The sequence below is a fragment of the Pelobates fuscus genome, chromosome 1 (assembly GCF_036172605.1).
Source record: "Pelobates fuscus isolate aPelFus1 chromosome 1, aPelFus1.pri, whole genome shotgun sequence".
NCBI classification, from domain to species: domain Eukaryota; kingdom Metazoa; phylum Chordata; class Amphibia; order Anura; family Pelobatidae; genus Pelobates; species Pelobates fuscus.
The window spans coordinates 103,586,004-103,730,182 of NC_086317.1; the positions used below are offsets into that span (position 1 = coordinate 103,586,004).

The 144,179-nt window shown below is 40.3% G+C and overlaps 2 protein-coding genes across 3 annotated transcripts; both read right to left on the bottom strand.

Moving 5' to 3' along the window:
* Positions 1-13,361: 13,361 nt before the first annotated feature.
* On the bottom strand, positions 13,362-83,505 carry NDP (norrin cystine knot growth factor NDP). 2 transcript variants are annotated; one of them, XM_063444266.1, is made up of 4 exons: positions 83,300-83,505; positions 82,345-82,427; positions 58,145-58,491; positions 13,362-14,070 (listed from the first exon to the last, which is right to left on the bottom strand). In XM_063444266.1, the coding sequence occupies exons 3-4, from the start codon at positions 58,316-58,318 to the stop codon at positions 13,843-13,845; spliced, it is 402 nt and encodes a 133-aa protein (XP_063300336.1). In that variant the 5' UTR covers positions 58,319-58,491; positions 82,345-82,427; positions 83,300-83,505; the 3' UTR covers positions 13,362-13,842. The 2 variants fall into 2 exon arrangements, with proteins under 2 accessions (XP_063300336.1, XP_063300335.1); XM_063444265.1 differs by lacking the exon at positions 83,300-83,505 and having other exon boundaries at positions 82,345-82,581.
* A 48,983-nt stretch (positions 83,506-132,488) lies between these two features.
* LOC134588370 (P2X purinoceptor 7-like) lies at positions 132,489-137,270 on the bottom strand. The gene is made up of 3 exons (XM_063444267.1): positions 137,189-137,270; positions 133,805-134,175; positions 132,489-132,714 (listed from the first exon to the last, which is right to left on the bottom strand). Exons 1-3 carry the CDS (start codon positions 137,246-137,248, stop codon positions 132,528-132,530), a joined length of 618 nt encoding a protein of 205 aa, XP_063300337.1. The 5' UTR covers positions 137,249-137,270; the 3' UTR covers positions 132,489-132,527.
* Between the last annotated feature and the right edge of the window lie 6,909 nt (positions 137,271-144,179).

Here is a 144,179-nt window from a genome sequence, read left to right on the forward strand (position 1 = left end):
GTTAGGCAGCAGAGAGAGCAAAGAAGGTTTAGCTGGTAAAGCAAGATTAGCAACCAATTTGATAGCTGTTTTTGTGCATCTAGAGTTTTAGAAAACCATCAAATCTACAGGCATATTTACCAAAAATGGCAATTGCATCCTAGATAACTAATATAGACTGCACACTGTTCATTGGATGAAAGATGCAAGCAGCCTATGAGAGCTCAACGAGAAAACAGATAAAGCATTAAGGCAGACTCTTGCACTAAAAACATGTCTGCCACTGGCACCATCAAATACACGTCTTTCAGGTTGAGTTTTTACATCCAGTTGCCTTTGAGCAGAAAATCACTCAAGAGAGATCTTTTTCTCACATAGTAGTGTGTTCTGCATAAACAAACTCTTGATCCTGATGGTAAAACAAAATGGCAGGTGGAAGACAAGACTGAGAATGCATTCAAACCCAGGGCCAGCCTTAGGGGTGTTTGAGCTGTGCGGCCGACACAGCTCACACATTGCCCACTACCTGGGTGGAGGATTTCATTCTCCACCCAGGATAAAAAAAAAAAACATTGTGGAGGGGGTGGGGCGTAGCATGTGGCGGGGTTATATGACGTGGGGGCGGGGCTAGAAGTGCCGGGTAATTGCTGCATGGGAAACAGGTAGGAGTCCCTGCTTCTCCAACAACCAGAATACAGGAACTGTACTACTTCCACCTCCATAATGAACAGGTAACTGTGTGTGACTGTCTGCCTGTGTGACGGTCTGCCTGTGTGTGTGTGTGTGTGTGTGTGACTGTCTGCCTGTGTGTGTGTGTGTGACTGTCTGCCTGTGTGTGTGTGTCTGTCTGCCTGTCTGCCTCTATGTGTATGTGACTGTGTGTGTGACTGTCTGCCTGTGTGTGTGTGTGTGTGTGTGACTGTCTGCCTGTGTGTGTGTGTGTCGGCCTCTATATGTATGTGACTGTGTGTGTGTGTGTCTGCCTCTATGTGTATGTGACTGTGTGTGTGTGTGTGTCTGCCTCTATGTGTATGTGACTGTGTGTGTGTGTGTGTCTGCCTCTATGTGTATGTGACTGTGTATGTGACTGTGTATGTGACTGTGTGTGTGTGCGTGTGCGCGCGTGGCTGTCTGCCTCTGCGTGTGCGCGCGTGGCTGTCTGCCTCTGCGTGTGCGCACGTGGCTGTCTGCCTCTGCGTGTGCACGCAGGGCTGTCTGCCTCTGCGTGTGAGCGCGTGACTGTCTGCCTCTGTGTGCGCGCATGGCTGTCTGCCTCTGTGTGTGTGTTGCTGTGTGCGCGTGTGTGTGGCTGTGTGCGCGTGTGTGTGGCTGTGTGAGCGTGTGTGTGGTTGTCTGCCTGTGTGCACGTGTGTTTGGCTGTTTTCCTGTGTGTGTATGTATGTGGCTGTCTGCCTGTGTGCGTGTGTGGGGCTGTCTGTCTGTGTGTGTGTGTGTGTGTGTGTGTGTGAATGTCTGCCTCTGTGTGTGTGTGTGAGACTGTCTGTCTGCCTGTGTGTGTGTGTGGCTGCCTGCATGTAATGGTGTGTGTGTGACATTGTAAATGTGGCTGTATGCACGTGACTATCCATCTGTACCTGTGTGTGTTTGTAACTGTCTGCCTGTAACTGTATGTGTGTGTGTGTGACTGTCTGCCTGTAACTGTGTGTGTGTGTGTGTGTGACTGTCTGCCTGTAACTCTGTGTGTGTAATGAATATTTATTTTTAAATCATTATTCATTTAATAAATCCCCTATACAATCACTACACTTCTATACACACACACACACTATACATGGATGACAGGGGAGAGCAGGGCGCTGCGAAGATGTTTCACACAGGGCGCCTAGAGGCCTAAGGCCGGCCCTGTTCAAACCAATTCTATTTGGTAAATCTGAATAGTTTTAAGCACCCAAGCATCAGAGGTTATGACCTCCCAGACGTGGAGAAAATGCTGTTTGAGTCTGCTCACTACAGTTAGAGTTAGTGGTGGACTAACTGACAGGACGTCTGGTGCATGATGATCTTCCCCTTAATCCCTGGCTGGGCAGGCTTGTCTTCCTGTCTTCAAGAAAGTTTTTAGACGTCAAGCTTTTTCCTCATACTCTACAGTATCACCACAATTTTTAAGAATACGAATGAACTGACTTTTGGGTACATAGCACAACCAGGGGTCATAATGACAACTCATGGTGTCAATGTAGCTGTTGACGTCTACTTGTTTAAAGAACGTCCTTGTATTAATTTTATTGTTCTGGATATAAATCTCTAGATCTAAAAATTTTACTTGGGTTTGGCTAATATGGCTAGTTAGGACAATATTTCTCTGATTGTTATTGAGATCACCCAAACATTTTTTCATGTGCCTTACAGCTGTGCTCTAAGTTAGCTCTATCAAATGTGAGTGACATTACATAAGAATATCTCAGTATTCACTCACGGGACATACCATATTGCACTATTGTATTTCTTTTTTTGTCTTTGAGGTCAATTGTGTGTATAACTTCAAAAAGATTTGTGTACGTATACATCTTTTATAAATACTGTTTGGGGCGCGGTCTCCTCCTACTTTCTTTTACGCTTTATTACTTACAAGGTTTGGGAATCCTTGTACTGGTTACTGCTGCCCACAATTATCCTGCACTTAATACCATAGGGAGCGCCTAACACTTTCCTTCACGTGTGAGATAATAGTATACAGACTGGATACATCACATGTAACTAAATAGAGATCTTCTTGCCACTGTAAACCCTGTAGACTTTTTTAATAATTGTGTTGTGTCCCTTAGATATGTAGGTTGTGTTGTAACTAGTGGCTGAAGTTGTCTGTACATATACTCAGACAGTCTACTTAACAATGAACCTATCCCGCATACAATCGGTCTCCCTGTTTTTTTTTGTTTTTTTTTTATGTATTTTTGGGAAAATACTGGTATACGACAGAACTTCATATTGAGATAATTATATTTGTTTTTATTTAAGATACCATATACTAGTCCTTAATCCAATAATTGGACATATTTATTTTTAATACTTTGTGTGGGATCAGCATCTAAACTAATATAGGTGGAGGCATTGCTTAACTGTCTATAAACTTCATCCATATAATTTGTAATATTCAGTATCACGATGCCTCCACCTTTGTCCACCGTCTCTGTATGCCTGATTGTGTATGTCTCTATATCTATGAATGTATGTATGTCTCTGCATGCCTGTATGTCTACGTGTGTATTTCTTAAATAGAGATTGTAGCTGTATTAGTCCAGTGATGTAGATGTAAAAAAAACAGATCAAATTTGTATCTAGCAATACCCTTTTTATTGGCCTAACATAATATTGTAATAATATTCTCTGCGAGAATGGTGTCTATTTTCTATCAAACCTTTGTCTTATCTGCACTCATGTCGCTTTAACCCCTGTATCACAACTCAACTTTTAATTCTACATGTCGTCTTGCTCAGAAATGCTTTATACTTGAGAAAGGGAGGTTCTCCCAAAAGCTTGTCATTAAAAAATTATGTTCAATAAAAAAGGTATTACAAGATACAAGTTTTATCTTTTTTACATATGTATGTATCTGTATGTATGTATGTATGTATGTCTCTGTAGGACAGTGTATGTGTGTCTCTGTTTGTACCTGTATGTATAGATTGTATGACTGTGTGCCTGCATGACTGTGTTTAATTGTGTGCCTTTTATGACTGTGTGTCTGTGTATCCTTGTGACTGTGTGCCTGAATAACTATGCCTGTATGATTGTGTGTCTGTATATTTGTGTCTTTGTGCATGTACGTATTTTTGCCTGCATATCTATGTCTATATGGTTTGGGAGGAAATAGACACACAAAGGAACTTGGAAGGGAGGAAAACACAGGGGCACACAAAGGGGCTAAGAAAGAGACAAAGAAAGAGGCTGGGGGAAAGTAAGAGACATAGAAAGGGGCTAGGGCCAGCATAGGCAACCTTCGGCACTCCAGATGTTTTGGACTACACCTCCCATGATGCTTTGTCAGAATTATGGGTGTAAGAGCAATATGGGAGATGTAGTCCAAAACATCTGGAGTTCCGAAGGATGCCTATCCCTGGGCTAGGGGAAGGAAGAGACACACGGGAGGGGGGGGGGGGTTGTAAGACACACTAAAGGGGTTAAAAAATACACCAAAGAGGCAAAAGGGGTAAGACTTTAAAAAAAAGGGATTTGAAACACTAAAGGGGCTATGAATTCAAAAGGGGAGGGTTACGAGACAAACAGGTGAAGACGCATTTTATTTGGGGGGCTGGCAAAATGCATCTTTGTCTGTGTAGCTAAAAATCCTTGCATGGACCCTCCTCTTTAGCCCCCTAACCTCCTGCGGCCTCTTTGACCCTCTACTGTGTCCTCTTTAAACCCCCTCCTGTACCTGCTAAGCCTCACCTGAGGTGGAAGGTCCACAGTGGAGAACCCTATGTCACCTGTAGCCAGTCAGACAGGAAACAGTTCTGTGCTCTCTGTGAGCACTTCCTGTCAGATCAAGCAGGGGAACAGAGGCTCCTCTACCGCTGTCCCCCTGCTCGGTCAGGGTACATTTTGTGACCGTCAGCAAGGGAGTGCTGTGCAGTGCGCTTTACTCTTGCCAGTCACTTGGAGATTGCACTCCCCGGACACCTCCCTGATGACTGGCATCTGTGGAGGACCATCCCACCCTTCTCGTGCTTAGCTAATGCTCTTAGCCAAGGAATGATGATGGCAGAGATGGAGGCTTAGGCTCTGTAGAAGTTGGGAGAGTGTCACCAGACCACAAGGAAGCATTTGAGCGTCAGTTGCTAAACTGTTTGCCCTATTACCAGGGAATCAGGCCAGGACACTCCTCACATCATAACCACTTCAACAGGCTGTAGTATTTATGATGCTTAGAGTAACTTTTTAATATGATGTTTGCCTAAATTCACGTATTTCCAATACTTGTACCAAGTCAGTAATCCAATAGTTGGAAACTCCTCCTGAACTAATTCTGACCTGATTCATCCTAGTTCTTGTCCATCTTTTATCTGATTTAGTATTATTGCTCGTATGGGTAACATTTTTTTTTTTTTTTTTTAAACGCCCATGTAAGGTTGAGATTGTCTAAAACAGATGAACACAGATCTTTATTAAGACAAAATAGGCAATTATTCTATCTGCACACTCTAAATTGTAGTGTTATAATTAAAGACAAATCTGTGTGCTTCATCAATGCAAGGGACAAGGTCATAAATTAAATTAGGCTCTTAAATTAACTTCTGTCATGTACAGTTAATATTAGTTTAAAGTGATGTGCAGGAAATCCAATGTGCCATTATAAGTGGAAAGATTTGAAAGCCCCATTCTAGAATCTTTTTAAACACACAATTCAGGCACTTGATTACCAACAACTGCATTTTTATATGACCCAGAAAGAAATTGATGATGTCCCTTGTGGTCAACTGCGGGGATGTGCTTTTTGATTTCTTTATTCTTTTCCTTTGTACCTAAGTGCTTAAAATAAGTTCACAGCTAACGAGAGGGGAGAAATTAACCACTGATCATTGAGTTGGGTGATTTGATAACAACCAGCAAGTGTTTGATCAAAATAAACAAGTTGTCTGAGCTCTATTTTTTTCTAACCTTCCATCCTATCACCTCCTCTCTATACCTTATGAGCCACTCTCTTAGACCATTTTCCTTTTATAAACTTCTCTTGTTAAATTTCCACTAATATTTATGTATCTCGCCTTATTCCCAGGCATCTTACAACTCTTTCACTTGCTGTATGTTACCCCTCTATAAGCACTCATTTCTAAAATGTCTTTTGTACCAGTTCTTTGTTTCCACTTTGTGCCATGTTCTACCTATCAACCTGCATCCTATAACTGTCTATACATTAATTTAGCAATTAATTTGTCTTCTGATTTCCATATTCCAAATCAACATCCCTTCCAATGTTCATGTACTTAGAGGGAGTTATCCAGCAGATAAACCTTGAGATCCAAGCTTCTTACTGGTTCAATAATGTCCATTACTGTTCCGTTGAACTTTTCTGATTATGTCATTTTCCAGCATCATAATTTATAAAAGACAGATAGATATTATCTCAAATGCCACAGGATGCAGGGGTACTAAATTTCTGAGCATTCAAGCAGTTTAGCTGCTCTTAATTATAACTCATGACTCGGCCTTACAGCTGTGCAGCACTCCCGTACATTAAGTTATTAAAACAATGAGCAGGTTTTTTCTGTTTACTTTATTTTATTTTTAATTCTTTATTTTATTTGTGCATAGGATAAACAAGCATATTTGCACTGCCACAACAACTGGTGCAAACAGATATTTAGACATATGATTACAGTGGTGTGGCATCAAGAACATTGCACATTTTTTTTTTTTTTAGGTAATAAACAGGGTTAAAACACATGCCTACATGTCATATCAATAAACAGTAAATACTCGTATGTATGTAGGATGGCATGTAGGTGTGAGAACTTTGGGTGTAGAAATTGAATTGTGACATTCTATGTTTTGGCGGGCAAATGAATGTGGTAAAGACAAACATGCTCATTATTGTGGAACTGTTAGAGCATTTGCTATTCCAGGTAGACAAGCAATGCCCTATTTTAAATGATACAATAGATACTTACTGGAATGAGCTGATGCATAATGGGAGATATTGGTAAATGATATGAAAAGCATAACAACATGTTTTACCCGTCAGTTATTACCATGTGGTAATCTTGTATGACGGGGTAGTAATAATAATAATGGACCTCTGTATCCCTGAACTAAGGGGGGGGGAGAGGGGAGGTGGGCGCAAGGGGTATCCATCGCAGCTGGACAGATTCAGATTAGCTGAGTGCTGACATTACTTTAAAGAGGGTTACAACTTAAGCAACTATAGAAGGCACTTAGTAAGGGTAACAGAACTTAATTTAAAGAACATTATCACTGGCAAGATATGCCCAATATGCAAGACGACTCAACCTGTGTCTGTGGCAGAGCGTGGAACAAAAGGGGTAATTGCTGAAATGTCCCAGGTTGTGGTGGTCCCCGTGTTGGGGCTGGATATGCCCAAGGACTGCAGAAAAGTAGCCATGGTGGCGAGTCTATAAGTATGGCCTTCTTTAGTGTCCGAAAGCGAGTGAGCCGCCCACCAACGATATGGAATGTTGGCTGCCTTGAATAGCTTTGTTATAGGAAGCTAGGATCGGCGCCATTCCAGTGTCGACCGGCACAGGTCTTGTAGAGCTATGAGGCTTGAGGCCTCGAATTGTAGGGGTGACTGCGTCCGCAGTGTCTCCATAGCCAGCTTTTTGTCGCGGAACAACAAGAAGCAGACCAACACATCTCTAGGCACACCTGCTGGTGCTTTATTCAAGGTAGTAATCGGTGAAAGCTTTCAATCAGCAGTGATTTGGCTTGTCATTGGGGCAGGATAGTTGCCAGCAATCTTCTAACGAAGTGTGGTAGTTCATCGTCCCTCACCGTTTCAGCGATGCCCTGGAGCTTTAGATTTTTGCATCTGCGGTAATCATCTAGGGTATCTAGGTGATTAGCCATCTTTTGCTGCGAGGCCTGAAGTTGGGCCAGGTTTTCTGTGGTACTTAGCTGCTTCTGGGTCATTGAGGAGTTATCTTCCTCCACCACATGAATCCTGGCTTTCACTGCCGTTAGTTCTTCCCGAACCATGTTTAGGTCTGAGTTAAAGAATGCTTTAATGTTTTTCATTAGCTCCAGTATATCCCCCTTGGTGGCCGGGGTGTTGAGGTCTACTGTAGACCAGTGGGTGTTAAGCCCCCCTGTCTCTGAGACAGTGTCTGGGGCATCCAGGAGTTACTCCTTTGATGAATCAGAGGTATTTCCTGCCGCACCGCCATCTTGGGCCTAGGTCCCTGCTTCAGCAGGTCGACAATGTCGCAGGTTTCCTCACCTGACAGGGCTTTGAACTTCTTGTGTCTCATCCCCATACCGTCTGTGAGGTGTGTTAGACATGTAAGTTGGGTGTTTGGCTGAAGAAATACGACCGTTTGCTCGGTAATCAGCTCTGTATCGCCGGAGCTCAGGAGTCATGCGACTGCTCTCCTTGCTGTCCAAGCCATGCCCCCCTAAGCAGCAGTTATTTAAGCTCAGATCTTGGTATAAAAACTGTTATAGAAAAATAAAAAAAATATTGAATGGTATAAAACTGTTATATTTTGTGATATAATATTATATTATACAAATGACTTAAAATGATTTACATACATTTTTTATCAAATAACAAAACTGTGCCCAGTAAATAGAAATCAAAGTCAAATATCATGCTAAACCAAAACAAAAATACCAACAAATTGTATAACAAATGAAACAGAGTATGTCATAGAATATTTAAAACTGAATATGCACTTGCCAACAGAATATCCACATGTTTAAAAGTTGATACTAAACTGGGCAATAAGAAAGATGTGTGATTATACTTATTTATTTGAAAGAACCCTGATTGATTTACTAAAGGTTAGTAGTCTAGCAATTTTTTTTTACATTTTAAACTATTTATCTATTTAGTGTTTATCTGTTATATTTCATCATATAGTTAATAATTTTCAATTATCCTGTTTTCTGCCAAGTGAATAAATAACCTTTAAAAAAAGTTATATTAACAATAGGATTAAAACACATAGACATGAAATGTAAGCATGAATAAACAAGACAATAAATGGTATAATCGTTGAGGGTTATTCTTAGTATGTTGAGTCTCCTACATTTCTAGCCCATATGTTGCATACTATGTAATACTAAAAATCTGTAATTAAAATAATTAATCTGAACGATTTAGATCAATTTGTAAGATAACTAGAACCAAGAGCTTTAATATAACAGTACAGTGCCATCTTCTGGTAGTACAAGGGATTATGATTATACAATCCTGGTAATATGAGGAAAGTATTTTCGCAATAAACAGTTCGTCTATCTGTAGTTTTTATTTCATGAACTGGTTTAATCGTATAGTAGGCTGATATTTTGTTATCCACTTTATTTATAAAGCATTTTCAGAAGAAAAAAAATGAACAAATAATATTTACAATTGGCAAGAATACAAATCAGTACTAGTATTTAACACAAACTGATAAGTAACAGACTTATTTGATCCTTTATATTTCATTTAGACTTTCAAAGTGTATTCTGCTGATGATAATCTGTGCTCTAGTTAGACTCGATAGATTTTAATGCATCTCATAATTCTTTATAGTTTATATTTATATTATATTTTTTATTTGTTTCAATGTGTAAAATGAATTTCGCCCTAATAACCTTGTGAATTGGAAGGCAGTATCGTAACTAAAGGAGTTGAACAGCTGGAACATTTTGAAATCAAACCAGATGTTTACAAAAGAAAAAAGCAATGCTATCCAGTCTACAGATAGACGACGCTAGTAACCCGAAGGGGCCTTCTGGTTTGTGACTAATGGAAAAAAATGTTGTATAAACACAAAAGTGCATGTAATTTCGAAGAATGTGGGGGATTGTATTAAGCAATTTGACATGGATTTAAAACATGGATTTTTATCATCTTGTCATAAAAATGACAAGATTATAATAAAATTTATTTTTTAATTGTTACTCTTTTTTTTCTTGTTGTCAAACATGTCCAGAAAGGGATATTATGTAATTGAACACACATATTGGGATATTTCCAAAATTATTTGCAAATTGTAAAAATGGGATCACGGTTCTTCCTTTGGATTTTTATTGATAACTTCTGGCTGTTTATACATTTGCGAATGTGAATACGTTTTTATTTATAGTTGTTTGCTACATATCGAGAAAATTTCACGGTCATTTTTATAGAAAAACAGACATATGTCTACCACACACACACATTCCATTCCACCCACTTTCCTCATTAGCTGGTATCTTTATGTTCCATCAAGTCAACAGTCATGTTACATTGTTGAAAAAGGTGGTCTAGCCCCAGAGTAGGTACTTTGACTATCTGATAAAGTCAATTCACTTAAGGAAGGTTATTTTATACACTATTAATGCTTAGAATTGCATACCCTATTTGTTTGTATAGACTCAGCTTTCATGGAAAGAAAATGTATTAGTGAGGTATGGCAGGCCAAAAATCTCTGATTAAATCCATTTCCACCTAAGGTTAAAAAGCTCTGCTTGAATTCCCAGAAAAATACAACCCTGAAGTTTGTATCTGATGAAGCTCAGCTATTTATTTTTATATTTTTTTTTTTTGTAGCTGCACACATGTGAAAAGAATTGGCAAATCACGGCTCATGTTCGTGTTTACAAAACACATACTGAGCATGCAAGAATTGAGGCCAACTTGGCTCAATTTAGATTTTCAATGCACGTTGTTATGCGATTCTGAGAAGCTTGAAGGAAACAATTTACCTTGTGCTCACAATCAATGAATAAAGTACTAACAATGATTACAAAATTTTTTTTCAAAAAATATTGTCACTTTAACTATCATGGAGTGGTTTAAAGAAGCTGTAATTTAATTTTAAATTTCCAAATGAAGGGTGACAATTAATAGTTGTCAGGGCTTACCTTAGTTGGGAGTCAGGTATGCAGGGATATATGCACACCCTTGCAAATAAAAACAGACAAAGGTGACCAGATAAGAAACCACCTGGGCTGTGAGTCTTTGCACAAGGGCTAGGCTCGGGTGGGTGAATAGGGCAGAGGGAGATAAAGTGCCCTCTCTCTCCACAGTAGAAACAAAGACCACAGCTTCTCCTTCGGTCTCTTTCCTTGGAAGACAACCTGGTGCGGATGACACCGATCTCCATGGACTCCTCTTTGTCCTCTGGAGTGTCAAGGCTTCCTTGTGTAACGTCAGGGTGACAAGGCCGGTCGCTGAAGGTAGGTTTGTCTTGTAGCAGGATGGGGTCGTTGTAGTCTCTGAGTGCCTGAGATCTGTCGGAAACTGGAGCAGGCTTAGGAGTAGCTTTCATGAAGGTAAGATACTGAGAGTCCATCACAGTTATAAATGACTCCCAGTTGTCCAAGACAGCACTTTTCTCCTGTAGCTTCTGGTATGCCCATACCTTCAGCCATCTGGAAAGCAGAATAGCAGCGGTAGGGACCTTGACAAAGTCATTGTAATAGGTCCTGGGCTTAAGGGCAAACAGGATCTCACAATCCATCCTGAATGTTGTGAATGAGGAACAGGAACCGTCGAACCTGTCAGGCATAATCACAAAGGGTTTTGGATATGCAGGTTCCAGGGTTGGGCGCACCATTCCTTTAAATGACAATACATCCATCTGCACCTCCAGAACTGTCTGGGACAGGCTGGACACCTGCTGCGCAAGGGAGGTGAGAAGCTTGTATATCTCTGCAGACTCCATGGTCAGTATATTATGTTAGTGCTTACCTTAGTTGGGAGTCAGGTATGCAGAGATATACACTCACCCTTGCAAATAAAAACAGACCAAAGTGACCAGATAAGGAACCACCTGGCCTGTGAGTCTGTGCACAGGGGCTGTGCAGGATATTGCTCCAAGTCGCAGTATAGGCAAGGACACAAGCAGGAGAATCATCGAGGATAAGCCAAAAGTCAGAGGGTGCCAGAAGTCAGGATAAACAAGGGTAAGCCAAAGTCAGAGTATGCCACAGGTCAGGACATACGATAAAAATAAGCCAAGGTCAGGAGCCGACTGGAGAACACTGACTGGATCACAAACACAGAAGTCAATGAACTGAACAAATACACAGGGCGAGGCAGTGCTTATATACCCAGCTAATTGATGATCTGCTTCAGGTGGGCTTAGATAGACAGGAGTCAGCCACAGGTAAACAGCACAGAGGGACCACAGTTCAAATCCCCTGTCTGGCACTTGTGAAATGGCCACGCCTGGCCGTCTGGATGGCACAGTGCGAATCAGGACAATAGTAGAGTATTGAGTGTTTTTATACATATGTGCTTTATGTGGATTTCTGTATTGTCAGTGCCTGTACCAGTATCTGTAGAAGCAATTGGAAGTTATATATACAATAAATGTTATGTCTGCTTTTGCTGTCAGTTTAGCTTTTGCATTTGCTATTTGTGAGTTTTCTGTGCCATCGTTTTAGTCACTTTTTTTCGTGTTCCTTTTTGTTCCTTTTTTATTGCACCTACTATATTAATAAAGAGAAGCAAATGTGTTACTTTGTTTCGGACAGCTCTTTCCACAAATGTCAGAGTGCTGGTTTTGCCCAATAGGTAAGCAGCTTTCACATACTTCCTTTTTGTTTTACGTATAAAAAAATCCTTTAAATTGCTAGTTCACCCGTTTCCTAAAGATATTACTCACTTAGAACCTTGTTCTCTTCTTTCCTCCATTTATATCCTCACAGCAGCTTGTCATTTAACTCTCTATTTCTATTACATTGAGTCTGCTAGACGGTTGGTTCAGAAACAGTGAGCAGCCATTAGACCAGATTGCCACCTGGATGTCCTCTGATGTGCTGTTTATGCATTCATTTTGATCCATCCAGGCATTCTCTGCTGAGTCCATCAATGCTGACCCAAGTTATTGATGTTATTCTAGATGTCAGGATGACATCACACTATCCTAGTGACAAAATCTCCAAGTATTTTTATATTTTATTACTTGGTGCTGAAGTGTTGACAATTCTATTTAGCTGTATTTATAAATGTCTATCTCTAATTGTGTGTTCTGCACGTTCAACCTTGCCTAAAGGCATGTGCCTCGTTTAACACCCTTTTCGCATTACAAGTCCTCAAATATTGCTAATAAAACCAAAACAACATAGCAAATATGCTGGGGATATTCAAAACAGGCTGGAAATCCTCACGGCTGTGCTCTGACTCACTATCTAAGTTCCAGGAACCGTAAGAGAGAGGTATTATGGTCTGCACCAGCAGGAGGCGCAGACTCAGCAATCCACCACTAGACCAATCTGTCGATATATTAAATAAAGTTGCATTGCACATTTCACTGAAAGGCAGCACTGATAGCCTGTCCACCTGCCAGGGAGCCCTTTAGGGATCGAGCCATGAACAGGGTTCGCATGGAGTTGTAAATCTGGCAGGTTGACAGACAGCCTTCTGTGGAGGCCGATCAGAGCTGTTCATATGCAGAGTGTTTGTACTTTGTGCCAAAATGCCCAGGAATCCCCTTGTTAGGCCAAGAACTTGTTTAGCAATATGCCCATTATACACTTTATCGCAGGTGCGGGACACCAGAGAAACAAAGGCCCAAAAAATGTGTACGTCAACTGGTTGCGGGACACTTGACATGTTTATGCTTGTGTTTCATATGATAAAAATGTAAATGGCTCAAACCCCCAAAAGGAAAGCAAATGGAAATAGCTACAACCTTTTTTTAATATCATCTTTTTTTATATATATATATTTATGTAAATTATAATTCACTCTGACAGCACAACTGCATTCTGAAAAGGCAAAACAGTTCATACATTAAATATTTATTTCATAATTAGTCAGTCTATCACATTACTTTTGCATTTGAAACAAACAAATCTGCCATTCAGTGTTCAGCAGTCAAACAATGATTTGTTTTAAAATAAAATAAAATGGAATCTGACAATTAAAGGATTTAATTAAATGATTTACAAAAGTCCAATGTGTGCATCCTTTAGCAGATCACTGTAAGATAGACTGTGAGGCAAAAACACCAGTAAATTGTAATCCATTGCTAAAAATGTGGAACATAAAAACATACATTAATCCAAATAAAAAACAATAAAAACAATAAAAAAACATGACAATGGTCGTTTTTTCATTTCACAAAGGCTGACATTTAAATACGTTCACAATGATGCCATTGTTTTTACCTCAAAACTTCAATAACATATTTGTATTCATTGTCCATTTTTTTTTTTTAGAATCCCACTGCAATATTTAGTTCATCTTTACGAATTGCATTCTTCACAATGGCAGGATAGGATGTAGCGATATGTGGCAGTCAGCCTTAGTCCTCCTGAGCAACGCAGACGTATTGCTTTTAAGTTCGATGTCTGCGGCCGACAGCAATGGCAAGTGGAACGAAATGGCTGTTTTAGGACTGTACTGAAGGAAACAAGTGGGTCGGAACGGGAGGTCTGACTACAACGTCCTTCGCAACGAGCTAGCAGAACCATCTGTAAAATACGGGAGAAACAAGATTGTTTAAGATATAGCAAACAAATCGGAAAGTACACAGCAGATGATTAGATATTTACAGTGATGTGCAACAGTTTCTGGAATATCATTTAACATGAATTATAACCTAATCATAATATAATACTAACAACACCATTAATAATAATAATAATAATAATAATAAATTATAGTATTTGATAAAATTTTATTATCATCAAATATTTTCATAGACATGCTGTGTTATATAAATCAGGATTAGGCCAATGTTAACTATTACGTAGTTCCACAGCTACTGTTGTACTGTAATATTCGTTATCCTTAGCCAGTCAATAATTATCCTCCTTATCTTTGTTTTTTTTTTTCTCTAGAGATAAATATAACTCTGAGAGGAATAGAGTCCTCTGCATCTGTGTAGAGCAGGGCAGTGGAATCTCTAGGATTCATTTTTAGGGGGAGCACATGGTGGGCCAGGGACAAAAGTAGGGGGGCACATTTAATCCCGCCCTCGCCGCAGTTTGACCCAGCCCCGTCCATACACACACACAGACACACAGACTGCTGAGTCCACACACACAACAGACACACACACAGACTGCTGAGTCCATACACACAACAGACACACACACAGACTGCTGAGTCCACACACACACACAGACACACACACAGACTACTGAGCCCATACACACACACACACAGACTGCTGAGTCCATACACACACACAGACTGCTGAATCCATACACACACACAGACACACAGACTGTTGACTCCATACACACACAGACACACACACACAGACTGCTGAGTCCATACACACACACAGACTGCTGAGTCCATATACACACACAGACTGCTGAGTCCATATACACGCATAGACTGCTGAGTCCATACACACACACAGACTGCTGAATCCATATACACACACACAGACTGTTGAGTCCATACACACACAAACTGCTGAGTCCATACACACACACACTGCTGAGTCCACACACACACACACACAGAGAGACTGCTGAGTCCATACATACACAGAAACCGCTGAGTCCATACACACACATAGACTGCTGAGTCCACACACACACATAGACTGCTGAGTCCATACACACACAGACTGCTGAGTCCATACACACACATAGACTGCTGAGTCCATACACACACACACACACACACACACAGACTGCTGAGTCCATACACACACAGACTGCTGAGTCCATACACACACAGACTGCTGAGTCCATACACACACATAGACTGCTGAGTCCATACACACACACAGACTGCTTAGTCCATATACAAACACAGACTGCTGAGTTCATACACACACAGACTGCTGAGTCCATACACACACATAAACTGCTGAGTCCATACACACACACAGACTGCTGAGTCCATACACACACATAGACTGCTGAGTCCATACACACACACACACACACACACACACAGACTGCTGGGACCATACACACACAGAAACTGCTGAGTCTATACACAAACACAGAGACTGCTGAGTCCATACACACACAGAGACTGCTGAATCCATACACACAAACACACACAGACTGCTGAGTCCATACACACACACACACACAGACTGCTGAGTCCATACACAAACACAGACTGCTGAGTCCATACACACACACACACAGACTGCTGAGTCCATACACACACAGACGGCTGAGTCCATACACAAACACAGACTGCTGAGTCCATACACACACATAGACTGCTGAGTCCATACACACACACACACACACACACACAGAGGCTGCTGAGTCTATACACACACACACAGACTGCTGAAACCATACACACACACACAGACTGCTGAAACCATACACACACAGAGACTGTTGAGTTCATACACACACAGACACACAGACTGCTGAGTCCATGCACACACACAGACACACAGACTGCTGAGTCCATATACACACACACACCTGAGCATATCAAGCCTACTGGAGGATATTGCTGGGCAGTCAGACAGCCATCTTCTGGCCTTTCCAATAGCAGCAAGGTCTGCTGCTTAAAGGCAAGGGTGGAGCTTATGTGCGGGAGGCGGGGCTTCATTTGGGGGTGGGGCCTGTGCCGGGGAAGCTGCTGAAAACGCCCAGCACCGTTCCAGCTCCTCTGTCCTGCATTGCCTCGGGCTGTCACAGACTGTTACAGTCCAAGGGAATAGAATGTAAGCACATGGCCAGCAAGTTGCTGGCATTTGGGGGGACACAGCATGAAGTAGGGGGGCCATGGCCCCCTCTGCACCCCCCCTAGCGATGCCACTGGAGCAGGGTTAGTCAACCTTATTAACCTATCGCCCACTTTTGTATCTTTGCAGATGGTAAAATGTCCTTACCGCCCACCAATGCCACACACACACACACAGACTGCTGAGTCCATACACACACAGACTGCTGAGTCCATACACACACAGACTGCTGAGTCCATACACACACATAGACTGCTGAGTCCATACACACACACAGACTGCTTAGTCCATATACAAACACAGACTGCTGAGTTCATACACACACAGACTGCTGAGTCCATACACACACATAAACTGCTGAGTCCATACACACACAGAGACTGCTGAGTCCATACACACACATAGACTGCTGAGTCCATACACACACACACACACACACACACAGACTGCTGGGTCCATACACACACAGAAACTGCTGAGTCCATACACAAACACAGAGACTGCTGAGTCCATACACACACAGAGACTGCTGAATCCATACACACACACACACACAGACTGCTGAGTCCATACACACACACACACACAGACTGCTGAGTCCATACACAAACACAGACTGCTGAGTCCATACACACACACACACACACACACACAGACTGCTGAGTCCATACACACACAGACGGATGAGTCCATACACAAACACAGACTGCTGAGTCCATATACACACATAGACTGCTGAGTCCATACACACACACACACACAGAGGCTGCTGAGTCTATACACACACACACACAGACTGCTGAAACCATACACACACACACAGACTGCTGAAACCATACACACACAGATACTGTTGAGTTCATACACACACAGACACACAGACTGCTGAGTCCATGCACACACACAGACAAACAGACTGCTGAGTCCATATATACACACACACACACCTGAGCATATCAAGCCTACTGGAGGTTGGCTGGGACCTGCTGAACTTGGGTTTACAGGAAGGGATGCAGAGGGCATTCTTTCTCCGGGGTGGCGTAGCTCACACAGCTTAAGGAGTCAAGGTCTGAGCTTGTGGCGGGATAGGGAGCTGAGAGAGAGGACATAGGCTCCCTATGAGGAACGTGAGGAACATGGAAAATTGTGGTCACTGGTGGTTGGTAGGTTTCGAGTCCTGGAGGTGGCTCAGAACCTGGTGGGGCAGGGGTATCCGGGTATACCCCTGCCGTGGTTACTTATGGTTGGCACTTATTCGGTTCAAGTTGGAGAGGTTGGAAACTGTCATTATATATTTGTATTAGTTATGTTGGGGGTCATTGCCCTTTATTAAAAAGAAGGATACGGATGCGAGGGGCGGAAGGTGGGGGCAATGACCCATGTTTATATGTTAATTTATATGTTAATTTATTGCTATCATTATTATGATTGTTATTATTAAGCAATATTATCGTTATATTATTATACTTGTTTAATAAAGCTGTGGACAAATTTTCCCATATACCATAGTGTCACGATTCGGGGAACCCAACACGCTAACACACACACAGACACACACACAGAAAGTGTGCAGTACCGGTCCTTAGAGTGGCCGGGCTAAGCACACACAGAATAGTCAGGAGACAAGCCGAGTACGGGGAACCAGAAAACAGAATAACGAGAAACAAGCCGAGGTCAAAGGGTAGGAGAAAGTCACAAAGTCAGTATAACAAGCCAGAGAGTACGTAACCAGAAAGCACACGTTCAAAATCAATACTATAAAGCAAAAACCACAACAGGGCAGGGAGGAACAGGAAAGGTAAGTATTTAAACCCTGTGGTTAATTCTGATTGGATAACTTCCAATCAGAATTAACAATCACACGTGGGAGATATCTATGTCTCTCACTGTGATTGTCATACTGTGTCTTTAACGCCGGGTCAGGTGGCTGACCGCGGCGTGTATAATAGTGGGCGGTCCCCCAGCGTTCAGCGTCATGCATGTCAGTGTGTTATTGGGCTAGGTAAGTGGGGGGTTTGTTCAAGGTTCCGACAGCCCATATGGCGACTATACACCGGTCATGTAGCCCCATGTAGCCAAAAGCGCAGCTTAAGCGGAACAGGGCCTTGACAGGGGTTAGGAGGCAGGCTTAGGAGGAACAGACAGGACAGGTGGGTTGTGGGATTTGGGGGTTTGGCTATTTAAATGAGGAGCCATTTTGTAATGTGCACTTTTAATTTCCTACCCGGTGGAGTTTGTCCCGCCCACCCTCCCTGTATTTATGCTCAGAAAGGGGGTTATCCCGTTTTTTCACAGCAGCGGGATAGGGAGCTGAGAGAGAGGACATAGGCTCCCTATGAGGAACGTGAGGAACATGGAGAATTGTGGTCACTGGTGGTTGGTAGGTTTGAGTCCTGGAGGTGGCTCAGAACCTGGTGGGGCAGGGGTATCCAGATATACCCCTGCCGTCGTTACTTATGGTTGGCACTTATTCGGTTCAAGTTGGAGTGGTTGGAAACTGTCATTATATATATTGTATTAGTTATGTTGGGGGTCATTGCCCTTTATTAAAAAGAAGGATACGGATGTGAGGGGCGGAAGGTGGGGGCAATGACCCATGTTTATATGTTAATGTATATGTTAATTTATTGCTATCATTATTATGATTGTTATAATTAAGCAATATTATCGTTATGTTATTATACTTGTTTAATAAAGCTGTGGACAAATTTTCCCATATACCATAGTGTCAGTGTGTTATTGGGTTAGGTAAGTGGGGGGTTTGTTCAAGGTTCCGACAGCCCATATGGCGACTATACACCGGTCACTAATATTATAGCGCAAGTGCAATCCCTCCAAACCTACAGCACCCACACACACACAGCACCTACATACATACAGCACCCTCACACAAACAGTACACACACAGCACCCGCACACAAACAGCACCCACACACATACAGTACACATACAGCACCCTCACACACACAGCAAACTCACACGCAGCACGCTCACACACACAGTACACTAACCACAACCTCACAAATACATACAGCACATTTACAAGCACACAACACCCTCACACACAGCACACTAACAGCACCCTCACAAACACACACACACAAACAGCACCCTCAAAAATACACGACACCCACAAACATCACACAAACAGCCCCCTCACACACACAGCACCATCACACACACACACACCATACAAACAGCGCCCTCACACACACAACACCCTCACACAGAACACTAACAGGACCCTAAAAAACACACACACACAAACAGCACCCACACAAACACCCTCACCCACATAGCACACTACCAGCACACTCACACACACATCCCACTAACAGCACCCTCACACACATATCACATATTAACAGCACTCTTACACACACAGCACCCTCACACCACCCTCACACAGCACACTAACAGCACACACACAAATAGCAGTGTATGTATGTGTGTGTGTGTGTGTATATATATATGTGTGTATATATATATATATCTTGTGTATTGTTTATTGTATAATATGGCCCCCAGCAGGACCCCATTTAAGCATGTTTAGGTGAGTGCAACCATCCCCCCATGTGTCCTATATATATTTGGGAGTCTAGCCAACTCCTTGGTTTTGCACCCCTCCCTGTTACAGGTGCCTCATCTCAGGTCCCTATTTAGCCTTGTACTGCAGAGAGCCTCAGATGGAATTTTTTTCCCAAGTAAGTGGTTAATCTCATAAGAGCAGACATTAGACTGTGAGAGTAGGACCTGCCAAAGATGGGGTACATTGACGTTGTGGCAGGCTTATGCAATGTATGATCATATAATGTAACTAAATCCCCATTTTTTTGCCTAGATTAGGTGTTTTTAAAAAAAAGTTTTACAAGCTAATAAAATCTGTCAACATTGAAGTTGCTGTTTAGTAGATAGGAGAGTGCGCTGGATCTTGTGTATTGTTTATTGTATAATATGGCCCCCAGCAGCACCCCATTTAAGCATGTTTAGGTGAGTGCAACCATCCCCCCATGTGTCCTATATATATTTGGGAGTCTAGCCAACTCCTTGGTTTTGCACCCCTCCCTGTTACAGGTGCCTCATCTCAGGTCCCTATTTAGCCTTGTACTGCAGAGAGCCTCAGATGGAATTTTTTTCCCAAGTAAGTGGTTAATCTCATAAGAGCAGACATTAGACTGTGAGAGTAGGACCTGCCAAAGATGGGGTACATTGACGTTGTGGCAGGCTTATGCAATGTATGATCATATAATGTAACTAAATCCCCATTTTTTTGCCTAGATTAGGTGTTTTTAAAAAAAAGTTTTACAAGCTAATAAAATCTGTCAACATTGAAGTTGCTGTTTAGTAGATAGGAGAGTGCGCTGGATCTTGTGTATTGTTTATTATATATATACATATATATACATATATATATATATATATATATACATACATATACATGCGGCGTGTGTTTGTGCTTTAGGGTGCACACCCTAATGCAATAGGCTGCGTACGCCTATGGTGTAAGGTGTATAGTGTGTGTGAGAGGGCAGTCTGTGAGTGTGTGAGGGGGAAGTGTGTGTGTGTGAGGGGTGTTTGTGTGTGGTCCATAGGGTCTATGCTGTGTTTAAGTGGGTGAAATTTGAAAATCTATCTTAATGTCTCCCCTTCCTTTCTTCTTACCTTTTACCAGGGAGGGGGGCATAATGCTGCAAGCCCTTGTGGTTCAGTGGTTGCATGTTCACTTTAGCCCGCAGCTCCTCCGACTGCAGGATAACTCTCCTGTCCTCCTGTGAGTACATCACTGTATCGGTGCGTTGCCATGGTAATGTGCAGCAATGCTTCGACCAGACTACTCACAGGAGGAACACAGAGCCTCCCAGGCCCTTCCCTCCCTCTGCTGGAACTAAGTACCAGCGAGCCGGTGAGGGATATCTTTGATCTCCTCAACAACCCGAGAGGGCTTATAGCAAGGCTTGCTCTGCATGGTCTGGCAGGGGAGATGAAAGGATCTCCCCTGCCAGCCTTGGTCCACAGCCATCGAATCCCACCAGGTATTTTCTGCAAAAACCACCACCAGGTTGACTACCCCTGGTATAAAGGGACTTTTGATGCATTTTCCCTTCTTCTAATATTTACATAAATCTTTGTAGGTCAACCTTCAAAGCTGCATTTTAGAACCCAGCAAACTGGAAGGAGGGACGCCTATGGGTACTGTTGCAGGAGTGATGGGAGTGAGCACAGGACTTATCTTTCTGTATTTGTATTCACTTTTTGTATCACACAGCTTTGTTACAATGCTGCCACCCATCCCATGTGTTCCCTATTAAGGGTTAATAAATATATAGGGGTGTATGTAAAAAATACCCCTCTGTCTCATTCGAGATATCTTTGCCAGAAGCTCAAGGAATCAAGCTGAAGGGTCAGTGTAGGACCCCCTTAGGGGGGTCTGCCTTGACGTTGGCTGGCGGGCATTCCATCCAATGGCCATTGGAGTAGCTAAATGACCTCCATTTGTTTAAATATACATAGGGATTAAGGAGAGAGCGCAGGTAACTTGTTTGTCTTTGTTTTTTACTATATATTGGGGCTGATGTGTGCTGTAGTCATTGCTGCCGCCCAGGAGTGATGGGAGTGAGCGCAGGACTTATCTTTCTGTACTTTTATTATTAGTCATTCAATATTACTATTATTACTATTACTGCTGCTAGTAGTTTTTTAAAGCATAGTTGGCTTGCCATAGATGGTGATTTGCTACACACATACTCTTAAATAGTTAATTGTTTTAAATCAGCTGATCTAGAGAAATTCAATACATTAACTTTTTATTGCTTGTTTAGAAATATACTGCTATTTCATGTCAAAAGAAGTTCTCCCGCCCTCTCCCCCCCAGGATTTAGGATGCTATCAAATAGCTTTATTCTCTTTAGATTTTTTTACTTTCATATTTATTCTGTGTTGGTCCCAAAAAGATTACAGTTGACTTTATTTTCAGCCTGAACACAAGGGAACTTTTCTTTTCCCATTGTCTGACGTATACTTGGTTTACTATAGTGGATTGCTCCATGTGGGATTTTCTTTTTAAGAAAACTATCGTTTTACAAAAAGGACACCAGGCGTGAAGTCCTGCTTCTTTTACTCTATCATAATGCTTCTCATTTTGTACTGTTGAATCAATATTTACTTTTGTGTGAACACAAACTTTGTAGATCATACAGCCTGCACATAACACACAAAAAAGGGAGAATTCAGGAATAAAAAAATAACATTAAATAAACACAGATTTAAAAATAAAATAAAATGCAGGCTATAATTAATGTTAGTTATATTAATTACATAAATTCTACATTTAAGAACAAGCATGTTCGGCTTCTATATACTACGAGGTTTGAATACCAGCTGAGTAAACACAATCTGATAAAAAACGATGCACATATTAATTTAGAGCCATGTACTTGGTTTATTACCTTTAGATGTTATCATTGTTTGTTCTAAAGCAGCAAATATGTTGAACATAATGAGCACGTTATTTCTCTCTCTGCGTTGCTACAAATGTATACTTTCACATTTTATTTGGAAAATATTGCACAGAAAAATGTTCCCGGAAACGATATGATAAAAGGGGACAAGCCTTTAAAATAATAAACTACGTGAACAAGTAAAACATATATATATCCACCTTAACACATTTCTGCTCATTTGGCTAGCAGTGGAAAAATAGATCAGTAGATACAATAAAAAAATAAATAAATGCATGCTGTACAATAATATTATCCTGCTTTGTTTGTGTCTAATAGATAAGTGGTTATATTATTAGTTTAATTAGTCATGGTCATGAAAGATATACACAATAGGGATGAATTTTAATATCTGCACATTTTCCGTAAACATTCCTAAACAATAAGAGTTAATTTCAGCCTGCTGTTGGAAATCGCAGATCGTAGATCCCCAAGTGCTGTAGAACTACAACTCCCATGAGGCTTTGCATATCTTAGAATGCTTTTAGAATGACAAAACATCATGGGAGCTGTTTTTTTTTTTTTTTTTTTTTTTATAAAACATCTGGGGATCTTCCTTTTGGGCACCACAGCTCTATGTTTGTCAGAGCCATTCACAAAAGAGAAAAGTGTTGAGAATTTAAAGTGAATTTAATATTTAAGGCCGAAACAGCAGAACTAGAAAAATCACCAAAGTCAGTTAAATTTCCAGCTCCGCTATTTTGGCCTTAAATTTTAAATTCATTTTAATTAATGTTTGAGTTACCAGCAATTCTCACTTTAGTGAATACAATTATCTCTATATTTAACAAATAATATAAATAAACAATATGTTTATAAATGATCTTGAAGTAGGCATTTAAAGCCATATGTCAGTGTTCGCATTTGCCGCAAAACTGGGTAAGATAATACAGTCTGAACATGATATACCGTGTTTACTCGAATCTAATGCACCATTGAATCTGAGGCACACCTCCATTTTTGAAACCTGGAAGCTGAAAAATGTTTTTACTGGCAAATGTAATGCGGATTTATACAAGAAGATACTACTATACAACATTGTGCTATAATGAAAATGTTTATTGCCATATACCATAGTAACATTAAAGGCAATTCCATTTTAATGTCACATGTTAAGTCTATTCTTTCTTAAGCCCTCTTTCAAGAACGAAATTTGCCTGTGTGAATTCCCCTGTTTTAATTTGCCTGTGTGAACTCGACGGAAAACTTGCTCCAAGAAATTTGCTCCAAATGTAATGCGCCATCAAATCTAATGCGGATTCAAATTTTGGAAACTTTATTTTCAAAATAAGTTGCACGTTAGATTTGAGTAAATACAGAGGGATATGGATTAATTGGGGGACTGGGCATGAAAGTGTCAGATAAGATACATAAAAAAATGCTTTTTTGAAAAAGGAAACACAAGGCAATGGATTACAACAAATGAAAAGGACTTAGGAAAAATTATAGCTAACAAATTAAGTAACAGTATGCAATACTGTTAGGCCATTGCAAAAGCTTGTAAGGTGCTTATAGTATAAAAAAGAGGCTTTTATATAAGTTTGCTTCTTTATAAATAACCCTTGAATTTTGGGCACCAATTTTAAAGAATGATATAGGAGAACTAGAAAAAGTACAGGCGAGCTGCAAAATCAGGGTGATGGAAAAAAATAATTATGAAGAAAGGCTTAAAAAAACTGTATTTCTTTTCTTTAGAAAAAAGGTACATCAGAGGGGATATGATAGCACTATACAAATATATATATATAGGGTAAGTACAAACTGCTATGTGCTAAACTGTTCATTAGCAGAAATATACAACAGACAAGTGGTCACCCATTGAGACTTGAAGAAAGGCATATTCACTTAGAGCAGAGGAAAGGCTTCTTTACAGTAAGAACAATAAAGATGTGGAATTCTCTACCTAAAGACGCTGTCTGAACACATGCTATAGATCATTTAAAAAAAAAGCCTTGATATTGTTTTTTATATTGCAAAACCAGAATATTCAAGGATATAATTAAAGGGACACTTCAGGCACCCAGACCACTTCTGCCCATTGGAGGCCATTGCCGCACATGCACCTTAGGTCTCCCCCGCTGGCTGACGTCGGTGGGGGAGGAGCGTGGGAGGAGCCTGACCCAGCGCCGAGGGACATCGGCGCTGGATTCAGGTAAGTCACTGAAGGGGTGTTAATCCCTTCAGCAACATGGGATGGGAGGTGGGAGGGAGGGGGGCACTGCAGGATAGGTTTGTTTTCCTGGCACTGGAGAGTCCATTTAATATGTATGCGAAAAGATTGTTGATCCAGAGAAAAATTGGATTGCCATTATGGAGTCAAGAAAGATTATTTCCCCCCTTTTTGTTTAATAATTGGAAATCGCTACATTTGGATTTTTTGCCTTCTTCTGGACTAACAGCATCAAGGAATGTGTTTTAAAGGTAGCACTTTATGGTCTTTTTTCAACTCAGATTATTATGTAACTAATAAAATATGCATTTATGAGGTGGGAGAAATGTGGCTGTGCAAACCTATGTGGCTGAACCAAACACCCCAGCAGTGCAAGGGTTAACCATGTGGCGGCTGGCAAATACTTGTTCTAAAAATAAATAAGCCGATTGGGGTCAATATGACCTCCATATTAGTATCAGGGAGGTGTGAAACCTCCCTTGTTCCACAAATCGTGGTATACGCTATTATTAAGGTGAGGTGGGTAGGTAGCTTTTTTTTTTTTTTTTTTTAATGTTCTTATCACATTTAACAACCCCCACCTAAAACCTATGGGTAGTTGGTTGGGAAGTACATCTCCACAGATGATTAAATAATCACTGAACATTAGATCTCTCCTTTTATCAATGTTAGAGCCCCCACCCGTCGCCCATGAGTGAAGGGGTGTATTACTCCCCCACAATATCAATATTAGAATTCTCACCTGCTGCCAATGAATGGGGGCTAGGAGAGGGCAGAGGTTCCACCATTATCAATATAAGAGCCAACACCCAAAACCCATAGGTGGCATCAAACTAGGTCTCCCCTAGTTTATTAATTAGTGCTCCCATTCACCATTCATTTTAGTTATAGACCCCACTATCTGGCCATGTCTGGGATTATGTCTCCCATGTGTTATTAAATTATTATTGAATTAGAGCCCAACTGTGAGAGCATAGGGTACACTATACCCCTCCTGGCTTCATTTTTTTAAGGGGGGGGGGATATTTAGCTCTGAATCCTGTAGCAACCACAGGATTGGTTGTTTAGGTTGCTTCAGTATCAGAGCATGTGGTAGCTTGGAGTTCGGATTTTCAGCAATATAGCCCAAATTAGTTATTCCTAATTTTTAATGTATGGTGTTAATTCCAGCGAAGTGACAGTTCCCATTTAGAACTAAAATAGTTATTCTAATACTTGGATAACAAAATATTAGCAGTAATAACAGATGCAGTTAAAGTCAATATTTTATTTCATCCACATATTTGCCTTAGAATCAAATTATCACGACTTGGCCCACACACATAAATTCCAACAGAAGAAAGGGTTAAACAGATAATTCTACACATTTCATGATATGTTTTTATCAAGTCTGTACATTCAGATGTCCTGGTTATTCTGCAAGCATTCAGCACATAACATTTTACAAAAATGCCTTAATCCCAAGTACTACAAACTGTGAACTGGTTTTCGTGACACTGAGTGGATCATCTGCAGTGGGACAGTGCTAGGCTCATGCTACTGTTTGAAGTCTAATGTTACTAGCTTATAAAATAAACTATTTTTATTTGTTCAGTCCTACTACTTCATTGTGCTGGTCATATGGGCTGCTCTGGTCAGGAGGCACTTTGTGTGGTTTTTGGAACGTGTTCCATCCTATATCCTTGTCTAGCTTCCCCTCGTGGTAAAAAAAATAAAAGAAAATACATTCAGAGGCAGGAAAGATAAATGGAAAGAGCCACCATCGGTTTAAATATTTTCAATCAAAAATGAAAGTTTTCACATTCCACCTACTTTTTTATATGGTAGATCCTCATTTTCCTCACCTTAACAGATCTCAATAAACATCTTTGGGGACATATTTAGTCAATTTCTAAATTACAGTTTTGTTCCAATATGACAAATTATTCATAGTATATGAGCTGGGTTGCTCTGCATGTGATATGCCCTAAGATAATATGAAAGACAAGGGCCATGTCTTTCATATTATCTTAGGGCATATCACAAGTATGTCATTTTTTCAGGGTCTCAACCATCAACTGTCGATTCCACCATATTTACATTTTGTTCTGTCCATTTTTCTAATCACCCCTCGCTGGTCAAAGTAAATTGACACCAGATTTACCATGTAGCCATTGGAGTTTCAATAGACAACACTACATATCTATATTGAAATCTTAATGTCATTGTCAGTATAAAGTATAGTTATTAAATTATCTGGGAATTAAACTAACAAATAAAGACTGCAATATTGCATTAAATTATGTTTCTCAATTCACGGAAATAAAATAGCTAGCTCTGAAAGGAAGATTGTGTTATTTTGTCTATGAGTTTAAATATAGTCAAATCATTTGTATTTTTTTAAAATATCATATACTTAAAGTTATTGCTTTAATAAAAATAAGTTTTGAAATGAATCACACAAATATTAAACAAATACATGTGCAATGGCAAGAAACCAAGAGTATCTATGAAAACTCTTATTCAGAAGAAACAAATAGAAGGACTTTTGACATTTCAAATATGATTAGTGATCTTGAACCTGAAAGTGGTTCACCTTTATAAGGGTTAAACACTGATCAAACAGGGATAACTTGAGTTGGTAGATAAGCCTTATTTAAAGGGTTAGATTTGATTCACTCTGGTTTGATAAACAATATATGCGATATAAATTGTAGACACTGAACCAGGTGATAAATTATATTGCAGGGGACAATAAGGAGGTATTTTTTTCCTGGATCCTCTTAAAATTTTTAGAGATCAACAGAGGTTATATAAAGTAGTTTTCCAGGGCTTCCCAGGGTTTACATAGTACAGGATATGTTATATATTAGACAAATATAGCATTTTGATATATGATCCATGACATGATCTTTTTAACTCCATCATTACCCTTTATATGTAAGAAAACACTACTTTCACAGTCATAAATGAAAACCAATAGCTTTTTGTACAGAGTACTAAACAATATTTATCATTGGGCAACTTAAAACTAAGATAGCATGCAGTACGCATAATGTTTGTAAAAGGAGTAATCTGAAGGTGGAAAGTAACAGTGCTGCATTGTCCCCCTAGACACCATCCACTCTCTCTCAACATTCCCATGATGTCCATCCACGTCCTAGCTGCAGGGGACTTCAGTTAATATCTCTGGCCATGGATTGGCACGTCCCACCAATGTTACCACCCCTCCTACATGATGCAATGCTGTGGAATGGCTGTGAAAACGGTGGAGAATCTGGACATGCCTAGAGAACCTTTTCCCCGCCATCCATGTTAGTAGGCTAAAGTCTAAGCTGGGCTAAAAGGTATACAATCAATAAAAAGAGAGGAGAGGCAGTCGGAGGGAGTGGTTTTAAAATGGTGCTTTATTTAAACCTCTACTGACTATAACACTTAATTATTCTGTGAACTTCGTTTCGCTGATATCTTCTACTTTATTGGTTTTACCTGGACTGTTTAAATGTTTCTGGACCTTTTCTGCCTGATATATTGACCTTAGATTGGCTGACTCCGGCATGTCATCCTAACAAATAAGTTCAGAGTGTGAAAACACCACAGAAAGGATAGTTGATCCAACAGACATCCAGTGGAGATGGCAAAAACAAAGACTGTAACAGAGTTCAAGAATACACATAAAGCTATCTTGAAAACGAATTAAATTTATTAATCATATGTAATTTGGGCAGCCTTGATGGACTGTTTGGTTACTGTCTGCTTCAAAAGTCAGTATTTCTATGTTTCAATATATTTAAATTTATTTCTTTAGTGTTAACTGAATGTCTCATTAGCAGAGAAAAAAATAGGGACTATACTTATCCCAACAAAAAAAACAACAACACAAGTAATGTATCTCAATTTTATCAACATCTTATGTAAATGTTTATATTACTGATAAATGATTCATTCAAATTATACCGGAAGACAGAATTCATGGTCTCATGAAAAGTGTAACATTTATTTTAATTTATTCATACTGTATAGCTAACATGTCAAATAATGGGGAATATAGTGATCACATTCAGGTGCTGTATACGGCCAAAAAAATTAATTATTTTGGAATAAATTAAAAAAAACAAAAACTTTTTTCTATTGGATAAACATCATACAAAGACAAATACATTTAGTATATATAGTAGGAGTGACAATGTAAAATACACAAAATTGCTCAAATACCCTTCTCATGAATAATAATACGTAATTTGTGAGTATGTTTGGGAAAAATGTAAAAGATGTCCTACATGTGGCTGCAATCTCACATAAATTAAATATAGTACATGTGACAAACCACAAACTGCAAACACTATACATAACAGTGTGGTTTATTTGAGTTGCAGTGAATTGAAAAGCAAATCACAAAATGTAGGCTAAAATAAACAAGTTGTAACTAAATTTACAAAAAATAGAGAATATAATAGCTATGAGAATGGACAAGAGCTTATAGAAACTCAGTAGGTTGAGTTTCTGTAAATCCACGCTGAGGTCTCCAAATAGTTTTTGCTCACTTGTGCCATTACAGAGTCAACCTATTCAAGGCATATCAGACTGATCTCACCCATAATGGCAGTTTAGTACTGAAACGCCGGCAAGTTTTCACCGATACTCAACCCCGGACAATCTTTTAAGCTTTTTTTTTTTGGTCCTCGTCAGCGAGGTGTATCTGATACTCCTCTAGGCACAGTGAGTGCGGGGTCTACGTCTGGATTGCCCTTTTAATTTGGGGAGAGGAAAGTTAATGCATTGCAACAAAAACAAACTATGAGAACTCAGAGAATGGACAAATGATTAGAGGAACTTGGTAGCTTACCTTTCAGTAAATCCTCGCTCAGGTCTCGGAATAGTTTTTGCTCACTTGTGCCACTGGAGAGTTAACCTATTCCTTTGCATAGTAGACTTATCCTACCCATAAGGGAAGTCCAGAACCAAAATGCCAGCAAGTTCACTCTGCCCGGGAGATACAGCAAGCCCGGACGATCGTTTCGGTCCTCTTTGGGCCTCGTCACCAAGGTTTAGCTGATATCCCTCTAGGCACAGTATGTGCAGGGTCTCAGAGTTCTCATATTCTCTGTTTTTTGATGGAAAAGTATTTTGAGACCTGAGCGGGTATTTACTGAAGGGTGGGCTATTGAGTTTCTCAACGTTTTTTTTCCCCGTTCTCAAGATTTTTCACATTCTCTGTTTTTGTTGTAACTAAATTGAGATTTGTGAAACTTTCCAAATTAGCTACTTTGGACTATAGTTTGCTATTTGGTATTCTATTCACTGCAATTTGGAATTTACTGAATAAGCCCCACTAAGTTACTAGTTAGCATTTCAGCCTGCATGCAGCTCCATAGCCTCTGTGATGCTGTTTGCAATACTTCTGCTTAAGGGTCAGATTAATATGTGGGCTAATGGAGCTGAAGTTCCAGGCCCATGCCCATGGAAGAGGCACATTGATTTAAAAAAATTCACATGCAGTTGCTTTGAGCAGAGGAAACTAAGTATGGGAATTTAGGAAGGACGCTCTCGCTGCTTTGGTCTCTCTATAGTGTGTCATGTCCCCTTTCTGCTACATTCACTAAATCTACCTTTTTCTTTGTCCCAGACTGCATACCATGAAGGAGTGGAGTGGGCAAATGAGTGGAGTGGACATCAGGAAAAGCATAAGAACTAGCACATCATTAGATTCAACTGCGCCAAGCTCAGATCTCTGAAACAGAGCTATCTGCTTATCCCTCCCTTAGTTGGCTGGTCTACATGATTGGCAGGTATGCTAGCATGCATTATTGTCAGGCTGAACTATCAATTCTTCAGGCATACCTGCCTGCTTTCCGAGTGTATCCCCCCTTTGGGTTTTGCCAGTGACATGATTCGCATGGTCACCGATGTTGAGGGGGTATGGATTTGGTTAAGAGATGAACGTGAGAGATTTGCATAGAGTATGTTTATTCTTACAAGTGCATCCTGGGAGTTTCTCTTTGGCACTACCTGCGCCTGATACATAACTCTTGGGAGGTATGACTGTTGTAGTGTTTTCTGTAAATAGGATTCTTTAATTAGGCCCATCTTAATTGTCACCACCAGGCCCCAATTAGATCTTAATCTGGCCCTGCTTAGCATTCATGCAGCCACAGTCCTGACTCTCTACAGAGCCAGAGAAAATAGAAGAGATAGTTAATACATTTTGATTTATATATGGGTCATAATGTATATTCTATATCCTATGTACACTGGATCTGGGATATATTTTTTATCTTACAAAGGTGACATAGAAAATATTAGTCTTTTTAGATTATTTTAGATTTTGCATATGCCTTACTATCTCATGCACATGATTAAGTAGATCGTGCCAACAACATAGTTAACTTGCATGCATGCTAGGCATGGGTGCTTCGGCACTTCGTAACTCCGGCATTTCGGGACTTTTCTTGGAGTCGCTTGATAGATAACTCCCTAATTCCCACGGTAAAAAATACTTAGTATTAGTAAATTGTGCCCCTACTCGCTATACCGCGTCTCTGATTGGTGGATTAAGTAACCAATCAGAGAGTTATGAGTCAAATTACACAGCGTGGGAAAATTCTCACGCTGTGGAAAATGACACAGAGCACTCTGATTGGTGGATTTCAAGCCAGCCAATCAGAGTGCTGTGACAGGTAAATGTAGAGACTTACCTTTCAGTCTCTTCATTTACCTGTCAGAGCACTCTGATTGGATGGCTTAAACCCATCAATCAGAGTGCTCTGAGCATAATTGCAGGGCGGGGGAAGGCTTTATAAGCTCAGTCTGCAGGGTGAAGATGGATTTTTTTTTGCGCTCGTTTATTTATTTATTTTTAATTGCGTCGGTTATTATGGATTTTTATTTGGCCTTTTTTGGGGCTGAAAAAAGAAGATCTTAGAAGAAAGAAAACATTGAATGGTAAGTTTATTTTTATTTTTACAGGTATTTAGTTAAAGGTCCCCCCTCATTATTTTTAGGGTGAGGGGGGTAGGTAGGAGTTTATTTTTTTTGGAGAGGGGGTGACTAGGGGTTTGGGGACCCCTAGTCACCTGCGGGGAGGGGGGTTACATTTGTATTTAGGGCCCCCACCTGCCGCTCAGGGGTGGGGGCCAGGGGGGAGGACATTAGGTCACCCCCAATTTGTATTTAGGGCCCCCACCCACTGCTCAGGGGTGGGGGCCAGTGGGAGGACATTAGGACCCCCCAATTTGTATTTAGGGCCCCCACCCACCGCTCAGGGGTGGGGGCCAGGGGGGAGGACATTAGGTCCCCCCTTATTCTTGTTTAGGGCCTCCACCCACTGCGCAGGGGTGGTAACAGGGGGGAGGATTTTAGGTTCCCCCAAGTTGTATTTAGGGTCCCCACCCACCGCTCAGGGGTGGGGGCCAGGGGGGAGGACATTAGGTCCTCCCCTCTCATTCTTGTTTAGGGCCCCCACCCACCGCTCAGGGGTGGGGGCAAGGGTGGAGGACATTGGTTCCCCCCCTATTCTTGTTTAGGGCCTCCACCCACCGCTCAGGGGTGGGGGCCAGGGGGGAGGACATTAGGTCCCCCCCCAATTTGTATTTAGGGCCCACACCCACCGCTCAGGGGTGAGGGCCAGGGGGAGGACATTAGGTCCCCCCCTTATTCTAGTTTAGGGCCCCCACCCACCACTCAGGGTTGGGGGCTGGTGGAGAGGACAATAGGTCCTCCCCCCTTTTTTTACTTTAGGGCCCCCACCAGCCGCTCAGGGGTGGGGGCCGGGGGGCACGTCGCGGGTGGTGGCTCAGGAAGGGGGACCTTTTTTTTTTACAGTGAGCAGCCACAGGCTGCTTACTGTTTAATAGACATGCCCCTACTCGCGGTATAATTGACTAATACTGTGTAATCTTTACTTAGTATTAGTAAATTTGGCTGAAAGACCAATTTAGGTCTTTCAGCCTTTTAGTAGATAGCTCCCTAATATCGTGGGAATTAGGGAGTTATCTACTTATTCATTCCTGTCATTACATGACTGGCCAAGTAACTTACATTTTATATGAATGTATGTTACTTGATTGTTGTAAGTGTTGCAAATGCTTACAGCTGAATCCTGGCTATGTTTGAAATCTTTTTTTTTTTAATTGTATACAGTGTAACATTCTTCTTCTTTCACTGGTTAAGTATATTATTACTTAGGCAATACTGTGCTTCGGAACTTCGGAACTTCGGCACTTTGACACCTCGGAATTTTGGCAACTACGGAACTTCGGCACTTCAGCATTTCTGCACTTCGGGACTTCTGCAATTCGGCACTTCTGCAATTCAGCCATTCGGACATTCAGAAGCACCCAAATGTCCGAATTACCCGAAATTCGGCCGAATTTTAATTTGGACCGAAACGAATTGCACATGTCTAATGCATGCTGAAACTATTTTGGGTTAACTCAGGCACATTTACTATGTACTATGTACACTGTACTATGACGTCATTGGTGGGGCCAGCTTACTCCACTGCCATGTTGGAGATCAGACAGGGACCAAAACAGGCTGAGGCAGCAAATAGTGAGGTAAGGGGTTACTAGAGCACCAGTCCTGCTGCTCACATGATAGTTATCTCATGATTTAGTAAATCATGCACACAAGTTAACCATATAGCTCACACTAAATAGTTAAACTGTGCAAATAAGTTAATAAAGTAACAAAAAAAAAAATAAATATATATATATATATATATATATATATATATATATATATTCTCTGTCACCTCTGGAGCTCCATACTATCCCGATGGGATGTCTGTATATTTTCTGAGCTAAAGTTTATATAAATTAATTAGAGCAAAATAGCCAACATATTTTTGTAAAAACTTTTCTGCACTATTTTTAAGGATAAATAGGGCCATGTGGGGAAAACGAAGTGTCATAAAAGTTTCTTTTTAAGCCCTGGCCTTTTGCTAGTTCCCTCGGGACTAGGCTAAATCCACCAGTTTATAATATAGCTAGACCACCTGTTTTTCTTTCCACTGTTTATTTTGCAATTAGCACAGTATATTTCATCACATCCTTTACTTCATCTTAATTACTTTTTAATTGTCCAGATTATCACAGGGGATTCCCTAACCAAATCTTTGTAAAACATAACTGGTTGGACTCACTTATAACAAATCCAATATTATTTTGTTTCCATTGAGAAAGAATAGTATAAACTGTTATCACTGAGTTGGCCAGTGTGTTTTTACATGAATATTTTATAACAATTATATATTTTTCCCCTAATTTATTTGTTACAGGATCCTAGCTGAAAGATTGGGCGGATATTTATAATTTTAGATTGTGTGATGTGTGTGTTCATTAAAATAACTGCTGGTTTAAATTATAAAGAACATGTTAGCTAAAATACAGAATGGCTGTCGGATTTTTTGTCATCAGCTGGGGATAAAAGATGGAAACCGTGAACTTCTGTTTATTTTTACATTCTCGTGTCCTGAGATTTCTAGTTTTCTTATAGAAATTTAACTTAATGTGTCAGGAAATGAGCCAATTAGTGGTTGGTTTTGTGTAAACCAAGACAATATTTGCTCTCTGTTTATACTATATTATATTTTTAGCTTTTTGTAAGAAATTGGCATTAAGCAGAAAGCCAGTGGTTTTGATTTGAGTCAACAAAAATGAACAATATCCTAACGCCAATTCTATGAGGGATGTGCATGGGCAAAAAATTTGGTTCGGTTCGGAAATTCATTTTAGTAAAAAAATTGTCTGCCTCGGCAAATCAGACCAATGGCATTCGGTTTGGCACTTCGGCAAATCGGAACTTTGATAATTCGGACTCTAATCCTAACCCTATACCCTAATCCCTAACCATAACCCCTAAACCCTAACCCTAAACCCTAACTCTAAACTCTAACCCTAACCACTTGTTTTGCCACTTTTCAGAGGCAATTCGAAAAATTCGGCAATTCGAACTTCGGACATTCATAAGCATCCGAATGTCCGAATTGCACAAAATCCTTCCGAATATACATTCAAAATGAAACGAATTGCACATGTCTATAAATTCTATATTGCTTATTCACGTAATGATTTTTGGGTTCTTGAGGTTTTAAGGTGTGTATAACTGCTAAAGCTATTAATGAAACTCTTAGAAAATTGGCACAATTTATGATGACGTTCAGACAGGTCTGCCAGGAGTGGGCAATGGTTTATGGCCATGATTCTCTGTGCCCATGATTCTCATTGGAAAGCATGTATTTATTATTCCTGTTGAGTTAACTTAATAAATGTGTTAACTATAGCAAGTGTTTCTTTCCTTTGTGGAATAAGGGTTGAATACTGTTGTATCCATGGGCTGGATGTAAAAAGATGTGCATGGGCTCGATCCAATAACGTGGGGTTTTGTTTGCACCAATTCTGCCCGATAGAGCAAACAGGGTTATTTACTAAAGTGAGAATTCAATGTCAATTTCAAATTTAAGGCCAGAGTAGCAAAACTAAAAGCATAATTGCTTTAGTTATTTTGACCATAAATTTGAAATTCACTTTGAATTTACTCTTTAGTAAATAAACCTGTAAATGTTCTGTTATACCCTTAGCAACTCTTCTGTATGTTATATCAAAGGTACTAGCCCTACCCTCCAGTCTGTGATTTTCAATGATAGTTGGTAATGACACAGAACAAATTATTACTAAAATATAGAGATTCCTGTTCTGCAGTCACAATCTAGGCACAGTCATTGGCAATTTGCTACAAAAGTATACATACATGTGTATCCAGTGGTGGACCCGGGGGGAGGCAACAGGCAATTGTGGGGGGGTAGTTGTCAAACTGTTCTTAAACGGTTTGACTACTTACTTTGGGAGGGCGCCGTGGCACTCCTGGTACCATTACCACTACAGAGGGCTGTAGTGGTTATTGTGACTGGATTGTTCCTTTAAATAATCTACTAGTCCACCTCCTGAGATTTGGTTCTGGATCCGCTCCAGTGTGTATCTATATATTTCATGACTAAATTAATTCTAATAATCAACATTTTACAATTCATTTAGCACACCTTCCAATTTGCTTCTTCATTTCCTTCAGAATCTATTACTCTATGAGCCAGTGGTGTATCCTGATTTTGTGCTGCCCTAGGCAGGACAAAACTCAGGCGCACCCCCTTCCCCCCCGCGCCACCCCCACCCAACCTTTCCCCCCGCCCCGCATTCTAAATACACACACACACACATTCACTGACAGATACGCATACACTAGCTAACAGAAACACACACTCGCTAACAGAAACACACACACACTAACAGACACACTCACACTCAGTAACAGACAAACACACTCACTAACAGACACACACTAACAGACACACACTCACTCACTAGCAGACACAAACTAGCAGACACACACAATCACTAACATACACACACACTCACAGACACACACACTAACAGACACACACAGTCAGACAGACACACACACACTAACAGACACACACAGTCAGACAGACACACACACTCTAACAGACACACACACTCTAACAGACACACACACTAACAGACGCAAACACTAACAGACGCAAACACTAACAGAAACACACACTAACAAACACATACACACTAACAGAAACACACAATAACAGACACAGACACACACACACTAACAGACACACACACACACTAACAGACACACACACACACTAACAGACACACACACTAACAGACACTAACAGACACAAACACTAACAGACACCCACTCACCCACCCACATTAACACATTTTTTTACATTTATTTTTAACACATTTTTTTTTTATTTTTTTTTTTAACACATTTTTTTTTTTATTTAACACCCCCCCCCCCCCCCCAGCCTCCTTACCTTTGGGAATGCTGGGGGGGAGGGTGTCTTTTCCTCCCTGGTGGTCCAGTGGCTGCTGGGCGATCGGGCGGCACTGCCTGGCGGGCAGGCGGGTTGGCGGCCGGCGAGGGAGCACTTCCCCTGAGCTGTCTGCTCAGCTCCCTCGCCAGCCTCAGAGTGAGGCTGGGAGCCGGAATATGACGTCATATTCCGGCTCCGCCTCCCAGCCCTCACTCTGCGGCTGGCGAGGGAGCTGAGCAGACAGCTCAGGGGAAGTGCTCCCTCGCCGGCCGCCCACCAGCGCCGCCCGACCGCCCAGGAGCCCGCCGGCATGTCTGTTAGCCGCAAGGCTAACAAGACATTTGCCTTGGGCATTTGGGGGCGGCTTTTTTTGCCGCCCCCTGGAAAATGCCGCCCAAGGCAAATGCCTTGTTTGCCTCGCGGCTAATACGCCCCTGCTATGAGCACATGTCTATAGTAATGTATATAGGCAAATATAAACACTATATAAACACAAAGGAGCCCATCCACAAATATATAAAATGTATGTATAACTTCCCAATGCTCTCCAGACACTTGCTTCACGTTGGACACTGCCTAGCCTAGTATGGTGTTAGCTTAGTATCAAACACATCAAGACATCATCCAATTTTTTTGAGACATATATACAAAGCAAAATGGTTTTCCTTGCACTCAGGCTAAACTCCGGGTGCCCGTCCTGGGATTTGCTGATACAAAACAAATGAACATATGGGCTGCACTCACGGTCTTCCATATTACGTTTCCTTTATTCCATAGAAAAAAGTCAACAGATCGACGTTTCGGTCCTCTCTAGGACCTTTCTCAAGATCAAATGGCACCTTTAAAGCCATCTATGTTCCTGCCAAGTTTTGCTTGAAAAAAAAAAACACAACAGAATGTTTAATATAGCTCCTATATATTATTATTATTATCAATGTAGATTTTAGTAAAACCATGTTTTAACTGCAATTTCAGGACATTTTCAGAAAGGAGATTAGTAAATAGCATATAGCATGTAGCATGTTGAATTGATATATTAGTATATTCGGAACTGAATTTAGTCCAGTCCAAAGATGATCACAAATGCAAATAATTCACAGTAACAACCTAATACACTGCATCACCAATGAGATTTCCTATTTAAAGGGACACTGTAAGCACCCAGACCACCTTAGCTAATTGAAGTGGTCTGGGTGCACTGTCCCTTTTGCACTTAGTGATGCAATGTAACATATGTTTACATTGCAGCTCAAAGTCTACCCTCAGTGGCTGTCTACCAGACAGCCACTAAAGGGCTTACTGAATTGAAACGGACCTTTGGTCTGGTATCTGACGCTGGACGTCCTCACGCTCTGCATGAGGACCTCCAGCTTCAGATTTTTTTCCCATATGGGGAGGTCTATGGGGAGGTCTAATGCGCGCAAGGAATTAGACCCCGCTCATCATGGGGCGGAGGAGGGGGCAGAGCGTCGACCTAGTGCCAACGGACTTCTGCGCTGGGAAAAGGTATGTAAACAAAGGGATGTAAAACCTTTATTTACCAGGTGGGGCGCGATGAAGGCGGGAGGCAGGGGGAGCAATAGTGCCAGGAATATAGCTTTGTATTCCAGGCATTACAGTATCCCTTTAAGCGGTAAATGCATAACTTTTGTGGCAAAGTTCCAAAGTGACCAAGAGTACTCACATCTACAAGTACTTATGTCACATCAATAGAAATAATTTTTACAAAGAAAAGACAAAATAACCTCTGCTGCTTCCTAGTGTTCTCTTCCTAATTTCGTGAATTGTCTACTGAACATTAAAACTGATGTTTACTATCAGTAAATTCCATTACATGAATGCATTGTTTGATCTCTTATATTATACATTTGTACATACTTGCCAAGAAAATCATCTACCATGTCTTCATAGCTATTTTATAGCCAAATTACAAGACAATGCTCTGATCTCTATCTAGTTAGCAACATTATTTATTGCAGTTTCTTACTATCACTTACTATTATTTATGTACTAACCCATATGGCTGACTATTATGTTGTCCATTACACTCTTTATGTAGTGTCTTGATAAAGGTTTCAGCAGTTGGTTGAATCCTCAACCATGTGTTTCGGATTACAAAAAAAGACAAAGAATGAGAGATCAATTTAATGTGCTGCTTTTGTCCTTTCTCTTGACAGAAACTGTCCTCACACACTCTACATCACATTAACTGTACTCAGAGGGAATGCGCGGGTGACTACCTTTGAAGACACTATTACACTAAGACTAATGGAGCATTATTGACAAAAGTTTACCTTGTTGGGTTTTAAAAATGTATTTAAAGGGATACTATAGTCACCAAAACAACTTCAGAGCAGTGTTGGTGTATAGTTCATGACTCCGAAGTTTCACTACTCAATTATCTGCCCTTTAGGAGTTAAACCATTTTGTTTCTGCTTATGCAGCCCTAGCAACACCTCCCTGGCTGTGACTGACACAGCCTGCATTAAAAAATGGTTTCAATCCATATCTGCCAAGATGTTAACTTACTTCAGAAGGTTTTATTTCCTGCTCTGTAAATTGAATTGTAATCACACACAGAAGGCTCCAGTAAGGTCTAGCAAACTATTAACTGTTTTGGAGACAATTAAATAAATAAACAGAATGTACAATAAAGGAAGTGCTAACATTATATCTCACTTTACAGGAAGTATTTAGCAAGTCTGTGTAAATCACATACACGGAGGTGTGACTAGAGCTACATAAACAAAGTGATTTAACTCCTAAATCGACTGTTCTAGAATCTATGATTTAGGCCCAAGCTGTTATTTGCTTTATCTCTAGATATAGCAAGAATGTATTCAAGAAGAGGTCATTGAAGAACCTTACTTACCTCTTGCTATCTTGAATAATATAATCTTCAAGAGAAAGGTTCTCAAGTTCCCAGGTTTAAATAATTGCTACAGTGCTTCAATAAAACATATAATTTTCTATCTAAAATAGTGAAATATTTGTATAACTCTGGTTAAAACGTTCCCATACCTTTCTTTTACCAGAGTCAGTGCACTGCTCACGGGTTCTCTTTAGTTTAAACAAGTATGTGTTTGATAATAACAGCATGACCACTCTCTCTAACAGTGAGTCTGAATTTTTGGTAGCACATCAAACTGTGGGGTCACTTGAATCCCATATCATCTACAAAGTGAAATACCCTAGAACAATATTTAAGTGACTTTTATTTGTTTTGTAATTCCTTTGCAGCTAAAACTTTTAACCTTCAGCTACAAGTGTCCACTTTTGTATATTGTTTTTTCATTTGACATAAATTGAAGAATTTCTCATTTCTAAGTCCATTCAATGGATCAAATTTTAGACAGCAGTATATTTTAAAGGTGTCTGCTTTCTGCCCAATTTGATATAGTTGATACAACAATTGCATTTCTTTTAGTGATGGTTACACAGGTTTTATTGAAGTTAACAACAGCAGATTATCTGTTCATCCACATTTATAATTTATTAATAGAAAGGATTCCATTTACCTAATTCTCTTTCCTCCATTAAAATAAAGTTCTTCCTACCTATAAATAGATTGAGGGTGAACAATCACTTACTGCAGTCTTTCTAGAAAGCCCAAAACCCCAGATCTGTATTCCAGTCCATATTTCACAAATAGCGTCCCTACACACCTCTCCATATATTGTGCCAACAAATACAATGATAACATTTAGGCTGTACACCAGTCCTTTGCCAACTTGTGTCTTCCTATCTTTGTTATTAGAAAGATTGCATATTTATTTCTCAAAGGGACACTGTAAGTACCTTCACCTAATTGTAGTGGTTATGGTGCCAGGAGTATTTGGGTGCCATCTCTTTGGCTTTTGACAAACACTTGGACTATCTATCACCATAAAAATCACCCCAAAAAATAAAATCTCACATCTTCACTAGCCATAGTTATCTAGCCCAAGTTGTATTGAAATAGAAGTCTGTGAGTTCTGGGTTAGGAGTCATATTTGGGGCTTCCATCAAATGGGCAAAATAAAAGAATAATCAAGCAGGGCCAAGGTAGAATACCTAATATGATGAGAATTTGGGAAGGTTCCAGCTCACTATCAGTAGTGACAGAATTATGTTCTGCATTTCCTTCAAAAAGAATATTGTAGGTACAAATTCCTGTTAATGGCTGATTATTTTCACATTAGAGCATGTCTCCCTTTTGTAGCCAGGCTGCTCCTGCAAACTATAGGATGGAGATTTACACTGTGACCAGGTTTCTTGCAAGAGGTTTTACATTTACTCTTGGCATATCCTCTAACTTTCCAATTTTATAATGTGTTTTCAAATTCAGTTTTGCAGAAAAAAAACGTTGACGTGAATGTATAAGTTTTCATATGCATATGCATAGCGTGGTTAAAGAAAAAGTCACTCTAAATGATGTGTGGTGTAATAAATTGAGGAGTAAATCACTCTTCTCCATAATCCGCAAACCAGATGCATAAGGAAAATATCCCACATCATAACACTATACATTTCATTAGTTTCATTATATCATATTCAATTTTCTTTCGATTTCCACCTTTGCTTTGTGACTAACGTTTTCCTTATTCTAAAATGTTAATATATATACACACATGTACACATTTATGTATTACACATGCTTGCCAAAAATAAAACCGGGGCCAGGCCAAGAAGTCACAAGTCTGCATATTAATAGTTATCTATAATCCTATGTATTGAAAAAAGGAAATCCTATTACATCACCTATTACATCAAGAGTAAAATATTGGTACAAACAAATAGTGAGCAAGAAAAATACAAAGTACCACACACATCAGACTTTTGCTAGAATGCCTTCCAAAACAGGGCTTAGAAAACATGGAAGAGGCACACAAGGATCCAGTCGAAATACAAAAACAGCTGCAAAGGGTGTTGACCTTTATGCCAAAAACATTGTAGACATAAGTTAAATTGCATTAAAATATGTGTCTTATTCATAGTATCAACAAGTCAAGGCAGCTCATGTTGTAACCAAACTTACCACTACCATTTTATAATTCTTTATACGGGAAACTCTTCTTTTCAGTTTATAACTTAATTATAATTTATAACTTAATCTGTCGATACACTTATTAAACTTACTAAACATCCAAAATAATTATATATTTTTATAAAAGCGTATTTTCAAAAATATCTTACAATATACATTCATTTTCCTATACTGCTTGTCATGCAGTCGTCATTTTACTCATCTTTAGGTAAAAATGCTAATTTTGATTAAAAAAAAATAAAAACAAGTATGTACTGCAATAAATTAGCAAACCAGCAATATATAATGGTGCAGGTTTTATAATACAAAGTAAAAAAAAAACAAAAAAACAGAAAATATAAACGTGAAACATCAGCAAGTCAGACAGAAATAAGCACTAAATGATCGCGTGTAATGCAAGATACAATGTAAAAGACACATGGCCAAATCTCACATTTCTCTGTAAAACAGAGCTAAAACAAGAATATCCAATTTTGGTTCAGCCAAAGTCTTAACCTTAAGCTTATGAGAATCTGTGGCACTATTTGAAAATAGCAGTTCACAAGCACCATCCAAACCAAATGGAGCAAATCTGTTATAAAAAGGGATGAACATTACTCTCACTTGGTGTTCAAAGTTGGTAGATACTTATCCTTTAAGACTTAAAGGGGATTGTCACCAGTATTTTTTAACATTATGTTTCCTTATCTTTATATTTAACACATATGTATTTGTGAGGTGTAAACAAAATCAAATATAGAAATCCACACCTTGCTTAAGTCCTTTGCACCAGGCAGTCAGCAGAGAGAATCATATGGGGAGGAGGAGAAATGAAACATTTTTTCTATTATGACCCCTCTTCATTTGCAGTGTTTGCCATGGCCTTGTCTTGCCTGAACTGGATTGTGATGCTATTTTTCTAAATCTTTTATATACATTTAAAATAAAATGGTGCATTACGAAAATTATGAAAAAAAAAAAAAGTAAACACGAGTTATAGATGATTTTCAATGTTTTATTATTATTATTATTATTATTATTATTGACATTTACATAGCGCCAACAGATTCCGTAGCACTTTACGATATTATGGGGTGGATTTAACTATAATTACAATTACAATTACAAGAAAACTTACAGGAGCGATAGGTTGAAGAGGACCCTGCTCAAACAAGCTTACAGTCTATAGGAGGTGGGGAATAAAACACATTAGGACAGGAAATAGCAATCAAATAAGGTGGGAGTGAAGCAGAGCTGGAGGAAAGAGTAAAGTGCTGCACTTTAGGAGAGAGCAAGAGACAGGTATGTGAGGTAGAGATTATTCTGGTAGGCCATAAGCTTTCCTAAAGAGATGGGTTTTAAGGCACTTCTTAAAGGATTGAATACTAGGAGAGAGTCTGATGGCGGAAGGCAGGCAATTCCATAGGAAGTGAGCCGCCCGCGAGAAGTCCTGCAAGCGTGAGTTGGCCGTACGGGTGCAAGCAGTGAACGGTAGAAGGTCACTGACAGAGTGGAGAGACAGAGAATGGGCATACCTATGGAACTGTAAAGAGATATAAGAGGGGCTAGGATTGTTCAATGCTTTATAGGTATGGGTTAGCACTTTGAATTGACTCCAATAGGATACAGGAAGCCAATGTAAGGAATGACAGAGGGGTGAGGTGTGAGAGGACCGACTAGAGAGGAAAATCAGTCTGTCGGCAGCATTCATTACAGACTGTAGTGAGGCAATACGGCTTTTGGGAAGACCAATTAGGAGAGGGTTACAATAATCCATGCGAGAAATTACTAAAGCATGGACAAGCTCCTTAGTAGCACCTTGAGTAAGAAAGGGTACAGGCTATATTTTTAAGATGGAATCTACAGGATTTGGCACAGAGGTGAGGCCAGAATCAAGTATGACGCTAAGACAGCGTGCTTGCAAGGATGGACTTATGTGGATACCACTAACTTGAAGGGAGAGCAAAAGAGGAGGATTAGTATTAGGAAGAGGAAAGACAAGGAGCTCAGTTTTAGAGAGATTGAGTTTCAGAAAGCAGGAGGACATCCAGTCAGAGATGGAAGAAAGGTGAGCGTTGACACGTTGCAGGACGGCAGGTGAGAGGTCCGGGGAGGAGATATATATCTGGGTGTCATCAGCGTACAGGTGGTAGTGGAATCCAAATGAGGTAATACGTTTGCCAAGAGAGGTAGAATAAAGAGAAAATAGAAGGGGACCAAGGACAGAGCCTTGGGGGACTCCAACCGAGACAGGACGAGGGGAGGAGGGATCATTAAAAAAGGAGACACTGAATGAGCATTGGGAAAGATAAGAGGAAAACCACAAGAGGACAGAGTCACAGAGACTGAGTGATTGAATAGTTTGGAGAAGGAGAGCATGATCAATGGTGTCAAAGGCAGCAGAGAGGTCAAGAAGAATTAGTATGGAGTAGTGGCCTTTGGATTTTGCTGTGATAAGGCCGTTAGTAACTTTGATAAGAGCAGTCTAAGTAGAGTGAAGAGGGCGGAAACCAGATTGAAGAGTGTAAAGGAGAGAGTTGGAATTGAGGAAGTAAGACATAGGGTTAAAGACAAGTCTTTCCAGAAGCTTTGAGGAACAAGGGAGCAGGGATATGGTACGATAGTTAGTGGGGGAGGACGGGTCAAGAGTTAGTTTTTTCCAGGATAGGTACTACAGTGGCATGTTTAAGGTCAGCAGGGAGAAGAGAGAGAGAGCAGTTGAAGATGTGTGTTAAGGAAGGCACAAGACAGGGGGAGAGAGATCTGATAAGGTGAGATGAGACAGGATCGAGCAGGCAAGTGTTGAGACAAGAGGAAAGGAGAAACGCAGCCACCTATTCAATGGTTTAAATTCCAGAGAAGTGACAGTTCCCTTTTAAAGCTGTTGTTACAGCATAACGTGCCTTACTAAATAGTAATATGAGAGATTTGTACTATATGAGTACTTAGTACTGTGGGCTTTAAAATGTACACTGAGCAGATGAATTTGCAATAAAAATATCGTTAGTGCATTTTTAAATGTAATTTTTAATCTGGAACAATTTTTTGGTTCTGAATATATTTGCAAAGCACTGTATAGATGTCAAATGACTGATTCTTCATATTCATTGGATGTAAATGAGTACATCTGGCAATCTTAGTAGTTCAAAGTTCATTAGTTTTTTTTATTAATAGATTTATTTTCTAATCATAAAAATCAATATGATAAATAGTTGTGTACATTATACTTGTCTATATATTTAAACCCAAAAGAGAAAATCTGTCTGTCTGTCTGTCTATCTATCTATCACCATTACTAATTATGCATTTAACACTGAGGTGAAATAATCATACACTTGCCACAAGAGATAAATACTATGCTTGATATTATCTCCTTAGAGTCTGAGCTGCACAGTCAACTCTATGGAAGTCAGAGTTTTTCTAAAAGTTTGGTCTCCATGTGAAATATGATGATGAGCAACATGTGGTTTCAGTTGCACAATAGTAGAATGAAATCTTATAGACATCATCACCATAAATAAAGCAACAGGGGGTCCTGTTAGTGTACAATATTAGAAGGAACAATCTCTAAATCACATATTTATTGGGTGTCTTGCTATATAAAGTTAACTTGAAGACAACTTACTGCTTGTAAAATACAGCCACCCACCACTAAGATGTATGATCAAAAGAACAATCGATTTAATGTGTTGAGCTTTAGGACATGATAACATTTATTTTGAAGCTAAGTATATGTTTTGCCTTCCTTTGCTATGTGCTAAATTCTTGAGGATTCTTTATTAGATGAGTGGACATGCAACTGTTTTGCTTGAAAATCTATCAAGTGACGTCCTCGGAAATGTCTCAACATAGAAGGAAGGCATGTTATTTTACACTTGCTTGGTTTGGAGCATTGTGTTGTATAGTGAGTTGTGCCTAGCTATTCCATTTTACATGTAACATTTATTTTATACTTTCTATGCTCATTAATGTTGACTGGATGCTAAGCACATTTTAAAGGAGGTCCACATGTTCAACACTAACAGATTGCCAGTTTGAAGACCTTGAGACATACTAATCCACAAGATTTTGAGTAGGGCTTCCTTTTGTACTCCCAATGACCTGTTTATAGCACTTGAGTTATTTATTTTCTCAGTCCAGTCGACGCCTTAATAATTTTTGTATTAGGGTCCTATTTATGTGGTCAGAAGATGAGGATTTAATGGATATGTTTGACAAATGATGTAAGCACAAATGTAACTTATTTCACATATTGTTCTATTTTATTAAATGTTATGGATTATCAAAACTCATAATAATTTGAAAATGGAGTAGCCAGGAATATCTATTTCTATTTTATTATCAGAGAACAGATTAGAAAAGAGTGATTTATACAGCTAGGCAGGCAATGGTGTGAGGCTCCCTTGGCACAATGAATATATGTGAAGGGGCTATGCACTGACGATTTGGGAACCGAATACTGCTGACCTGGCCCTGGACCACATATGGACGAGGCACTTGGGGCCCCAGGCCTGCTATTATGTTATGAAACCTCCATGCCAGTTAACATGATGGAAAAAGATCAGTTTAGACTCTATAATTAGCCTTTCCCCTTGATATCTATAGATAGTAGATATCAAAAAAGTATAGAGATATATAAATATAAAATAATTCCTATAGGGTAATAAGGGTATTGGGATCCTGCAAATAAGCTGCTCTTTTTGTCCAGTAAGCATCATGTGATATGTTTGATGACGAGTGGCACATATAGACAGGATTCATTAAATAACGGTATGTTCTAGAAGGAACAACTAAATGTACGTGAATATAACTTTATAAATTGTTTTATAGGCAGACCACAAATAACTATTTCACCATATACAGACCCTTTGGCTATGTACATGTAGTAGTCAGCTGGTAATTTAAAACTCATAAATGTAAAGACTAGGCCTGTAGTTGTGGGAGGTGGTACCCAATCTATATAAACCCAGGAAAACCCTTTACTTGAGTCGTTGCCATCCATTTCACACCTCCCATAGCTCCCTTCACTTTCATATCACAACCCTGGTGGGCCCTCTTTATTTAAAAGCCTACCCCGTACGTCGGTGTCGGCACACCACAACTGACTTTTGCTCCTTATCATGGATTTTGTCGCTGACCACAACTACATATTTAAGGCTGTTAAATTAGTCTCTATTGTGCCTATTTTCACCTCAAAGTAGATTAGGTAACATTCAATGAGCAATACCAAGGGACAATGCTTCCCTTGGATGCTGAAGGTGTTAACTCCCTGAGAATCCATAGATATGCATTATGTCACAGAAAGTAATTCTGCACTCATCAGTATGTCATGCAAAGTTTTAAATAAAGGACTCTGTCCTACATATTGCGTTACCAATGAAAAATGTAAACAGCCTGCCAAATATTTAATGGCTTTAGACATTAAGCAATAACAAAGTTACCGAGTAGTATATTAATGCTTTCCATTCATTGCCTGTTAATTTTTTTGGGACACCACGTGTAAACGTTGTAGCACCATGGTCTCTCTTTTATGAAATCATATTTTTGTTTATCATGATTTGGGGTTTTTATTTTTTTTATTATTCTATTTTAAATACTTGATCTTTACAGTATACGAACTCCAATGCAATGCTGATCATATTTGTGCAAATTGCTGCCATTTGTGTAAAATTAATTACACTTGAATGAAAAATATCAAGAAAAAAGTAAACACTTAATTAATGCTGCATGTTCTTTGTTTTCAGTTTTATCAAAAGTCATTTCTTACCTCCAGTCATTGGGAGGTATTCAATGTAAAAGACATAGCTGGAGTGGAGGCTTACTAGGGATATGATGTGGCCAGATAAAAAGGCATGTTAACTTTTTCTCTAATGTCCTGTTTATGGGGATAGAAGAACACGTGTCCCAAAATATGACCAGAACTGTTAAAATATGTAGCATGATGCTTCTGTAGTGTTATGAAGGAGACTCGATTATTAAAATGATCACATATCAGCATTAAATTGTTGATTAAAATGATTATGAGTCAAATGTCAAAATAAGATGTCAGAAGCATAATACTAAAGTAAAAGGTGAAACATATATGACATAATATATATATTTTTTGTAGTGTCTCACTTAAGGCTATATTGTGCTCCAATCATGGATTCTAGGGGACTGTAATATAGAGCTGCCTTTATCTTATTTGCACATAAAGCATGTTTCTTTTTTTTTCTTTTTTGTTGTTGTATGTTTCTGCAACATTAATTTTAGCATTGTCAAAGATGGTGTCAAGCCTTTAATCACCTAGCTAGAAGCTTCATGTATGAAACTAGACATAGAGAAACAAAATACAGTAATTACCAAACCAGGATAGGATCACCATTGATCAAGGTGATCTTGCAACACTAGTAGATTGAAAGACTCTCTAGACTTAGGACAAAATGAATTGTACCACCCTCATAATGATATATCGATCACAGCCGCAACCAACCAAGTGATCTGCAAGCTCTAAAAGATAAATAGGACAACCTAAAGAACTAGAATTCTAATTTATTAAATGGATCAGTTCCTAGAATTGTACAGAATCTCATTATATTCTGTAATATTTTAGATACTAGTTCAGAGTTTTACTACTAGTTCAGACTTGTATTGTCTTGAAAGAATACAATGCGCATTGTGAATGAGGAGAGTGGCCTAGGTACAAAAAGAAAGAGACGGAGAGTACAGAAGAAAAAAAAAAGACCTAAAGGGAACTTTTTCTTTTTTCAATAGCTTCCTCACTCAATGTCTGTACCGTGGATGGTAGATTTGCTTTTTCATCCTGCTCTTTACTTTTTATGAGATGGTGTACATTTTGTTGCTTTTGGTTCTTGTTTTATTTTGTATCTGGACCTTTTTCATGCTTTAACATAACTACACTTTTTGACTGGTTATTTTTTCTTAAATGTTATTGATTCATTTTCATTTAGTCATTTTTATTTGTTTTAATTGTGCATGACTTGGGATATTTCGCTGTGGACTTGCCTATTACATGTTTTTCTCTGTATATTTTTTCGACTCTCCCCCCTCCCTATTTTTTTTTTCTTTTTCTTTTCAAATGAACCAATTTAATTCAAAGCAATGCCACCATCCCTGCCATTATGTTTTTGTCAGCACTTTCATTCTGAACTCTTTCCAAGCTATCCAATGGTGATCTTTTCCTTATGGCTTATTCAGTGTGAAGGATGCTGGGGAATAGCCATCTTGCTATATCTAAGGTGATGTCACCTCCCCAACTCCCTACAGTTATGTATATTAAGTGAATCACAATATAGATAAGTATAACTCTTCCAAAAAATATTTCATGGCTATTTGCAATTATGCACACATAATGGAAGATGTTATTCTTCTACACATGACCTATTTCCCGCACTCGTTTATACCTCAATAATGAGACAAACAAAACAGATGTAATTTTCCTGCAACAGCTCCCGTGAAAAAAAAATTGGCTTGAACTTTTTTGCAACAGCACATTTTTTTTGGCACCATCTGATTTGATAGAAACTGGGATGATTTCTTCTATAGTATTTTATAGAATTTTAAGATTAATTTATTTGCTTAAAGGGACAACACATTTAGCTTAAATGAACTCTCAAGTGCCAGGAAAACATATCCATTTTCCTGGCACTGCAGGTTACTGCAGTGCCCCTCTCCCTCCCACCCCACATCCCATGTTGCTGAAGGGGTTAAAATCGTGAGGATGTCCAGCATCGTGTAAAACACTTTTCGGGTCCCTCTAGTGGCTGTCTGATAGACAGCCATTAGAGGAGGACGTAACCCTGCAAGGTAATTATTGCAGTTTATAAATACTGCAATCATTACACTTGCAGGGTTATGGGTGATGGGAGTTGGCACCCAGACCACTTCAATGGACAGAAGTGATCTGGGTGCCTGGAGTGTCCCTTTAATGAAGCAGTTTTGATGCATAGCTCATGCCACTGCAGTCTCACTGCTCAATTGTCTGCCATTTAGGAGTTAAATCATCTTATTTATGCAACCCTAGCCACACCTCCATGCATGTGACTTACACAACTTTCCTAAACACTTCATGTAAAGAGTCATTTAGTGTTTACACTTCCTTTATTGTAAATTATGTTTAATTTAAAATGTATTATCTCCTGCTCTGCTAATATATTTCTAGATCCAGCAGGAGCTTCCTGTATCTAATTAAAGTTCAATTTACAGAGCAGGAGTTAAAAACTTTAACCCCTTAAGGACACATGACATGTGTGACATGTCATGATTCCCTTTTATTCCAGAAGTTTGGTCCTTAAGGGGTTAAAGTAAGTTACATCTGATTAAAGTAAAACCATTTTTTTTTCATGCAGGCTGTGTCAGTCACAGCCAGGGGAGGTGTGGCTAGAGCTGTATAAACAGAAACCAAAGTGATTTACCTCCTAAATGGCAATGGCAATGGATTTAGCAGTGAAACTTCAGGGGCATGATATTTACACTAAAACTGCTTCATATAAACTTGCTTTAGGAGGTATAGCTTCCTAACCAGTAGTTTACCTAATCATTCTCCATATACAGTTCTTTGCCTTCCATGAGTTACTATAGTCTGATCATTTTACCATGGACACAGTATTGCCATTTGCAACACGTCCATAGCAAACTATGTTTCTGGAAAACTGTATGGAACCATGTTTACAGACCCTTTGGTTATTGGGTTGTTGAGGAAATATCTAGAGATTTATCTGATTATTCTATAAATAATGAAATCCAAGCAGTCTTAATTACGAATTTATGACAAAAACGCAAGGCTTTTTATCAGAGGACCACTTGGAATTTTTTTTATCAGAGCTTAAAACCAACTGTAATCCTTTTGTTGACACCCTTGGCTTAGCTTTATAATGCCTTATTGGGCACAGAGTTCCGAGCTGCCTAAGTCACATGTGCCTGGGTTGTAGCTAGCCCTTGGCACAAAAGTGCAGATTTCTTTGCGCAGCATTCCAAGCCAAAATGTTGCATATGCAGATTCCTACCACTATGACTGTTTCTCAAAAGAGTAGTTGTCATGGTGGTTGGAGTAACTCTTTCAGTAGTTTCCCCTGATTCATTTTCGCGAATTGATAAGGCCCATGTTTCATTTATAATTTTATTTCATTTGCATTAATATTTTACCAAGTAGAGACACCTTAGAACATTCCATAAAAATGTCTTACATTTGCAACAAAACATTGAAGAAGGCTTGACAGGTGTTTGAGGACCCAAAGTAAACTTTTATAAATACTACAATAATTACACTTGCAGGGTTAAGGGTGATGGGAGTTGGCACCCAGACCACTCCAATGGGCAGAAGTGATCAGGGTGATTGGAGTGTCCCTTTAATGAAGCAGTTTTGATGTATAGCTCATGCCACTGCAGTCTCACTGCTTAATTTTCTGCCATTTAGGAGTTAAATACTCTTATTTATGCAACTCTAGCCACACCTCCATGCATGTGACTTACACAGCTTTCCTAAACACTTCCTGTAAAGAGTCATCTAATGTTTACACTTCCTATTGTAAATTCTGTTCTGTTTAATTTTCATTAATATTTTACCAAATAGAGACACCTTACAACATTCCATAAAAATTTCTTACATTTGCAACAAAACATCGAAGAATGCTTGACAGGTGTTTGAGGACCCAAAGTAAACTTTGACTTATTTCTAACATTAGTGACACTTGACTTGATTGGCAAACACCACTCAATCTTAATCCTCAATCTACAGTGGATTGATTGTCTCATACCATATATAATTATATGATCCATGGCTAAATTATGTCCAGTGATAGAATACTAAAATATTTATTTTGTGTCTTTACCACTACCATTACATGATAATCAGTTTAATCAATTGTTTTTAATACATCAATTTGTACACTTTATATTAAATTAAAGATTAATGAACCAGCAAGCACTGGGCCCTGACAGCTGAGCTTTTCTATAATGATATAATATCTCACTATTTTATTTCAAATATTTTAGACTGATATCGATCCAACACCATAAATGCTGCAGGCATCTCTCAAAGAAATTCATATGGAGGCATGGGGCCGTGTCCCATTGTGGGTTGTATTACTCTATATCATTAATAAATTCTGACATTATTACGCAGGTATGTTAGCATCTATATTTAATACCAATATGTCTTAACTAAGATATTTAGATCAAGTAGGGTTTGTTTAAGGAAGAGAATCACCTAATAATTTTAGGAAACTGTAGGCTCATTGACTGGTCTGCATACTAATATATTCCCTTTTTTCTTCAATGTGAAGCTTTAAATTTGGGATCCACTTAGTCAGAGCCCTTCATCAAGATTATACTTTTAAGTCAGGTAAATCCTACATTAAACGTGACAGGCTCATTTGTATCAGGCAAACCATCCTCAGCTTCTCAAATAACTTTATGATGATCATAAAGCATGGAAAGATTACAATATATGTCTTGGGTAGAACACTTAAATACTATTAACGTTAACACTGTTTCTAAGCCATTCTATTTATTTAGTGCAGTTCTGACTCCTTTACATATGTCATATATATTCTCTGCCCAGAAAGATATTTTGGGTTCAAGCTATTTTTTTTTTCATTTATTTGTTAAAGCATAGTGGGACCTTGCATATATTTATATTTGTATAAGCTGCCCACTTATCCCAACTTTCCTCATGGTTCATCTCCCTTGTTGCGCCAAAATGTGTATCCCTTCAATTAGGATTTGTCTTTATTATGGTGCTCTGTAACACAATAACTCTCCCTCTTAATGGTGAATAGGCATACCAAAGGTCTAACTGATGATTTGTGTCTTTGGCTTTTTCCAACTTTTCATTGATTTCAAGTATTTAGCAATTAGACTGTGCACTTTGTTTCAAATTAATTTGGATTTGTTCGAATTTTGGACAATCTGCAGGCCGTCTGAATTCTGCATCTCTAAAGTTCCATCTGGACATATAACGAACAAATTAAATGGACAATGAATGAGCAGGCTTATCTGTGTGGTGATATAGAGTTCCATTTGTGGCACTAAAAAAAAGAGATGACTGGTTTGCAACTCACTTCACTGAGATTTCTACAATCAGGGAAGAGATTTCTAATCTCTCTCCCTCCCCTACCAATACTTCTCCCAACCCAACTCCCTGCGTTGTTCTATGCTCATTTACACCCACTACAGTGGGAGAGGTTTCCGCTCCGGTCCTCCTGCCCCTCCACCTGTTCCCTCGATTCTATTCCCTCGTATCTCATCTGCACACGGTCTCCTTTTCTTGCTCTCCCTCTTACTAAAATTTTCAATCTTTCCCTTTCCTCTGGCACATTTCCTTCACCCTTAAAACATGCAACCGTGACCCCGATTCTAAAAAAAACCCATCCTTGAGCCCAACTCCCCATCCAACTACCGGCCTATCTCGCTACTGCCATTTGCCTCCAAGATCCTTGAGAGAGTTGTGTATGCAAAATTAACAGACTTCCTTGAAACCAACTCTCTGCTTGACCCACTTCAGTCTGGATTCCACTCTCGTCACTCTGTCAGAACGGCTGTGATCAAAGTATCCAGCGATTTTATAGCTGCTAAATCTCTCAGCCATTACTCTATCCTAATTCTCCTTGATCTTTGTGCTGCCTTTGACACTGTTGATCATCAACAGCTTTTTCTCATTCTCTCCGTAATCTCGGTCTACAGGATACTGCTCTCTCCTGGTGCCTCTCCTACCTCTCCCAGCGCTCTTTCATTGTGTCTTTCGTGGCTCTGCCTCTTCTTCCCAACACCTCTCTGTTGGCATTAACAAGGTTCTGTCCTTGGTCCCCAACTGTTCTCTATCTATACCACCTCCCTTGGTAAACTCATCAGCTCCTTTGGCTTCCATTATCACATATGCGGATGACATGCAAATCTTCCTGTTCTGTCCCGATCTATCTCTGCCAATCTTGACTCGTGTCTCTGACTGCCTCTCTACAATTTCCAATTGGATGGCTGCTCACTTCCTTAAAATCAACCTGTCCAATACAGAACTTCTGGTCTTTCCTCCCTCAAGTGTTGCTATTCCTGTGTCTGTCTCCATCGTATTCAATGATGCTACCATCACCTCTACTTCGCAGGCTCAATGTCTAGGTGTTTTCTTTGTCTCCAACCTCTCCTTTACCCCTCATGTCCAGTCGATCGCCAAATCCTGCAGCTTTCATCTAAAAAACATAGTGCGCATCCGCCCCTATTTAATGCCGGACGCAGCTATCCTCCTATCCTCCCTAATACACAAGTATGTCCTGTCTAGGCTCTTGCCCTCTGCCGAAGACCTACGTCTATCCTCTGTCTATACTCCCACCTCTGATGCTCACCTTCAAGACTCCAGGGCTGCACCTTTTCTGTGGAACTACCTTCCCTTCTGCGTTAGACTTTCCCCCACTCTCCATTCCTTCAATAAATTATTAAAAACTCACTTCTTCAGGAAAGCATATGAATTAAACTGTTTACAGCTTCTCCTCCCCACACTGTCAAAAATAATCTACCAAGTCCTCAGTTAATACTTTTCCAGCAATCTACTTTGATACCTCTACTTTTACCCTTTGTGTCACTATACCCCACTCCCTCTAGCATGTAAGCTGATAGAGCAGGACCCTTAGCCCCTCTGTTCCTGTGCATCCAATTTGTCTGGTTACAATTACGTGTCTGTTAGTCCCCCCCATTGTTAAGCACTCTGGAAATTGCTGGAACTACATAAATAATTATAATAATTGGAAAAAATATGATTGATTGCTAGGGAACAGACACTATTATTTTATTTACCAATCAAATGAGCGATAAAAAGGAAAGGAAAAAAAAAACTTTATTCTTATATATTTAATATAAGATTTTGACTGCTCCTTGTTTCCTCAGTTAGTTACTTCTCCCTTTATCCGTGAACCAAATGGTGGTAAAATGCACCTATATACAATTTATTTTGCAGTGCACCAATTGGCCTATTTTTTAACCGTTTGGTTTCATCTGATTCATTTATCTAATCAATTGCATCGACGAAAATCGCCACTAACTATCCAAACAAATTAGTATTTTCGTAAGAACGGGTTCTTTCATTATCAATCTTTATATGATTTCAGTGCTTAATAAAGAAATTGCTTTTACAGTTACCTCTTGGTTGTATTTGAGCCCTAATGCTTGCAGTACATTTACCCCAATGCTTTTAATATTTGCCAACGTGTATGTGGGAGATCAAGGACTTTTTATAAGTTATGGTGGCAGTGTCTGTTAATAACAATACTATGGCAAGATAAATTTAACCTATTTCTGATTGTTTATACATAGAGAAAACATACTCGTCTTCTGCTTCATCTCATTTAGACAGAAAACAGTGTGCTTATTGCCAAAAAGTTGAAAAACTGTGCCTTATTATTTCAAACATATGGTTTATACATATGATGGAGAGCTTATGGCACAACTTCAAGATAGAACAACACAACATCTTCACACGTGGCAACCTTAGACCTCATGACCTTAGAGAGGAACCATCTGCACCTACTTCCAAACATTTCTGGCATCGTAGTATTGGGCTTTCTACCTACATTTCCCCTCCCCAGTTTTATTTATTTATTTGTCTTTTTTCTTTTCTCTCTCTTTTTTATTTTTCTATTTCCCGTATAGGAAAATGTATTTAACCCCTTAAGGACCAAACTTCTGGAATAAAAGAGAATCATAACATGTCACACATGTCATGTGTCCTTAAGGGGTTAACTTATTTTTTTCATGGTTATTGTTATGAAAACAAAATATTTGTCAGTATGCTCACCAAACTTGGTTCATTGTCCATCTTTTTTTACTGGAAATGTATCTAAAAATCATGTTTCTGAAGTATTTTCAAGGATTTACTGACAACTTAATTCAAAGTGAAAACTAATCACGACCTCACTTTATACTCTATCTTGACTAAAAATAAGTTACAATTGCAAAATAGACGCATAGTGACAAGAATATTTATTGTCTTCATGAAATTCAAAGTATGGGAAAGCCTTTACAAGGATGATACCTGTTTTTAAACGTTAGTCTGCGAGAAGACCTCCTCCAAGATCAGATCAGTTTCTTTGCTGTGGGTCTTTTATCTTCCTTATCACATTTATGTGAGCTTTGTGTGTTTTTTAATTTTTTAATATTTAGGGCGTGTTACTTATAATGGGATTTTATTGGGTATAAAAGAAGATTTAAAAAACGAAGGTTAAGACAAGGTTGCCTAAACCAGCTTTCAAAGGATAATGAAAGTATTTCATCCAGTGTTGTCTTTGTATTTGATTAAATATCTGGTGGTATAACCCTATATAAAAGATATTGCAAATTACTGAAACATTTTATGGTATTCAAAATGAATTTGGATTATTTTGTTTAATTTCCCCTCTACGAATCATATTATATCCAACACTATGTCAACACTTTATTAACTCTGGGCCGCTCCCTCGTTTGCATTGAGATGACAACAGTCCAAACTAAATTAATTCATTTTTTTAATTACATTCCACCACTATTAATTTCCTACACTGTACCTATTTACATTGTTAATAAATAGTATGATTTGAATTCAATAAAAGAAAATAACGTTATATATATTTTTAATTTTCTATTTTCTTAGATTTCATGTACAAGTACTCTCTTTTCCCATAATTCCTTTAGAGTGAGACCTATTTACTATACTTCAATTTGTAGCAAGCAATTTAACCTAATATGTTTTGTGAATTTAGTCACATGTAACATTCTATATTTCATTAAATGATTATATTCTCTACATTTACAGCTGAATTGCATTCAAGCCAAGAACTGAACTGAGGCTGAATTGACAAGATAGTAACAAGAACTGAACTTTAGTTTTGTTTAAATGTATGAGGAATTGCTGATAATTAATTAACAAAACAATGTAAACTTGGAACCATAAATTAATATATATGTAGGGCAGCTAGCTAAATAACACATTGTTAATTAAATTAATACAGATTTTCAAAGAATGGAACATAGGATCCAGCAATTTGGTTTGCTAGATTGCTCTATTTAAGACCCAGTGGTTTCAGTAAAGATTAATTTCATGGATTTATCTCTATGACACTCAGCTCTGTGTGTTTTATTGAATTGTGGTCGAGAAATGACTTTAATGCTGACTCAGCTTTGTCAAACAGGGTAACTGCAAGAGACTTGTGAGCTGATGTAATGTGATAGGAGTAAGGTATACACATGTCTGCTTGGTTCAGATGAAGTAGTTATTGTTTACTAAAATCAAAAGTTGACAGTTCCTTTTTTTACCCCAGGGAAGCCTCTCTCCAGCAATAAAAAGGTAGGTTACCAAGTGATATCTCGGGAGCATTGGCAGTGGCTGAGCCTGCTGGACACCCACATCTAAAGGTAATTGTCAAAGCTCAACATCTTACTTATTAACAATGACCTATTTTTTTTAACTCTTATTTGTTTTATTTCTGTTTTGTTTATGTTGAGAAAACCACAAAATAGTAAATGTAACTGACCGAATAACAGCTTAAAAGCATAAATGATAATGTCACTTGTGCTATATTCTTGTACCATGCATTCACAATAAAAATGGTTTTGAAAAAAAAGGTAGGTTACTACAGTAAGTAAGCTACTAATATATAATATGTGTGATTGCATGTATGTGTGTGTGAATCTGTGTGTCTAGGAGTGAGTGTGTTACTGTATTGCATCGTGTGTATCTGGCTAAGTGTGAGTGTGTTTGTATAGAAATGTGTGTGTGTGTCTGGCAGTGTGTGGCAGTATGTACCTATGTGTGTATAGAAATGGTATAACATGCATGTGTGTGTGCATCTGGAATGTTTAAATCTGTGTGTGTGTTGAAATGTGCATGTGTGCAAGTATGTGTGAATGTGTGCATCTATGAGAGTATGTATCAGCGTCGGTCCATGTGCACACATGTCTTGGAAAGAATGACTGGAGAGGGTTCCTGTGCAAATAGTTTTGTAAGTAGCCCCCAGAGTTCTGCTGGCATCCCTGTCTGTGTCATTTGTTGAAACTGCTGGTATCACGTATGGACAATTACTGTCCAATATAATTAAATCTCAAGTTTTGACAAAGTAAAATATCGAACTATGCAGAAGAAAACCCCTCTGTGTTCATGTCAGGACTCTGTTGTCAAATGTATGTCACTTCATTTATTGTAGACCATATTTCCAACAATTCTTAGGCAACTGTTCGCTGGGAAAGCTTGCTAAAACATAACATCTGAAATTCTAAGGTCTAGCCATCATTATATCACACAATTCTGAAAACTGCATAGCATGAGTCCAGAGAACTGCATACCTCGAACAATCACTAACTTATAATAACCTTACAATCAATTTTTAAACATGCAATAATGAATCATACCTTTGCAGTGCATTTATGCTGAGGGTGGTTAATAGAATCAACATAATGGTGCCTCATGCAACGGTCAGGATTGGACTCTCCGATGAAAGTGCCACTTTTCTTGCTGTCCGCACTGATTAGTATCGCTGCCAGTGAGAGTGCAGAAATCCATGCAAATAAGACATAATTTCCCATTGTTCACAAAAAGGGTTCTTGGAAACAACAAAACAAGGGCCTCAAAAAATTAGGACACAAATGCACAACCCCAGTGTTTTTTCTGAATGCTGACAAATTCTTGAATCAGATTCCACGCTTCCATTGTTCTTCATGCTCTGAGTTGATGAAAATCCACCATTTCTTCTTTTATGCTGTTGAAAAAAAAATATTATATACTTTTTAAAGTTTTGAACTAAAAACAGGACACAAGAAATATCAAGAGTTTAATAAGTGTTACACAAAAAAATTTGTAATACATCTCTATAATAATATATAAAATATCACCTAAATAATTAATTTAACCCCTTAAGGACCAAACTTCTGGAATAAAAGGGAATCATGACATGTCACACATGTTGTGTGTCCTTAAGGGGTTAAAAGGGTTTGAGTTCTATAAGTTTCACCTTGTTTGTTAATCAAATTGTGCTTTAAAGTGATCATCAAATCAATGTAACAGAGCCATGCTTCCAAAGCAGTGCTCAGAAAAACAGTTTAAATATTTCAATTTAAGAATGGCTACTCTAGCATTCCAGCAGTCACTCTACATCCAATCCTCATAATTTCTATATACATGATCACTGTTACAATAAATAAAGTGTAGAAATACTCATATGGAACATCCTATCCCACTATGTTAGCAGAACATTGCTCTGTCGGATCTCTTGACCTCTCTTCTCCCATAGTGATCATGATTTGGACAGATCAAGTCACAAATGTGTAGTTCCAGCGCTCAGTCAGTGACTCAGAGCACTGGCTGTGGTGCTCATAGTCATCCAGAAGTGCCTGGGTGATCACAAGTTACTTTTAGTGAGTGCAGGGACATGCAGGAAGATCTTTTGATCTCCCTGCCGGCTCATGGAGGACCTACTCAGATCCGGAGCTCCAAGCCCAGACAAGATTGCCAAACGTGTCCCTGTCTGAGCCTGGGCCATAAGCACTTTGTTTTTTTTATGGGTAATCTGGCACTGGCTTAACCATACATATGCAAGTGGCTAGATGTAATATTATTCGATGCCAGGGATGTGCAGACAACAGGCAGTATGGCACCTCGGACAATATAACACATATGTCAAAGACACAGGTTGGGGGCAAGTATAAGAAACAAAAACATATTTTTAAACAACAGAACGCAGAACAAACCTTGAAATATTTCTACCAAGTTTTTCAAGTTAGTATATGTATGCTGACTGTGTCTCTATGAATTCTCTCTTTTGCTATACGTGTCAGACATTTGGAAAAATATGTTTTCTAACTTTCTAATACTATTACAATGATACCAAATAGTAGATATAACAATACATGGGACTACCTTTCATCATCACCTCCTTCCTGTTCAAACCATGTTGTGTGCTTGGCTATTGCCTTGAGCAACTGGGGCTCCCTTCCTTGGTAAAGTGTTACTTCAGCCCCTAAATGGATAATGTCCTACTGGGTATTATTCCTTAGGTCCCTTGAACACTACAAAAAAGAAATAAAGTAAGTTTTTACTCACCTGACATCCCCCTCTGGGCAAAGCTCCCGTCTATATTTTCCATTCCCCGTCCTGACTTCATTCCTGCTGTCTCATGGTCCAATCAAACGTTTCTCATAGGGAAGCATTTTATTGTACCATTTAGCGGTCTCAGAGCTCATTTACATGCTTGGAGCTAGCAAAGGGGGGGGGGAGAAGGGGAGAGGTAGTGGTGGGCAGGAAGAGGGAGGGAACCTAAAAAAAATTAAACTGATGGGCTTAAGAGATGGGAGGGCTGCAGGGAAGGAGGGGAGACACAAGACTCCCATTGCAAGCAGCAGATTATGTCTGTCATAAACATGCAATGTGCGTTAATGACAGACATAAAATATGCACAGAATTAACATTTGGCTGTTCAGAATAGAGTTCTGGGCTGACAAACTCATGTGTGCTGGGGGTAACTAGCCCCCAGCACAATACTGAAAATAACTCTGGTTGTGCCGTGTTTCAAGCTGGAACACCACACAGCCAGATTACTTCTGCCATGACCCCACTCAAAATTAGAAGTGGTCATGGACACTGAAGTAACCTTTTAAATACCATCAGGCAACACACTTACTAGGGTAATCACATTTAGCAGTTCTCACACCATAGTTCACTGGCTGCTACTGGAATTAGTGGGTGTCTAATAATTTCTTTCTACCTTGGTAAAGTTTCACCTGAAAAGGTCAATCCTAGATACCTGGATTCAAATTGAAGCAAAGGTCTCACCTGAAAAATCTGAAAAACTGAGATTTATTTAATAATAGGTTCGATTTATCCTTACAATGGATTTAGGTCCTTTTTACATTTGTCATGATTTCTGGGTAATAATGTTTATCTCCAGCATCTCCATCTCCACATACACATATCTAGTCATGAAACAGCCCATGCTATGGAAAGCGATTATCTATTTAGATATGCCTCTACAATTCTATTGCAAGTTTCTGGATTCTAGACACAATCTGCAAATACCATTCACTGCTATCCAATAAAATACACGTGAGAGTGTCGCAAATAAAGGAGGGGTACTGGGGTTCTATATTCTTTACCAGCTTTGGGTGTTCATGGTACACTGGAGGCTGGGCATGTTAGAACATTCACATAGAAGCAGTGGTCAAAACTCAGCAGTTTAGAACATTCAATAGATGAAAAGCAACCTGAAAATGCACTGGTACACATGCTTTATCAAATCTAAAAAAAAAAAGATTAATTCTAGATCTTCTGGAGAATCATCTCTCATTACTGGAACTCTTTTGGGGACATGATGTTTCTACATTTTATGCAGAATGCTATTTCTAAACATATGAAGTCCAAAAGCAATTCTTAGAAAAAAGGGACTGTAAAGAGTCTAATTTTATTTCGTAATTTAAACAAGATCAATAGAGAAGAAAGAAGAAAAATATGTTTGGCATAAGGAATGAGGAGAGTTTGGGTGATTTACAACATTTCCTACCCTTGCATACTTCATAAACCACAAATTTAACCTGTCGTGCACTTTTAGAAGTTTTGAGAAAAAGCCCATTCAGACCCATGCCAACTCTAAATTGTGGTCAAATCCGCTTTTACAAAGAATCTTTGTATTATTTGGATCATTTGACCAGGACTCAAAATCTTAGGTCATACACTACTGGCCAGGTTTAAATGTTACTCACCAATGCATATAACATTCTGCTTTGTGTCGGAAATGTATAAGGCAACAACATGTACTTTGCACAGTTCCTAACAATTCCTAGCATTTCAGCGCACATTCATGATTGCAAAAATACATTGTGCAGCTGTCTGTGGACTCTATATTTGTAGACTTAAAAACTATTGTAATAACTTGGCAAGAAAAGCTAAGAAAAATAGAAACAAATAAAATGGGAATAACTTGTCAACTATGCATTTACAACCAATTTGGCAAGCTGAATGCATAAATAAAGTGTAATCATGTTTGTTATGTTATTATTATGTTATTATTTATATAGCACCAACAAACTCCGCAGCGCTTTACAGTGGGTGGGTGAACAAACATGCAGTTGTAACCAGACAAGTTGGACACACAGGAATTGAGGGGTTTAGGGCCCTGCTCAATGAGCTTACACGCTAGAGGGAGTGGGGTAAAGTGACGCAAAAGGTAAGGATAGTATTAGACTAATGACAGTTGCAAGAGAGGAATCAATCGGGAGCTATTAACAGGTTAATTGATACACTCTTGTGAAGAAGTGGGTCTTTAATGATTTTTTGAAGAAGTGGAGACTGGGTGAGCATCTAACAGAGGAGGGAAGTGAGTTCCACAGGAACAGTGCAGCCCTCAAGAAGTCTCGAAGGCGAGCGTCAGAGGTGGGAGTACGGACAGAAGATAGACATAAGTCTTCAGCAGAGCGTAAGGGTCTAGACGGGACATACTTGTGTATTAGGGAGGATAGATGGGTTGTAGCAGCATTATTATTATTTTTGGCATTTATATAGCCCCAACTTATTCTGCAGTGCTTTACAATATTATAAATGAGGAAATTTAACAAGAAATTAGACAATCACAAAATATTACACTAATAATAGATTGATGACGACACTGCTCACACAAACATACAGTCTAGAAAAGGTGGGGGTATATAAACACAACAAGAATGGCATCAAATGGTATAGCAACAATGCAACAAGGTAGGAAAATAGCAGAACTGGAAGGTGACAGTGGAGTGTGGCCCTTTAGGAAAGATCAAGAGACAGATTTGTGAAATAGAAGTTACTCGAGGAGGCCATATGCTTTTCTGAAGAGAGTTGGGTTTTGAGGGACTTCTTAAATGTTTGAAGACTAGAGGAGACTGTGATGGGGGTAAGGGGTGTTCCAAATTAAAGGAGCTGCCCACGAGAAGTCTTGCAATCATTCATTACAGACTGTAGCAAGGCAGTACGGTTTCAGGGGAGACCAATTAGGAGAGAATTACAGTAATCTATGGGCGAAACTAGAGTATCAACAAGCTCCTTAGCAGCATCTTGCGTCAGAAAGGGGCAGATGCGGGCAATGTTTTTAAGGTGGAATGGATGTGCCAACAGACTGGAATTCAGGTGTAAAGGTGAGACCAGAATCAAAGAGAACACCAAGACTTCAAGCTTACAAGAGCAGGCTGATGCACCATCAACTGGTAGGTAGAGCGAAAGTGGAATATCAGTATTATGAGGAAGAAAAATAAGAAGTTCAGCTTTAGAGAGATTAAGTTTCAGAAAGCGGGCAGACATCCAGTCAGAGATGGAAGAAAGGCAAGCCCTGCTTTCATGAAAACTGATTGGTTATGCAACTACAACAAATGTTTTTTTATGCGTCATGACTTTAGATCACTTTTAAGATTTGAATCATACCACATTTGCTTGATTCCAGAGACACATTGTCCACAATGCACTATTCACACAATAATCTCTACTACGGCTGATTACGTTTTGTTCTCAAATTTCCGCATCAAAATAACTATGACGTTATAGTCAATAACTGTAATCAATTATCACATTTTAAATACTTTAAGACACTAATAAAAAACTGTTTATTAATGTGCATAAGTCTTCATTATACTTATATTTAATTCCATTGTTTTATAAACTTTCTCCTGCCCTACTATGTTCATGTTTAGATTATTGAATCTGAGATAAATGTATAAAAGATTATGATGTTTCTACTGTCTGTGGGATTCTTTGTTGATAAACTGTAAGAGTCTGTTAAACATGAATAAATGTAGAATAAATTTATCACACAGCAATGCACGAGAGTTTATTCTTTCTTGTGGATAAGATTATTTATTGAGTATTACGCACAGCATTGTAAAGCATTGCGTAATATATACTTTTAAAGTGTGGGATGATGAGTTACAGAGACTGTCTTCATTGTATGTTCTATATTTCATGTGATGTTATGGAAGTTTGAAACTTCAGAAAAAATGTTTAATAATGGAGGACACAAGCTAAAACATAATAATGTTCGGAGAATGCAAGTAGCCCTCAAGTCAATGCTCTTATTGTATGTTATCTTCTAACAATAACACAATATGATTATAGAACAAAGACAGCTCTATAAAACATATGATGCAAGCACAAATATGATATACATATATCATATAGGTGTTTTACATCATGTTTGCCCTCATACAGAATAATTGGAGTGGTCTGAGGACCTAATTTGATTTTTTCCAGGGAGTTGGGCAAAAATAGGGAGTAGTAGGTTCTATGTCAGCTACAAAAGTAATTCATTTGCATTATTTAGTGTAATGACATTTGATATTTTTTCTCATTATTTTACATTAGTTTAAAAACAAGTTACCTACCTGAAAAAAATAGAATAATTTAGAAGAAAAAAATCTTTAAAAATATATGTGGTGTATACTTTTTTCCAATACTTTTTTTTACTATTTTTAAAAACAGTTCTCAGCCTGGCTATTATGAAACTTATTACCATGGATATTTGCACATACAACAACTGGATATTCTGTTTGTTTTGTACAGTAGAACAAACAATTGCAAAGGTTTAAAATACAATCTAAAATATAATAACCAAGGTGGTTGGTTACTTGATGGAATATGTGTTGTCAGAAAAAGGAAATATAGGTGCAAATGTGTTATTGGTTTACAAAGTGTTCCAAAAAGTGTATCTGTTTTACATACTGTAACATGCATTAGCCATAGCGTGTTATGTTCAGATCTTTCAAATGAGTCTACTTTAAGAGTTTTTGTTTGTTAACAAATCCAATGTATGAGCAATTATCCCACCATATGGCAGCTCAAAAATCTGTTTGGCCACAAACACTCCAACTTATAAAAAAAAAAAAAAACATAAATTATACTCTAAACTATAAATCACAACAGGGTTATTGTGCCAATAAAAAGAAATTGAAAACTCAATATGATCATTCTTAAAAAAATTCCAGAGTGTATTGTGTCATACATGATGTTACATGTTTTGATTTGGAGGTTTTAAAACATTAAACTGATCATTGAAGTCGTGTGTTGAAAATATAAGGCATCAATGCAGCCAAACGCATTTGGGGAATTTATTTATGAATGGTTTCATTATGTTTTTCATTTTTTTATGTTTTTGTTCTCTTACACAGTTTAGAACGAGGGTAGTCAACCCTTTAGGACTCCAGACATTGTGGACATCATTTTCCCTGATGCTTTGCCTGCATTGTGACTTTAACAGCATTATGGGATATGTAGTGCTGAAGGATGCCTACCCGTAGTCTAGAACTTGTCACAATGAATGCGTATGCAGTCCATGCTTTTCACGCTTTACTACACCCTGTTCCAAATGATTATGCAAATTCTATTTATGTGTCACAAAGATTAAATGTTTTGTTTTTCAGTTTGACTCATGGATGGCATTGTGTCTCAGGGCTCTTTTGATCACTGAAAACAATCTCGGACACCTGTGATAATTAGATTGCCAGGTGAGCCCAATTTAAGGAAAAACTACTAAAGGAGGGTGTTCCACATGATTAAGCAGAGCACCATTTTCATGCAATATGGGGAAGAAAAAGCATCTCTCTGCTGCCGAAAAGAGTGAAATAGTTCAATGCCTTGGACGAGGTATGAAAACATTAGATATTTCACGAAAATTTAAGCGTGATCATCGCACTATTAAGAAATTTGTGGCTGATTCAGAGCACAGACGGGTTCGTGCAGATAAAGACACATTGAGGAGGATTTCTGCCAGATCCATGCATCGGATCAAGAGAACAACTGCTAAAATACCATTGCATAGCAGCAAACAGATATTTGAAGCTGCTGGAGTCCCATGGACATCAAGGTGTAGAGTCCTCCAGAGTCTTGCAACTGTGCATAAACCTTCTATTCGGCCACCACTAACCAATGCTCACAAGCAGAAACGGCTGCATTGGGAAGAAAAATACATGAAGACTAATCTCCAAACAGTCCTGCTCACTGATGAGTGCCGTGCAACCCTGGATGGTCCAAACGGATGGAGTAGTGGATGGTTGGTGGACAGCCACATTGTTCCAACAAGGCTGCGATGTCAGCAAGGTGGTGGTGGAGTCATGTTTTGGGCCGGAATCGTGGGAACAGAGTTGGTTGGCCCCTTTAGGGTCCCCGAAGGTGTAAAGATGACCTCTGCAATGTATGTGGAGTTTCTGACTGACCACTTTCTTCCCTGGTACAGAAGGAAGAACTATGCTTTCCGTAATAAAATCATCTTCATGCATGACAATGCACCATCTCATGCTGTAAAGAATACCTCTGCATCAATGGCTGCTATGGGGATAAAAGGAGAGAAAGTGATTGTGTGGCCTCCATCCTCCCCTGACCTCAATCCTATTGAGAACCTTTGGAGCATCCTCAAGCAAAAGATCTGTGAGGGTGGGAGGCAGTTTACATCCAAACAGCAGCTCTGGGAGGCTATTCTGACATCTAGCATAGAAATTCAAGCAGAAACTGTCCAAAAACTTACAAGTTCAATGGATGCACGACTTGTGAAGCTGCTATCAAATAAGGGGTCATATGTTAAAATGTAAAGTGACCTGTTAAAATGTTTAAAAAGTTAAAATGTTGTTATAAGTTTGATTGAAATAGCTTTTGATTTCAGTAAATATGCTGCAAACACAACAAATGACAATTTTCAATTATTTACAACCTATAAAGTGTTTTGAAACTTACTGTGCGTAATAATTTGGAACAGTGCATTGTACGTTTTTTATGTTTAAAAAAATACTGTTATCATTAGGAGGTTTGTTCAATAAAATTTGAATTTTACTCTTAATAACATGATAACATGAGAATTATGCTGATTGTTATTTACATCAATTATTTAGGTAAATGAGAAAAATATAATTTGCATAATAATTTGGAACAGGGTGCATAACACTTGTGCTCCTTGGTATGAAATGTTGGTTTTACTTAGTCACCAAATAAATCACTTGTACTTACTACATTCTTTACTATATACTATTTACATACATCAATAGAATATTATTAATAATGATTATATTATATAAATATATTATATATCATATAGATTAAATATATATTATTTAATAATTAATATAATATTTTCCTTTTTTTACTTTCATATTAAACACATAAGATACATATGATACAAATTAGCTCAGCACCTACAACTATGACCCAAGGTTCTTTAATTGCAGTTGGGAGGCCACGATATAAACGGAAGCAAGCAATGGTTGGCTGCAGGGAGGAAAAACTGTTGCTTTCTTTTATAGATTTTATTCCACCCATCTCCAGGAAAAGGTGACAGAGGCTACATCTGTAACTAACTACAACAAATTCAATGAAAACTTGAGAGTGTGTCAAGTAAGTCCGGATGTAATGAAAGCTGTCATGTCACATAATCACTTCACTAAGCAAAATGGACACTTGAAATAGTAGCAATTGTGCCAAACCATTTAAATAGCATCAACCTAAATCCTATTAGTAAGGATTCCAGGATGATATACGTAATTTATTTTTTTATCAGAGCTAATAGTGTAAATTTGCCAGGATATGCATCATTTATTTTATACTGGGATCTACCAGCATCGACCTTGCAAAGCTTTTAGCCATGGGGGGAAGCAGGACAAAGTGTTATTATTCTACAATAGTTTTATTCCTATCAAAAAAACGATTTAGACCAGGATGATTGCAGTTGTGAGAAACAACAGTTTGCTACTATCCCACTCCCAAGCCTTATACAACATTACAATTCAAAAATGTTTTATAAATACAGACGCCCTGTTACATGGTTACAAGGGGTCCAGTGGTGCATCAACTATAGTTTCTAAGAATCCATGGAGCCACAACAACGTGACATTGATGGCCATAGTTCACTTTTCTTAAATCTACAAAACCAGATAGATTATCCATGAAAAGTGTTGGTTTATTTAGTGCAAAACACAATAAGTGCAATACAGGGCAGAATAGTACAAATTTAAAACGCAGGCATAATAATAATATTACCAGCAAGAATCCAAAGTGAAGGGTGGGGGGAAAAGGGAACACAGGAAAAATAGGTTGGTCCATCCAATAATTATTTTCTGGGCTTTTTTTTTTTAATGTATTTTTTCCTTGCCCCTTCTTATTGCGTTTTGCACTAAATAAACTACCAGCACTTTTTGTGGATTATTCATCTGATAAGAATATTTAAGAATTCTGTGCAATATGACCATCACATTTTTTTTGTTTTCGTGACTCAATGACATCCAATATAGTGGTACAGATACATACAATGAAAAGGCTAATGTAAGCAAAATGGATAGAGTAATGAGTATGGAGATGGAATGAGGTCTGTGTTTATATAGCTTTCAAGTATGTATAAATTGTGGCTTGCTGCAAGAAAATTTACACATAATTCAATGTCTGCGTTACAATTATTTTCCCTATTGTCATTCTGCGCAACCTTCTGAAGGAGTGTTTGAATGACCACTGATGACCTAATTAAAACATTATCAGAAGTTAAACGATGATTTTTTTTAATATGAACATATAATTATTGACTCTCAGCAACACGATCGATAATTATTTTCAGTGAAGTTCGCTAGCCATCAACAATACAGCAATTCTGGTATCTTCTTAAGCTACTTTGAGTTAGGCTGGTAAATGTGTGGACCATAGTTTAACCAGGATGATACATGTGGACCCTCATAAAGATAAGCAATGTAATCCACCCCTGATGGGAAAAGAACGAGGGCGATTAAAAGGAAGCCTTGGAAGGTGAGTGCAAATAGACAGGGTTAGAATGAAAAAGAGATAAGGGAGAAAAAAACTGAGATGGCAATAACAGTGTTATACAATAAAAAAAAAAAAAACAGATCATAAACTCTTAATTGCCAAATGCACTGGATTATGTGGTGATACAAGCAGAGGTAAAAATTGAAAAACTCAAAAAATTCTAAAGTGTGCTGAAGGGCTACTGAAAATCACAAAAGGACGTAAATGGTATGAATGGCCTAGGTGGCTTGACTAGTTAAGGATTCGGTTGAGTGTCTTGAGTTATTTGTGTAACATTACCTGCTAGGGATCTCAGGGTCAATGTTTACTTCTGCACCTCACATGCCACCAATGCCTTGAGTTGCTCATGAGGGCTGCATCATAAATTTCACATAAACTTTTTCCTGCAAAAGTGCAGTGCCCTTACATTGTTCTAGCTTGACCCTATAGGGCAACCCTGTAGTATTTGGTTTCTATTGGTTTTGACAAAGGGTTGTCCTTTTTGTAGTCTTCTTGTATCCATTCAACTGGATTAGTTTATTGTATTAGTGACTTTTTGCCTCCCTTTGACCTTAGCATTCCTTTGTCTATTGTTTCTTTAGCGCCACCATGTGGTTCTGTTCATTAAGCTTATTAAAGAGTAAGATAACAATACAATAATAAGAAGCATGCTCCTGGTATATTTTCTCTCTGCACTGGTACTGATCTTAACTTTGCAGTCAGTCAGTGCACATGCTGATATTGGCAGTCAATGTATTTCGGTTAACTGTAGAATTGTATCCAAGAGGTTGCTGCAGGTAAGTGGGGCAGTAATCCTAACCCAGCACAGGTATTTGAAGGCAGCAGACCAGCATTACCTCTCTAGACAGATTTTGTTAAAAACAAGTGTTAATTTACAAAACCATTAGACTTTTGTTTTGCATTTTGTAAAGATAGGTAAATAGACACACAGATAGACATGTTTATTGCTCTTTATGTTTTGTTTTTTTAAAGGGACCCGCTAACCACCAAGGTGTTAACATAATAAAGTGGTTTTGGTGTATAGGTCATGACCCTGCAGTCTCGTCACTCAAAACCTCTGACAATCAGGAGTTAAATCACTTTGTTTATGCAGCTCTAGTTACTCATCTGTTTGTGATATACACAATCCCCCTACACACTTTCTGAAAAGTAGTCTCATTTTCTTTACCTTTTTGCAGTGTGTTCAATGTATACATTCCTATCTCCCTCTTCGTTAGTTGGCTGCTAGAACAAGCAGCAGTATTCTGTGAGTGACTAAAATTAAAGGAACAAGGCGGAAGATAAAAGATTCTAAAATAAACATACTGTGCTATAAAATGTAAACCTTTTTTTTCACGGAGGCTGTGTCAGTCACAGCCAGTAAAGGTGTGGCTAGGGCTGCATAAACAAACGCATAAATGGCAGGTAATTGAGCAGTAACACTGCAGTAGTATAAACTATACTAAAAACTGCTCCCTTAAAGCTATTCTGTCATTTTTAGTTTATGTATAATGCTGCATTTTGGCTCCCTTTAACATCCCTGATATTTCCCAGTAAAATGTGTTTTCTTTTGAAAGGGACTACTTTTCCTTATGTAGAAACCACAGTTTGACAAAAGCTTTAGTCAACCTCCAAAATCTTATTTTCAACTTTTGTCATTGATTGTCAACTGGATACCCATCTGCTGTCAGTGCTGGCTATTGCAGGATCCGGAAAACAAAGGCTATGCACTCTACCTGACCATTGCACACTGTATGACACACACCCAACCGAGGGCAGAGGAGTGCTATGTTAGAATTTGCAAAATGGCGGTGCAGTGTATTAAGACACATCAGCATGTATAAATATATATATGAGTGCTGCCAGACACTGGGTCAAACACTGGGTCAAAGTATTAAGTGGCTGAGGGGGGCTTAGGACACCCTAAGAAAGGTTGGGTTTGGCAATGAGAAAAAATGAGAGAGACGCCTTGAGCTAAAATTGTGTCTTTTTAACACATCTTTGTTGTGGATTACCTGAAAATATTTTGGGGGAAAATATGTGACATTTGCATGTAAATTTAGACACTGTCTTAGTAAAGGAGCTGGCTAGGACTTAATGTGAGCTGTCACTTGTACGTACATTATCCAATCCGCAGCATGGAGCTTAAAGGGACACTCCAGACACCCAGACCACTTCTGCCCATTGGAGTGGTCTGGGTGCCAACTCCCACTACCCTTAACCCTGCAAGTGTAATTATTGCAGTTTTTTATAAACTGCGATAATTACCTTCCAGGGTTAACTCCACCTCTAGTGGCTGTCTACTAGACAGCCACTAGAGGGCACTTCCGTGTACTAGCACAGAAAACCTGTGCTAGAGCGTCGCTGGACGTCCTCACGCTGTGTGAGGACCTCCAGCGTCGCTCATTTACCCATAGGAAAGCATTGAAAAGCATTTTCAATGCTTTCCTATGGGGAGTGCTAATGCGCATGTGCGGCATTAGGTCTCCCCAGCCGGTGGGCAGGATCAGTCTCGCCCACCAGCCGACGCAATCACTGGGTGGAGCAGCGGCGGAGGAAGAAGCAGCGACGTGGGACGTGTCGCTGCCTCTGGTAAGTTACTGAAGGGGTTTTTACCCCTTCAGCAAGCGGGAATTGGGGGGTGGGAGGGATAGGGGACCTGCAGTGCCAGGAAAACAGATTGTTTTCCTGGCACTGGAGTTTCCCTTTAACCTCTTCATCTTCCAAGCTCCTTTGGGTACTTTTTCCATCCTTGTCATTCCCCTGTGCATGACTGGTAGATTAAAATGTCTTTTGTGTAGAGGAGTCATGAAAAGGGGCCTTAGATTGCCATGTATACTGTTTAGACAGGATCAGACCACACTGTACCTCTTCCTGCATACATCAACACTAATGCTTCAAATGCCTTCAAATCCTGATTCCAAAACTCCCCTAGACAAACACATAGAGGATGAGAGAACACTAGCAAGCACTGCATGATTGCAATAATGGCAACCAAGACAAGCATTTGAAGCCCGTAACGGCTAATAGATAGTGTAACTAACCAGTAAATATCCAATAGTTAAGACAGATGTAAAAAAAAATGATGATCCATCAGGCAAAACCTAAAAGGTAAGCAATGTGGAAATGCCTTCACTATTTTAAAGCTAAACATTTGCTGTGCTACCAGATTAATAGCAGTTATCAAATCTAAAACCACCACACAAAGATAAATATTTCTAGAAAGTAGATGGTAGGGATAGTTAGGCATTGCAACATTTTGACACTTTTCATGTAACCAATTTATAACAAGCATTTGCCAAAACCTCTGGTCATATTTCAGTTTTCAGAGGATCTTGGGTATTGAAATCTTGAATTTAGTTATACTATAGTCTATAGTCACCCAAACAACTTTGGCTTAACAAAGCAGTTTTGGTATATAAAAATCATGCCCTTGCAATCCAACTGCTCAATTCTCTGACATTTGGGAGTTATATCACTTTGTTTATGCAGCCCTAGTCACACCTCCCTGCATGTGACTTGTACAGCCTTCCTAAACACTTCTGGTGAAGAGAGATCACATTTTTTTTGCACATTATGTTTAATTTAGAATTCCATATATCCTGCTCTGTTAATAGGCTTCTAGAGCATAGATGCTGAAAAGGTGGAGCTCCAGATAGCTTCCATGATGTTTTGTCATTCTAAAGGCATGCAAGCATCACAAGAGTTTTAGTTCTACAATGTCTGGGAATCTACTGTTTGGGCACCCTGTTCTAGAACTTTCTGTGTTTGATTACAGTTCAATTAACAGAGCAGGAAACAAAAACGTCTAAAGTAAGTTAACATCGGATCGGAAATTAACTTTTTTTCATGCAGGCTGTGTCAGCCACAGCCAATGGAGGTGTAGCTAGCGCTGCATAAACAGGAACAAAAGGATTTAACTCTTAAATGGCAGATAAATGAGCACTGAGACTGCAGGAGCATTATCTATATATACATCTATACAAACTGCTTCATTAAGCTAAAATTGTGTTGGTGCCTATAGTATCCCTTTAAAACACAATTCACTTTGTGTTCAGTTACATTCCCCCAGTAGAGAAATACATTCAAAAATGTAACTTACCAGTTATTACTTATTAGGTCAAATTAGAGAAATGTGCCTATTCTGTTTTAGAATTCAGGCTTGTATTTCTAATAGACTGATTTCATAAAACTATGTGAAATTTGATGCAAAATAGCAGCCCCAATTGCAAGTTATACCAGCCATATATACCAGTCATTTGCTAATGAAGGCAAGCTGGGTACGTTCAGGAATTTCACAAGCCGGATGTGTTCTAACACAGAGATCAGATCTAAATTCTGCTCTATTGCCTGAATGTATCAATACCTCTGATACCTGATTGACTGATATACTTGGCCCATGTAATTTTGGGAATCAAATATTAGGCCATTAAGTTAACATACTAGCATATTATTTATGGACCCTACCAATTTCACATGGAACAATTTTAAATCTTTTCATAAGCCGATTGCATCAACAGTTTCTGCCAAATTCTGCAGTTTTAATGCAATTTACATACACGTCTATGGCACTGTGATTTAATGTTTTTCTGTATCATCTCCGAAATACATCAACACTCTCATGTTTCCCTTAGCCCAGCATTTTGTGAAGTGATAGGGTCACATTACAGACATGTCCTAATTTTGCCATACCTTTTGCTTGCTTCATACGTCCCAACATTTCAGAAGGGGATTAAATGGATTCATTTAATTTTAGGGGTGTGAGTGAGCATGTGGCTGGGGACAGGGCTGTTCTGAGAAATTTTAGGTGACTTACTAATAACTAAAATGTAAGAACCAGAACAATGTAGCTTATTTACACAGACTGATTTCTAAACACATTTACTGTAGTTTGAAGACACACAAACATATCCTTCTAAACACATGCTTATAATGTATTCCTTTTGTTTTATGGTTAAGCTTATTTTGAGCTTCATTTTATAGGTACCAGCTATCTTCTTTATTCACAATGTGGAGCTTCTAAAAAAGAGGGACATTAGGACAGAAAAGAGGAACAGATGGATTTGAGCCCAAAATAAGGACTGTCTCTCCTAAATAGGGACAGTTGGGAGGTATGTATGCTTACTAGTTACTTTATTGCAAATTAACACAACCTGTTCCTAATTGTAACTGTAAGGGATCGACGGGCACCCCGACTGGGTACCTCCGTTGAACGATGCTCCTAGCACTTCCTGAGGACTCCAAGCACTGCAGCAGACACCACAACCACCAAACCGGAGAAGCATACAAATGCTCTCAGGCATATGAATGCTGTAAACAGCTGAACAGGAAAAGCATACAATCAGCTTACACTCCTGGCAATCAGCATACAATCCAATTCCCCCAATAACGAGACGACACTTCGTTTTGAGGTCAAGCAGAACTGACTGTACTGGCACATACAGCCTCTTTTATTCCCAATCCACAAACATAGTACTGCCCACAGGGTTTTACAGAACAACCAATCAATCCGTACAATACACACAGACACTCCCACACAAAATCCTCCCCTCTTCCTGTGATATGATTACTGAACACAATGGTTAATATAATTATCACAGGCAGAGGAATACAGTTTTTACCAAATAGTAATAACTTCCAAAATATACATGCCACAAACATAATTATTACAGCACACTTTAATTATAAACATAGTCAAAATTCAGCCAATTCCATCCAGGGGTTAAAAAGTTAAGGGAAAGTCCTATTTGACCAAATGAAGCATGGCTTTTCTGCCCAAAACCAGTTCCACAGAGTCTTCTATCCTGGAGATAATTGGGAAGTAATGCAATTATCTCCAAGGACAGAGGCAAAACTCCATTAGCCACATGGTAGCAAAATACAATAAAATACATAAAAATATATAACTGTGCAGCTATTGCATAAAACATATACATTCAACATATCCCCAGATAGCTTAGATATGAGTGCACATTATGACTGAATGGCGCTCAGATCACATACATACAGTTCAATTGCCATGGAGCCAAAGTCTTTCACATAGTCTTTCGTTATACGAATGGGTTCCATGGCATAGCTATCTGGGGTCACACTGCTCACATAGGGAAAGTACAGAATTACCCGGCTTTGGGTCTTTGCAGGGGAAAATTAAGCATTTTAACATGGGGCCATAGTCACAGGGCAGGAGGATGGCAATCAGTCTTCTCCAATGCCCAGTGGCGAGGCTTATTTTGCCACAGTAACCATAACCATAATTCTACAACCCTGTCCAAAACTGTACCCATAGGACTAGTCTTACACTAGGACTCTAGACTGAGTAAGCTCTATGAAATCCAGACACAGTCACCACATGTCATTCAGTGTGATTGGTTTCCAGAATGATCACAGCAACTGAGAGCCAACCAGTATGTATTTCTCGACGGCCTAACTTGCATGGATTCTGTCACAGGGATCAGTTGGGACAGCCACAGTACAGGTATCGCTTTACTGTTTCAATCATCCTTGCCATATTTGTGCTCAGTTGTGGAATTTATCTTAGAATCCACTCTGCACATTTGCTGATGTACAAGTATGTAATATTACATATGTATTGTTTTGTAAATCAGCTCTAATAAACAATTTATGAGATCACAGTTGGATCTAAGAGCAAATTCTGGGCAAATATGTTGATACCACAATTGGCATGTAGACACAGAAACTGGGAAACATACAATTTTGGAATTGATTTTGTACAATTGAGAGCAGACTGAAGTATTCATACAATGCACTCCAGTGTTGCTTCCAAAGCTTTATGAAAGTCTTGAAACATTATAATGGAAGTCAGAAACTCATTTTACATAAGCCTATACTTAATCCTCGAGAAGACAAATAAAATATGCCATAATTTGTTATAAATTAAACTGGATCAGACTTGCTTTAGCTTCAAAAACAAAACATGGACTTGAAACTAAAGTTTCACCATAGCAAAATACCCATTTAACCTCCTGTACATCCCTTGAGCACTTTGTTAGAGTCTTAGAAAAACTAAAAACAGGAGATTAGTTCTGGAAAATAAGTGGTTCAAAAAAATATCAAATCCTTTTACTCGTTACGTAAAGGCAAGTAATGGGATCAACATGGCCATTATGTAGAAGACACATTAAAAATAATGCAAAATAATAAATCAAAATAAACTTACTTTCTATATTCTGAAGCTGTAGAGCATAGATAAGCTTTCATGAGCTTCAGGCAGACCCATACCTCACCAGGAAGCAGCTCCACCAATCAGGAGCCTCTCATTCTTGTATATGAGTTCTACACTTATCCCAAAAATCCAAGTCAAGTAGAAATTTGTGGGATAGGTCATTTTATAGAATGTGTGGCAAGGGTTTATAAACTGATCAGTCAGTGAGGATTCTGTAAATTTACGCACAGCCTAGTTTACCAGAACCACTAACTGCTTAGCAGCTGTGTCTCAGCTCATTCTCTGGGGAGACAGCTCAGTCCAAGTTATAAGTCACTCAGAGGCAGAGTGCAGGGTACACTCTGCACTCCCAGCTATGCAATAATGCAGAATTATTCTGGAGCTTAGAGTGACTAAATGTTTGTTCATGCTATAGGTAAAATTCCCTAGGAATATACATATAAAATACAACATCTTACAACATCTTATACAACATCTAAAAAAATCTACGACTAAAATGGAAAGTAAGAAGTATTTCTGCTTTTTGTATACAGTATTAAAGCTAAATCTGTGAAAAACTAAAAACTAAACACAAAAAACTTTTTTCTTTATAATAAAAGAAAGTACAGTTATCATAAAATAAAATTCATATGAAGGATCACAGGGTCAAATGTAAATTGGTCAGAGCAAACTGAGGAAGATTTAAAATCATGGTACATGATACATGATTAAGTGTTGACGCTGAAACGTTGTATATAATTTTGTTCTCCTGATCCTGAATAGAACTCCTTTCTATTTGCACTACTCTGTAAAAACGGACTGTGAATCCCTTCCATGGTAATCAGGGCGACGGGCGTGGTAGCAGACTTTATCGGATACCCTGAGTGCAACACTACCTTTGGATTTGCCAACTGAGGAAGGTCTCTAGTTAATTCTTCCAAAAAGACTACATATAGCTTTTAGTAAAACAACATGCAGTGTTATATAGATGTGCCATACTTGCAGTGTACCAGATGCCTTAGGACACTAAGAGCAAGGGATTGTGGGTAAAGACAATACATGAAAGAGAGGCTGAAGCATAAATTATACTTCCCAAACCTTCTAAATCATTCTTTCAATCAGTGTCTTCTTCAACACGTTCCTGTAACATTTTGTGATTGTCTCAATGTTTAACTTCCCCTTTCATAAGATTGTAAAGTGGTGCGGATATAATTAGGCACAATATAAATGTGAATATTAATAAAAATAATAATAAAAGTAACACAGACACGGTGGCTATAGTGATATTAATTAGAACTAGCGAACTATCTCGATTACGCGGTCACATGTTTTGGGAAGGCAAATACATAGCTCTATAAAAAGATGCATTACAGTTAGCCAAAAGACATTGCTGGCACCAGTTTGGAAACATAGGACAATACCTCTAAGTATATTATGTAGATCTTTACAGCGCAGGGAAGTGTCTGAAATAGTTCAATAAATATGTTCTCCTCCATGTAACCTATAGGTGAGACTCTGAGAGCATGTGCAAGTGTATTAAGTGTATAGAAACAACATCTGTCACAACCTGCACCCTGAAGGTAAGAACATACGTGTAAATCATGTGCAAGTGCTATATCAAGTAAGTGCATACCACTCAGCATTTCTAATGGACAGAGAGGAACACTTTAAATTTAGGGTTCTTAATGGGGGTGTGGCCAGGGATGGAGCTATTCTGAGAAATGTTTGGGGAATTACTTAAAACAATTTGTCACTAACATGTATTTTAGAACAAGAACATGATACCTAATTTACACAGACTGATTTCAAATCACATTTATTGTAGTTTTAAGACACATTACTGTGAGTATTATTACTGTGGAGCTCTGTCATACACTCAGACACACCAAAGGAAAGACGAGACGGGGGATATGCTAGAAACATTTAAATACATAAAGAGAATCAACACAGTAAAGGAGGAGACTATATTTAAAAGAAGAAAAACTACCACAACAAGTGGACATAGTCTTAAATTAGAGGGGCAAAGGTTTAAAAATAATACCAGGAAGTATTACTTTACTGAGAGGGTAGTGGATGCATGGAATTGCCTTCCAGCTAAAGTGGTAGATGGTAACACAGTAAAGGAGTCTAAGCATCAGTCGCATAGGCATAAGGCTATCCTAACTATAACATAAGGCCAGGGACTAATAAATGTATTTAGAAAATTGGGCAGACTGGATGGGCCGAATGGTTCTTATCTGCCGTCTTATTCTATGTTTCTATGTTTCAAATGGAGCTCCTAGAAGAGAGGGACAGTAGGAAAGAGAAATTTTCGGTCAAAATAGGGACTGTCCCTCCTACTTAAGCAGGGCCGGACTGGGGATACAAAGCAGCCCTGGAAAAATAAATCTATGCCAGCCCCATAAGTCATTGCGCCATATATTGTCGCATGTAATATGTAAGGCTATGTCTTGCCACCCCAGATGATTGAGTAATTATATATATATATATATATATATATATATATATATAATATATATATTGCTTTTTCCAATATAAAATATTGGTCCTTTCAGAGTAAAACAATTCATTATACAGTAAGCATACTCACATGCAGACACAGACAATCTCACTGACACACACAAGCTCATTGATACACAGCCTCATAGACAAACAATTTCACTAATATACATAAGTTCATTGACATAAAAACACAAGCTCACTCACTAGCAGGCACACACACACATGCAAGCAAGCTCACTCACTAGCAGGCGCACACACACAGAGCTTAATGTAGTGGTTCTGGTGTCTATAGCCTGTCCCTGCAGGCTTTTGAATGTAAACACTGACTTTTCAGAGAAAAGGCAGTGTTTACATTGCTTCCTAGTGACACCTCTAGTGACAGACACTCAGATGGTCACTAGAGGCGCTTCCTGTGTCAGTGCGGATTGGCTGAGATCATCAAGCTTGATGATCTCAGTCATAGAGGCAGATACCAGCACAACATTGGAAAAAAAAAAGAAGGTGAGTAAAACACTATTTTTAAAAACACACACAGACACCACGACTGACACACACACACACCATGACAGACATACACACACCATGACAGACACACCATGACACAGACAGACACACACACACCATGACAGACAGACACACACACACCATGATACAGACACACCGTGACACAGACACACACACCATGACACAGACACACACACCATGACACAGACATACAGACACACACACACACACACCATGACAGACACACACACACACACACACACCATGACAGACACACACACACACACACCATGACACAGACATACACACACACACACACATCATGACACAGACACACACACAGCATGACACAGACACACAGCATGACACAGACACACACACACAGCATGACACAGACACACACACAGCATGACACAGACAGACACACAGCATGACAGACACACACACACAGCATGACACACCCACACACACACTCCCACTGACATACATACTTGTTGCTACTTGTGTGGGTGGGCAGACTGATAGTTGTGCTGGCGGCCGCAGGGAGAGCTTGGATGGTGGCCGCAGGGGAAGCTCTTCTGGCGGCCGCTGGGGGAGCAGGCTGTTCTTTCTCTGCCCCTCGCGCGCAGCTTAATGAGACCGCGGCCGGAATATGACGTCATATTCCGGCCCCGGTCTCATTAAGCTGCGCGCGAGGGAGGGGGAGCAGAGACAGAACAGCATGCTTCCCCAGCGGCCGCCAGGAGAGCTTCCCCTGCGGCCACCATCCAAGCTCTCCCTGCGGCCGCAAGTCAACCACATGTCTCCCCGGCCCCATGTGCCGATGGCCCACCGGGAAATTTCCCGGTATCCCGGTGGGCCAGTCCGGCCCTGTACTTAAGCACACTTGGGAGGTATGCAAGTGTTATATCAAGTACATGCTTAAGCAACATGTGTCCCAAACTGCAGCCTGAGATTAACAACATACGTGTAGATAATTTCCAAACTGTCAATCTATGTGCAAAAGAGTATTTCTTAAACATGCAACAACTGTCACGTGTCCCTTGATTTCTTTAGATGTAATAAATTATTTAAATCTCGGTATACATTAGTCCATACTGACCAGGCGTACTCAAAAATGTGCAGTGGGATGTCCAGGAAACAGGTTTCCCCTGTGGTGTCTCTATTTCATTATTTTAAATTTCGAGTCCCATATGATGTAGTTTAGAGGGTTATATTGGGCAAATACCACTCAAATCAAACCCACAGAATGTGTTTTCTATGTTTTAGAAGTACTGTTTGAGTGCTGAGTTATGCAGATATAATGGGAGATATAACTAAGACACATGCTATAAAACGAGCGGCATTCAATGACTGCAATATTTTGTAACCAATGCAGCATTAAATAGTGAGCCAACAGAGGGATTAAATAATGAAAAAGCAGTCTCTGATTAAAGAGATAATATTTTGATCCCTACAGTATTTTAAATAGATTGCATAGAAAGCAACGACGGAGATTTAAGGAGGTCATTGAATAGTCTATTACAATAAAGCTGATAAAAAAAATAGGAATTGTAAAAACAATGAAAAATAAAAAAATTAATAAAATTATGCAAAGGTCCTAATCATTGACATTGTAATGAACTTCCTCTATGTATAATATTCTGCAAATTACACAAATATATAGGAAAATAAAAATAAAACGATTAAAATCCATTACAAATGTCTTTCTTTCATGCACTTTTAACACAATTTAACGAGTCGGAGGGCACAAGGACCTTTAATACTCTACAATGTGACCTCCGAAGACATTTTATCACGCCGTCCAAAAAGATGATTGGTAATAATTGAAATCTGCCATGTAAATATTTCCATCTTTAATATCACTTAGCTTGTCAGAGAAAAAAAGAAAATAAACAACGCAGGGAGGTACATTAAGTATGCCGCTAAAGTGGAAGTGATTGAAGTCTTGCCCATCAGAAGAATAGTTCAGTGCCGAGCATGTACAGACAGACAGCTGCTCGGAGGGCTCATAACCTTTCTTTATTGTTCTGCTTAGTTAGAGGTGGGGTATGAGAGGGATTCCAAACATAGCACATGTTTATACAGAAATGTTAATATGTTCCACACACTCACACACATAAAAAGGAAATAACAGCTGATTAAAATCAGACCAGACAGCAATCTCTGACAACACTCATTTGGAAAACTGTGGAAAATTCAGGGGAGCTGGTCACCCACTGGGAGGCATGAATAATCTAAGTACAGCTGGTCTTTTATCTTGGTATTATCAGAATTTAAGTGTCCAATGGAAAGTCAAAAGCATTTAGCGCCAACAGTGCCAGTGTTTGTTAATCTTAATACCTTTGTCTGGGCTGGTAAATTCAACGTTATCATTTGCAAAGCAGCCTATTAAGGCATGAAACTTGATCTACCTTTTTTACATTTTTGAAAATATAAATAATGCAAATCACTGCATATGTTTTAAAACAGTAAGAAAAGAAAATGAACTGAATTATCTATTATAAATATCATATATTTATAATATACTTGAAAACGAGATAAATCTCAATGTATCCTTTCCGGTAAAATATTTTTAAAATAAATAATATATATATATATATATATATATATTTGCATTTTTTTTAATACATTTTAGTTCATTAAAAGTCTGATCAAAATATGTAAATATGCTCACATATATATTTAGCTCATACGCAGCGCTGTGGAATATGTTTGCACTTCATAAAGAATAAATAATAATATTGACAACTGCTGGAAAATATAACACTACAAAGTCATTGTCTTCCTGGAAATTATACTCGAGAAGGCACATACATCAATTATTTAAAATGACAATATGTTGAGTATAAACTGCTGAAAACCTCTGAATGAAAAATAAGGTGAAATTAAATGATATTATTTATATGTATTCAGTTGTGAGAATAGAAAACTTTCAAAACTAAACCACATGCAATATATATTTATGTACATATATGTATTATCTATATATGAATACACATGCATTCTTGATTTCTTTATATATATATTTATATATTCAAGCGTATTTGTATGTGGTTTCATTTTTAAAGAGTTTTCTATTCACTATATAATAACATATATATTATAGAAGATTGATATCAAATGCCCCCTTTAGTACTGTTTAGTTCTCAATCTCTGACTAATTTAGCTTATTTGCTCTCCAGGGTAGCATTAAGCACATCCAAAGCATTCTTGAACTTCTATAATGTGTCATACTCTGCTACTTCAACTGAACGGCCACTTCCGGTACCCACTACCTTTGTTGAAACATAATATTATCTTACATTAACCTGTAGTCTTTCTCTCTCCAACGTCAAATCAAGCCCTTTTGTTCTAACATCTCTCTTTATCCTCAGCATGCTTCCTCTCTCAGCTTAATTGTGCCCCTTACTTTATTTGAAAGTCTCTAATATATCTTTTCTCCCTTTTTCCCCCCCTCCAAGGTGTCTATTTTCGGAGGTTAAAACTATTCCCCACATGTTTTGCTAGCAGTAGTACGTGTGTAAAACTGATTATGTCTCAAGTAATTTCACAGATAATATAGCTGCAAAGTAATGACTGCCTAGAAACCAAATAGAATTGAATAAACATTAAAAAAAAAAAGTAAAAATTCCCCTTTAAGTAGCAATTGCAGTTGTTTCTTACCTCGTTTTCCAGTTGTTCTCAGGAAGAACTGCATTCCCATCCTTAATCCACGATCTCAAAAATTTTATGAGTTTTTAATTGTCCTACAGAATAATGTGAAAAACCCTCATTTTAGTCCACTCTGGGGAAAAAGAAGTATTTCAAAAATTTGACTTCAGCTTCTTTACTTCTACACTTGCTGCTAAAATCAATACCTTGAACTTAGCATCCTTGTCTGATATGCGCTGGCTGTCTAGATCACACGTTAGCATTTGTTGTGCTGGAGAATTAAGCCCACTTCTAAATATACTCCTCTGAGGTTTTGCCAAGACAAACACTGTACATTTCCTCATAGCCAGCAGCCAATCAAAGACATACGTCAAATCCTTTCTAATCCATAACCAATGCTGGTCAATCCATGGCAAATCTCCCCTAACATTAATATAAATATTATTGTATAAATTAAAAGTGGTGCCACACAGTGTGATACGCATAGCTTAAAATAAGAGTTGCCTATTGTTATAGACATTCCAAATATCTAGACAGATGCTCGGGGGATCCGCAAAACATATGTAGTTGCAAAGGCAAGTTCGTTTTTAAATTAATAAGGAGGATCTTTCAATGACATTCTGGTCATTCTGATAACAGAGCATTAAATATCCCTAACGTCGTTAACATTTACACTGCCAAGGTGTGTGCCCGTACATCATTTGCGACCAAATACAATTAAAATGACTATTATATCGCTATAGATAAAACATAAAATATACCATTTACATATGTATATACAGATATAAACAGATATAGAGATTTATATATATATATATATATATAAATACATGCATTTAGTATATATAGCATATATTTATATATTCACGCTATGAACAGAATAAATAGCTAGAGGTTTAAATATTTTTACAATGAGTGCAAGCATCTGGTTTATATCAAACAAAAACACTTCTTTTTTCATGCTTACCTTAGAAATAAAGTCCATTCTTGCCTCTTCTTTTAAAGGGCAAATAAGGCTGGGTACGTCGTGAAGGCTTGTGTTGTTTCTGTTTGTCTTTGTTGTGATTTACAAACAATTCACTCTTTCTTTTTTGTCTGTCTCCAGCTATCTCCCTAACTCTAATAATAAGTCTGTAGTGCTCCGTCTCCTATTTTTTCTCTCTCTCTCTCTCTCTCTCTCTCTCTCTCTCTTTCTCTCTGTGTGTCACATGGCATACACTTTTTCTTTTTTTCTTTTTACAACACAAAAATTGGAGCTGTTGTTTAAGCAAAAGAAAGAGTGGAGTAAATGGGACGATGAAATGGAAAAGTGCCATTGCCATCATATATCAATCAGGAGAGTAAGAGCAACAGTCCAGCAAATGGGAATTCCTTTAGAAATATGAAGCTCGTCCTATCTGTGAAATCACTGCACACAATTTGCTGAAATTACCACAAACTAGAGTCACATGTAGACTATTACAAGCTGAGGGAAAAAAAAAATACTATTTTTATTTTCAATGATGATCAAAGTAGTTTTAACATTTTATTATATGCTGTGGCTTGGGAATCAAACAAATCCCAAAGTCTCAGTCAGATGTCTTATTTGTATTTAAAACTGGACAGCAGTTTAATAAATATTAACTTATGGGCTTCGTCTAAAAGTTAAAGGGACAGTCTAAGCACCAAAATAATTTCATCTTAATTAAGTAATTTTGGAGCACAGATGCTGCCCCTAAAGCCTTGCTGATGACAACAGTGCTGTTTCTGAGAAATGGCACTCTTTACATTTTACAATCCCCATGCTTCCAGTGGCTGTCAATCAGACAACCACTAGGGGCTTTGGACTAAACAAAATTAAATAATTGAATCTATTTTACATCCGGCGTCAGCTTGCAAAATATGCTGGGAGTGTATCCAATACTTCTTGAAGCATGCGATTGTTGCGCATGTGCAGTATGTCTTCAATGCTTCGTTATGAGATTGAAGATTGATGACATCAGTGAGGGTGACTCGGGCTGCTATGATTAGCCTGTCTTTGTGCAGAATTACAGGCAAGTATAATAGTGGTTTTAAACAAACTTATAAAAAATAAAATAGATGGCGGTAAGCTAAAATGGTTAAGGAAAGCAAAAGACAAAAAAAAAATATGATCATTTTAAATTATACATTTAATCTGGTTAAACAGGATACTGTACACACATTTTTCAGGAATTGGTTATATTGGTACTTTAATCCTTTATATTTGTAACCCCATTTACATTTTTTTGTTTTGTTTTTAAATTTAGAATGAGCTATTTAGAGGAAATAATCTTAAGGGAAAAAAATTCTTAAAGTTCAGCATTGTATGAGATTTTTTAATTCTGTTGCTTTGATTATTATTATTCTTATTATTCTTATTTAGAAAATGCACACATTCTGTACAGATGTACAACTGGCCAGTTCTTCACTTATATCTGATGTGCATTGAAATTCTCATAACTCACAGCTATCCTAAACTGAGCATCATTGGAGTTAGAGTCCACAGGAACTGAAATATTTAGTTTTGTGTTGTCTATCTGAATACAAAAAAACCCTGTCTGTACTTTTTGACTTAATTCCGACTGATGGAAAGTTGTCCCTAGAAGCTTGAGAGTTGAAGATTGTCTATCTGTGACTTACAACATTTAAAGGGGTTAAATGGCTAAACCTAATGCATGAGCACCAGCCAACACATGTGTTTCTAATATGCTGCAGCCTTCCCTAGGACTTATTAAGACCTCAGGGGTTAACCCCATCTGGCAGTTTATCTCACAGTGTTTAGCACCTTCCTCCAGCTGCTCATGGAATTATTAACTATTGGAATTGCTCAATGCCTTAGGCTAGCTGCATTAAATATTTGGACCAACAAGGTTGACTTCATATATGTATATGAATAAAATGATTCACTGGACGTCTGAACATATTTTCTACAACGAGGCTTCATGATGACTTTTTTTTATCAAACAGACCATTGCAGCCAGTTTAGTCTCCAAAAGCTCTTCTCAACTTTCATATTTCAAGAAATCCGCCAAGTTCTTGAATGACCAATTTTATCTGTTATATATTCAATTGATACATTATAATATATATAATAATATTTACAACTAACAGCACATTGATCTGTATTGTATCTTATTCACATTCATACAATGCCACCATATTCTGCAGCTTTTTGTCATTTTAAAAAGGGGATTTGAAACGTGTTACAAATGTTAACAGGAACAAAAGGATATCTGTCTGTCTGTCTGTCTGTCTGCCTGCCTGTCTGTCTGTCTATTCATCTATTAATCTATTTATCTGTCTATTTATCTGTCTATTTATCTATCCATCTAGTTTAGTCGAGATAAGGTAAGGTAACATTTCCACAAGCTTTTAGGACTTATCCAGTCATCTCCTGAGTGTAACTAACAGAATACGCCACAGAGTAATATCTTTGGAGTAGCAAAGCTCCTTGCCATACCGTGTCTGTATATTTGTTCCTTTTTTTCCAGTGCACTCACATGGTTTTTTCATGTCTATGAACCTGTCTCACTCTCTTTAAGAAACGCCTGTCTTCTTCTAGACAGAACGTTTTTTCTTTCTTTATCTCGAAAGAAAGACACATCCCAGAGTGTGAGCAACGATCTTACAGCTGTTTATGTCAAAATATAAAGGTCAGTAAATATTTTAAAATTAAGGTATTCAATGACTTTATTCCTTTATCCCATATTTATATATATTTAGCACTGATTAAAAAAAAAACACACACACACAGTGGGGGAACAGTACTTTCAGCTGAACAGGTTAATACCAGTAAAGCTTTTAGTCATACGTAGTAGTTCTGTGGAACACTGACAACTCTTTTTGTACATGCAAATACAGTAATATAGTTTGTTCTAGACTGTAGGGTCCTGCTAGCAGTACACTTCAAAGGGGATACAGGGGTCTGTCCACTAAAGTCTGACCTTAGGCTCTCCAAAAGTTGCTTGAAAAAAAAAAAGTCTGTTCTAAATTACAAAAAAAAAAATATATATATATATATATATATAGGTTATACAACATCAATTGCAGAAAGAGACAACTCACATCAATGACAGAGTCCAATATATTAGATGCCTCTCAATCCAGGATGGCCAAACCTCCAGTTGTATTGTACAAACAAAAGGATAGGATACAGGTATGGTCCAAGTGCAGATATATTGGAATGTACAACATTCTAGGACCATATGAGAGCCCAAGTCTTATGTTTGTTTTAAAAAAAAATGCCTCACAGACTCTCAGCGAGATCCATGGGCTGTTTTATTTAGTGACCCTCATGATTAACTTTGTTCATTTCCTCCTCTCGCTTCTCACCCTATTTTTCTTCCCCATATTTTTCTTACCTTCTCTTTCTACTTTCTGTCTTTTCATTATGGTCTCCACCTTGGTTTCCTTGTGTTCTCTGTGATACATACATTTAGGATTATTCACCTGAATGCAAAGTGAATTTCAATTTTCAAAATAACCAAACTGGAAGAATTCCCTAAACCAGCTATGCTTTCAGTTTGGCTACTCTGGCCTTAAATTCTTTTAATTCTCACTTTAGTAAATAATCTTCTAAATACTTCATTTTTGATAAATGAGTGGAATAATTCGGGGCCTGAACTTCTCTTCCGATTGACTATATTAACCTAGAATGCCATACATAGACTGTGCTGAGAAAAAAGGACATCATCCTACTCTGCATTATTTGACTAAAATGTCTATTCATGTTTGGTGCTTTTATTGCATAACTGTGTTCTTGTAGACTTTCCTAAACTGAATGGGCTACATTCCCATCCTTCCACCCTGAATTTCTTAAACTGAATTGACACTGTATGTTTGCCCCTGCCCACTTCACCAAGTTCATCATCATCCTGCAAAAAAAAATACAGTGACCTGGCAACACTACTTTACACATGTTCATAGTGGCACCCTTAACGAAATGCTTGTTTCAGATAGTTATGATGTCCCCTCATGCTTATGTGTTCTCTCTGATCACCAAGTCCTATTTTCTTCTCACCTATTTGTCCAACTCCTATCTTCACATTCCTAACCCACTAAATTAGCTTGTACTACAAACAATTTTCTACCATGATTTCATATCTTCTTTCTCTCCTTTCACCCTACTCCTTGCCAACTTAGTATTCACTACGAACAATGATAATCCTTCCATTTGAAACTATTCACTATCCTATAAGCCCCAAAACCAGCCATCTAAACTCTAACTCAACAATGAGCTTCACAAAAAAATAAAATACCTTTCACTATGGCTTTGACCTAGAAAGTTCTCCTTCTCGCTACCCACTAGTGATGTACCGAACTGTTCGCTGGCGAATAGTTCCCGGCGAACATAGCGTGGAACACATGCACGGTTCGATCCGCCCCCTATTCGTCATCATTGAGTAAACTTTGACCCTGTGCCTCACAGTCAGCAGACACATTCCAGCCAATCAGCAGCAGACCCTCCCTTCCAGACCCTCCCACCTCCTGTACAGCATCCATTTTAGATTCATTCTGAAGCTGCATTCTTAGCTAGAGGAGGGAAAGTGTAGCTGCTGCTCATTTGATAGGGAAATGTATAGCTAGGCTAGTGTATTCAGTGTCCACTACAGTCCTGAAGGACTCATCTGAGCTCTGCTGTAAGGGCAGCACCCCAAAAAGCCCTTTTCAGGGCTAGAACATCAGTCTGCTTTTTTTTCCTGTGTAATCTAATTGCAGTTGCCTGCCTGCCAGCTTCTGTGTCAGGCTCACAGTAGATACTGTGCCCACTTGCCCAGTGCCTAAACTCATATCTGGTGTCACAATAGCTTGCATTTAAAAACAAAAACATTTTTTCACTGTAATAGATTGAATAGCAGTTAGTTGTCTGCAAGCGTCTGTGTGTCAGGCCTACAGTGTGTACTCTGCCAACCTCTGCCAGTGCACAGTGCCACTCATATCTGGTGTCACAATAGCGTGCATTTAAAAAAAACATTTTTTTCACTGTTATAGATTGAATAGCAGTTAGTTGTCTGCAAGCGTCTGTGTGTCAGGCCAACAGCGTGTACTCTGCCAACCTCTGCCAGTGCACAGTGCCATTCATATCTGGTGTCACAATAGCGTGCATTTGAAAACCTCAAAAAAAATTTTCACTGTAATAGGTTGAATAGCAGTTAGTTGTCTGCAAGCGTCTGTGTGTCAGGCCAACAGCGTGTACTCTGCCAACCTCTGCCAGTGCACATTGCCACTCATATCTGGTGTCACAATAGCGTGCATTTAAAACCCAAAAACTTTTTTCACTGTTATAGATTGAATAGCAGTTAGTTGTCTTCAAGCAGGTGTCAGGCCAACAGCGTGTACTCTGCCAACCCCTGCCAGTGCACATTGCCACTCATATCTGGTGTCACAATAGCATGCATTTAAAACCCAAAAACTTTTTTCACTGTTATAGATTGAATAGCAGTTAGTTGTCTTCAAGCGGGTGTGTCAGGCCAATAGCGTGTACTCTGCCAACCTCTGCCAGCGCACATTGCCACTCATATCTGGTGTCACAATAGCGTGCATTTAAAACCAAAAAACTTTTTTTACTGTTATAGATTGAATAGCAGTTAGTTGTCTTCAAGCGGGTGTCAGGCTTACAGCATGTACTATGCCAACCTCTGCCAGTGCACATTGCCACGCATATCTGGTGTCACAATAGCATGCATTTAAAGCCCCAAAACTTTTTTCACTGTTATAGATTGAATAGCAGTTAGTTGTCTTCAAGCGGGTGTCAGGCCTACAGCGTGTACTCTGCCAACCTCTGCCAGTGCACATTGCTACTCATATCTGGTGTCACAATAGCGTGCATTTAAAACCAAAATACTTTTTTCACTGTTATAGATTGAATAGCAGTTAGTTGTCTGCAAGCGTCTGTGTGTCAGGCCTACAGTGTGTACTCTGCCAACCTCTGCCAGTGCACAGTGCCACTCATATCTGGTGTCACAATAGCGTGCATTTAAAAAAAAAATTTTTTTTCACTGTTATAGATTGAATAGCAGTTAGTTGTCTGCAAGCGTCTGTGTGTCAGGCCAACAGCGTGTACTCTGCCAACCTCTGCCAGTGCACAGTGCCATTCATATCTGGTGTCACAATAGCGTGCATTTGAAAACCTCAAAAAATGTTTTCACTGTAATAGGTTGAATAGCAGTTAGTTGTCTGCAAGCGTCTGTGTGTCAGGCCAACAGCGTGTACTCTGCCAACCTCTGCCAGTGCACATTGCCACTCATATCTGGTGTCACAATAGCGTGCATTTAAAACCCAAAAACTTTTTTCACTGTTATAGATTGAATAGCAGTTAGTTGTCTTCAAGCGGGTGTCAGGCCAACAGCGTGTACTCTGCCAACCCCTGCCAGTGCACATTGCCACTCATATCTGGTGTCACAATAGCATGCATTTAAAACCCAAAAACTTTTTTCACTGTTATAGATTGAATAGCAGTTAGTTGTCTTCAAGCGGGTGTGTCAGGCCAACAGCGTGTACTCTGCCAACCTCTGCCAGCGCACATTGCCACTCATATCTGGTGTCACAATAGCGTGCATTTAAAACCAAAAAACTTTTTTCACTGTTATAGATTGAATAGCAGTTAGTTGTCTTCAAGCGGGTGTCAGGCTTACAGCATGTACTATGCCAACCTCTGCCAGTGCACATTGCCACGCATATCTGGTGTCACAATAGCATGCATTTAAAGCCCCAAAACTTTTTTCACTGTTATAGATTGAATAGCAGTTAGTTGTTTTCAAGCGGGTGTCAGGCCTACAGCGTGTACTCTGCCAACCTCTGCCAGTGCACATTGCTACTCATATCTGGTGTCACAATAGCGTGCATTTAAAACCAAAATACTTTTTTCACTGTTATAGATTGAATAGCAGTTAGTTGTCTTCAAACGGGTGTGTCAGGCCTACAGCGTGTACTCTGACAACCTCTGCCACTGCACAGTGCCACTCATATCTGGTCTCACAGTAGCTTGCACGCATAGTACCACTAATCCCCAAAAAAATGACAGGCAGAGGCAGGCCACCCCGCAGGGGCCGTCGTGGTTGTGGTGCTGTGATTCCCTTTTGCCCTAGAATAATGTCCAGTTTTCAGAGGCCACATACCCTGAACTTGAAAAGTTCTGAGGACATAGTTGACTGGCTAACACAGGACACCCATCCTCCTCCAGCTTAGCTTCGGGCACCTCTCAAGATATCACTCACCCGCCTGCTGCAACCACCAAAACTAGCACCACACCCGCTTCACTTTATCTGTCAGAGGAGTAATTTACACATCCGTTTGAAGAAATGAGTGATGCGCAACCATTATTGCCAGAGGATGTAGATAACAGGGATATGTCTCAGTCAGGCAGCATTACACACATGGACGTACGGTGTGATGATGATGATGTTGTACCCGCTGCTGCTTCCTTTGCTGAGTAGTGTTGTCGCGAACCCGGAATTTTCGGTTCGCGAGCGCGAACTTCCGCAAATGTTCGCGAACCGGCGAACCGCGCGAACTGCCATTGACTTCAATGGGCAGGCGAATTTTAAAAACAACAGGGACTCTTTCTGGCCACAATAGTGATGGAAAAGTTGTTTCAAGGGGACTAACACCTGGACTGTGGCATGCCAGAGGGGGATCCATGGCAAAACTCCCATGGAAAATTGCACAGTTGATGCAGAGTCTGCTTTTAATCCATAAAGGGCAGAAATCACCTGCCATTGACACCTGTCCTCAAAGCCCAGCCCTGATACACACTGACACAGAGCAGAATAGAGACTGTTCCCCCTACATAGGGTCACTTGGCAGATATGGATTGACACCTGTCCTCAAAACCCCTGATACACACTGACACAGAGCAGAATAGAGACTGTTCCCCCTACATAGGGTCACTTGGCAGATATGGATTGACGCCTGTCCTCAAAACCCCTGATACACACTGACACAGAGCAGAATAGGGACTGTTCCCCCTACATAGGGTCACTTGGCAGATATGGATTGACACCTATCCTAATGATCCCTGATACACACTGACACAGAGCAGAATAGAGACTGTTCCCTGTCCACAGAGACCATGATACACACTGACACAGAGCAGAATAGAGACTGTTCACCGTCCACAGAGACCATGATACACACTGACACAGAGCAGAATAGAGACTGTTCCCCCTACATAGGGTCACTTGGCAGATATGGATTGACACCTATCCTAATGATCCCTGATACACACTGACACAGAGCAGAATAGAGACTGTTCCCCCTACATAGGGTCACTTGGCAGATATGGATTGACACCTGTCCTCAAAACCCCTGATACACACTGACACAGAGCAGAATAGGGACTGTTCCCCCTACATAGGGTCACTTGGCAGATATGGATTGACACCTATCCTAATGACCCCTGATACACAGTGACACAGAGCAGAATAGGGACTGTTCCTCCTACATAGGGTCACTTGGCAGATATGGATTGACACCTATCCTAATGATCCCTGATACACACTGACACAGAGCAGAATAGAGACTGTTCCCCCTACATAGGGTCACTTGGCAGATATGGATTGACACCTATCCTAATGATCCCTGATACACACTGACACAGAGCAGAATAGAGACTGTTCCCTGTCCACAGAGACCATGATACACACTGACACAGAGCAGAATAGGGACTGTTACCCCTACATAGGGTCACTTGGCAGATATGGATTGACAAATCCCTGACAAACAGCTACCACATGCAAGGAAGGCATCAGGGGCGCAAATGACCCACTCCCGACGCGGGAAGGTAGTGACGACAAATAACAATACAGGACTCTTTAGAGGCCCTGTAATTGTAATCAGTCCACTTGAAATCCTTTAACTTTGATCAACTGGAGGGAAGTTTGGTGCAGAGCCACTGACCCATGCGCAGGGCCAGCCTTAGGCCTTTGGGCGCCCTGTGCAAGAAATCTTCCCGACGCGGGAAGGTAGTGACGACAAATAACAATACAGGACTCTTTAGAGGCCCTGTAATTGTAATCAGTCCACTTGAAATCCTTTAACTTTGATCAATTGGAGGGAAGTCTGGTGCAGAGCCACTGACCCATGCGCAGGGCCAGCCTTAGGCCTTTGGGCGCCCTGTGCAAGAAATCTTCCCGACGCGGGAAGGTAGTGACGACAAATAACAATACAGGACTCTTTAGAGGCCCTGTAATTGTAATCAGTCCACTTGAAATCCTTTAACTTTGATCAATTGGAGGGAAGTCTGGTGCAGAGCCACTGACCCATGCGCAGGGCCAGCCTTAGGCCTTTGGGCGCCCTGTGCAAGAAATCTTCACGACGCGGGAAGGTAGTGACGACAAATAACAATACAGGACTCTTTAGAGGCCCTGTAATTGTAATCAGTCCACTTGAAATCCTTTAACTTTGATCAATTGGAGGGAAGTCTGGTGCAGAGCCACTGACCCATGCGCAGGGCCAGCCTTAGGCCTTTGGGCTCCCTGTGCAAGAAATCTTCCCGACGCGGGAAGGTAGTGACGACAAATAACAATACAGGACTCTTTAGATTTTCCAGACCCTGGGGTTGACATTAGTCCAGATTTACATCTTGTGACCCACGAGGATGTTCCAGGCACTACTTGTGAAATAAAGACAGATAATAAAGTAAATGATCCTTCTCCTTGGGACTTGCACCCTGTCGTTGAAGGTGGAGTAGGCAATGGCAAGAGCATGCTGTGGGTAGTCAGTGCAAACACTCTCTTCCCGGTGAATAATGAGGAGACTAACTATGATGACGTTATTTGCGTTGAAAGTAATGATGCCAGAGATCTTTTGAAACCATATGGAAGGAACGAATTGGTTAAAAGAAAGGCAAGAGACCACCTGCATATAGACAAGAATACGCATAAGAGAAAGAAGAGAACAGGTGAAAAAGAGAAGCTGCAGACTGCCTATCTGCAAATAGTTGAGTTAAGTCCTGAAGATGTCTGTGTTACCACAGTGCAGACTCTGTTTGATACACTACTGAGGAGAGTCAGAGAAACCCCAGATCTTCACGTATTGGATGAGTCGGTGCGTGGAGTTGCAGAGAACGTAGAACAAGAAATATTTAAACTTTTCCTGTGTACTGACAGCAGATATACATAGTGTCACTTGGCAGATATGGATTGACACCTGTCCTCAAAACCCCTGATACACACTGACACAGAACAGAATAGAGACTGTTCCCTGTCCACAGAGACCATGATACACACTGACACAGAGCAGAATAGGGACTGTTACCCCTACATAGGGTCACTTGGCAGATATGGATTGACAAATCCCTGACAAACAGCTACCACATGCAAGGAAGGCAGCAGGGGCGCAAATGACCCACTCCCGACGCGGGAAGGAAGTGACGACAAATAACAATACAGGACTCTTTAGAGGCCCTGTAATTGTAATCAGTCCACTTGCACCAGTGGGCCTAACAATTAGGCATGTACACATGCCTGAAAAATTTGGTATTGTTGCAGCCGCTGCTGTAGCAGCGGCCAGAAAAATTGATGTTTGTTTCACAGGCAGAAAGTGCCCTAAAACATGGCGGCTTGAACCCTAGTTGGTTGCGGATAAGTCACGCAAGTCAAACGTCATTCAGAGCTAAAATACAGCAGCGTGTGGACCATTTTTAGCCCAAGGCAGCTCATCTCATCAGGCCTTTTTTAAGCGAATGTATCGCCCAGTGTCAGTCCCTTCGGGATCCATCCCTCATTCATCTTAATAAAGGTGAGGTAATCTAGACTTTTTTGACCTAGGCGACTTCTCTTCTCAGTGACAATACCTCCTGCTGCACTGAAGGTCCTTTCTAACAGGACACTTGAAGCGGGGCAGGCCAGAAGTTCTATCGCAAATTGGGATAGCTCAGGCCACAGGTCAAGCCTGCACACCCAGTAGTCAAGGGGTTCATCGCTCCTCAGAGTGTCGATATCTGCAGTTAAGGCGAGGTAGTCTGCTACCTGTCGGTCGAGTCGCTCTCTGAGGGTGGATCCCGAAGGGCTGTGGCGATGCATAGGACTTAAAAAGGTCTGCATGTCCTCCATCAACAACACGTCTTTAAAGCGTCCTGTCCTTGCCGGCGTGGTCGTGGGAGGAGGAGGAGGAGGATGACTTCCACCTCTCCCCCTGTTAGATTCCCGTTGTGCTGTGACATCACCCTTATACGCTGTGTAAAGCATACTTTTTAATTTATTTTGCAAATGCTGCATCCTTTCCGACTTGTTGTAATTGGGTAACATTTCCGCCACTTTCTGCTTATACCGGGGGTCTAGTAGCACCCAGTACAGGTCGTTCTCCTTCAGCCTTTTTATACGAGGGTCCCTCAACAGGCAGGACAGCATGAAAGACCCCATTTGCACAAGGTTGGATGCCGAGCTACTCATTTCCCGTTCCTCCTCCTCACTGATGTCATTGAAGGTATGTTCTTCCCCCCAGCCACGTACAACACCACGGGTACCAGATAGGTGACAACGAGCACCCTGGGATGCCTGTTGTGTTTGGTCTTGCTCCTCCTCCTCCTCCTCAAAGCTACAATCCTCCTCTGACTCCTCTTCCTCACAATCCTCTTCCAGCGTTGCCACAGGTCCAGCAAGCGATGCTGATAAGGCTGTTTCTGGTGGTGATGGTGACCACAACTCTTCCTCTTCCTCTTCACGCTCATCTACAGCCTGATCCAGCACTCTTCGCAGGGCACGCTCCATGAAGAAAACAAATGGTATGATGTCGCTGATGGTGCCTTCGTTGCGACTGACTAGGTTTGTCACCTCCTCAAAAGGACGCATGAGCGTCCAGTAACGTGGCAAAAAAAATCCCAGCTCCCCAGAGGCTGTCCTAGCACCCCGGTCATACAAATATTCATTAACAGCTTTTTCTTGTTGGAGCAGGTGGTCGAACATTAGGAGTGTTGAATTCCAACGTGTAGGGCTGTCGCAAATCAAGCGCCTCACTGGCATGTTGGCCGAATAGGAACGCCTGAAATGGCCACACACCTTCCTGGCCTGCTTCAGGACGTCCTGTAAGCCTGTGTACTTATGCACAAAGCGTTGTACGATCAGATTACACACATGTGCCATGCACGGCACATGTGTCAACTTGCCCAACTTCAATGCCGCTATCAATTTTTTTCCGTTGTCACACACCACTTTGCCGATATCCAGTTGCTGCGGAGTCAGCCACTTTTCCACCTGTGCATTCAGGGCGGACAGGAGTGCTTGTCCGGTGTGACTCTCTGCTTTCAAGCAAGTCAAACCCAAGACGGCGTGACACTGCCGTATCCGGGATGTGGAATAGTACCTGGGGAGCTGGGGGGGTGCCGTTGATGTGGAGCAAGACGCAGCGGCACAAGAGGACTCAGCTGAGGAGGTTATGGAAGAGGATGGAGTAGGAGGAGTAGAGGAGGTGGCAGCAGGACTGCCTGCAATTCGTGGCGGTGTCACCAACTCCTCTGCAATGCCACGCATTCCTTGCTTGTCAGCCGTCAGCAGGTTTACCCAATGCGCAGTGTAGGTGATATACCTGCCCTGACCATGCTTTGCAGACCAGGTATCAGTGGTCAGATGGACCCTTGCCCCAACACTGTGTGCCAGACATGCCATGACTTCCTTTTGCACAATCGAGTACAAGTTGGGGATTGCCTTTTGTGAAAAGCAATTCCGGCCGGGTACCTTCCACTGCGGTGTCCCAATAACTACAAATTTTTTGAACGCCTCAGATTCAACCAGATTGTATGGTAAAAGCTGGCGGGCTAATAGTTCGGACAAGCCAGCTGTCAGACGCTGGGCAAGGGGGTGACTTGGTGACATTGGCTTCTTACGCTCAAACATGTCCTTGACAGACACATGACTGTGGGCAGATGAGCGGGAACTGCTCAAGGCGGGAGACGGAGTGGCGGATGGTTGAGAGGGGGCAAGAAGGACAGCAGTGGTTGACGTGGCTGAAGATGCTGGACCAGGAGGAGGATGGCGGCTTAGAGTAGGCGTGCTGCTTGTACTCATGTGTTGATCCCATAGGCGTTTTTGATGTGAGATCATGTGCCTACGCAAAGCAGTTGTACCTAGGTGGGTGTTGGACCTCCCACGACTCAGTTTCCTTTGGCACAGGTTGCAAATGGTATCGCTGTTGTCAGAGGCAGACACACAAAAAAAATGCCACACTGCTGAGCTCTGCAATGACGGCATTCTGGTGGTGGACACAGCATGCGTTGATTGGCGTGCTGTCGGGCTGACCCCGGGTGCCGATGCATGCTGTCTGACTGTGCCACTAGCTCCTTGCGACGACCCCCCCCTGCTTCCAACTGGTCTCCTCCTCCTCCTCTCTGTCTCCCCATCTGAACTTTCGCCCTGTTCTTCTTCTCTTCTAGCGGGCACCCACGTGACATCCATGGACGCATCGTCATCATCAACCGCTTCGCTTGTATCTGACAACTCAGAAAAGGAAGCAGCAGCGGGTACAACATCATCATCATCACACCGTACCTCCATGTGTTTAATGCTGCCTGCCTGAGACATATCCCTGTTATCTACATCCTCTAGCAATAATGGTTGCGCATCACTCATTTCTTCAAACGGGTGTGTGAATAACTCCTCTGACATACCAAGTAAAGCGGCTGTGGTGCTAGTTTTGGTGGTGGCGGCAGGCGGGTGAGTGCTATCTTGAGAGGTGCCTGAAGCTAAGCTGGAGGAGGATGGTGCGTCAAGGTTCCGAGCGGAGGCTGTACAAGATTGGGTGTCCTGTGTTAGCCAGTCAACTAAGTCCTCAGAACTTTTCAAGTTCAGGGTACGTGGCTTCTGAAAACTGGGCATTATTCTAGGGCAAAAGGGAATCACAGCACCATGACCACGACGGCCCCTGCGGGGTGGCCTGCCTCTGCCTGTCATTTTTTTGGGGATTTGTGGTACTATGCGTGCAAGCTACTGTGAGACCAGATATGATTGGCAATGTGCACTGGAACAGTTCTGCAGAGCACACACTGTAGGCCTGAGACACCCGCTTGAAGACAAGTAACTGCTATTCAATCTATAACAGTGAAAAACAAATTTTGGTTGTAAAAGCACGCTAAAGAGACACCAGATATGATTGACAACTGTCAAAGCACGCTGGCACAGGTCTGCAGAGCACACGCTGAAGTAGGCCTGAAACACAGACGCTTGCAGACAACTAACTGCTCTTCTATTACAGTGAAAAAAAATTATTTCTTTTAAATCGAAAGCTTAACCAATTGTTAAAACAGATATGAGTGGTGGCACTGGGCTAGTGGGCACAGTATCCAATGTGAACCTCACACAGAAGCTGGCAGACAGGCAACTGCTCTTCTATTACAGTGGAAACAAAATTTTGGTTGTAAAAGCACGCTATAGAGACACCAGATATGATTGGCAACTGTCAAAGCACGCTGGCACAGGTCTGCAGAGCACACGCTGAAGTAGGCCTGAAACACAGACGCTTGCAGACAACTAACTGCTCTTCTATTACAGTGAAAAAAAATTATTTCTTTTAAATCGAAAGCTTAACCAATTGTTAAAACAGATATGAGTGGTGGCACTGGGCAAATAGGCACAGTATCCAATGTGAACCTCACACAGAAGCTGGCAGGCAGGCAACTGCTCTTCTATTACAGTGAAAAAAAAATATTTCTTTTAAATCGAAAGCTTAACCAATTGTTAAAACAGATATGAGTGGGGGGCGGGGCCTGACAGCCAAGATGGTCGGACGTGCTCTTGAAGAGCTCCTGCAGCAATAAGCACAAAACTGAAAATCACGACTGAACCAACCAACATATTGGCACACACTACCCCAAAAACTGTTCAGGACCACACAAGGAACAGTAGGATGCCCAACCAGCTCCACCGCACGCTACAGGCACTTGCACCGATCATGCGGCCTACACTGAAGCGGGACCCGAGGCCTGGGGGAGGCGGCCGACCCCCCAGCACGAGACCTGCAGAAAAACGAGCGCTGAGTACTGCCCTGCTACCCCCCCCTCTGGACCGGCGGGGGTCATCCCGGTCCTCGCTGGGGACGATTACCCCCACAAAGCAGCCTAATCAAGCGGCCAAACCTGCACCTCACCGGGACTGTAGGGGCCCAGGCAAGATGGCGGCACTGGCGCCAAAAAGCCCCCTCTCCAAGCCACCCAGGAACACCCTGGAATTCTTTGCCCGGCTAAGTAACAGCCTAAGGACAAAGCTCAGTAACGTGGGCCGAACCCTCCGCCAAGCACTGAGAGCGGCAGCGAAATGGATTCGCCCAGCTACCCGGCGCCACCTAGGCAGATATCTGCCTCGAGCCCCCAGAATGACCACCAGCCAGAATCGGGGAACAAACAGGCGGGAAGAGGCAACAGGTCTCTCAGGCGCCGACGAACGACCCCACGCGTACCAGGGAGAGCCCACTTACCACTCAGCTGCACCGGAAACCTCTGACCACCGAAGCGCAACTCCACAACCGAGAACTCACGATGACTGCCGTGAGGTTGCCCGGAAAGTAGCACAGCCTCCTCCTAGCAAAAGGCACGGGCGAAGAACCCCTCAGGGTCATACGGGACAAGGACCTTTGCCGCAACACCTACGCTACTACTGTCCTTGGCCCACTCATCAAGCCTCCAGGGCCGGCATCGGCTGAACAGGGTGGATCACACCAGAGACAGGACGTGCCCTTGCAGTGATGAGGTCTTCCCGGTAATCTCGTGCAAGTAGCTGATACATTGCTCCCCTCTACTCTCCAGGGCATTTAAAATTCACCCTCGGACTGACATACAGCTAAAGCCATGTTCTATGCCTTGCAAGCGTTAAATATGATTTCCTCTTTGTTAACTACTGTTTAAGTGATGTGCCTAGCATAATCTGAAATCTTTGATATACCCAAGCCAGTGCATTCCTAAGATTAGTTATTCATACTTGTTAGGGCACTACTCACCTTAAGATAAGCTAATGCTCCATATAAGCATAAGACTGTATAACTGCAATTGATTCACTTGCCTAATGAAACCTAGGTCTTAAGCAAACCTATAATGCAACGTCTTGAAACATTAGCTTGAATCACCAATCATCGCCCCTGCTTCAAGTTTTATCTTGTAAATGATCTGCTCACTAGCATTGTGCAGGGTCGCTACGTTACTACAATGTTAAACTTTACTATGTTTAAAAATTTAAATTGTGCATTGCTTTTATGTGACATGACACTGTACTACTGCATGTATATCTTGGTTGGCTCTGCTGTCGTGGCACTGCGGACCGTACTGTACTTCCTCTGCACACAAAAATAAAGAATTATAAAAAATAAAAAAACAGATATGAGTGGTGGCACTGGGCAAATAGGCACAGTATCCAATGTGAACCTCACACAGAAGCTGGCAGGCAGGCAACTGCTCTTCTATTACAGTGGAAACAAAATTTTGGTTGTAAAAGCACGCTAAAGAGACACCAGATATGATTGGCAACTGTCAAAGCACGCTGGCACAGGTCTGCAGAGCACACGCTGAAGTAGGCCTGAAACACAGACGCTTGCAGACAACTAACTGCTCTTCTATTACAGTGAAAAAAAATTATTTCTTTTAAATCGAAAGCTTAACCAATTGTTAAAACAGATATGAGTGGTGGCACTGGGCAAATAGGCACAGTATCCAATGTGAACCTCACACAGAAGCTGGCAGACAGGCAACTGCTCTTCTATTACAGTGGAAACAAAATTTTGGTTGTAAAAGCACGCTATAGAGACACCAGATATGATTGGCAACTGTCAAAGCACGCTGGCACAGGTCTGCAGAGCACACGCTGAAGTAGGCCTGAAACACAGACGCTTGCAGACAACTAACTGCTCTTCTATTACAGTGAAACAAAATTATTTATTTTAAATCGAAAGCTTAACCAATTGTTAAAACAGATATGAGTGGTGGCACTGGGCTAATAGGCACAGTATCCAATGTGAACCTCACACAGAAGCTGGCAGGCAGGCAACTGCTCTTCTATTACAGTGGAAACAAAATTTTGGTTGTAAAAGCACGCTAAAGAGACACCAGATATGATTGGCAACTGTCAAAGCACGCTGGCACAGGTCTGCAGAGCACACGCTGAAGTAGGCCTGAAACACAGACGCTTGCAGACAACTAACTGCTCTTCTATTACAGTGAAAAAAAATTATTTATTTTAAATCGAAAGCTTAACCAATTGTTAAAACAGATATGAGTGGTGGCACTGGGCAAATAGGCACAGTATCCAATGTGAACCTCACACAGAAACTGGCAGGCAGGCAACTGCTCTTCTATTACAGTGGAAACAAAATTTTGGTTGTAAAAGCACGCTAAAGAGACACCAGATATGATTGGCAACTGTCAAAGCACGCTGGCACAGGTCTGCAGAGCACACGCTGAAGTAGGCCTGAAACACAGACGCTTGCAGACAACTAACTGCTCTTCTATTACAGTGAAAAAAAATTGATTTCTTTTAAATCGAAAGCTTAACCAATTGTTAAAACAGATATGAGTGGTGGCACTGGGCAAATAGGCACAGTATCCAATGTGAACCTCACACAGAAGCTGGCAGGCAGGCAACTGCTCTTCTATTACAGTGGAAACAAAATTTTGGTTGTAAAAGCACGCTAAAGAGACACCAGATATGATTGGCAACTGTCAAAGCACGCTGGCACACGTCTGCAGAGCACACGCTGAAGTAGGCCTGAAACACAGACGCTTGCAGACAACTAACTGCTCTTCTATTACAGTGAAAAAAAAATATTTATTTTAAATGTAAAGCTTAACCTATTGTTAAAACAGATATGAGTGGTGGCACTGGGCAAATAGGCACAGTATCCAATGTGAACCTCACACAGAAGCTGGCAGGCAGACAACTGCTCTTCTATTACAGTGAAAAAAAAAATATTTATTTTAAATGTAAAGCTTAACCTATTGTTAAAACAGATATGAGTGGTGGCACTGGGCAAATAGGCACAGTATCCAATGTGAACCTCACACAGAAGATGGCAGGCAGGCAACTGCTCTTCTATTACAGTGAAAAAAAATTATTTCTTTTAAATCGAAAGCTTAACCAATTGTTAAAACAGATATGAGTGGTGGCACTGGGCAAATAGGCACAGTATCCAATGTGAACCTCACACAGAAGCTGGCAGGCAGGCAACTGCTCTTCTATTACAGTGAAAAAAAAAAATATTTTAAATGTAAAGCTTAACCTATTGTTAAAACAGATATGAGTGGTGGCACTGGGCAAATAGGCACAGTATCCAATGTGAACCTCACACAGAAGCTGGCAGGCAGGCAACTGCTCTTCTATTACAGTGAAAAAAAAATATTTATTTTAAATGTAAAGCTTAACCTATTGTTAAAACAGATATTAGTGGTGGCACTGGGCAAATAGGCACAGTATCCAATGTGAACCTCACACAGAAGCTGGCAGGCAGGCAACTGCTCTTCTATTACAGTGAAAAAAAATATTTATTTTAAATGTAAAGCTTAACCTATTGTTAAAACAGATATGAGTGGTGGCACTGGGCAAATAGGCACAGTATCCAATGTGAACCTCACACAGAAGCTGGCAGGCAGGCACCTGCAATTACATTACACAGGAAAAAAAAAAAAAAAGCAGCCTGATGTTATAGCCCTAAAAAGGGCTTTTTGGGGTGCTGTCCTTACAGCAGAGATCAGATGAGTCCTTCAGGATTGTAGTGGACACTGAATACCCTAGCCTAGCTATCAATTTCCCCATGTAATCAGCAGCAGCTAAACTTTCCCTCCTCTCACTAAGCATGCATCTTCCGAATGAATCGAAAATGGATGCTGGGAGGGAGGTTGGAGGGTGTGGAAGGGAGGGAGTGCTGCTGATTGGCTGTAATGTGTCTGCTGACCGAGAGGCACAGGGTCAAAGTTTGCCCAATGATGACGAATAGGGGGCGGATCGAACTGCGCATGTGTCCGCCCGCCGCGACGAACGCGAACACGCTAATTTCGCCGGGAACTGTTCGCCGGCGGACAGTTCGGTACATCACTATTGCTGAGTTGTCAGATACAAGTGAAGTGGTTGATGATGACGATGCGTCCATGGATGTCACGTGGGTGCCCGCTAGAAGAGAAGAAGAACAGGGCGAAAGTTCAGATGGGGAGACAGAGAGGAGGAGGAGACGAGTTGGAAGCAGGGGGAGGTCGTCGCAAGGAGCTAGCGGCACAGTCAGACAGCATGCATCGGCCCCCGGGGTCAGCCCGACAGCACGCCAATCAACGCATGCTGTGTCCACCCCCAGAATGCCGTCATTGCAGAGCTCAGCAGTGTGGAATTTTTTTTTTGTGTCTGCCTCTGACAACAGCGATGCCATTTGCAACCTGTGCCAAAAGAAACTGAGTCGTGGGAAGTCCAACACCTACCTAGGTACAACTGCTTTGCGTAGGCACATGATCGCACATCACAAACGCCTATGGGATCAACACATGTGTACAAGCAGCACACAAACTCAAAGCCGCCATCCTCCTCCTGGTCCAGCATCTTCAGCCACAGCAACCACTGCTGTCCTTCTTGCCCCCTCTCAACCATCCGCCACTCCGTCTCCCGCCTTGAGCAGTTCCCGCTCATCTGCCCACAGTCAGGTTTCTGTCAAGGACATGTTTGAGCGTAAGAAGCCAATGTCACAAAGTCACCCCCTTGCCCAGCGTCTGACAGCTGGCTTGTCTGAACTATTAGCCTGCCAGCTTTTACCATACAAGCTGGTGGAGTCTGAGGCGTTTAAAAAATTTGTAGCTATTGGGACACCGCAGTGGAAGGTACCCGGACGAAATTTCTTTTCACAAAAGGCAATCCCCAACCTGTACTCGATTGTGCAAAAGGAAGTAATGGCATGTCTGGCACACAGTGTTGGGGCAAGGGTCCATCTGACCACTGATACCTGGTCTGCAAAGCATGGTCAGGGCAGGTATATCGCCTACACTGCGCATTGGGTAAACCTGCTGATGGCTGCCAAGCATGGAATGCGTGGCTCTGCAGAGGAGTTGATGACACCGCCACGACTTGCAGGCAGGCCTGCTGCCACCTCCTCTACTCCTCCTACTCCATCCTCTTCCATAACCTCCTCGGCTGAGTCCTCTTCTGATGCTGCGTCTTGCTCCACATCAACGGCACCCCCCCAGCTCCCCAGGTACTATTCCACATCCCGGAAACTGCAGTATCACGCCGTCTTGGGTTTGACTTGCTTGAAAGCAGAGAGTCACACCGGACAAGCACTCCTGTCCGCCCTGAACGCACAGGTGGAAAAGTGGCTGACTCCGCAGCAACTGGATATCGGCAAAGGGGTTTGTGACAACGGAAAAAAATTGTTGGCGGCATTGAAGTTGGGCAAGTTGACACATGTGCCGTGCATGGCACATGTGTGTAATCTGATCGTACAACGCTTTGTGCATAAGTACACAGGCTTACAGGACGTCCTGAAGCAGGCCAGGAAGGTGTGTGGCCATTTCAGGCATTCCTACACGGCCAAGGCGCACTTTGCAGATATCCAGCGGCAAAACAACATGCCAGTGAGGCGCTTGATTTGCGACAGCCCGACACTTTGGAATTCAACACTCCTAATGTTCGACCGCCTGCTCCAACAAGAAAAAGCCGTTAATGAATATTTGTATGACTGGGGTGCTAGGACAGCCTCTGGTGAGCTGGGAATTTTTTTGCCACGTTACTGGACGCTCATGCGTCCTTTTGAGGAGGTGACAAACCTAGTCAGTCGCACCGAAGGCACCATCAGCGGCATCATACCATTTGTTTTCTTCCTGGAGCGTGCCCTGCGAAGAGTGCTGGATCAGGCTGTAGATGAGCGTGAAGAGGAAGAGTTGTGGTCACCATCACCACCAGAAACATCCTTATCAGCATCGCTTGCTGGACCTGCGGCAACGCTGGAAGAGAATTGTGAGGAAGAGGAGTCAGAGGAGGAATGTGGCTTTGAGGAGGAGGAGGAAGACCAACCACAACAGGCATCCCAGGGTCCTCGTTGTCACCTATCTGGTACGCGTAGTGTTGTACGTGGCTGGGGGGAAGAACATACCTTCATTGAGATCACTGAGGAGGAGGAACGTGAAATGAGTAGCTCGGCATCCAACCTTGTGCAAATGGGGTCTTTCATGCTGTCGTTCCTGTTGAGGGACCCTCGTATAAAACGGCTGAAGGAGAACGACCTGTACTGGGTGTCCACGCTACTAGACCCCCGGTATAAGCAGAAAGTGGCTGAAATGTTTCCAAATTACAACTGAGATCACTGAGGAGGAGGAACGTGAAATGAGTAGCTCGGCATCCAACCTTGTGCAAATGGGGTCTTTCATGCTGTCGTGCCTGTTGAGGGACCCTCGTATAAAACGGCTGAAGGAGAACGACCTGTACTGGGTGTCCACGCTACTAGACCCCCGGTATAAGCAGAAAGTGGCTGAAATGTTACCAAATTACAACTGAGATCACTGAGGAGGAGGAACGTGAAATGAGTAGCTCGCCATCCAACCTTGTGCAAATGGGGTCTTTCATGCTGTTGTGCCTGTTGAGGGACCCTCGTATAAAACGGCTGAAGGAGAACGACCTGTACTGCGTGTCCACGCTACTAGACCCCCGGTATAAGCAGAAAGTGGCTGAAATGTTACCCAATTACAACAAGTCGGAAAGGATGCAGCATTTGCTAAATAAATTAAAAAGTATGCTTTACACAGCGTATAAGGGTGATGTCACAGCACAATGGGAATCTAACAGGGGAAGAGGTGAAAGCAATCCTCCTCCTCCCACGACCACGCCGGCAAGGACAGGACGCTTTAAAGACGTGTTGTTGATGGAGAACATGCGGAGCTTTTTAAGTCCTACGCATCGCCACAGCCCTTCGGGATCCACCCTCAGAGAATAACTCGACCGACAGGTAGCAGACTACCTTGCCTTAACTGCAGATATCGACACTCTGAGAAGCGATGAACCCCTTCACTACTGTGTGTGCAGGCTTGACCTGTGGCCTGAGCTATCCCAACTTGCGATAGAACTTCTGGCCTGCCCCGCTTCAAGTGTCCTGTCAGAAAGGACCTTCAGTGCAGCAGGAGGTATTGTCACTGAGAAGAGAAGTCGCCTAGGTCAAAAAAGTCTAGATTACCTCACCTTTATTAAGATGAATGAGGGATGGATCCTGAAGGGACTGACAGTGGGCGATACATTCGACTAAAAAAGGCCTAATGAGATGAGCTGCCTTGGGCTAAAAATGGTGACCCTATGTAGGAGGAACAGTCCCTATTCTGCTCTGTGTCAGTGTGTATGAGGGTCCCTGAGGACAGGTGTCAATCCATATCTGCCAAGTGACCCTATGTATGGGGAACAGTCCCTATTCTGCTCTGTGTCAGTGTGTATCAGGGTCTCTGAGGACAGGTGTCAATCCATATCTGCCAAGTGACCCTATGTAGGGGAACAGTTCCTATTCTGCTCTGTGTCAGTGTGTATCAGGGTCTCTGAGGACAGGAGTCAATCCATATCTGCCAAGTGACCCTTGTAGGGGGAACAGTCCCTATTCTGCTCTGTGTCAGTGTGTATCAGGGTCTCTGAGGACAGGTGTCAATCCATATCTGCCAAGTGACCCTATGTAGGGGGAACAGTCCCTATTGTGCTCTGTGTCAGTGTGTATCAGGGTCTCTGAGGATAGGTGTCAATCCATATCTGCCAAGTGACCCTATGTAGGGGGAACAGTCCCTATTCTGCTCTGTGTCAGTGTGTATCAGGGTCTCTGAGGACAGGTGTCAATCCATATCTGCCAAGTGACCCTATGTAGGAGGAACAGTCCCTATTCTGCTCTGTGTCAGTGTGTATCAGGGTCTCTGAGGACAGGTGTCAATCCATATCTGCCAAGTGACCGTATGTAGGGGGAACAGTCCCTATGCTGCTCTGTGTCAGTGTGTTTCAGGGATCCTTAGGATAGGTGTCAATTCATATCTGCCAAGTGACCCTTTGTAGGGGGAACAGTCCCTATTCTGCTCTGTGTCAGTGTGTATCAGAGTCATTGAGGACAGGTGTCAATCCATATCTGCCAAGTGACCCTATGTAGGGGGAACAGTCCATAATTTGCTCTGTGTCAGTGTGTATCAGGGTCTCTGAGGACAGGTGTCAATCCATATGTCAGGTGTCAATCCATATCCATTGTGATTTAGGAATGTTAGGTGATTTATGCCCTTTATGGATTAAAACCAGACTCTGCATCAACTGTGTAATTTTCCATGGGAGTTTTGCCATGGATCCCCTCCGGCATGCCACAGTCCAGGTGTTAGTCCCCTTGAAACAACTTTTCCATCACTATTGTGGCCAGAAAGAGTCCCTGTGGGTTTTAAAATTCGCCTGCCCATTGAAGTCTATGGCGGTTTGCCCGGTTCGCCGTTTCGCGAACGTTTGCGGATGTTCGCGTTCGCCGTTTGCGTACCGAAAATTTTATGTTCGCGACATCACTACTACCCACCTTTGATAGCTCTGCTTGATTCTCCATCACTATGTTATGTCCTGTGGGGCCAGAAAACAAAGCTTCCATAATGCATTGTTTCATATCTCCCTCTCCCCTCAATTATGTCAACTTTATGTCAACTGTTCCCCCCCCTGAACATCACTGTGACCATGTTGGCCAACTATTTCCTTATTCCATCTGAATTAGCATTACGTTATTCAAAATGTACCACCAATACAGAGCATCCTACCCTACTGTAAGGAAACCTACCTCAATTTGACACTCTTGCGTCAATTCAGCCACAATTCCATGTCTCTGCATCTGGAAACAACCTCAGACACCACTGCCTGTGTTTCTGATGCCAGACACTGTAGTTTAGCCGCTTTTTAAGATGTGATGATGTCATGATGCCATTGTCTTGCTCACTCAAGTTTTGGTTCTTTAGGAACCGTGCAGTACTCTTTCGTGGTCTCAGAAGCCATAAGTATGTTATTTGTTCTTGTTCCTGATTTTGTTTATGGACCCGGCTTGCTATTGCCTTTGATTGAATTTTCCAGTATTCCCTGTGTACCAGACCTTGGCTTTGTTTGACCACGATTACCTTGCTCCTGTTTTGTGCCCAGCCACTCTACGTTCCTGTAATATGCCTATTTCATCTCACTTTGCCTTTGCTAGGATTGTTGCTTAAAATACCATGACACCTGCCCACACCATTATTTAAACTAAATTTCTAAAACTGGACCATTCTTCCCTACCCAGAGCATTACTTAAACTACATTTCTAAAATTGGAGCATCCTACGCTACTCAGACCATTATTTAGACTAGATTTCTAATACAGCTTTCCATACCCAAACCAGATTTTAAATAATATAACATCTTTACCTAACCAAACACTAAATCCCCCTTGTCTATCATTGTCTTTGTTTTTCTAACATCTCTAATAACAGAGATATAAAGAAAACAATCTTAAATGTAAGTAAGTTTTGTATGAACCATGGCCTGGATTTAACATTTTGGAATAAGCTTTTCAAATGACTTAATATTTTTAGGTAAACTTTCAGACTGATTTAATTTTACATCTAATTTTATATTTTTATATTGATATATTTTGTATATATGTCATTTTTTTCTGATATTATAAATATTTAGCTTTTTTTTTTTTTTACATTAAAAAAAAAATATAATACAAAAATATTAGATACAGGCCCATGTTAGCAAAACTGAAAAATAAACAACAGTTACATGAAAATGTAGCAAACATTGCAAGCAAGCAGAATTAAAATAGTTCATGATATATATATATATATTTGGGAGTCTAGCCAACTCCTTGGTTTTGCACCCCTCCCTGTCACAGGTGCCTCATCCCAGGGCCCTATTTAGCCTTGTACTGCAGAGAGCCCTAGATGGAAAAAGGGACATTCTGTTACAATATGTATATACCTTTCTGCTTATAGCACAACTAACTGATCTTGTTCCGAAGATTGATAATTGCCTTTATAGACGGGTTGATGTAATCAAAGGCCTATGAGTCTTAAAGTCAAAAGCATTTTTATTTTTAGAATCAAAGATTTAAAAGGATTCGTAGCAGAATATATTTGCGTAAGCTATGCCTAATGGGGACCTTATACAGGATTATTTTCTAGTAGAAGGATATACACAGTAATAAATAATACAAATGTTCGAATGTTACACTTAAAGGGACACTCCAGGCACCCAGATCACTTCTGCCCATTAGAGTGGTCTGGGTGCCAACTCCCACTACCCTTAACCCTGCAACTGTAAATATTGCAGTTTTCATAAACTGCAATATTTACCTTACAGGGTTAACTCCTCCTCTAGTGGCTGTCTTACTGGTTCATAGCACAGATTTTCTGTGCTATAGCGTCGCTGGACGTCCTCACAGTATGTGAGGATCTCCAGCGCCGCTAAAATCCCTATAGGGAAGCATTGAAAGCATTTTTCAATGCTTTCCTATGGGGAGGTCTAATGCGCGTGCGCAGCATTGCTGCGCATGTGCATTAGGTCTCACCCCGCTAGCGGCCGCGCATGCGCAATCAGTCTCCCCCGCTGGATGACGTCGGCGGGGGAGGAGCATGGGCGGACCTTGGACCAGCGCCGAGGGACATCAGCACTGGACTCCGGTAACTCACTGAAGGGGTTTAAACCCCTTCAGCAACCTGGGATGGAGGGTGGGAGGGAGAGGGGACCTGCTGTGCCAGGAAAATGGTTTGTTTTCCTGGCACTGGAGTCTTCCTTTAAGAGTGGTCATATGCAATGTTTTTTAAACCTGATACTAAACACCGTAACAGTATTAGTTATATAAATAAAATGCAGCACACTCAACAATGCAGTAAATTATCTAAGTGTACAGTTAAACATGGCAAAAGCCTTTAATGAGCGGAACACTCACAGATAACATGAAACAGTGACATTGTTTAAGCTGAGATGAAGTGGGAAGGTGTTGTTTTAAGTGTTTGCAGAGCACATTAGGAAGGGATCCTTTTTTTTTTTCTTTCTAAAATGCTAAATGTCAAAATAGCAGGTATGAAATGTCTCCTTCATGATGCTGCTGCCTTATTTCATCACATTTCAGCACCATTTAAAATGGCTCTGTACATACTGATTTAATTTTGGGTTGGTGATGATGAGCTTTGGGATTAAGGGTTAGCGTTAGAGCTTATGATATGGGGTTAGGGTAAGGAACTAATGTTAGAATTTGTCACCTAACAACTAAAGGTGAATGAACTTACTGTAAGAAATTACAAGTGTTTTCCTAATTTACCAGTAAGAAGATAACATGATTTCTGTCTGGGTCTACTGGGTCTACATGTCTCCCAAAGAAAGCCATAGATGTCAACTGTCTCTGTATAGGTAGTGATTTAATAATAAACATTTATTTTTATTTATGTATTATAGTTAAAGGGATACTCTAAGCTCTAAAACAGCCTTAGTTTAATGCAGCAGTTTAAGTGTAGTGGTCTTAGAAGAAATATGATTGCCATTATGGAGTCCATAAGCTTTTTTTGTGACATAAACTGCAAATGGCTACAATTAGGTTTTTTGACTTCTTTTGGATCAAGAGCATAACATACTTTTCTCACATCCTGCATTAAAAAAAAATCAGTGCAGTGTGTTTACTTTAGACATGTTCATCTCCTGCTCTGTAAATGAAACCTTAATCACACACAGGAGGCTCTTTCATGCTCTTGTAGGCTATTAACAGAGCAGGAGACAAGAAATTCTAAATTAAACAGAAGGGACAATAAAGGAAGTTTAAACATTAGATTGTTCATTACAGGAAATGTTTCGGGAGACTGTGTAGGTCACATACAGGGAGGTGTGATTCTGGCTACATAAATAAAATTAATTAACTCCTAAATGGCAGAGAATTGAACAATTAGACTGCAGGAGCATGAACTACACACCAAAACCATTCTATTAAGCTAAAGTTGTTTTGGTGCCTATAGTGTCCCTTTAATGATCATCATCATCTTCATATAATAATGATAGAAGGATCAGACGATGTGGTCAGGAATGCAATCTGTGACTCTATGATAGAGTACCAGGAGCATTATCGACAAAGTTATCTGATCATTTTTATTCGTTTTCATTATCTACATAAAGAGAAAAGGGGAGGAGGGATTTACCAACTTCTGAAAAGTGACAGTTAAATTCTCTCATTGTTTTGATTTTGATTATTACGTTTTCTAAAAATCATCTAAAGAGTGACTCTTTCACCAATTTAGGTAGAAATTTCCAGTCAGAATACTGCTAAATTTAGAGTGGTGAAAAAAGAAAAGTGAAACTGAACACTTTAATGTCTGTAAAAGTGGCAAAAAGATTGATAAATATGCAGTGTCTCTGTAAAACAAAATATTCAAAAATGTTGATTAGCCTGTAAAATAAGCAACATCTGAAAAAAAAATCAGATTTAATAAATTTTGCAAAAAAATCACAGAAGATTAGACATAAAAGTGTTTGTGATACTTCGATAAACCTCCCATTTAGACTTACTTTTTCTCATCCAGAGTAACTTGACAAATAATTCTGATTGTTTTTATAAATGTTGGCATAAGGTATAAGGTATATTCCAGGCAACTTTACAAGTTGAGCTTAAATGAAAGCTAATAAGCTCAAAATACCTGTGGTTAGTTTCTTTTCTTTCAATTCTGTTAAGTTTTCCTGCAGTACTGTACAATGTTTTGTTGTTTTCTGCAGTGTAACCCAGCCTCCTTAGCCAGCCCCTCTCAAATTTGAACATGTTCCTGATTCCCAGTCTCTGAAAGAAATGTACCTTGTGCAGCCAATGAAAATAGAGGCATGTCTTCTGTAGTAAACACAGACTGCACTGCAGCTAAAGCCTATATGTGCTCCTCTCCCTCCCTGTAATACAAGTAATACATTCTCCTCCAACCCCTGTCAGCCAATCCCTTTCCTGCCAGTCCCAGTCAGCCAACCTCACTACCAACAATCAACCCATTCCCTGCCAGTCCCAGTCAACCAACCTCCCTACCCCCTGTTAAGCCCTTCCCTGTCAGTCAACCTCACTGTTTACCCGTACCCTGCCAGTCCAAGTCACACAACCTCCCTAACCACTGGTAATCCCTTCCCTGTCAGCCATCTTCGCTACCCACTGTTAACCCTATTCCTGCTAGTCCCAGTCAGCCAACATCACTACAAACAGTTAGCACTGTTACTGACAGTCACAGTCAGCCAACCTCCCCACCTACTGTTAACCCTTCCCTGTCAGTCCATTTTAGCCAGCCTCACTACCCATTATTAACCCCTCCTGTTCCAGCCAACCTCAATAACCACTGTTAATCCCTCCTCTGAAAGTACCTGTCAGCAAACCTCACTATTCACTGTTAACTCCTAGATAAATAGATAGATAGAGAGAGAGAAATCAACACTTGTCTGCTTGTTTGATGGTGCAGTAAATTCATGAATTTGATCATAATTTTTCATTGTGAGGTGTATAATTTAGAAACTGTTCTGCTTTTTATTTATTAATTTTCTTATAGTTTAAACACTTTAATGTTGGGTTTTAGCCAAATATTTTGGTTTAATTATTTACTATGTATTTTACTGTTTCATACATTTTTTTAAAAATACTTTAATAAAGGAACACTTTGTGTACTTTTCACATATCCCTAGACTGTTTGCATGCAGTAATTCTGTGTGGTATAAGGTAAACTGATCCTTTGCATGGAATGTAGGAAAGGTAGAGTAATAGTGTAAAGTGATATGAAAGTTTATTATAGGTCAATTAGGTGGACAGAATAAACTAGAAAAAAAAAAAAAAAAACCAAGAGAATTCCTAAGATGTGTGAGTAGTACAAGAACATACCAGTAAGCCAGAAGTTATCCGTCAATAACACTAGCCAGGTTTTAGTAATCGAGAACAGGGTAGTCATACAAAGATGAGTCAAATACCTAATATATACACCAACATGAACAGCATACTATTGGGTCGTCAAAACCCACAACAGGACATTGTAGAGTGAGTGGAGTGGAAAACCCTAATGCCCATGTGCGGACAAGTCTACTGACTTTGACTGTGCTGCCATTAGCAGCCAACAAAATTCATCTAGAAACCAGGAACTTGACAATGTTCTCAGGAGTGCATATACTGCTGTCACTTGCTCCCAGCCAGCCGATATCACAGGGGCCAAGCCAGGCTCTTAAAGGGCTGCGTTGCCTGGCCGGGCCCCTGTCTAGCAATAAATAAATATAACCATCACATGGGCCACCTAAGTGCATGGGCCACCTGATGGGCCCCAAAGTGGACGGGCACCGGTGCAGCAGGTGAACTTCAAATTTAAGGCGAAAATAACCAAACTCAAAAAACTCTACAAGTCATGAGTCCAGTTTAACTACTGTGGCCTTAAATTTTAATTCTAGTTTGAGTTCACTTAGAATTCCAAACCACTTGAATGATCATGTTAGGGAGAGCAGTTCTATTTATCGTTAAAGTAAATAAACCTGCAAGTCATCTTTTTTTTTTTTAAACTATTCTTTTTTCCCCCATTTTAATGTCTTAAATGTAACTGTGTGCTAATGGCTGTAAATTATTTAAAATGTTATAAAAAAACAACAACATATTTTGGAATTAATTTCTTGTGACCTGGAAGGATTTTTATATAACATATTCAAAAGAGTTGGGCCCCATCAGTAATATGTCAAGGCGCCATGAAGTTGTAGCCGTTAGGGTTTGTCAGGCTTTCTTATGGAATTTAGCTCTGTAAAACAATAAAGGTATTTTTAAAAATATTTAGTAAAAGACAACATTTGGATTGCTGCCAAAATAATCCAGGCTTTAGACATGGTTGTGGATGCTGAATAAAAAAGCAAAAACCTTTATTTAATAATACAAATGTTGCAGTACATAAGGTATTAATACAATATCTGTAAACTCTAATAAATGTCAGTTAAAAAAAAAACCAAGAAAAGTAGATTAAAAATAAACTGAAAAAAATGTGCTGCAATTTAACAATATTTTGTATTGTAGAGTTTTCAAAACAAACAATAAAATATGCTTAAATTAAAATGTATTAAAATTAAGGCATTTCATTCATATTCCTCATGATCAAGTAAGCATTGCAAGTCTTGGATTAAAGGGAGAAATATGGACAGATGGCATTGTATACTATGCAACAACAAAAGTTATGACCAGTAATAAAAAAATAAAAAATAAAAAAAGAAGTTGAGTTTAAAGTTGAGTCAAGCACTCTCATAAGGTCCATGCAGGGCCACCTTCACTACTTCAAGGGAAAATAGATATATGGTGTAAATTACCTCATAAGAATTAAGAAACAATAACACACTCATATATATAAGAAAATCTAAATTCCTCTTTTTTATTTCATTTTATATGCACATATATTGCCGTAAGTCTTTATACCTCCTAATCTTCCTGGGCTGCACACTTGGGAGACAATCTTGGGAGAGATTGTCTCCAGAGCGCGCAGGGCCCAGGGCTTTTGAAGGCGAGATTGTCTCCCGAGCACGCATCCCACGAAGATTAGAAGGTACAGGATAAAGACACTGCATTCAACTCTGCAGCATCCAGGAGAGCAGGATCCTTTTGCAGGACATTTGAATTAGACTTATTCTTATGACAGAACAGAGTAACCTGGGAAGGACTTGGTGAGATATTGCCTTTATATTGCCCATGGAGAACTGTTGATTTAGATTTAGACTTTTTTTCTAAGTTGTACACATTATTTTTCATGCAATTTTTTATTTAGTTTTTTTGCCTTTTTTTAGGGACTTAGGATGTGTTTTGTTGTCCATATCCTGGTCGCTAGGCTGTGGGTTGGATTTTGATTGATTGTACCTTTTTTATACTTTTTTTTTTTTATGTTGTTTACACTCACTTGGTATGGGTTGAGGATAAAGGGGCATTTGCACTTTCGATATACAGTATAGTATTTAGTAATCAGTTTAATACTTCAGAGAAAATCAGCTTTTGCACTTTCCAAACTTCAAGCAATATATGTGCATATAAAATGAAAAAAAAAGATGAATTGAGATTTTTTTAATATATTTGAGTGCAGTATCATTTCCTAATTCTTATTATTTTCTAGAAGTTGTTTGAAGTGGGGGGTCTCAATTCCTGCACCTTGGTTCAGAAGAGTGCTAGCTCATTATTGTTTTTTTATAAATTGCCTCATAGCCCAGGAGGACATACCGTGGGTCAATGCCTCCATCAAGCAATGTAAGGCTCTTCTGAGATCTTTCTACTACGAGAAAGCAGGGAACCTTGTATTTTACCTCATGAGAGTTTTTCATTATCTTATGAAGGCTCCACCTCTTAATACAGAAAGATCAGTGTCCAACATAGTAGTTAATCATGAACCAGGCAAATTAACCCCTTAAGACCGCAGCCAAATGTACAAGTTGTGATCCAAAAAAAACGTAAACAAAACCTGGCATTTGCGCTATATGTCTGTCCAACCGTAATTCACCTCTTTCATATTAAATGCACCAACACTTATTATATATCATTTTATTCAGGGGAAACAGGGCTTTTGTTTAACATCAAATATTTAGGTATGGTACATAATTTAATATGAAAAAAATATAAAAAAAAATTGAGAAAATAAGAATTTTTTAAATAGTTTTAGTTCTACGTGACATTTTAACTGTTAATGTCAAAATACTGTTTGCTTTTACTGCAATACAATACACATATTTGTATTCAGCGATGTTTCACGTGTAAAACAGTACCCCCTATGTACAGGTTTTATGGTGTTTTGGGAAGTTACAGGGTCAAATATAGCGTGTTACATATTTCAGTTTTTTCACATTGAAATTCGCCAGATTGGTTATGTTGCCTTTGAGACCATATGGTAGCCCAGGAATAAGAATTACCCCCATGATGGCATACCATTTGCAAAAGTAGACAACCCAAGGTATTGCAAATGGAGTATGTCCAGTCTTTTTCATTAGCCACTTGGTCACAAACACTGGCCAAATTTAGTGTTAATATTTGAAAATGCAAAAAACTAATTTGAACGCAAATTTTGGCCAGTGTTTGTGACTAAGTGGCTACTAAAAAAACCTGAACATACCCTATTTGCAATACCCTGGGTTGTCTACTATTGCAAATGGTATGCCATCATGGGGATAATTTTCATTCCTGGGCTACCATACGGTCTCAAAGGCAACCTGGCGAATTTTAATGTGAAGAAACTGAAACGCAAACCTTATATTTGACTCTGTAACTTTTGAAAACACCATAAAACCTGTAAATGAGGGGTACTGTTATACTCGGGAGACTTCGCTGAACACAAATATTAGTGTTTCAAAACAGTTAAACGTATCACAACAATTATATTGTCAGTGTAAGTGCCATTTGTGTGTGAAAAATGCAAAAAATGTCACTGTCACTGACGATATCGTCGTTGTAATATATTTTACTGTTTTGACCACTAATGTTTGTGTTCAGCGAAGTCTTCCGAGTAAAACAGTACCCCCCATGTACAGGTTTTATGGTGTCTTGGAAAGTTACAGGGCTAAATATAGTGCTAGAAAATTTAATTCCCTGAACTTTCGGCCTGGGTTGGCAGGCAGGTCCTGCAAATTGTAATTAATGAAATGACCTAATTATGTAAAATTATTACATAAATATATACGGAGAATTATTATATATTTATGTGTGTATATATATATATATATATATATATATATATGTGTAGATATATATGTATATAATTGTTTTAATTATTTTTATTTATATATAGGTATATTATATATATAGTGACATATACGTATATACTTATGTATATAAATATATATATTTATTCGTTCTACATGTATTTTGATATCAATATATATATATATTAATTTTAAAATTCAGTTAGAACGAAATGGCGCATGTTTATATATTATTATCTATTTATTTTTTATTATTTTTTTAATTTTATTTTTTAACATATTTATATATTTATTTATTTTTATTATATATAAATATATATATATAATGAAAATCAATATCATTGTACGTGTATTTTGATATTAATATATATTTATAATTATGTATATATTAATATTAAAATACACGTAGACAGTGTATGTATATTTATGTGTATATATATATATATATACTTAGATCATATATATAATAAATATATATATGATCTAAGTATATATTATTTAATTTTACACTTATTTAACATGTTTAATTTTATTTTCAGGCAGCAGGGGGAGTACCTGTCATTACAGGCACTCCCCCTGCTGGCATTGACATGGACGGCTATCACAGGACCTCACGATCACATGGCCCTGGGGGGTCGAAGAGGACAGAGGGGGACTCCCTGGGCTCCCAGGTAAGTCCCCCATACCGCGATCGCCGGCGTGGGATCGCCGGCGACCGGGTAAGTACATTATATCGCAGGGTGTTCTATGCCGTCCTGGGGCGTTTAGAGCCACCAAAATAAGGACGGCATAGAACGCCCTGCGGTCTTAAGGGGTTAATGTGAAAGTTATTATTATTATTAATATTATTATTATTATTATCCAAGATCTCTGATAAATTATGACTATATTGTTTAATCAAAGTATTAGCAAGTCTAATACATCCAATTTTAACTAGATTAATCGCTTTTATCAAGCCAACTATTTCCTGGTAAGGACAGACCCCAACAACACCTTTATTAATAAATAGAAAATAACGTAATAACCAAAAGCAAAGTCCAGGAGGAAAGCAGGGGTCAGGCACCAAAGACGTTAGTCAGACGAGCCAGGATCAGGAGAACGGAGTGCAGCGAAGTCAGAAACAAGGCCAGAGTCAGGAACCAGGAACTAACAGGAACTCACAGGAACAAGGAGACTTCTGGGGAACAGCAAACGAGGCAAGGGCAAGGAGGTACTGGGATTTGCTGCTTAAATAGGCTGCACTGATTAGCAGCAGGGCTGGTTACTACTATCAGGTGAGTAACCGTGGCAACATACTGAAGGAGCTGATCGTTAATATCAGCTGAAAACTCAGACACAGAAAAAGGAAGGGTTGCTGTTTAAAATAGCAAAGAAACCCTGACACACACAAAGGTGATTTCCGAGAAACATAATAAACCAAGCCTCCCCAGGAAGACACCACCCCCAGTACACGCCACACGCCAGAAGGTTGAAAACCCAGTGCTCAGCACGAGGGCATACCCACCCCCCCACTCCCGACACACCACACCCCCCACCCTAACCTTCCTACCTGCACAAAACAAGGATGCACAGGGAACACCGCAACACACCCAGCCTCCTAAGTGCCCGAGGCCCACATCCAAGGAAACATCATCAACACGCGGGCAAGACCCAGCACAGCCGAGGGCACCATACCCACAATACGTCAAAAGGAGACGCCCAACACATTATCCCAACAAACATCACCCATCCCCCCCATCCACTCCACCCCCCCCCCCCATACCCCTGAAGGAAACCAATCCAACGCAGACAAACAATGACACACGGCAGACAATCCAATGAGTTCAAACTGGTACATCCGAACACCTTAACCTTCCCTCCTCTGTCAAACCTTCCCTGATACCCATGATACCCACCATGCACCGAACAAACATGCACAATCACAGTATAGGAGCCACACAGCAGCCAACAAACCCAGAAGCCCCCCCCCCCCCCCCACTAAATAGGGGGGAACAGAATTAACTAACACCCTCAACTCAAAGCAAGAACGCGAGCTCTACCTTCTGGTACGGTCCAGTACAGGACCATGCAAATGCATCTCAAAATGCCATACATGTACTGCAATGTAACACTGTGAAACTGTGCATATACCCTGTTACCGCCCCCTCTTTTTCTTTCTGTAACCCACCTATCGCTTATGACAAACTAAAAATGCGATAAATAAAGAATTTACAAAAAAAACAAACATTAAGATAGGTTATAGCATTTATACAGAGAGACATGTTTGAAAATTAGAGTACACCTCAAAGCATCCTTGATTGTACTATTATTATTTTATGTAAAAAAAATTCTTTAATAAATACAATTTTAGGGGGGCGGGGTCTGATCGCCGGCGGGATCAGACTTGCTCTGTCTGAGCTCCCGCTCCAGGGTCTGAAATCGGAGCTAGCTGGAGGCCAACCACGACAAAAGACCCAAGACGGTCACCACACTGACCACCAGCCGTTGGGGTACGCGGGGATACCGCCCAAGCACCGACAGCAAACTGACAAAGACCCGGAGCTCGCTGGAGCTTGAGCCAGGACGAGACGGCCGCTCTCCCGGGTCTCCAACTGGCGTCTCGCTCCCCCCCCCTCTGGACCGGGGGGGGTCATCCCGGTCTGTAAGGGTAAGGGTGCTCATCTTCACACCAGGCTGGGCCTGGGCAACTGTCCTGGCACGCAATATCCAAGATGGCAGCCGCACGCCACCCAAGCCCGGTTTGGCTGAGGGAACTGAACCTGGGCAGAGAGCCAACAGGAACTTAGTCCCAAAGCATCCGACGCATCAAGGGTCCCCACAGCAAACGGCGAAACACTCACCTCTCAGGCGGATCTTCGCCCAGCAGCAATGGCCCGGTGCTCCGGCAGCGAGGAAGGCCCCAAAATGGCGGCGAACACAGAGGCTTACACCGCACCAACAGCAGGCGCCACGTGAACGGACATTGCCAATTCTTGAGCCTGCCAACACATCAGTGACAAATAAGGGGATACCGGCCCAGTGAACGCTGCCCTACAGCCCACTATAAAGCATGGGAGCCCAAGACAGCGTCCCACCGTACCAGCGCCGGTCCTAGGCAGCAGGGCGATACTAACGAGATCACCTCTCAGTCGCCCCACAAACCAAACTGAGACAGACACTAACCCATTAAACGCGAAAAACACGGATTGGCAAACTACCGCCAAGCTGGACAGATCGTGGAACCCAGAGGAAATATGGAGCTGGGGCCATGCCTCAATAACCCACGACCTTCCAGGACGCTGTACCAACCAGCAGTTCGGGACTTTGACTCCCACAATCAGCGAGTATCCAGCTCACATGTTTTATTGTTTTATTGTTTTTGGGTCTTGATTAGTTTTGTTTTTGCGGTCTACATTTATACAGGGCCGGATTAAGAGCACATTGGGCCTGGTGCTGACAATTATGATTGGCCTAATTACAGAATCTTATCGACCAAAAAACACTAAAACAGTCATACCTCCCAAGCGTCATGTATCTAATGGAGATGGTGTTGGAGGGAAACTCATAGGATGCAGCTATAAGAAAACACATACTCTATGCTAATCTCTCTCTAATTTATGCTTTCATCTTTCAAGTAAATCCATAACCCCTAACAGCAGTGTCCAGTGAAGCAGGAAGTCAAAGGGTGGGGTAAAAGGGTTGGGCCCCTGGTGCGAATTACGTGACCAGACCTGCCAAAAGGGGAGAACATGCCCAAAAAGGGGGCATGTCTGTCCAAAGAATTGGAAGGCCAGCCTGGTATGAATGCATGTCAGGATGTCTTGCAGGCTGTCCAACTAAAGGCATACTAAGCAGGCATCAACCTGAGTTTGACATAACTGCCTCTAATGATGCTCTCACTGCATACTTTCTAAGGACTGTCCCCTAGCCCTCGCTGGTCCACTTGTCTCCTTACCTTCTTATTAGCAGGCAGAAGTTCCTGGTATATAGTCTGAGACAGAGAAAAGGTGTATGTAGTGAGTGTAGAAGAAAGGGGATATGCCACAGTGTTAGAGAGACCAGTCCACACAAGTTTTGTTCACATAAATCCCTCTTAAGATTCCAAACTTAAAGGGACACTATAGTCACCAGAACAACTACAGCTTATTGTATTTGTTCTGGTAAGTAGAATCATTCCATGCAGGCCTTTTGCAGTAAAAACTGTCTTTTCAGAGAAAATAACTCAAATGGCCACTCCTTAAATGGCTGCTAGAGGTGCGTCCTGGGGCAGTACTGCCTAGTGTGCAGCACTACCATTCAGTGTCTCCACCCTCTGCATGCAGACAATGAACTTTCCTCATAGAGATGCATTGATTCAATTTATCTTTATGAGGAGATGCTGATTGGCCAGGGCTATGTTGGACTTGTGCTGGCTCTGCCCCTGATCTGCCTAGTTGACAGTCTCAGCCAATCCTATGGGGAAGTATTGTAATTTGCTCAGACCACCACTTCTGATGATGTCAGCAGGCAGTCAGTTCAGAGGCAGAGCCAGCAGCTGCAGACTTGAATACAAGTTATATTTTACTATACTTAGGGAGGCAAGAAGGGGCCAGGTGGTTTTAACATAATAGGGTCAGAAATACATGATTGTGTTCCTGACCCTATAGTGCGCCTTTAAGCAAGAGTATGTGAAGAGTAGTTAGGGTTGCCACCTTTCTTGGAATAAAATACCAGCCTTAATCATTTGTGTAATCACAAGGAGTGACATCAGAGAAAATTCTGTAAAATCACCAACAAACTACTCACAGTTTGATTCTGCTGTATAGATGGATTGCTCCCAGTGTCTCAGTCTCGAAAGTCACCCAGTGTCTCAGTGCCCCTATGTATCACAGTGTCAGTGTCCCCATGCCGCCCAGTCCCCTAGTCTCCCAGTGTCTCAGTGTCTCCATTTCTCCCAGTGTCCCAATGCCTCAGTGTGTTCCCATGTCACTAGGATACTGGGGACACAGTGAGACATGGGGACACAGTGAGACATGGGGACACAGAGAGACCCGGGGACACTGAGAGACATGGGGACACTGAGAGACATGGGGACACTGAGAGACATGGGGACACTGAGAGACCCAGGGACACAGAGAGACCCGGGGACACAGAGACATGGGGACACTGGGAGACATGGGGACAATGAGACATTTAGGGAAACTGAGAGAAATGGGGACACTAGGGACACAGACACTGGGAGACATGGGGACACTGAAACATTTCGGAACACTAAGACACCAGGGACACAGAGACATGGGAACACAGACACTGGGAGACTAGGGGACACTGGGAGACACTGGGGACACTGGCTGGGAAACAGACACTTGGGGACACTGGGAGACATAGGGATAGTTGTGGACATAGATATGAGGACACTGGGACATATAGGGACACTGGGACACATGGGGACACTAGGCACACTGAGAGACATGGGGACACTAGGCACACTGAGAGACATGGGACTCAGACACTGGGAGACTTGGGGACACTGAGACACTAGCGAGACTGGATGGGGGACACTGGGAGAAATGGGGACACAGTGTCTTCGTGTCCCAATGTCTCAGTGTCTCCCAATGTCTCACAGCATCCCCATATGTCTCAGCATCCCCATGTTTTCCAGTGTCCCCAAGTGTCTCAGTGTTTCCAGGTCTCCCAGTGTCTGTGTCCCCATGTGTCCTAGTGTTCCCATGTGTCCCTTTGTGTCCCCTAGTGTCGTTGTCTCCTAGTGTCTCAGTGTCCCTTAGTGTCTCAGTGTCCCCATGTGTCCCCTAGTGTCTCAGTGTCCCCATGTGTCCCTGCTGCCTTTCCCCCCATCCCTCACTTACCTGAGCTGTAGAGCTGCTGTCTGGACTCTGTGCTGTGTTGCTGCTCCCCTATGGATCAGTAAGTAGTAGAGAGAGGCAGGAAAATGCTGTAACTTCCTATCCCTGCCTCTCTCCACACACAGTGACCCCTACTGGCTGGTGATGGTATTGCAGAGTAATCTAATTATTTTGAGAAAAATACCTGCATTTGTATTGCTGGTATTACTGCAATACCGGCACGGCACGGCAGCCTCAAATATTGGCTGTGCCAGTAAAATACCAGTCAGGTGGCAAACCTAAGAGTAGTGTGTAAAAAAAAAAAAAATATATATATTTTTTTTTTTAAATGGGCCTATTCCATGGGCCTGGGCCTGGAGCTGCAGCTCCATCAGCCCCTATGTTAATCCGGCCCTGCATTTATATGCTGGACACCCCTCATGACATGCACTGATTTAGAAAACGTGCAGTTAACACCAAAGTCATGCAGATCGTGTTTTTTCAAAGCTTTCTATAGTCACCATAACACCGCAAGCTTGTCTGTTTTTGAAAATGCATAAGCAACCCTCTGTCAGCCAATCTTTGAGATACCCATTATAGCAATTAAGCACATCTTCTTAACCAACTTAGGGAGATTGTCTAATCATACAAATACTCATGCCAAATAACCTTTTGGTCTAAGCTTGTATAACCTGCTGACTCTTATAACCACTTAATATACTGTCAGTCAACTAAGCGTAATATATTAACCATCTATGTTTCTATACCTCATGACGTATACTAGTCAGCCATGCCTGTTATAAAAAAAGAAAAATGTGCAACTTCCATATGCCATGATAATGTCTTTGATGTAAAGTGTATGTGTGCTGTTGTGGCACGTTACACGTATCTGTTAATCATTTGCACAGAAAAATAAAGAATTTAAAAATAAAAAAACTAAATACAATTTTAAAAGAAGTGTCTAAGAACCAGAGAATTAATACAAGACCAAATGTGTTTGTTACATTTGTAGTTGAAACTATACAACATAGGAAGGAATAAGATTTATGTTCCATTTACAGAAAGGATACAATATGGGAATGTGTAGAAAGCAGAATATAGTTTCTGCCTCACACAATGTGTTGTGAACAAGCTTACATCATTTATATATATAGTTTTCATTATTTATAAAGTTTAAATTTTCTTCAGCCTTTTTTTGGAGGAAGTTGTTAAAGTAAGTGAATTATGCTGTAATAATATGTTGGTATGCAAACAGCTGGACCAGTGTTCCTGTAAGGGTTAGGGAATATATTACTGGGATGTTACTTAAATATGTGAAAATATACCTTTCACAATCTGGTTTATTTGATTACTTTTAAAATTTTCAATACTATGCAATCGGGGCTGTTCTAAATAAAATTTTAGAAAATGCTGTTAACGGATAAGGTAGTGATGTTTTTACTTGAGTGATATATTGATGGTAAAAGTAATCAGTATAGCATGCTTTAATCAATAACATACAACTCCTTGTCACATTGTAACATGGGCTTAGAGAAAGTTGTAGCTCAACTTAAGATTTCCAAAATATAAAAATCTGCAACGATGAAACAAACGCCGGTCCAGCTGCCGAGCATTAACCTCCAAGGATACCAATATATAAGAAGACTCTCCTGGAACATCTACATCGATCCCTGAGGAAGCACCCAACAGACGAAACGTGTAGGACTTGTGTATTCTTTTTTTACTTGTTTTTTTACTTGTATTTTATTTGTAAATTTTACTGTATATTTGCCACCCTGCATGTGGAAACTCTGGAGCTTCCTGTTAGCTTTTGAAGTCTGGATACCACGCTGGTTGTGGAGATATGCCTCATTTTATCTGATATCCTGTAAGTGCAATGTTGTGCAATAAATGTGTCACATTTTAATACCATCTGCACTATATTTTCTCTTATCTCTCTTACTCTGAGCCATTAAGCAGACCTTGCTGAAGATAATCCATTTACTTTCCTCAACCTATTGATGGGAGAAATGCCTGATTATACATCTATCTAGTGAGTTCTCTACCACCCTCACCTTGATATTTAACCCTTACATACTACACCATATATATTTCTATTTATTTTATAGAATACGTTGTATTGTTTTTTTCAGGTTGTATAATATTCTTATTGTTCACCTATTTGGTGTTTGGTTACTTGTAGTCTTTATCTGTTTAGTCTATTTAGTATCCCTTTTTGGTTTTCTTTTTTTTTTTTGCCTTTACTACTTCAAATGTCTTGATAGGGAATACTTTTTCCTTAAAGGGTCCTTTGTATTTTAGGAGCATATAGTGACTCAATCTTGTGTACAATCTGCAACGTACCACTGAAATTATTGAGAATTGTTTAACAGGTACATATAGGTGTTACTTAATTTCTTATCCTTAAAGGGAAACTATAGATTATGAATACAAACTTGTAATCCTAACACTATAGTACCCTATAGAGCCCCCTCGCTCATGCCCCCCCTCCTCACACAGCACAGCACAACACAGAAAACCCTTTTGTCACTTACCTGAATCCAGCCCTGATGTCCCTCGGACTTGGTCAAGCTCCACATTCTCTCCTCCTCCACCAACGTCAGCAAACGTCAGGGACCTAATGCGCTCAACGCACTCGCATTAAGACTACCCCATAGGAAACCATTGAATTGATGATTTCTTATTGGGTTTTAGCTGATATTGGATGTCCTCACGTCCAGCGTCAGTTAGACAACCAAAAGTCTCTTAAAGACCCGGAAGCGCCTCAAGTAGTTCTCTGGTAGACAGCCACTAGAGGTGGAGTTAACCATGCAATGTAATCATTGCAGTTTATCAATAACTGCAATAATTACAATTGCAGTGCTAAACAGCCAGGGACACAATGCATCCAAGCCACTTCAGAGGTCTGGGGGCTTATAGTGTCCCGTTAAAGTTCCCTTGGTCTACTCTGTAGCTCAGTGCCCCTAACCTCTGCCAGGTCCCATTGCAATACATCTGCTGCACCATCAGTTCGATTACTGGTTACTAACATCTGAAGAGGATCAAGCATTCTCGACATGATGTGACTGGTTGAAAAACTATATATCCAACCTTACTCAGGCATTATCTGTTTTTACAGTTTATATTTTCTCTCCCCCCCCCCCCTCCCCGTTTCTGTTCAGTAATATTTCCTGTGTAATGATCTTATTGTTAACAATATTATACATGATACATATTATATTTCTAAAATTATTATATGTGACTTGATATAGCCATAACATAGAATTTCCATTTTCTTGGAGGGTCAGACAGGTTTTACAGCTACACTATAGCCTTGGGTATCTTTTGGGACTGAATTATATAACAGGCTTATAGCTTTTGTACTTTTTGCTTCCAGCTATAACATATGTAAGCCAACATTACAAATGATACCGAGCTGAAATCCCATTCCCACCATCATCATTGTTTTCTTGGATTTTCTAAAACTGTTATAGTGGAAAAAAAAAATTAGAATCAAAATTATTTTAATAACTTTTTTCTGTTAACATTTTAGTGACTGTTTATGCCAAAATTAAGAGAAATGCATTTTTTTTCTCCTTAACATATAAACTAAGAAGAAGATTTTCCAAAACAGCAATTAAAATAATATTCACGAAGACTCACTTTAAAGGACCACTCTAGGCACCAAGACAACTTCATTTCAATGAAGTTGTCTTGGTGCCAGGTACCTCTAGTTTTTTTTTTTTTTTTTAAATACACTGCCGTTTCAGAGAAAAAGCAGTGTATTTTTTTTTCCCTATTCCCACCTACAGTGGCTGTCTCTGAGACCGCCACTAGATGGTGCTTCCGCAATCCTCACTGTTAGAATCACAGTGAGCTGACGTCAGACGTCCTCTTGGACGTCTAACGTCATTCCCTCTAATGCAGGCAGCTCAGATGTGAGCGCGCCTGCATTAGAGACTATGCTGAGATGTGAACGCGCCGAGCGCGTTCACATCTCAGTTTTATTCCTCGGAGGCCAGTGTGTGAGAGAGAATCTCTCACTGAAGACAGAGTGCCGAAGAAGAATCTTCCCTAACGGAATCTGGCTGCACATTGACAGTAAGTACACTTTTCTAATGTTTTTATTTGCTTATTAATTAATGTAATGTCTTATTAATGTGTTTAATGTTTTTTAGTGATTTATATAATGTTTAATTCATTTAATTGCCTTATTTATTAAGATTAAAAAAAAGTATATTTTGTATATATGACCTATGTAATAGATTTACTATTTTAACTGTTATTTTCATTTTTTAATTTTATTTAGTGATTTATATAATATTTAATTCATTTATTTGCCTTATTTAGAGAAGAAAATGTAGATTTGGTATATATATGACCTATGTAATAGATTTACTATTTTAACTGTTATATTTTTTTTACAGTTTTGCTATTTCAATTCATATTTATATACATTTTCTTTTATGTGTGTGTACATATGTATTTTTGTTATATATGTTTTTTTTAAAATATTTTTAGAGATATTTTCAATGTATTCATTATTTATAATAGTATATGTAGTTGTAAGCATACATTGTTGTAATTTATTATTTTACATTTGTAGCACCAAAAACATTACATTACATACATACATACATACAGTCGTATATATAATATATATAAATATCCATATCCTTTTGTAATTGTTTAGTTATATATAAAAAACATTATAACAAATTAATTTTTAAAATAACATTTATCTTCTTTTCAAATTCAGAACGCAGATTTCAGATTCATTCAAAGCGCAATAGAATTTTGGACAAATTCAAAGTGGTTACGGTAAGTTTTAATTTGTCTTTATTTTGGGGTAAAGTTTGCCTGGCTCTCTTTGTCTTATTGTATGCTTATACATATAGGATAAAGAGATATCTATGCAAAAAAAGTTTCTGGTGCTGAACTCCATTTCTGTATATTCACACAGTTTCACTGTTGCTCGGCACGTGAAAAGTGCTGCCCTGAATATTACCTTTTCCTTTCTTGGGGCTGCATTTTTCGCCTGCTGGTACACAGTCAAACTCACTTTTTTTCTTTCTTTCAATTTTTTTTCCCCACCCGTTTGGGAGTGTTGTATTGTGTTTTCAATCGGTATGTACCATTTTAGTATGCCATCCTTGGAGCGCAGGAAAAGGTCTGTCCTTCATCTTGTGCTTCAGCGCATGCAAGGCAGGCTCTTCTCCTGTGCTTTCCTTGAGGGCATACATAAAATAGCTGTGTTGAAGAAATACATTTCTCTATATTGCCACATATTTCACTGATGCTCAGCACTTGAAAAGTGCTGCCCTGAATTTTTACTTTTACTTTCTTGGGGCTGCATTTTTCGCCTGCTGGCACACAGTCAAAATCATGTTTACGTATCCAACTAATCTTAAACATGAATTTTAATTTCTTTTAAATCTAATATTGTTTTGTTTTTATTTTCAGAGAATTGTCTTGCGTCATCAGAATCAGTATTGTGCGTGACTTTGATCAAGGTAGGCAATGTTTTTGAGTGGTAACATTTTTTTAAAAATTTGACAGAATGAAACATAAATTACATACCTCCAGAAACACACACACACACCACACACACACTATGCATTCATTATATACACACTACACAAATACACACAACTTCCCTTTATAAACACACTGCATCTAGTACATGTGTCATGTATATTTTGTGCATTTCCCTTTCAAAACATTTTTCATTTAGAATTTTGAAATCGTAAATGTACCGAATATCGGTAAGCTGTGGCTATTCGCATTAAATGACCACTCTAGGCACCCAGGCCACTTCAGCTTAATGAAGTGGTCTGGGTGCCAGGTCCAGCTAGGGTTAACCCCTTTTTTTTTTTTTAAATAGCATTTTTAGAGAAAATGCTATGTTTATAAATGGCTTAATCCTTCCCCCAAATCCTCTAGTGGCTGTCTCATTGTCAGCCGCTAGAGGCGCTTGTGTGCTTCTCACTGTGAAAATCACAGTGAGAAACACGCAAGCGCCTCTAGCGGCTGTCAATGAGACAGCCACTAGAGGAAATAGGGGAAGGCTTAACCCATTCACAAACATAGTAGTTTCTCTGAAACTGCTATGTTTATGAAAAAATGGGTTAACCCTAGAAGGACCTGGCACCCAGACCACTTCATTAAGCTGAAGTGGTCTGGGTGCCTACAGTGGTCCTTTAACAGTGTTCCATAAACCTATCAACAACAGTATTGGTTTTGTGAGTATTTAAAGGACCACTATAGTGCCAGGAAAACATACTAGTTTTCCTAGCACTATAGTGCCAGGAGGTTACCCCCACCCTCAGGGCCCCCCTCCCGCCCGTCTCTGGAAAGTGGAAAAGGGGTAAAAATTACCTTTTTCCAGCTCTGGGCGGGGAGCTCTCTGCCTCCGACCCTCCTCCGTTCCGCCCCATCGGCTTAATGCGTACGAGTGGCAAGAGCTGCGCGCGTATTCAGCCGGTCGCATAGGAAAGCATTATCAATGTTTTCCTATGAACGCTTGCGTGCTCTCACTGTGATTTTCACAGTTGAGAAGCACGCAAGCGCCTCTAGTGGCTGTCAATGAGACAGCCACTAGAGTATTTAGAGGCTGAATTTACCCATTTATAAACATAGCATTTTCTTTGAAACTGCTATGTTTATAAAAAAAAATGGGATAACCCTAGCTGGACCAGGCACCCAGACCACTTCATTCATCTGAAGTGGTCTGGGTGCCTAGAGTGGTCCTTAATTTGCAAAGATTAACATAACACAATCTAAAATAAATTAAACTAACATATTCTAAATTATGAAAGATATTACGTTTTTAGTGGTACAGAGTAATTGTTAACAGTAGAATAAGAATACATGAATGTGTGCAAATATTTTGAACACGAGTGATATTGTTTTTTTGGTGAATCGCACATTTTACAGTCACAATTGGTACAGGTGTTTCATTGCGTGACGTATATGTAGTCTTCAATGCCTGTATATTTAGGTGTTCGTCGTCCATTTTTGAGTTTACTAAATTAAAAAAATTATTATAGTTTTACTTGTCAAAATTAACAATGTCAAAAAAAATTCTGTAATAATTAAGAGAAGTGTTGGCGACAACAATCACACTACATTTTATTCTTATTTTCTTTTGTCATCCCTTTTATTGTTTTAAAAACATAGACAAAATGCCAAAGTGTTTAGTTGTAGGCTGCAGAAACAGTCACACTAAACATTCACCAGATTGCTCTTTCTTTAATTTTCCAAATACACCGGACAGAATTAAAGAATGGCTTTTAGCCACAGGTGACGAATTTGTCAACCTAGAGGCCACAATGCAATTAATCATCGAAAAACAAAAAAGTGAGATTTTCAAAATTTGTTCAGACCATTTCACGGCAGATATGATCGTGAAGTCTGAAAAGAGAACACGATTGGTTTTAATGGCAAAACCAACTATTTTTGTAAAAGCTAAAGTTTTGCAAACTTTACACGATATGACTTTAAGGAGAGCAGAAAACTTTAGTGATATAGAAATGTTAGACCTCAGTGCTCCGTCAGCAGACCGCAGTGCTTCAACAGAGGGACACAGTGCTCCAACAGAGGACCTGGTAGCTCCGTCAGAGGACCTGGTAGCTCCGTCAGAGGACCTGGTAGCTCCGTCAGAGGACCTGGTAGCTCCGTCAGAGGACCTGGTAGCTCCGTCAGAGGACCTGGTAGCTCCGTCAGAGGACCTGGTAGCTCCGTCAGAGGACCTCAGTGCTCCAACAGAGGTTCCTTGCATGCTAACTGAGGAATCAGCAGAAGGCGAGACATCTATTTACGATCACGAATACATATCAGGTTTCCATTACAAATTGGCTTTAGACAAATCATTTACGAACATAGCTACCAACACCACAAACTTAATGATTGCCAAAGGTGTATCAACTTCCAAATACTATGGAAGGCGGAGCAGGTCTACACAAACCCAAAATTTAATTAATACAAAAGATGTATCCACCAATATAATTGGTTTGAATCGAACAAGGGATGTCTGGACATGGACTGGTCCTACAGAAGAATTGGCACGATCCATTGACAATTCACCAATCCCTGCAATTGTACAGCATTCAGATACTATAAAAAAGGTTTGCACTATGCCAGGTGCAATGCCAATGGAGACAGAACTACTGTTATCCCCAAATTCACAACAGTCCGTACCCGGAGAAAATATAGATACGCCATTCTCCAACATTTCTTCAATTTCAAGAGTATCGGAAATAGATTCAACTCTGAATGTTTCTGAATTCAAAGATCCGATTTACAGTCCTGAAGAAGAAACAACCGATATTGGCGATCTAACATTTTTAACAGAGCCCTCTCCTGAGGATTATGTTTCAGAAAAAAAGTTTATTGTGTTTGAAACTTCTCTCGATTTATTGATCAAAAAGGTTCAAACATGTACTTTTCACGAAACATGTAACGCTCCGATAACAACCACTGAAAAAATTATATCAGGCACTTTGTTAAAAGTATACACTGTCTGTGAATCAAATCATCGTTGCGAATTTTGGAGCAGCCAGCCTATGATTGGGAACCGTTCTTGTGGAAATTTATTAGCAAGTGCATCAATTTTGTTCAGTGGTTCGCACTTTGCTAAAGTTTCTGAACTATTTGCAATTTTTGGCGTGCCGTTTATTTCACAATCCATACATTACATATATCAAAAACAATTTTTATTTCCAATAGTTGATCATCATTATAAGAAAGAAAGAAGATTATTGATAGATGGTTTACGTGGAAAAATGGTATGTCTGTCAGGAGATGGGCAATGTGACAGCCCTGGATTTAATGCCAAGTACTGCACGTATTCACTTTTGGAGGAAAAATCACAAAAAATAATAGAATGTAAAACAATTCAAGTGAGTGATGCAAAATCATCCGTTGCTATGGAATCACTGGCATTCAAAAGTTGCATGGACCAAGTACTAGGCGACAAAATTCTAATTTCAATTCTCGTTACCGATCGTCATGTAAGCATAAGGAAAATCATGAGAGAGAGATACAAAGCCATTAATCACCAATTCGATATATGGCACTATTGTAGGAGCATTCGGTTAAAACTTTCAACCATATGTCGCCAAGCAATGTACAAGGAATTCAATAATAAATCACATGTGGGCAGCTTGTTCCTACAGCAAAGGAAATCCAATTTTGTTAAAAGAAAAATGGCTGTCGGTAATGCATCATATTATAAATGAACATGAATGGGACTCTGCAACAATTTACAAAAAATGTCAACATCCGGAATATGATCATACTCTTGAAAAGAAATCCTGGTTGAAAGAAAATGGAGTGGCATACTCAAAACTTCGAAGCTTTGTCACCGATTCAAAATTAGAGAAAGACTTTCCACATCTGGTTCATTTTTGCCACACGGGCTCACTGGAAGTCTTTCACAGCCTGGTATTAAAATACCGTCCCAAAAGAGTACATTTTACGATGGATGGGATGGTAGCCAGGACACAACTGGCTGTTTTGGCCCACAACGCCAATGTAGGCCGAGAACAGGCTACTATACATAAAGAACAAGCAGGCACTGGACACATTGGGGACTTGCGGTTCAAACCGTTTTTCTCAAAAAGGAGTAAAACTTGGAAAATAAAGAAAATCTATGAAAAAACCACTATTGCCCATATATATCCAATGATGGCTGACGTACTACGAATAGCCTCAGGTGACTTACAAGTTAATTGGGAGTCTCAAACAGGGCAACTTCCAATAAACATTGCTTCAACACCTCGCCCACCAACGGAGGTAATGGTAGACCGTCACTTTTCACGTTTACGTCCAAGAAGACTTTAAAATGTTCAAAAATTTATCATTTGTGTTTGACATTTTTGGACTGGTGATAAAATTCTGTTAATGGTGCTAAATACTTGTTTATAGTGCAATTTAGTTGTAATTTGTAGTAGAACAACAAATTTAAATTTCTTCAAATAATATTTTTTTTGGATTATTTTGTATAATTTATTAAACAAAACCAGGACGTTGCACTTACTTACTATTTGTTTTTGTTTTATTTAACATGTTACATTACAGGAACCATAACAACTTTATGCAAATTCAGTTATTAGGGTGCCTGTAGTTTACTATTTTATTTATTTTAAAATATTTATTATTGTCATATTCTTGAAAGTTCAACGTTGATATTGTACAATAATGTTTTACTTAATTAAAAAAATGATATATTATTTACATTTTCAAACCAATTAATGTAACAATAAAGTTAATTTAGCGATGTTGATGCTTTTAAAAAAAAGTTTACTTGTGTTCCAAATTTTATTTTTAAAATTTTGTAATTTATTACATTAAATTATTGTTGTAAAAATTTTTTTGATTGTTGTTAATAAATGTTTATTACTTCACAATTTTTGTACTTTATTCGATAATTATGTACATGTAGACACCCTATTGAAATTAGTGATAGCAGGTTTAAAGGACAAATAATTTTACCCATCACACTGCAGTAAAATTACTTTTAGTATTGGGAAAAAATAAATAAATTATTTATATATATATTAGTGTTTGTGTTATTTTTCTATAAAATAAAATTAGTAGATGAAAGTATCATTAAAATAATTAAAAATTCAATTTTTTTTAACATTTTTTAATATATTAATATAACACAATTAAAACATTTTATAACAGTTTACATTGTACAACAAAAATAAATTAACAAATTAAATTTTTTAAACATTATATACAACAAACAACCAATGTTGAATAGTTAACACATTTTGATAAAGTAAAACAATTGCAAGGCTTCGTACTGTCTACTATACAAGTTCAACAGCTATAGGGTCATCATCCGCATATCTAAAACCCATGTATATCGCATCAGGTGCAGGAAAGTGTGACCTAATCAGTTTCACTGTGCATGAGGGTATTGGACGCCGCCTTTTGGGTCCCAGGTATCCGTACACCCACATTGTGAAGGACCTGTAGGCAGTTTTTCGGTAGTCACTGTGACCAAAAAAAAAATAAAGGAAACATTTTACATTGCATATAAATAACCAAACAAAAAATGATTGTCAATGGAGTAAAGAATAAAAAATATTAAATTATGAATATAAAATTTAGCATCCAAAACTGTAGAAAGTAAGTAGAACAAAACATAACCAATTGTAGTATTTGAATACTAAAAACAAAGGAGCACTATAGTGACAGGAAAACAATCTTGTTTTCTTGGCACTATAGGGTCATTATTGTCCCCCCCCCCCCATCCTCAGTGCCCCCCCTCATGATGTGCTGAAGGGGTTAAAACACCTTCAGACACTTGACTTTCTTCAGCACCGAGCTCATTCGGTGCCGGTGACCTCTCCTCCTTCTGCCAACGTCCGCATTACTCCATGTTTTCCTATGGACATCCAGCGTTGTGAGAATTGAGGAAACTCCTCCAGCGACTGTCAGTGAGACAGCCACTAGAGGCTGGATTAAACCTCATTGAAAGCTAGCAGTTTCTCCTACACTATGTTTGGAGTTGCAGGGTTAAAATTAGAGGGACCTGGCACCCTGACAACTTAATTGACTTGGAGTGGTCTGTGTGCCAGGTCCCCCTAGTTTTAACCCATTTCGGTGTAAACATAGTTACATAGAAACTGCTGTGTTTCACTGAGGGTTAATCCAGCCTCTAGTGGCTGTCTCACCGACATTCGCAAGAGGAGCTTCCACAATTCTAAGTGAGAAGACGCTGGACGTTCATAGGAAAGCATGGAGTAATTGTTTCCTATAGGCTGTTTTCCAAATGCGCAACGCTATAGACACGCATGTGCATTGGTAGCGGACGTTGGCAGGAGGAGGAGAGGTCACCATCACCGGGGGAACACAACACTGGACAAAGGCTAGTGGCTGACGATGTTTTAACCCCTTCAGCCCAGCAGGATTGGTTCCCAAGAGGTTGGGGGGTGACCTAACGACTATATAGTGCCAGCAAAACGATTTTTTTTTGTGTCACTATGGTGCTCCTTTAGATATTAATTTTGCTTAATTTTTTTAAAAATACATGACCGTTTTAAAGAACAATGCGCTGTATTTAGATTTATGATAGACTCACCTTTCCTGCATTTGTTCTGGAGAACGGAATCTAGCGGATTTTACATAGCTGAGACCATAACGGTATAGAGACAGCACGTGTTCCCGTGAAGATAATTGCTCACGTAGATATGGAAGATTGCAAATGCAATTGTGTTGTTCATTCAACATATCGACAATGTTCTCTATCTCCCTGCAGCATAGACTTTCTTCCTCACTTTGCATTGGCATACAATTGCCACACAGACACCATTCCGATGTTCCAACTCTTGTTGGTGAACCTTGCGTATTTTCCTCGTTAATCACTTGCTGTGCAGGTGGATCCCAGTCCATACTATTTAAAATATCAGGATCCACTGCATGTCGATGACGGTCCTCAAAATATTCTGACAGCTATAAATATATGTAGTAGTTGTTTTTTTAAATATGTATTAGGGGGGCCTGACTACTGAGCGAGCAGGACGCATGTCGAAGGAGCTCCTCGGGAAATAAAGAAAAATTGGCAAAAATCTTGATTCCTGCGATAAAATACCGGCAACACCCGATCCATGAAGGCACGGGAGGAACCGGGCACCAATTTTCATCACCCGGCTGTGAACTTTCTGGGCTCCGACGACCCTTGCGGCCTGCTGACTACACTGAGGCGGAGGACACGGCCGATCTCCCGCCTCACCTACAAATCGACGACGGTCTTGGCTACGCTTCCCCCCCTATGGGCCGGTGGGGGTTATCCCGGCCCCCACAAAGCAACTGGCCACGAACAAGTGCAAAACAGCACCAAGCGACTGATCCCACAAACCGGCATGCTGGCTGCAAAGATGGCCGCCGCACATCACCCAGCACCATGGGCCTCACACGAGGACAACATAACGAGGGCATTCGATCGCTTCTGGGCGCAACTCTGGAAGAGACTTGCCGACCAGCCACATGGACCGGCAATTGTAGACCCAGTGCACAAGCTGGCGGCGAAAAAAGCACCGCAACCTGCACCACTTAGTGGCACGGAGAGGCTGACCAGAATGCAGAGGCGGAGGAAGGCACGGAACATACTTAACCGTCCCACTACCGGAGCTCACTCGCCTGGAACCCGGTTTACGCAGGTGAGACTGCACTCACACAGCTCTCAGCCTCAAACAACGGGTACTCCACGGAGACACCGGCTTCCAGCCCACACACCCAGCGATCAAGCCCAGTCCCCCCACAGCACCCATGCACAGTCAGCCCATGTAGACCACAGGAAGGGACACAGCAAACCACTATGGTACCTACAGAGAGGCACATGTATAGGTCCAGGGCAGAGCGGTGGGCAAGCCAGAACACAGCAACTAAAACGACAGCCTACACCAGAGGTTAGATACCGCGCAGTGCTGAAGCAGGAGAAATCACCTGCGGGCAAAGAACCTCCTACCCACACTCCAGCGACAAACCGCCATCACAGGCTGAGAACCTCCCGAAGCACAACAGGCAGACGCCGACAAAACCGGCTGAACGTCCCCGGTAGAAGCAACCACCCTCCATCAAGCTTACACGGCCTTCCTGGCAGGGGAGCAGGATTAGCTCCCAGGCAGCCCCTAAACCCTGGACCCAAAACACTGGCACACACCCAGGCCTGGAGACGGAAGGGAAACCTACCTCAGCGCACACAAGCAATCGAACACGCTAACCCACTGGACTGTGCCCAAATTTTTCAGCACCCCAGCTCAGACCTACTGCACTCGCCCAGACTGGGAATAGGCTGAGGATCAGACCTACCCTGGGACAGCGTGCTCGCCAAGAGAAGCACTCATAAGCAGCCACTACACCCTGGACACTAACTGCCCCCACTTGGCGATCACGAGTTCTAGCCCTAACACCCATACTGCTGGCTTACGAGGGTGATTTTAGCCCGACACAAGCTTGCTACAGAGAGAAGCAGTATTATCTTTATTTTTGTTCTTCCCTTTTTGTTCTGTTGCTCACACTGTACAGTTATACCTATGCTGGCTACTTGCATGTCATTATACAATTTAACCTTATAACAGCCAAACTACCAGCTTGTACGGTTGGGAGATATCTCACCTCTATTAATGTGTTTGCCGGGTAGACTACAGCTCGCCAGTTTAACTTTGTGGTTTATCATTACAGTCTAACATGTTTTTCAACATTATAAATTATCTGATAACTATATAGCTGATTATAATCTAAGTCTACAAACTTCGCTTATCTGCGCTATATGTTAGGAATCTTGCCTGCTTAAAACACTCTTGTAATACATTCTTCAGTTATATGCATAGTTAATGTTATCTTTTGACATCACCTGTTATGCTAAGCTCTACTACATAATTATAAAAATGTGCAACGTCCCATGCCACTGTCAATCCTCTTAACCTATATGCACGCTGTTGTGGCGGTTGATATTACAATGTACCTACCTGCACAACCAAAATAAAGAATTAAAAAAAAAAAAAAAAAAAAAAAAAAAAAAAAATATAAATATGTATTAGATCTTCATAAACACAATAAAATTTGTATGAATCCTATTCTGTATTCAATAAATTATGACAGTTAGAGGACCACAATAGTGTTTTGAAAAAAAAAATGTTTTCTTGTCAATATAGGGCCATTAGGTCCACCCCACCCTCAGGGTCCCACTCCTGCAGGGCACTCAGGGTTAAAACCCCTTCAGCCACTTTCCTTTCTCCAGCACCGTGCTCCCTCGGCGATGGTGAACACTCCTCCTACTGACATCATTGTCGAATGCGCCTGCGCGCCAACTGCAGTGCACGCATTCAAACCGCCCATAGGAAAACATTACTCAATGCCAGTGATAAGATGCTGCATGTCAATACGTAAGCATTGAGTAATGCTTTACCATGTGCGTTTAGAATGCTTGCGTTGCAATTGTGGCGCATGCGCATTCGTCAATGATGTCGGCAGAAGGAGTGTTCACCTTAGCCGAGGGAGTACGGTGCTGGAGAAAGGTAAGTGGCTGAAGGGGTTTTAACCCCGAGTGCCCTGCAGGAGTGGGACCCAGAGGGTGGGGTGGACCTAATGACCCTATAGCGTTTTTTTGTTCTAGGCTAGGAAACAGCTATGTTTACAGTTGCAGTGTTAACACTAGAGCAACCTGGCACCAAGACCACTCCATTGAGCTGAAGTGATCTGGGTGACTATAGTGGTCCTTTAAAATTCATCGACCATGAAAACATCCATCAGGCAACCTAATGTAACTGAATTGAGATTAATGCAGTGGTCCAGTCCTTTTTATCCATCAATGCAAAATATTACCATTTGTCTCCAATGCCAATGATTATCTCATTGCTTAGAAAATCGGCTAGACTTATGAGATCTTTTTTTTTTTTTGGTTAATTGATATTACTAAAATAGGAGTGAACATGAAAAATGTAAGTCACTTATGTAAACTTACCATACGTTGGATGTCCGCATCATTTGGACCTGTTGAATCTGAACTATTTCCACTTGCCATTTTTTTTACTTAGCTTTTAAAAAAGAAGAAATCAATGAAAATAAGCAGAAGAAGAAGAAACATTTCTAGTACATTATATTAATTTTATGTTTTTTTTTTTTTATTACGACAGACATTGTGTGTTGCTGGCATCATGTGAGTGGACGAGATGATCAATAAAGAGTCCAGTCCTCACATTTTTGAAGAGGCAGGTAAAACAATTTAAAAAAATTAATTAAAGGACCACTATAGTGCCTGGAAAACTCTCGTTTTCATGGCACTATAGTGCCTTGAGGGTGCCCCCACCCTCATGGTCCCCCTCCAGCCGGGCTGGATGGCGAGGAAAGGGGTTAAACTTATCTATTTTCCAGCACCGGGCGGGGAGCTGGATCCTCTTTGTCTGAATGCGCATGCGCGGCAAGAACTGCGCGCGCATTCAGCCTGTCTCATAGGAAAGCATTTACAATGCTTTCATATGGACACTTGCCTCTTCTCACTGTGATTTTCACAGTGAGAAGCATGCAAGCGCCTCTAGCGGCTGTCAATGAGACAGCCACTAGAGGATTTGGAGGCTGGATTTACCCATTTATAAACATAGCAGTTTCTTTGCAACTGCTATGTTGATATAAAAGAAAGGGTTACTCCTAGAGGGACCTGGCACACAGACCACTTCATTAAGCTGAAGTGGTATGGGTGCCTAGAGTGGTCCTTTAATACAGTTAATTAGAAGATCACTGTAGTGTCTGGAAAACAAAGCTGTTTTCATGACACTATATAATCTTTGGTGGAACATCTCCGTCAGGGTCCACCTCCCGTGGCGCTGAAGGTGTTAAAACCACTTCAACAGCTTAGTTAAATCCAGCGCCGGGCTCCCTCGACGCTCGTTATCTCTCCTACCCCACTGAAGTCAGCTCATGAGTGGTGCGTAATGCGCATGCCCTGCAAGTGTCGTGCGCGCGTATTGTAACAATCCATAGGAAAGCATTTCTAAATGCTTTCCTATGGACGCTCTGCGCGATGGATGCAAAATTCACATCCATCTTCGCAGTTAAACGTCTAGCGGCTGTCAGGAAGACATGCACTAGAGGTTGTATTAACCCTGCTATGTAAACATAGCAGTTTCTCTGTAACTGCTATGTTTACATATGAATGGGTTAAAACCTGAGTGGCCTGGCACCCACAACACTTCATTGATCTGAATTGTTCTGGGTGACTATAGCGTCCCTTTAACGGTGGGTGAGTAGCACATGGAATTGTGTGCCAGCACACACCACATGCAGGGCCAGATAAGTTGATGCTGGCCATACAAGATGGTGTAAAGGAGACGTTCCTACAGAGGATGAAAAATGGAGATGAAAGGTGGACCCAGAGCTTCCAAGCATACCACCTTCTGATGAGTAGCAAAGACTTTTTTTTAAAAATCTTTTAAAAATATATAGAAGATAAGATTGTTTCATGAAAGGGAAAAGTTTTTATTGAACTCATGTTAGGGACAGATAGTTTGTAGATTGTTAGTAATTAGTGAGCGTGTGGGGGGAAGACTTGGAAGTGTAGAGATATCCTGATGACATGCAAAGGGCAATGAAAGGTAAAATTTTTAAAACCAGACATTTCTCTTGCAAATCTACATGGATGGGGGAAGTAAAGTCTATTCATTGTAAATGTTTAATTAAATTGAAGATAAGATAGGTCTAATAGTGACATTTTTTCAATGTCATCATGCTAGAGCCAGACAGAATGGAGACTGACTGATAGTATTAGGGTGGGAGAGATAACATGTTGAGATGCAAGGTGAACTTGCACAACCAGACATTTCCCTTGCAAATCAACATGGGTGAAGGAAAAATAACTGTAGAATTAACGGTGGTAAAGTGTGATATGCATGGAGACACAGATTTGGTGCTGGCCATGCAAGATGGTGGAGTGCTGCCACTCCTCTTTGAGGTAAATAACGGGGACGCAAGTGGACCCAGAGCGTCAAAGTATCCCCCTTGTACCTCAGAAGGATGGACAGTGCAATACACATACACTTATAAATTTTTTACCCAAAAATATATAAATAAGAAATATATATATATATACACACACACACACACAAAATTGCAATATATAATTCGGGTGCTTGTGATACCGGAGAAACTGACGGAAGCCAAGCACAGAGAGATGGACACAGGTTTCTTCAGGAAGGAAGAGATTCTTTATTGGATCACCGATCGGGACTCAGAGGGACTAGCGTCACCAAAATACAGCAAAGTCTGAGTACTGAATACATAGAGTACATTCCTTATATAGCACTGTAGCTCCTCCCACAATTAACTACACCCACACATACCCTTAACCTATTTAATAAATAGAGTCTAAACTCATCCATCCGGTCTAACCACGTGGCTCATCTGATACAAAGGAGAGGGACGCGTAATTCCAGTTCTTACATTCCTGCACCTGGTCAGTACAGTGATGACAGTATCTTAGCTACGTGTTATTAACTAACTGATACTACAAACACATATACATACATATGCCTTGTGGCAATCTTAGCCTGCTAAACTTGTATTTTACTGGAATTACATCACATTCCCCCCTTTGATGCCTCTGATATTTCACAATTACTTGAGGCATCACTTAACCTTGGTTTGCATATACCTCAGGTTACCATGAACCAGACCAGACTTATCTTATGATGTGAATCTTCAACATTCATCTTCTTGCATTGGTTCTCCCTGATCTAGAGCCTTATACTTATATATCGCCATTATCTGTGCAGCAGCCTTCCTCTCTGCTATACTTCCTATCAGGCTTTGCACAGACCTAACTACTAAGGGTATAAGACACGGTAGGAGTAGACACAACAGTAAAATCAGTAGGACTCCACCTACCACTGCCTTAAGCCCTCCAAACCACTCATACCAGCTACCAAACCAACTACTTGGATTGTACCCTTTCCATACCTGAGTAGGCACATGCACTAGTTTAACCATATGGCTAGTAAGCTCAGCTATTGCTTGCCCTTCGTCATCTATTTGAAGACAGCAATTACTTAGGTTAAACTTCCCACATACACCTCCCTCTACTGCCAAAAGGTAATCCAAGGCTAATCTATTTTGGTAGACTGCTGTCCTCATCCTGGTGTTATGCTTCGCTAGAAGATTGAGCGCTTGTGATGTCTCATTTGTGATAATCTCAACCACCGCCTGTAATCTTATAATACGGTTGAGCATATAAATTGGGGTTCTATAACCAAAGGTACCATCTTCTGCCCACGTGGCTGGCCCATAATAATCTATGATACGCTGGGGAGGCCATTCATTATCTTCCCAGGTGCCTATCTCTAAGGGTCCCCTTTTCTTCCTATGATTCACATCATACACTTTAACACCTAAAGTCTCACCTGTTTCAATCGGTAACAAGAAGAAGGATGGTTTGAGCATACCCAACACACATGCCCCTTCCCAGTCCTGTGGCAACTCCGAATAGGCTTTCTTACCACAGATCCAGTACAAATTTGCTGGGGCTCTCCAGGTAGATGTGATGGATAAATCAAACCACACATCCTTTAAACTGGCATATCTAGCAAACGGGTTAGATGGTTCTGAGACATTTGAAGCCGACCACCAAGTTGTATTTTTAGTATCATCATCATAAGCTTTTTGCCCTAGACAAGTTAATTCTCCTACAGAAGTATTATACATTATTCCTTTCCTTGCTATGCAAACATAACCTATGATGGAGGTCTTTAATCTCCACTCAGATTTACCTCTAACACTCATCTGATAATCGGCTTGTGAAGATATTAATTGTTGAACTGCCTCAGAACCGGACATTACCTCCTTTGCTTCCTAAGGCCATTGGTCTCCCATGTTAGTACCTCCACACACATAGCAGTTGGTAACATTAAGACTACCGGCAATACTTTCAGCTAAATCGATGAACAGGTTTTTAGCATTATGGGGGATCTTATTATCTATACTCATCTCTTCGTAAAAGGAATGGTATACTTGATGAGTCTGGGAGGATACCGTATCAGTCTCTATTCCTATAAACAATAATGTCCCAGGATCTAAACCCGTCCCGTATATTTGAAACCCAAATAAATTTCCATACTTATCTAAGAACTTGTCGGGGTTATTAATGAGTATATGGACTGGGTTGCATTCCATAGACTTACAATAAGGGCTAGTCGGCAACTTAGTCACTATCATGTCTTTATCTACTGTCTGTCCCCAAGTCGCCCACCCCACACAAGACCAATATGGACAAAAGTTATAGTCTTTATTTGGGCATCTAGGACTCACATATTTATTTTTACTACTGGGACAAATATATTTATCATTAGACCCATACGTCCTCTCCCATCTAAGATCCCCACATACATTCCACGGTTTTCTACCACTTGATATCGCCTTACACGCATCAAATAGCAGAACACCCGAAGAATGTACGGATTCTAACACCGTTTTATTAATTAGGGTCCCCTGAGGATCTCCATTCCTGAGAGTCAACCAAATTGTACGAGGCTGATACTCCGGACTGAAGCACTTAGGTTCTCCTACTCCTAAATGGCACACACTATAATCTATATTTAAGTATCTACATCTCGATACATCTCCTTTACATTCGTATTGTGAATGCCAAATTAGGGTTTGGGAAATATGGTTACCTGTTCTCGTAGTCTTAATGCATACCTCACAGCTAGGAGTGTCGGTACCTCTACCTTCCTGAATATAAAAACACATATAAATAAACACTATCAAAAGCACATCTTTCGCCGTCATCCTCAGTCTTCGTCCGTGCGATGGCGCCTCAGCTTCCAGGATGTGAGGGGCTGCAGGGAATGGAGTTCTGCTCATCTTCACAGGTGTCCCTTCGAGACTTTCCTGGCTTATACACTATGTGATGGTAAGCGGACAGGCTTTATTATGGCCTTCTCACTCACACCTGTAACAATAAAATTTGTAATCCACAATAATTCCTCGTTACTCCGACTGAGTAGTGCGTTTTAACCGGATCTTGCAGGGATTCTCTGGATCTGCTGTAACTTGCCAAGAATCGACTGCTGCTGGTTTAACCCTGGAGTGATGTATCCACGGAGTCACTTCTGCTACTTTTATCGCTGTAGGGGTAGACAAAAGAACAACATAAGGACCTCTCCACTTGGGCCCTAACGGTACATTATTCCACTCTTTAATCCACACTTGATCTCCTGGATGATAACTATGAACAGGGGGATAAATATTCACAGGTAATCTATCTTGTACCCATTTCTGTACCTCCTCCATAGTCTTACCCAACTCTACAACCTGCTGCCGGGTAATTCCTTCTCCCAACTGACTCAAGTCCCCCCTTAAGTTACCAAGTACGGGAGGTGGTCGCCCATACATGATTTCAAAAGGAGAGAGGCCCATCCTTCTGGTAGGGGTACTGCGGATTCGCAATAAGGCTATAGGTAAGAGAACGTTCCACTTAAGTTGGGTTTCCTGACACATTTTAGCCAACTGGTTCTTTATAGTTCTATTCATTCTCTCTACCTTACCAGAACTCTGGGGTCTATATGCAGTATGAAGCCTCCACTTTATACCAAGCATATGAGTCAGTTGTTGTAGGCACTGGTGAACAAAAGCTGGACCATTGTCCGATCCTATAGAACAGGGTAGTCCATATCGGGGTATTATTTCTCGTAGCAGGAATCTCACAACTTCTCCTGCTTTCTCTGTACGAGTAGGACATGCTTCTACCCAGCCTGAATAGGTGCACACAATTACCAGCAGGTAACGATGTCCACCCGATTTAGGCATTACTGTAAAGTCTATTTGTAGATCGGACATGGGGAGTCCCCCCATAAACTGGACTCCTGGTGGCTTTACTGGTCCTTGTCTTGCATTATTCTTAGCACACGTTACACATCTGCGTACAATGGCCTGAGTCAAGTTGGACAATCTTGGTATGTAGAAATGTTTCCTGAGAGATTCTTCAGTACTGTCTCTCCCAGAATGTGTCCCGTTGTGATAATTTTGGACAATTTCTACCGCTAGTGATGCTGGTATGACTATTCTTCCATCTTCTAGCTGATACCACTTGTTCTCCAAATACTTTCCCGGTTCAGTCTTTAACCACTCCTCTTCTTGAGCTGTATAAACTGGAGTCCATTGGGACAGTGGAGTTGGTATAAGAGCAGCTATATGCCCTACATACTCCTGTCTTCCTGATTCAGCAGCACGCTTAGCTGCACTATCTGCCATCCGATTTCCCTTGGTTACATCACCATCTCCTCTCAGATGCGCTCGACAATGTATGATACCGACTTCTTTCGGCTCCCACACTGCTTCCAATAGTTGTAGGATTTCAGCTGCGTACTTGATTTCTTTGCCTTCTGAATTCAGTAGTCCTCTTTCTTTATACAAAGCTCCGTGGGCATGAGTGGTTAAAAACGCATACTTAGAGTCCGTATAGATATTTACTCTTAAACCTTCAGCCAATTGTAACGCTCGTGTTAGTGCTATTAATTCTGCCTTTTGTGCTGATGTTCCTTTCGCCAATGGCCGAGCTTCTATCACCTTGTCTATGGTTGTTACTGCATATCCTGCATAGCGGATCCCTTCTTTCACATAACTACTGCCGTCGGTGTAATATTGAACATCGGGGTTCTGGATGGGAAAATCACGAAGATCTGGTCTACTTGAGAATACTTCATCCATTACTTCCAAACAATCATGTTGACTTTCAGTAGGTTGTGGCAAAAGGGTAGCTGGATTTAAGGTGTTTACAGTCTCTAAATGCACTCTTGGGTTTTCACACAACATTGCTTGATACTTGGTCATACGGCTATTACTAAACCAATGATTTCCTTTGTAATCCAACAACGTCTGTACTGCATGTGGGACTCGTACATAAAGTTCTTGACCCAGAGTGAGTTTATCGGCTTCAGCTACTAGCAGGGCGGCTGCAGCTACGGCTC

Coding starts and splice junctions, on each gene's coding strand:
- NDP (XM_063444266.1), bottom strand. CDS start 58,318: ATGGGAAATTATGTCTTATTTGCATGGATTTCTGCACTCTCACTGGCA. Junction 14,071..58,144: donor AGCATAAATGCACTGCAAAG/GTATGATTCATT, acceptor CGTATTTTACAG/ATGGTTCTGCTAGCTCGTTG.
- LOC134588370 (XM_063444267.1), bottom strand. CDS start 137,248: ATGGCAAGTGGAAATAGTTCAGATTCAACAGGTCCAAATGATGCGGAC. Junction 134,176..137,188: donor ATGCGGACATCCAACGTATG/GTAAGTTTACAT, acceptor ATATATTTATAG/CTGTCAGAATATTTTGAGGA. Junction 132,715..133,804: donor CCAGAACAAATGCAGGAAAG/GTGAGTCTATCA, acceptor TTTTGGTCACAG/TGACTACCGAAAAACTGCCT.